This window comes from Mobula hypostoma, chromosome 15 (assembly GCF_963921235.1).
Source record: "Mobula hypostoma chromosome 15, sMobHyp1.1, whole genome shotgun sequence".
Taxonomy (NCBI): domain Eukaryota; kingdom Metazoa; phylum Chordata; class Chondrichthyes; order Myliobatiformes; family Myliobatidae; genus Mobula; species Mobula hypostoma.
In genome coordinates, this window is record NC_086111.1 from 76,413,401 (window position 1) to 76,539,451 (window position 126,051).

General features: G+C 44.5%; 1 protein-coding gene across 1 annotated transcript; it reads right to left on the bottom strand.

Moving 5' to 3' along the window:
- Window positions 1-9,539: 9,539 nt before the first annotated feature.
- stimate (STIM activating enhance) lies at window positions 9,540-112,080 on the bottom strand. The gene is made up of 8 exons (XM_063068308.1): window positions 111,861-112,080; window positions 67,180-67,228; window positions 65,900-65,995; window positions 62,151-62,272; window positions 24,131-24,243; window positions 18,883-18,960; window positions 18,358-18,507; window positions 9,540-11,811 (listed from the first exon to the last, which is right to left on the bottom strand). The coding sequence occupies exons 1-8, from the start codon at window positions 112,021-112,023 to the stop codon at window positions 11,695-11,697; spliced, it is 888 nt and encodes a 295-aa protein (XP_062924378.1). The 5' UTR covers window positions 112,024-112,080; the 3' UTR covers window positions 9,540-11,694.
- Between the last annotated feature and the right edge of the window lie 13,971 nt (window positions 112,081-126,051).

Consider the following 126,051-nt stretch of genomic DNA (forward strand, 5'->3'; position numbering starts at 1 on the left):
AATGTCAGACATTATTTTCTCCTTTTTAAAGGTATCAAATTAACAATATTTCTTTGTCTTTGCCATAGAGCCCTTGCCACATTTGCTTGTTGAAAGAATTTGCGATACATTTATCCAGATTTAAAGAAACTGGGACCTTTTCACTTGCTTTATTGCTTATTTTGTTTTCATTTTGATTTTTAGAACTTTGTACTTTCTGACTTAATGTCAATATTTATACAATTTTCCTTTGCCAAGAGAGAAGCAAAGTATTTATTCATAACGGACACATCTTCATGTGTCTAACATTTGTAATCCTAAGGACATTGTGTACCATGAGTCCAGATGCATGAAGTCTTATGACAGCATGTCAAAGGGAGAAAGAAACTTCCTCCCAGTCACAATTTGTTGTCTCCCCTTAACTGATAAATCACTGTTGCTCCATCATGAATGACACTTGTAAGAAACACCAAGTTAAGGACTTCAGTGAGTAATACACACAAAGTACTGGAGGAATTCAGCAGGCCAGGCAGCATCTATGGAAAAAATTACAGTCAATGTTTTCAGCCGAGACCCTTTGGCAGTACTGGAGAAAAAATAAAGATTAGATTTAAAAGGAACTTTTAAACAGTGCTTGAAACTGCCACTGACTAAGTTGACTGTGTTCTGCCAGATTAGCTTTGTCTGGTAGAAAGTTAACTGACTGACGCAATGAACATGCTCAACCTCTTCCATGTCATGTCTGTAAGCACATTGGTAAAAGTCATCCAGTGTAATTGCTGTGAATTCCAACAATAGCCATTGGGTTGCATGACACTGTCATTCAGAGTAAACGTGACAAGTTAATCAGAGTAAAAGTTACAACAGATCTGGCCACGCAAAACAGAGTGCCCATGAAGCCCTGAGAACTCTCAGCAGCAATAGAAAAGGGTCACAGGGCATTCAGTGCACCGTGTCTGTGAAGGCTTTTCTGCTGCATCCTGCCTTGCAAGTTTCCTCGCCCTGATATTTATCCAATTTCATTGAAGTCTAATGGGACCTGCCTCTCTCACATCTGCAGGTAGTGTGTTCCAGATTCCAGTCACTCACTGTGTAAAAACCTTTCCTCATCTCTTCTTTATCTTTCCCATTATTTCATATCTGTGACTAGCCCTTGTCCCCCTTCAGCAAAGGGAACAGTTTCCCACACCCATTTAGTCCAGACCTTGTATTTTCTTGTCAATTCCCCCAGCCTTCTCTACAGAAAGCAGTCCCACTTCTCTCACCTCTCCTAACTGCAGTAAACACAGAACACAGACCAGTCTCTCAGCTAACTATGTTTACACAGAACGTTAAGCACATTGACACTATATACCAGCACTTTGTCCTATCCTTCCAGTGCTGGCTTCCAGTACTTGCAGCCATTACTCACATAATGACTTTACAAGATTCACAAGTGCAGACACTGTTCAGGATGAGGTTTCAGGCTCCTTGGAGGCACACAATAAAGCAGGCTGAACTCAGCATGGTTCCTTAGGGATAAACCTTGCCTGACAATTCTGTTGGAATTCTTTAAGGAAATGACAGAACAACAAATTTCACAACATATGCCAGTGATAAGGAAACTATGCTGAATCAGGTTTAAGGGAAAATCTTGCCCGATGAACCTGTTGGAATTCTTTCAGGAGATTACAAGTAGATAAAGGGATGCAGTGGATGTTGTATTTTTGGACTTTCAGAAGGCCTTTGACAAGGTGCCACATATGAATCTACTAAAAAAGCTAAGAGCTATAGTATTACAGGAATCCTACTAGCATGGATACAAGCAACATACATCAAAGTTGCTGGTGAACGCAGCAGGCCAAGCAGCATCTATAGGAAGAGGCGCAGTCGACGTTTCAGGCCGAGACCCTTCGTCAGGACTAACTGAAGGAAGAGTGAGTAAGGGATTTGAAAGCTGGAGGGGGAGGGGGAGATGCAAAATGATAGGAGAAGACAGGAGGGGGAGGGATAGAGCCGAGAGCTGGACAGGTGATAGGCAAAAGGGAATACGAGAGGATCATGGGACAGGAGGTCCGGGAAGAAAGATGGGGGGGGGGGGTGACCCAGAGGATGGGCAAGAGGTATATTCAGAGGGACAGAGGGAGAAAAAGGAGAGTGAGAGAAAGAATGTGTGTATAAAAATGAGTAACAGATGGGGTACGAGGGGGAGGTGGGGCCTTAGCGGAAGTTAGAGAAGTCAATGTTCATGCCATCAGGTTGGAGGCTACCCAGACGGAATATAAGGTGTTGTTCCTCCAACCTGAGTGTGGCTTCATCTTTACAGTAGAGGAGGCCGTGGATAGACATGTCAGAATGGGAATGGGATGTGGAATTAAAATGTGTGGCCACTGGGAGATCCTGCTTTCTCTGGCGGACAGAGCGTAGATGTTCAGCAAAGCGGTCTCCCAGTCTGCGTTGGGTCTCACCAATATATAAAAGGCCACATCGGGAGCACCGGACGCAGTATATCACCCCAGTCGACTCACAGGTGAAGTGATGCCTCACCTGGAAGGACTGTTTGGGGCCCTGAATGGTGGTAAGGGAGGAAGTGTAAGGGCATGTGTAGCACTTGTTCCGCTTACACGGATAAGTGCCAGGAGGGAGATCAGTGGGGAGGGATGGGGGGGACGAATGGATAAGGGAGTTGTGTAGGGAGCGATCCCTGCGGAATGCAGGGGGGGGGGAGGGAAAGATGTGCTTAGTGGTGGGATCCCGTTGGAGGTGGCGGAAGTTACGGAGAATAATATGTTGGACCCGGAGGCTGGTGGGCTGGTAGGTGAGGACCAGGGGAACCCTATTCCTAGTGGGGTGGTGGGAGGATGGAGTGAGAGCAGATGTACGTGAAATGGGGGAGATGCGTTTAAGAGCAGAGTTGATAGTGGAGGAAGGGAAGCCCCTTTCTTTAAAAAATGAAGACATCTCCCTCGTCCTAGAATGAAAAGCCTCATCCTGAGAGCAGATGCAGTGGAGATGGAGGAATTGCGAGAAGGGGATGGCATTTTTGCAAGAGACAGGGTGAGAAGAGGAATAGTCCAGATAGCTGTGAGAGTCAGTAGGCTTATAGTAGACATCAGTGGATAAGCTGATATCTGGACTATTCCTCTTCTCACCCTGTCTCTTGCAAAAACATCATCCCCTTCTCGCAATTCCTCCGTCTCCGCTGCATCTGCTCTCAGGATGAGGCTTTTCATTCTAGGATGAGGGAGATGTCTTCATTTTTTAAAGAAAGGGGCTTCCCTTCCTCCACTATCAACTCTGCTCTTAAACGCATCTCCCCCATTTCACGTACATCTGCTCTCACTCCATCCTCCCACCACCCCACTAGGAATAGGGTTCCCCTGGTCCTCACCTGCCACCCCACCAGCCTCCGGGTCCAACATATTATTCTCCGTAACTTCCGCCACCTCCAACGGGATCCCACCACTAAGCACATCTTTCCCTCCCCCCCTCTCTCTGCATTCCACAGGGATCGCTCCCTACACAACTCCCTTGTCCATTCGTCCCCCCCATCCCTCCCCACTGATCTCCCTCCTGGCACTTATCCGTGTAAGCGGAACAAGTGCTACACATGCCCTTACACTTCCTCCCTTACCACCATTCAGGGCCCCAAACAGTCCTTCCAGGTGAGGCATCACTTCACCTGTGAGTCGACTGGGGTGATATACTGCGTCCGGTGCTCCCGATGTGGCCTTTTATATATTGGTGAGACCCAACGCAGACTGGGAGACCGCTTTGCTGAACATCTACGCTCTGTCCGCCAGAGAAAGCAGGATCTCCCAGTGGCCACACATTTTAATTCCACATCCCATTCCCATTCTGACATGTCTATCCACGGCCTCCTCTACTGTAAAGATGAAGCCACACTCAGGTTGGAGGAACAACACCTTATATTCCGTCTGGGTAGCCTCCAACCTGATGGCATGAACATTGACTTCTCTAACTTCCGCTAAGGCCCCACCTCCCCCTCGTACCCCATCTGTTACTCATTTTTATGCACACATTCTTTCTCTCACTCTCCTTTTTCTCCCTCTGTCCCTCTGAATATACCTCTTGCCCATCCTCTGGGTCACCCCCCCCTTGTCTTTCTTCCCGGACCTCCTGTCCCATGATCCTCTCGTATCCCCTTTTGCCTATCACCTGTCCAGCTCTCGGCTCTATCCCTCCCCCTCCTGTCTTCTCCTATCATTTTGCATCTCCCCCTCCCCCTCCAGCTTTCAAATCCCTTACTCACTCTTCCTTCAGTTAGTCCTGACGAAGGGTCTCGGCCTGAAACGTTGACTGCGCCTCTTCCTATAGATGCTGCTTGGCCTGCTGCGTTCACCAGCAACTTTGATGTATGTTGCTTGAATTTCCAGCATCTGCAGAATTCCTGTTGTTAGCATGGATACAAGATTGGTTCACTGGTTGAAGGCAAAGAGTGGGAATAAAGGGGGCCTTTTCTGGTTGGTTGCTGGTGACTAGTGATGTTTCACAGGCATCAGTTTTGGGTCTGCTACTTTTCATGTTATATGTAAATGACCTTGATGATGGAACTGATGGCTTTGTGGCCATGTTTGTGGATGATACGAAGAGTGGAGGGGCAGGGAGTCTATAGACTTGGACAGATTAGAAGAATGGACACATAAGTGGCAGGTGGAACACAGTATAGGGAAGTGAATGATGATGCACTTAGGTGTAAAGAATAAAGGGTTAGATTATTTTCTAAACAGATTCAGAAAACGGAGGTGCAAAGGGCCTTGGGAGTCTTTAGAGGTTAACTGCAGGTTGAGTCAGTGGTAAGGAATGCAAATGCAATATTAGCATTCATTTGTTGAGGACTAGAATATAAAAGCAAGGATGTAATGCTGAATCTTTACAAAGCATTGGTCAGACCACATATGGAGTATTGTGAGCAGTTTTGGACACAATATCTGGGAAAGGATGTGCTGGCATTGGACAGGGTTCATGAGAATGATTCTGGGAATGAAAGGGTTAACATATCAGGAGAGATTGATGGCTCTGGGCCTGTCCTCATTGGAATCCATAATAATGAGGGGGATCTCATTGCGACCTGTTGAAGATTCAAAGGCCAAGATAGAGTGGATGTGGAGAGGATGTTTCCTATCGGAGAGTCTAGGACCAGAGGGCACGGTCTCAAAATAGATGTCCCTTTCAAGGATGAGGAGGATTTTCTTTAGCCAGACAGCTATATTTAAAGTGGATGTTCATAGGTTCAGAATCAGGTTTAATATCACAGGCATACGTCGTGAAATTTGTTCTTGATTAGTCAGGGTGCCAAAGTTACAGGAAGGCGGCAGGAGAATGCGACTGAGGGAAAATACGCCAGCCGTGATCAAATGGTGGAGCACACTCAATGTGCTGAATGGCATAATTCTGCCCCTGTGTCCTATGATCTTCACTTCCTATGGTGTAAAATACTCTATAAAACAGATAATTTAAAAAAAAACATGCATAGAGAAGTAGTTTTGAAGTTCCCAATACTTTAATGTAAAGTAATATACAAAATATATAGAGAATATACTCAACTCCTGGACACTGCATCATAATCAACTGTTGCTGCTTGCCAGAAAGGCATTTTGTTGATTGTTCCGGAGTCTTTTATTGATTCAGGAGCTCTCAGGATGTCAACTACACTACAAGGAATGACAAAAGAGCCATTTGAGTGCAGCACTGCTAACCAAGACACCCAGACCTAGTCACGCAGGCTGTCCCCTTTCAGTTAACAGTTACGCTAACAGCTTTTTACACTTCTTAAATCTTTCCGTAAGGCTATACTTTAATGACAGAAATGCTGCTTAAGTTTGAGGCACACTCTAGCATCAAGTACATATGTAAAATATTTGTCTACCTGCTAACCTCACCATGCTACGGGGAGGTTAGTAACACAGAGGACCATTGCTAGACCAGCTGGGCAAGCAGGCAAAGGGATGGCTGATGGAATTTTAACCCTGGTTGTCCAGCTATTGGATGCCATTAGGCCGGAAAGGCTGCAGAAAGGATTAAAGAGATTTACTGGGAGTGGAGGGCTCGAGTTATAGGGAGAGGTGGGTGTTCACCTAATAAAGATTTATGTCACAAGGAGTGTGACAGTCTTTGTTTTCAGGATAGAGTGTCTGAAACCACTGAACATTACAGCACAGTACAGGTCCTTTGGCCCACAATGTTGTGCTGACCTTTCAAAGAGGGCGCAGATTTAAGGAGAGGGAAAAGATTTTTTATAGAGATTTCAGGGGCAACTATTTTCATGCAGAGGGTGGGTAGTATATTGAACAAGCTGCCAGAGAAAGCTGTAAGTGGTGGGTACAATCTCATTTTGAAGACATTTGGACGTGTACATGAATAGAAATGGTCTGGGATGATATGGGCCAAATGCAGACAATGAGACAAGTTCAGGAGGACATCTTTGTTGGCATTAAAGACGTTAACCTTAAAAGCTTGCTTGCATGTTGTACGCCTCTAGGAGCAAGGTGATGCACCTTGGGAAGTTAATCTAGGCCAGGGCATACACCATGAATGGCAGGGCCCTGGGGAGTGTTACAGAGGCAGAGAGAGGCACAAGATACATATTTCCTTGGAAGTGCTGGGAGAGAGAGAGACACGGACAGCCGTGAAAAATCATTGATTAAGTTAGAGAGAGTGCAAAAAAGATTCAGAAGGCAGAAGGATGTTGCCAGGACTGGAAGGCTTGGACAGGGAGGAACTGTTTTCTCTGAAGTGATAGAGGCTGTGGGGTGGTCTTACGGACATGTATAAAATCATTAGGGGCACAGGTAAGGTCAGAGATTTTATCCTATGATACGTGTGTATAAAACCAGAAAGCATTGGTTTGAGGTGAGAGTGGAAAGATTTAAATGGAATCTGAAGGCCAACTTCACACAGTGGGTGATGGTCATGTGAAACGTGCTACCAGAGGAGGTGGTACAGGCAGACACAATTAATTTTTTAAAAACATTTTGATGGTACAAGGATTGGAACGGTGGAGAGGGATTTGGGCCAAATGTAGGCAAGTGGGACTGGCTCAGAAGGGCACTTTGGTCAGCACGGACAAGTTGGGCCGAAGGGCCTGATTCTGTGCCGCTACCTTCAATGACTCTTAAGGTAAATAGCTGCATTGGAATCTTAAGTCTCAAGTCTCCAATCAGCTGAATTTGTTGCCTGATGAAGCCAGCCATCAATAACAAGTTACTTGAGACTTTTCTAATTTACATAAATACCAGTTCATGGAAATAATATAATGGAGGCACGACAAGTATGATCAAGAAAACAGAACACAGTACAGGTCAATCAACTCACAATTTCATATTGGCCTGTTGTAATGTCCCAGCTGCAACTACCTGCAGCAGCACCCCGGCAGTATGTTCCACACACACCACCACTCACATAAAACCCACCTCTGACATCCCCCTATACTCTTCTCCACTCACACTCAACGGACTTTCTCTCTTACAGCCATCGCCACCCTGGCTGTCCATTCTATCAATGCTTCTAATAATCTTGTACACCTCTAGTCCTAGCTTGGTCAACCTACCCTCGTGAGAGACCTCTCTAATCCAGGCTGCAGCCTGGTAAATTTCCTCTGCATCCTCTCTAAAGCTTCTACATCCTTACAATAATGAGGCAACCAGAACTGAACGCAATATTCCAAATGTGGTCTCAGCAGAATTTTACAGAGCTGTCTCATTACCCCATAGCTCTTCTACTCAATCCCCCGACTAACGAAGGCCAACACACCATCCATCTTCTTAACAACTCTCGTAGAGAAAACATGTCACCATACTGATGTGGTATACTGTCAACTAGCACTCTGCTAAATAACTTTGATTCAAACAGATTCAAAGCTCAAAAGGGGCCACACAGTTCAGGCAGTAGACAGTCTTAATCTCATTCAACTCCCAACTGAACAGTCTGGAAATGATCTGTCACAATGCATAGTTCTGGTAGCTTGAGATCATACAACTTCATAAAATCATAACACATTTGTGAAGAATATTGTAAGTGTAGCCAAATAATCACTTAAAGTTAAGGATGTAAGGGTTTTTTAAGAGACTCCTGGATGGATACATGGAGCTTAGAAAAATAGAGGGCTATGGGTAAGCCTAGGTAGTTCTAAGGTAGGGACATGTTCGGCACAGCTTTGTGGGCTGAAGGGCCTGTATTGTGTTGTAGATTTTCTATGTTTCTATCTCAAACTCACCAATTCATCCTAGCATGACTTTCTCAGATGAGACTGGGTTTATAAGAGGCACTTTATCTAAAGCTCTGACACTTATATTCAAAGAAGTATACTATAAACCAAAGACCTAGTTAAAGGACAGTGTTCAGAATTCTATGATTGATTCCAGGATTGATTGGTTTGTCATATGAAGAGCATTTGATGGCTCTGGGCCTGTATTCACTAGAGATCAGAAGAATGAGGGGTGACCTCATTGAAATCTATTGAATGGTGAAAGGCCTTGACAGAGTGCATGTGGAGAGGATGTGTCCTATGGTGAAAGAGTCTATGACCAGAGGACACAGCCTCAGAATGGAGGGGCGTCCTTTCAGAACAGAGAGGAGGATCAATTTCTCTAGCTAGAGAGTGGCAAATCTGTGGAATTTGTTGCCACAGGCAGCTGTGGAGGCCAAGTCTTTGGGTATAAGGCAGAGGTTGATTGGTCATGGCATGAAGAAATAAACGGGAGAATGCAGGAGAGCGGGGCTGAGAGGAAATGGGATCAGAAATGATGAAAGGTGGAGCAGACTCTATGGGCCAAACGGCTTAATTCTACTCCTATATCTGATGGTTTTCAATGTTATTAGAAATGTAGGGCAACATGCTTTACTAATTTACATGTGAACAATTATGAAAATTAATTTCAAATATTCTTTTATCCAATGGCTAGATGGAATGTTAGGATAAATATTAGCCACATATAAAATTGAATCCCACAAAAAATTTGATTAAATTGCTACTTATCTGATATATTTCTATCTTGAGAAGTGTATAGTCAATGCCAGAATGTTCTCAGATACTTTTATTTGTGAATGATCCCGAATACAGGCTCCATGATTAATTACACAAGGAAAAGTTTTAGGGCAGTAGAGGATGGTGCAGTTAGTGAAGTTGCTGCCTCACACATCAATGACTGAGGTTTAATCCTGACCTCCAGTGTGGTCTGCATGTCCTTCTAGTGACCACTAGGAACTCTTGTAAACTTCCACATCCTTAAGATTGATCATTACAAATTGCCCCATGTTTGTACAATGAGCAGTAGTTGAAGTGAATTGAGGTGAATAGATTGAAAGGTAAATTAGTGGAGGAATGGGATTGTCTTCATAAGTTGGCACAGACTAAACAGGCTGAATCACCTTGACAACAGGAATTCTGCAGATGCTGGAAATTCAAGCAACACACATCAAAGTTGCTGGTGAACGCAGCAGGCCAGGCAGCATCTGTAGGAAGAGGTGCAGTCGACGTTTCAGGCCGAGACCCTTCGTCAGGACTGACGTGTCAGGACGAAGGGTCTCAGCCTGAAACGTCGACTGCACCTCTTCCTACAGATGCTGCCTGGCCTGCTGCGTTCACCAGCAACTTTGATGAATCACCTTGATATGGATCAAAGAAAGCGTCAGCCTCCTATCAAATTCTTGTCAGTCATCCTAGGCATTGCCACTGCCAACATCCTCCCAAATCACCACTACTCCACAGAGCATCCGACACCCTCAGCTTTTTCCTTACCTGTTCAGCAGCACCAGTGTGCCTTTTCTTCCTCTCACATCCAGCTTTCTCCCTCCAACAATGCATCTCCTTCGCTGTCCTTGACCATCTCTCCTGCATTTCCGTCATTACTGCAGAACCAGGGTTCTCTACCCACCGTTACACTTTACTCTCAGAATCCCCCTCTCCACCATCTTGAACTTGTTGCCACGCCTTTGATACAAGCTTTAGTTTTAACCATAATACAAATAGCCAAATCATTCTCTAAATTCATTGTCATCCAATTTCTGAAATCCAAGTGAAAGGTTAATTTTAAATTTAAAAAATAGCTTTTAGATCATTAAGGTTAAAGATTTCAAGCTGGTTGCAGGAAAAGACAATGGGTGTATCCTGGTTAGCTGAGGAGAGGGGTGGATCAATCAGTGAAGGATAAGGACTTGGTAATAGTTTCACCGTGAAGGAATCACAATGTACGTCACTGGTGTGTCACTGGAACTGAATCCCATTTTCAATAAACTATGAAGGAATCTTTTAAACCACTCATAAATCCCATTATCCTTCAACAGAGCTAACAGTTTTTTGAAATTTATCTTGTGATTTCTATGTACAATTAAGTTAATATTCTTAATTTGAGTGACATCCCTGTTAGAACTGGAACATCAACTCAGGTGCCCAGCAACAACATTAAACATTCCAAAGTCAGGGTGGGGGGGGGGCGGTGCAGGGAACCAATCAGATACACAGCACTGTTTTCAGTACACTAACCTAGTCCCAATCAGACATAGAGCATAGTCTTCAGTACACTAACCCAGTATATATCAGATACAGAGCACTGACTTCAGTACAATAACCCAGTACAGATCAGATATAGAACACTGTCTTCAGTACACAAACCCAGAAAACCCATCCAGGACAGATATAGTAAAACACCCTGTTTCAAAAAGTGCCGCACTGCTTGTACCCTTCCATGCCTACTTACACAAAATATTGATAGGGATGTTTCTGTTAAGGTTTTTTTTTAAAATAACAATTATACATTCAGATCTTAATATTGAACAAGAAGATTTGATAAACTGTCACTAATCAATTAAGTTGTTCTGCCAAAACTGGCATGGATTAGACTGGGAATACCTTTACAAATATCTACGGGATATTGACTATGTCAGACATTAATGTGTAATTGCCCTTTAATGCTTTTGGTGATCTTTGCAGTCCATTGATAATTATGCGGCAAAATGCCACTTAATTCAACTGACAAAAACCAATGTCACTACTAGCCTCATACCCATCCAAAAATACAAAACACTTCATAAATGTAGCAAAAATTCTCATCCTGTAATAAAGTGGTCTAGTATAGAAGGGGAATAGTGATTGGGGTACGGAGTTGTGGAGGAGGGATGGAAAAGTGGGTGATTGGAGGAGGATGAAGAAGTTGGGGGGGGTAGGCTGAGAGAATGGATGGAGAATACAGGACGTTCAGAAGACAGCAACAGTGAATGTATAATTCATTTACCATATTCATGCTCTTCTACTACAAATATTTGTTCCAGCATTTTTGATTTGGTAATTGCCAAATTTTTCTCTTGACAGAATTCCATTTTATAAGCACATTGTGCCATATATATACAGATACTATCGTCTTTGAGAGATGAAAATTTAGAGTCTTGCTCAATATGTTAAAGATACAGATTTAATAACTTAAAACAAAGAACTAAAATATGATGTGCTGAAAGAAAATTGTTCTCCTACACCCAATGGTCCAGTACATTTTCAGTCTGACTTTGATCACCAATGCTTGGAATCAGGGCAAAGTGGAGAGCTGAGGTCACGAGCAGGAGCAGCTCGACCTCAGCCGAATCATCATTCAGGTCCCCGTGCTGCTCTACACACGATGTGCAGCCCATTTTCACAGTGTAGAAAACGACAGGAAAAGATCCCTTGTGATAGTGTGACTCTCCTCATAACTCTGAGATACAAAGCACCGGGCTCATTCTGGGTCATACAGGGAGGCCTCCGAATCGTAATTTCTTTTTAATAGGCTTTATGTTTGTCAGTCTCCTAAATTCTTCGTCAGCTTCAGATTCATCCAACTCATCGTCGGCTGAAATGAGAATCTGCAAAAAGAAGAGCACAAGCAGAAATGCCACGTTACTGGGAGTCAGCAATCTAGTTACTTCCAGATATCTACTTTCCCATCTTCCTTTATTAGTTGACATCATAGAAATTAGAAAATTATAGGAACATTCAACTTGTGTACTATGGCCATCATGTACAACATCACATACTGACTACTACTGAGAAGTAATAAGGAAAGGGAAGTTATAAACAGGAAGGGGACTAGCAAATGACACTTAAAGGATTGACGGTGGATATGCAATGGCAAGCATTTAAAGGTTGCATGGATGAACTACAACAATTGTTCATCCCAGTTTGGCAAAAGAATAAATCAAGGAAGGTAGTGCACCCGTGGCTGACAAGAGAAATTAGGGATAGTATCAATTCCAAAGAAGAAGCATACAAATTAGCCAGAGAAAGTGGCTCACCTGAGGACTGGGAGAAATTCAGATTTCAGCAGAGGAGGACAAACGGCTTAATTAGGAAGGGGAAAAAAGATTATGAGAGAAAACTGGCAGGGAACATAAAAACTGACTGTAAAAGCTTTTATAGATATGTAAAAAGGAAAAGACTGGTAAAGACAAATGTAGGTCCCCTACAGACAGAAACAGGTGAATTGATTATGGGGAGCAAGGACATGGCAGACCAATTGAATAATTACTTTGGTTCTGTCTTCACTAAGGAGGACATAAATAATCTTCCAGAAATAGTAGGGGACAGAGGGTCCAGTGAGATGGAGGAACTGGGCGAAATACATGTTAGTAGGGAAGTGGTGTTAGGTAAATTGAAGGGATTGAAGGCAGATAAATCCCCAGGGCCAGATGGTCTGCATCCCAGGGTGCTTAAGGAAGTAGCCCAAGAAATAGTGGATGCATTAGTGATAATTTTTCAAAACTCGTTAGATTCTGGACTAGTTCCTGAGGATTGGAGGGTGGCTAATGTAACCCCACTTTTTAAAAAAGGAGGGAGAGAGAAACCGGGGAATTATAGACCGGTTAGCCTAACGTCGGTGGTGGGGAAACTGCTGGAGTCAGTTATCAAAGATGTGATAACAGCACATTTGGAAAGTGGTGAAATCATCGGACAAAGTCAGCATGGATTTGTGAAAGGAAAATCATGTCTGACGAATCTCATAGAATTTTTTGAGGATGTAACTAGTAGAGTGGATAGGGGAGAACCAGTGGATGTGGTATATTTGGATTTTCAAAAGGCTTTTGACAAGGTCCCACACAGGAGATTTGTGTGCAAACTTAAAGCACACAGTATTGGGGGTAAGGTATTGATGTGGATGGAGAATTGGTTAGCAGACAGGAAGCAAAGAGTGAGAATAAACGGGACCTTTTCAGAATGGCAGGCGGTGACTAGTGGGGTACCGCAAGGCTCAGTGCTGGGACCCCAGTTGTTTACAATATGTATTAATGACTTGGATGAGGGAATTAAATGCAGCATCTCCAAGTTTGCGGATGACACGAAGCTGGGTGGCAGTGTTAGCTGTGAGGAGGATGCTAAGAGGATGCAGAGTGACTTGGATAGGTTGGGTGAGTGGGCAAATTCATGGCAGATGCAATTTAATGTGGATAAATGTGAAGTTATCCACTTTGGTGGCAAAAATAGGAAAACAGATTATTATCTGAATGGTGGCCGATTAGGAAAAGGGGAGGTGCAACGAGACCTGGGTGTCATTATACACCAGTCATTGAAAGTGGGCATGCAGGTACAGCAGGCAGTGAAAAAGGCGAATGGTATGCTGGCATTTATAGCGAGAGGATTCGAGTACGGGAGCAGGGAGGTACTACTGCAGTTGTACAAGGCCTTGGTGAGACCACACCTGGAGTATTGTGTGCAGTTTTGGTCCCCTAATCTGAGGAAAGACATCCTTGCCATAGAGGGAGTACAAAGAAGGTTCACCAGATTGATTCCTGGGATGGCAGGACTTTCATATGAAGAAAGACTGGATGAACTGGGCTTGTACTCGTTGGAATTTAGAAGATTGAGGGGGGATCTGATTGAAACGTATAAAATCCTAAAGGGATTGGACAGGCTAGATGCAGAAAGATTGTTCCCGATGTTGGGGAAGTCCAGAACAAGGGGTCACAGTTTGAGGATAAAGGGGAAGCCTTTTAGGACCGAGATTAGGAAAAACTTCTTCACACAGAGTGGTGAATCTGTGGAATTCTCTGCCACAGGAAACAGTTGAGGCCAGTTCATTAGCTATATTTAAGAGGGAGTTAGATATGGCCCTTGTGGCTACGGGGATCAGGGGGTATGGAGGGAAGACTGGGGCGGGGTTCTGAGTTGGATGATCAGCCATGATCATAATAAATGGCGGTGCAGGTTCGAAGGGCCGAATGGCCTACTCCTGCATCTATTTTCTATGTTTCTATATTAATAACCCTACTGGGTGTTTTTTGTAGTAACAGGGACATCGAGGAGCAGATAGGGTGACAGAGTCTGGAAAGGTATAATAATAAAAGGGTTGTCGTGGTGGGAAATTTTAATTTCCCCAATCTTGATTGGCATCTCCCTAGCGCAAGGGGTTTAGATGGGGTGGAGTTTGTTAGGTGTGTTCAGGAAGGTTTCCTGACACAATATGTAGATAAGCCTACCAGAGGAGAGGCTGTACTTGATCTGGTATTGGAAATGAACCTGGTCAGGTGTCAGATTTCTCAATGGGAGAGCATTTTGGAGATAGTGATCACAATTCTATCTCCTTTACCATAGAGAGGGGTAGGAACAGACAAGTTAGAATTGTCGTTGAAATTTAGAAGATTGAGGGGGGGATCTTATTGAAACGTATAAAGTCCTAAATGGATTGGACAGGCTAGATGCAGGAAGATTGTTCCCGATGTTGGGGAAGTCCAGAACGAGGGGTCACAGTTTGAGGAAAAAGGGGAAGCCTTTTAGGACCGAGATTAGGAAAATCTTCTTTACTCAGAGAGTGGTGAATCTGTGGAATTCTTGAGGCCAGTTCATTGTGTAACGATGTACTGGTTGGGCACAGGAGTACACTCAGCCAGAGACTCATCCCTCCGAGATGCAGCACAGAGCGTCATAGGAAGTCATTCCTGCCTGTGGCCATCAAACTTTACAACTCCTCCCTTGGAGGGTCAGACACCCTGAGCCGATAGGCTGGTCCTGGACTTATTTCATAATTTACTGGCATAATTTACATATTACTATTTAACTATTTATGGTTCTATTACCCTTTATTATTTATAGTGCAACCGTACTGAAAACCAATTTCCCCCGGGATCAATAAAGTATGACTATGACTATGACTATGACTATTGGCTATATTTAAGAGGGAATTAGATATGGCCCTTGTGGCTAAAGGGATCGGGGGTATGGAGGGAAGGCAGGTACAGGGTTCTGAGTTGGATGATCAGCCATGATCATACTGAATGGCGGTGCAGGCTCGAAGGGGCGAATGGCCTACTCCTGCACCTATTTTCTATGTTTCTAAGTTAGGAAAGCAACACACATCAAAGTTGCTGGTGAACACAGCACGTCAGGCAGCAACTTTGATGTGTATTGCTTGAATTTCCAGCAGCTGAAGAATTCCTCGTGTTTGCGAAGTTAGGAAAGCATTTAATTGGAGTAAGGGGAAATATGAAGCTATCAGGCAGGAACTTAGAAGCATAAATTAGTAACAGATATTCTCAGGGAAATGTACAGCAGAATTGTGGCAAATGTTTAGGGGATATTTGAATGGCATTCTGCATAGGTACATTCCAATGAGACAGGGAAAGGATGGTAGGGTACAGGAACCGAGGTGTATAAAGGCTGTTGAAAATCTGGTCAAGAAGAAAAGCTTACGAAAGGTTCAAAAATCTAGAGGATTATAAGGCTAGCAGGAAGGAGTTCAAGAATGAAATTAGGAGAGCCAGAAGGGGTCATGACAAGGATTAAAGAAAACTCCAAGGCATTCTACAAGTATGTGAAGAGCAAGAGGATAAGACGTGAGAGAATAGGACCAATCAAGTGTGACAGTGGAAAAGTGTGTATGGAACTGGAGGAGATGGCAGAGGTACTTAATGAATACTTTGCTTCAGTAGTCACTATGGAAAAGGATCTTGGCGATTGTAGGGATGACTTACAGCAGATTGAAAAGCTTGAGCATATAGACATTAAGAAAGAGGATGTGCTGGAGCTTTTGGAAAGTATCAAGTTGGTTAAGTCACCGGGACTGAACGAGATATACCCCAGGGTACGTTTTAGGAATAGTCAGCATGGCTTTGTCAAAGGCAAATACAGCAGGAAGCTAAGCACACAGCTTCTTGGTGCATCTGTGCTAACAGTGACTGTGAAGGAGATTTTATTGCCAATCCAAACTGACTGCAGTCTGCAAGTGAGGAAATCCAGGATCCATTTGCACAAGGAGGTATTGAGGCCAATATCTTGGCACTTATTGATTATTTTTGAGGGGATGATGATACTGAATGCTGAGCTGTATTCAATTAAGAGCATCCTGATGTATGCATCTTTGCTGTCCATTTATCCCAGGGTTGCGTGAAGAGCCTGTTGGGACAATAGGTAAATTGGAGTGGATCTTAATCGCTTCTCAGGCAGCATTTGCTTTGTTTCATCATTCTTCTTCTTCATGTGCCTTGCGCGTTACACGCTTGGGCGATCATGGCACTCCACATCAAACGATCCCTCGCAGCGTCAATGATATCTCGCACACTTAGATCTGTTAGTTCTTTCACAGTGTCCATATATTCTCTTCTTTGCCTTCCTCTTCCGCATCCCAGGCATACAACCTTGTAATGTAAGGCACTCTATTTCTCCCTTTCTGATGACATGGCCCAGGAATTTAAGTTTCCTCTCATTTAATGTTCTCATTAAACATCTATTTGTATAGGCACGTTGGAGTACTGCCTCATTAGTTACTGTTTCATCATTAACCTCTCAAAATTAGGGAACTGGAGCTGCAGCTCGATGACCTTCATCTGGTCAGGGAGAGTGAGGAGTTGATAGAGAGGAGTTACAGGCAGGTGGTCACACCGGGGCCACGGGAGGCAGACAAGTGGGTCACGGTTAGGAAGGGGAAGGGTCAGGTACTAGAGAGTACCCCAGTGGCTGTGCCCCTTGACAATAAGTACTCCTGTTTGAGTACTGTTGGGAGGGGACAGCTTACCTGAGAGAAGCAACAGTGGCCGTAAGGGGCATTGTAGACGGTCTTAATCTCCCAGGGCGGAAATGGCTGCCACAAGAGGGCACAGGTTTAAGGTGCTGGGGAGTAGGTAGAAAGGAGATGTCAGGGGTAAGTTTTTTACTCAGAGAGTGGGTAAGTGTGTGGAATGGGCTGCTGGCAATGGCGGTGGAGGCGGATACAATAGGGTCTTTTAAGAGACTCCTGGATAGGTACATGGAGCTTAGGAAAATAGAGGGCTGTGGGTAACCCTAGTAATTTCTAAGGTAGGGGCATGTTCGGCACAACTTTGTGGGTCGATGGGCCTGTATTGTGCTGTACATTTTCTATGTTTCTATGTGAAATTTGTTAACTTAGCAGCAGCAGTTCAATGCAATACATAATATAAAAGAAAAAAAATAAGTTAATCAATAACAGTATACATATATTGAATAGATTAAAAATGATGCAAAAACAGAATATATATTAAAAAAGTGAGGTAGTGTTCAAGGGTTCAATGTGCATTTAGGAATCAGATGGCAGAGGGGAAGAAGCTGTTCCTGAATCGCTGAGTGTGTGCCTTCAGGCTTCTGTATCTCCTACTTGATGGTAATAGTGAGAAAAGGGCTTGACCTGGGTGCTGGGGGTCCTTAATAATGGACGCTGCGTTTCTGAGACACCACTCCCTGAAGATGTCCTGGGTACTTTGTAAGCTAGTACCCAAGATGGAACTGACTAAATTTATGACCTTCTGCAGCTTCTTCTGGTCCTGTGCAGTAGCCCCTCCATACCAGTCAGTGATGCAGCCTGTCAGAATGCTCTCCATGGTGCATCTATAGAAGTTTTTGAGTGTATTTGTTGACATACCAAATCTCTTCAAACTCCTAATGAAGTATAGTCGCTGTCTTGCCTTCTTTATAAATTTGGGCTGAGAGGAAATTTGGATAAGCCATGATGAAATGGTGGAGCAGACTTGATGGGCCAAATGGCCTAATTCTCTCCTATATCTCATGGTCCTATTACTCCATACTATTACATTGACAGAGTTGGAACAAAATGTCTTGAAACAATTACTGTTGTCACAAAACACCTGATGAAATATAATACAGTGATAATAAGCCTGATTCTGACTGAGCTGATGAGAATAAATTTCTGAGTTATGGAGAAAGGAGCAAACTTATCTAACAGGCTGATCAGTTTATGAATAGGGTACTATTCAAAACAGTTGTGAATTGTAGTAATAGGAAAGAATAAGGAATCATGGTCAGACCTGGGGATCAACTTTTACCTCAGACTCGTAGTAATAGGAAAGAATAAGGAATCATGGTCAGACCTGGTGATCAACTTTTACCTCAGACTTGTAGTAATAGGAAAGAATAAGGAATCATGGTCAGACCTGGGGATCAACTTTTACCTCAGACTCGGACTCCTCATGTGACGCCGCTCTTCTGTATCGGACTTTGCTGCTGCTTCGAGATTCGTCCTCTCCACCTTCTCCTTCCAGTTTAGCTTTAGTTTTCCCTTTCCTCATTAAAAAATTATCCACCACCCAAAACATTAATGCCTACGAGGAATGGGAAGGAAAAAACACGGCAGTGATTGAATACTGTACTGAGGAACACAAACACAGACGTGTGCAAGTATTTAGTACTGCATGGATGAACACACAGATGAAGTGTGACACAATTCATATCACATCTACAGATTATTAGTATAGTTAATTAATAGAAATATCTTGTTTCCAATCACAAATATTTGATTTAAATACCTTATTTCTAAAAACCTAATGTTTAGCTTTCAAACCGCAAAAATGATGTTCCTAATTCTGCATCTCACTGTTTGTGATTAAATTTACAAATCTTCTATATGAGAACAGATGTAAAACTCAGAGCTACCCAAACCTTCACGTACAACAGCTATATCCAGGAGGGCTACTTACGTTGACAAAAAAAGGGACGATCAGCATCACAATTGCCAGTTCCAGCTGTGGGTTCTGGATTGGATTGAGTAGAGCCACCTATAGATCATAAACAAAGTCAAAGTGTGTGTACGATAGGAGAGCTTTTCAACAAGCAAACTTCCTCATAGTCATAAAGCACTACAGCACAGGCCCTTATTCCATTATTCTGCTAAGTCCCATCGATCAGCACCTGGACCTCTTCAATCATTCCATTCACCAATAAACAAACCATGGAACCTTTTGCTTTTTGGGTCAAGATCCTGAGTGGTCATTTCATGGACCATTTCTCTCTCAGTCACCCTTTCCACAGTCCAGATACAACTGAATGTGTATTACACTCTCAAATCTAACGCACTTTTCTCTTCATCATTATGAACAATCTCAAACACTTCCTCTCCCTCTCTACTAAATTCAATATGAGGACCTCATGAAATTCAGCTCTGTCACTTCCTTCATTCCCCTGCGCACCAGGGCAAACTTCCTCTAGTCCATACTGCAGCCAGGACATGATTAAGTTTCTGAGAGAATACTCCTCGTCAGTATTCACCAGTGTGGAGCCTGGAGGCTGAATTGTTAAGGAAGGGGGTGAGCTGATGTTCTGGATCATGTCTGTGTTAGGAAGAAGGAAGTGTGAGAAATACTGGCACACATGAAAATGGATAAATCTCCAAGGCGTAGAGGCGTCCATCTCCATGTTCCAGGGTGAGCTAGCCAATTAAATTAAAACGTTCTTGGTGGGCGGAATCAGAGGGTAGAGGTGGAGGCTTGTTGGAATTATATAGTCAAACAGCATGGAAATAGGTTCTTCGGTCTAACTGGTCCATGCTGACAATGCACATCTAATCTAGTCCCATTTCCCCATGTTTGGCCTATTTCCTTCTAATAGATAGGAGAATAGATCAGACAGATAAGTCTCTTTCTAAGGATGGGGGAAAGTTTAAAAATAGAGGGCATAAGTTTATGCTGAAAGCGGAAGAAATTAAATGATATCTGAGAGGTATGTTTATTTCCCCCCTAACCCTCAATCTGAGGGAGGTTGGTAAATGGATCAAGCTGTCAGATAAGTGAAAGAGGCAGATACAATTTTAGTGTTTAAAAGGTGTTTGGATAGAAAAGGGGTAGAGGGCTACAGACCTAATGTGGCCAAGTGCAATTAGCATAGACAGACTTCACAGTTGGCATTAATGAAATGGGCTGAAGGGCCTGTTTCTGTGCTACACAACTCTAAAACTCTAAGTATCAATGCCATAGAGTTATAGATCATTACAGCACAGAAATAGGTCCTTTGGCCCAGCTAATTTGCACCGAAATATTAACATGCCCTATCCCATCGACCTGCACCCAGATCAGAGACCTCCGTACCCCTACCATCCATGTACTTACCCAAATTTCTCTTAAATGTTGAAACCGAACTGGCCATGTGTAATTTGCTCTGGCAGCATACTCTCACTATCCTCTGAGTGAAGAAATACCCCCACGTTCCCTTAAATATTTCACCTTTCATACTTAACCCATGACACATTTCTAGTTGCACCCAACTTCAGTAGAAAAAGCCTATCTATACCCCTCAATTTTGTACCCCTCTATCAAATGCCCCCTCATTCTCTTTATCTCTAGGGAATAAAGTCTTAACCTGTTCAACCTTTCCCTATAACTCAGGTCCTCAAGTCCAGGCAACATCCTTGTGAATTTTCTCTTTCCTCTTTAAATCTTTCCTGTAGGTAGGTGACCAAAACTGCACAGAATACTCCAAATTAGGCCTCACCAATTTCTTATACAACTTCAACATAACATCCCATCTCCTGTACTCAGTACTTAGATTTATGATGGCCAATGTGGCAAAAGCTCTATTTACAACACTAACTACCTGTGACACCACTTTCAAAGAATTATGGATGCGTATTCCCAGATCCCTCTGCCTACCACACTTCTCTGTGCCCTACCACCCACCGTGTAAGACCTACCCTGGTTTGTCCTCCCAAAGTGCAAAACCTCACATTTGATTGCATTAAATTCAATCTGTATTTTTCAGCTCATTTTTCCAACTGGCCTAGATCCTGCTGCAAGCTTTGATAGCTTTAATGGCCGTCCACTACTCTCCGATCTTGGTGAAATCTGCAAGTTCGCTAATCCAGTTAACTCCATTATCATCCAGATCAATGGTATAGATGACAAACAACAATGAACCCAGCACTGGCCCCTGCGGCACTCCATGAGTCACAGGCCTCCAGTCAGAGAGGCAACCATCTACTACCACTCTCTGACTTCTCCCACGAAGGCAATGTCTAATCCAATTTACTACCTCATCTTGAATGCAAGCCACTGAAGTTTCTTGACCAACTCCTCATGCAGGCCTTGCTAACGTCCACATAGACAACATTCACTGTCTTGCCTTCAACAACTTATCAAAATTTCCTAGCAACTTCCTCAAAAGCTCTATAAGATTGATTAGACATTTCCTGCCACACACAAAGCCTTTTGACCAGTCCTCATCTACTCAAATATGTTACAGCACTAGGGTGTGAAGACTTTTGCACAGTGCTGTGTTTGTCTATGTGGAGTGAAGAACGAGTTTGTATATCTGACAGGGCAAAAAATGTGGGGAATGTAAGGGTGGGGTGCCGCGGGAGGAGTGTGGGACAGCTGGCAGAGGATCACACCCAGCCCCGAGGCACCAAGCAAGGTCAATTGATTCCAAACAATTGGTCATTGCAGAATGTGCCTCCCGATCCCTCCCCTCTTTCCCAACTGTGATTTCCCTCTCCCTGCCCCCTTCCCACTCTCAGTCCGCAACAGACTCATATATCAGAATCAGATTTATCATCACTCACATATGTCATGAAATTTGCTTTTTTATGGCAGCAGTATAGTGCAATTCGTAAAGTTATTATAGTATCGTGCAGAAGTCTCAGGCACCGTAGCTATATATATGTGCCTGATTTTTGCACAACGCTGTATATATAGCCAGTCCCTTAGAACACCCTCAGTATCAAGCTCCCCAGCCTTTAATTTCACCGCTTATTCTTAAAGCCTTTTTTAAACAGTAGAACAACATTAGCTATCCTCCATTCCTCTGGAACCTCACCTGTTGCTGAAGACATTTTAAATATCTGCTAGGGCCCCTGCAATTTCTGCACTTGCCTCCCACAGGGTCCGAGGGAACACCTTGCAGACTCTAGGGATTTATCCATCCCGATTTGCCTCAGCACAGCACACACCTCCTCTGTAATCTGTGCATTGTCCATGACATCACTACTGCTTTGCCTCACATAGAGAGACACTCTACGTCTCTCCCCAAGTAAATACAGATGCAAAATATCAGTTTAAGATTTCCCCTATCTTTTTCATCTCCATGCATAAATCTTTGATCTTTCAGAGGAGTAATTTAGTCTCTTGCTATGCTTTTGCTCTTAATATATCTGTAAAAGCCCTTGGGATTCTCCTTTACCTTGTATGCCAGAGCAACCTCATACGCTTTATTTTCCTTCTAATTGTCAGCTATTACATTGAGCAATCACTAGGGAATGAAGTAGGAGATGTTGTTGAAAACCAGTAGACAGGCAACCACTTTGCTGATTTATCTCTAATTATCTTTTGTGATCAAAATATCATCAATACCATATTTATTTAATTATTACTTTTAACAGCTATTTGCAGAAGATAATTCCTAACTTTTATACTCGTCTGCGCAGTGTTTCCTGACTTCAGAATCCGTCAATGTTTCAGGTCTGTACAGCATTTCACAGAACTGAACCATTGAGTCTTTCCACAGGTACTGCCTAATTTGCTGTTTATCTTTCAGATTTCCAGCATTTACAATGTTTGGATTTTCATTTCTGACTCAGTTTATCATAATGCAGGGGTCCCCAACCTTTTTGGCACTGCGGACTGGTTTCATATTGACAATATTCTTGTGGACCGGTGGACCGGGGGGGGGGGTTGCCAACGGACAAGAGTAGCAATCAAATATGTTGTTTACCCCGACACTACAATGACCATGAAGCCTTGCGTGAGCACCAGTGAGCATGCGTGCTTTTTTTCTACAAATCGTTTTTGGCGATTCTGTCGGGGGGGGGTGCTGTTAATCACGACCGGAATATCGGTGATAAGTGACTAATACACTCAATTTTGTTTCTAGAAGGGTTGATCTAACGAATTTAATATTAAACACACAGCGCACCTTTTCCTCGCAGGAATATAGCGATAAGTCAATTATCAGGGGAGCTTGAAGTGTTGAACAAACTTCCAGTAGAAGTGGTAGAGGCAGGTTCGATATTATCATTTAAAGAAAAATTGTATAGGTATATGGACAGGAAAGGAATGGAGGGTTATGGGCTGAATGCAGGTCGGTGGGACTAGGTGAGAGTTGCGTTTGGCACGGACTAGAAGGGCAGAGATGGCCTGTTTCCGTGCTGTAATTGTTATATAAGTAAGTCAATAGCATCATAACATTTTAAGTAACGTTTGGATATTAAACACACAGCACATATTTTCCCCGTATGAACATATAAAATCATTGCAACACACCAATATCGCTGAATCAGTGGGAGCCCTGGGCTTGTTTTCCTGCAACAAGACGGTCCTATCGAGGGGTGAAGGGAGACAGCGATACTCGAACGGGGTTCCTTATGTCCAGTCTATTCCGCAATTTAGTTTCCGTTGCATTCATCGCAGAGATATGTTGGAATGGAAGCAACGTTTTCAGTGCTTTCCTGGCTATCTCAGGATATTCAGCCTTGACTTTGATCCAGAATGCCGGCAGAGATGTTATGTCAAACATACTTTTCAGCCCACCGTCATTTGCAAGCTCGAGGAGTTGATCTTCTTCCCGCGCTGACATGGATGACGTGCGGGTACTGACTTCGCATGCATTCAAGCTCAACAGTGGGCATGACAAGGAATGAGGAAAGGTGCAGCTGACTCCTATCGCCAAATCATATCGTTTCCTCGCGGCCCGGTAGCGCATGCTTTGCGGCCCGGCACTGGTCCGCGGCCCGGTGGTTGGGGACCGCTGTTATAATGTACCCTGTCCCACTTCACAAAACATTACAGTTTTGTTTTAACTATGGAATAGTGTAGTTCGCAATAAAGGCATTTTAACATTATTGGTATCATAAATTTGCATTTATAAATTAGTTAGTAATCTGCTCATTTTAACCAACATTAGTAACTTAACAACTAAAGTGTAACATTTACAAAGCTGAAGGGGAGGCCAAAGCATACAAACCTTCTTCCACTGAGGTAAAAGCAGCACAATAATCACCACGGTCTTCTCCAACATCATAATCAATAGGTAAAGTGCACACTGTCCGACCCAAGCACTGCATTCCAGTGGATCTCCTGCAAAACACGTTCAGTACTTGCGATTACTGCTGCAGGCAGACACAGGACAGGCTTTAAACTAGGTTAGCAGGGGATGGGAACCAAAGTAATAGGTCAGACAATGAGGCAGTTGATTTACAAGTAGATGCTGAGTGTAGAGCGACTAAGGATAGGCAGTTGATATGGCAAAATTGCAGTCAGTAGAATGGATTGAAGTGTGTCTATTTTAATAAATCAGGACCAAGAGGATGAACTTAGAGCATGGATCAGTACATGGAACTACAACGTTGTGGACATTATGGAGACTTGGGTGTCACAAGGGTAGGAATGGCTGCTGGATGTTCTGGGATTCATATGTTTCACAAAGGATAGGAATGGGGGGGTAAAGGAGGTGGGGGAGTGGCACCGATAATCAGGGATAGTATCACAACTGCGCAAAGGGAGGACGTTGTGGAGAGATTGTTTACTGAGTCAGTATACAATGGTGCTACGAAGTTTGTGAACCCTGTAGAATTTTCTCTATCTTTGCATGAGTATGACCTAAGATGTGATCAGATCTTATTACAAGTCCTAAAACTACATAAAGACAACCCAATTAATAATTAACACAGAAAACATTATACTTGTCCATTTATTTATTGAGAAAAATGATCCAATATTACACGTATAATGTTTTTTTGTGTTATTTATTTAATTAGGTTCTCTTTACCTATATTATAGGAATAGTAACAGGTAACTGGAGGGTGGTAAATGTTATTTCTTTGTTAAAGAAAACGAGTAGGGATAATCTTGGGAATTATAAAGCAGTGAGTCTTATTTCAGTAGTGGGAAAATTATTGGAGAGGATTCTTAGAGACTAGATTATCAGCATGGTCTTGCAAAGGAGGTCATCCCTCAGGAGCCTTTTGAATTCAATATAAAAATCATACGACCATAAGAATTAGACCATTTGGCCCATCGAGTCTGCTCTGCCGTTGAATCATGGCTGATCCTTTTTCTCCCCCTCCTCAGCCCCACTTCCTGGCCTTCTCCTCATAACCTTTGACGCCATGTCCATTCAAGAACATATCAATCTCTGCCTTAAATACACCCAATGACCTGGCCTCCACAGCTACTTATGGTTACAAATACCACAAATTCATCACCCTCTGGCTAAAGAAATTTCACTACATCATTAATTTCAATGGATGCACCTCTATCCTGAGGTTGTGCCCTCTTGTCCTAGACTCCCCCACCATGGGAAACATCCTTTCCACATCCACTCTGTCTAGGCCTTTCAACACTTGAAGGGTTTCAATGAGATTCCCCCTCCCCTACCCAACATCCTTCTAAATTCCAGCGAGTACAGACCCAGAGCCATCAAACGTTTCTCGTATGATAACCCTTTCGTTCCCGGAATCATCCTTGTGAACCTCCTCTGAACCCCCTCCAATAGCAGCACATCTTTTCTTAGAAGAGAAGCCCAAAACTGTTCACAATACTCAAGGTGAGGCCTCAGCATCACAACCCTACTCTTGTATTCTAGATCTCTTGAAATGAATGCTAACACTGCATTTGCCTTCCTCACTTTGACTCTACCTGCAAGTTAAGGTGTTCAGCACAAGGACTCCCAAGGCCCTTTGCATCTCAGATTTTAAGATTTTCTCCGATTTAGAAAATAGTCTGCGCATTTATTTCTTCTACTAAAGTGCATGACCATACAGTTTCCAACACTGTATTTCATTTGCCACTGTCTTGCCATTTCTCCTAATCTGTCTGACCTTCTGCAGCCTACTTGTTTCCTCAACACTATCTGCCTCTCCACCTACCTTTGTATAATGGACATGGCTTTAAGGTAAGGGGTGGGAAGTTCAAGGGGGATATTAGAGGAAGGTTTTTTACTCAGAGAGTGGTTGGTGCGTGGAATACACTGCCTGAGTCAGTGGTGGAGGCAGATACACTTGTGAAGTTTAAGAGACTACTAGACAGGTATATGGAGGAATTTAAGGTGGGGGGTTATATGAGAGGCAGGGTTTGAGGGTTGGCACAACATTGTGGGCCGAAGGGCCTGTAATGTGCTGTACTGTTCTATGTTCTATAATCTGAAACTTGGCCTCAAAAAAGGCCTTCTCATGCTCCTATCCATCATCTAAATCATTGAGATACAGCAGAAAAAGAAGCGGTCCCAACATTGATCCCTGTGAAAAACCACCAGTGAACGGCAGCCAACCAGAAAAGAATCCTTTTATTCCCACTCGCTGCCTCCTACCAATCAGCCAATGCTCTAACCATGCCAGTAACTTTTCTGTAATACCATTGGCTCTTAACTTGGTAAGCAGCCTCATGTGTGGCACCTTGTCACAGGCCTTCTGAAAGTCCAAAAATACAACATCCACTGCATTCCCTTTGTTTATCCTACTTGTAATCTCCTCAAAGAACTCCAAAAGGTTCGTCAAGCAAGATTTTCCCTTAAACCTGATTCAGCATGGTTTCCTTATCACTGGCATATGTTGTGAAATTTGTTGTTTTGTAGCAGCAGTACATAATTACAACTAAAAATTACAATATATATAAAAGACAATAACTAGTGCAAAAAGAGGGGAAAAATACCACGGAAGTACTCATGGGTTCATAGTCCATTCAGAAATCTGACAGCAGAGGGGAAGATGCTATTTCTGAAACGTTGAGTTATGTCTTCAGGCTCCTGTACCTCCTCTTTGATGGTTGCAATGTCCTGGGTGATGGAGGTCCTCAATGACAGATGCTGGCTTTTGATGGCGTCCTGGCTGCTAGGAAGGCTGGTGCCCGTGATGGAGCTGGCACAGTTTACAACTTCTGCAGCCCTTTCCAATCCTGTGCAGCGACCCCACCATAACAGATAGCTTTGCAACTAGTTAGAATGCTCTCCACAGTACATTTGTAGATATTTACAAGTGTCCTTGGGTGACATTCTCCTCAAACACCTAATGAAATATAGCTACTGTCATGCCTTCTTTGTAATGTCATCAATATACTGATGAGAATACCTGGTAAGGCTCTAAAACCTGTGCCAACCAACTGGCGGGACTATTTAAGGGCATTTTCAACCTCTCACGTCTACGGGTGGAAGTTCCCACTTGCTTCAAAAAGGCAAAATTTATACCAGTGCCTAAGAAGAATAATGTGAGCAGCCTTAATGACTATCGCCCGGTTGCATTGACGTCTACAGTGATGAAATGCGTTGAGAGGTTGGTCATGACTAGACTGAACTCCTCCCTCAGCAAGAACCTGGACTGATTGCAAATTGCCTATCTCCACAATAGGTCAACAGTGGACACAATCTCAATGGCTCTTCACATGGCTTTAGACCACCTGGACAACACAAACATCTATGTCAGGTTGCCGTTCATCGACGACAGCTCTGCATTTAATACCAACATTCCCACGTCCTGATTGAGAAGTTGCAGAACCCGGGCCTCTGTACCTCCCTCTGCAATTGGATCCTTGACTTCCTAATTGGAAGACCACAATCTGTGCGGCTTGGTGATAACATCTCCTCTTTGCTGACTGATGATCAACACTGATGCACCTCAGGGGTATGTGCTTAGCCCACTGCTCTACTCTCTATATACCTACGACTCTGTGGCTAGGCATAGCTCAAGTACCATCTATAAATTTGCTGACAATACAACCATTGTTGGCAGAATCTCAGGTGGTGACGAGAGGGTGTACAGGAGTGAGATATGCCAACTAGTAGAGTGGAGTCACAGCAACAACTTGGCACTCGATGTCAGTAAGATGAAAGAGCTGATTGTGGACTTCAGGAGGGTAAGACAAAGGAACACATACCAATCCTCATAGGAGGATCAGAAGTGAGCAGTTTCAAGTTCCTGGGTGTCAAGATCTCTGAGGATCTAACCTGGTCCCAACATATCGATGAAGTCATAAAGAAGGCAAGACAGCAGCTATAGGATTTTAAGGAGATTTGGTACGTCAACAAATACACTCAAAAACTTCTATAGTTGTACCGTGGAGAGCATTCTGACAGGCTGCATCGCTGTCTGGTATGGAGGGGCTACTGCACAGGACTGAAAGAAGCTGAAGAGGGTTGTAAATTTAGTCGGCTCCATTTCAGGCAAAAAGGCATCCGTTAGTCTTGCGAGACCATGGATCTGCACCTGGAAAGTCTTCACTCTCCAGGGCGCAGGCCTGGGCAAGGTTGTATGGAAGACCGGCAGTTGCCCATGCTGCAAGTCTCCCCTCTCCATGACACCAATGTTGTCCAAGGGAAGGGCATTAGGACCCATACAGCTTAGCATCAGTGTCGTCACAGAGCAATGTGTGATTAAGTGCCTTGCTCAAGGACACAACACGTTCCCTCGGCTGGGGCTCAAACTCACGACCTTCAGATCGTTAGTCGAACGCCTTAACCACTTGGCCACGTGCCCATACCAACTTGGGTACTAGCCTACAAAGCACCCAGGATATCTTCAAGCAGCGGTTCACTGTTACCATCAGGTAGGAGGTACAGAAGCCTGAAGGCACACACTCAGCAATTCAGGAACAGCTTCTTCCCCTCTGCCATCCGGTTCCTAAATGGACATTGTACCCTTGGACACTACCTCACTTTTTTTTAATACATAGTATAAAGAAGGCTTTTTAATCTATTCAATATATGTAAACTGTAATTGATTTACTTACTTATTATTATTATTTTGTGTTTTTATCTTCTATATTATGTATTGCATTGAACTGCTGCTGCTAAGTTAACAAATTTCACATACTGGTGATAATAAACCTGATTCTGATTCTGATATTGGGCTCAGGACAGATCTTCAGAGATGTTGACACCCAGGAACTTGAAACTGCTCACTCTCTCCACTTCTGATCCCTCAACCTCACCTTCCTGAAGTGCACAATCAATTCCTTCGTTTTACTGTTGTTGAGTGTAAGGTTGTTGTCACAACACTTCAACCAGCTGGTCTATCTCATTCCTGTACACCTCCTCATCACCATCAGAAATTCTGCTAACAATTATTGTGTTGCTGGCACAGTAATATATGTCATTTGAGGGTGTAGAGGTGGGTGTAGAGAGAGCTGAGCAATGGGCTAAGTACAGATCCTTGAGAAGCACCAGTGTTGATTGTCAGAGAGTACGTGCCAAAGCACATTGATGAAGGTAGAGCAGTGGATGTGGCATATGGATTTTAGTAAGGTGTTTGACAAGGTAAGCTCATTCAGAAAGTCAGGAGGCAAGGGGTCCAGGGAGACTTGGCTGTATAGTTTCAGAATTGAGATTTCCCACTGAGGTTAGGTGAGACTGGAACTCGTGTTTGTGGGTTAAGAGTGAATAGTGAAATGTATAAGGGGAACTTTTTCACTCAGAGGGTGATGAGAGTGTGGGACAACTTGCTAGCAAAAGTGGTCAATGCAGGTTAGATTTCAACACTTAAGAGAAATTTGGTTAGGTACATGGACGGTTGAGGTATGGAGGGCTATGGTCCGGGTGAAGCTTGATGGGGCTTGGCAGATTAATAGTTCAGCTTGGACTAGATGGGCTGATGGGCCTGTTTCTGTGCTGTTGAGATCTCAGGGTCCACATCCATAGACCTCTCAAAGTTGCCAGGCACATTGACAGGGTTGTTAAGAAAGTGTATAGTGTCTTGGCCTTCACTGGTCAGGGGATTGAGTTCAAGAGCCCAGAGGTGATGTCCCTTCATCCCTCAACCATAAGGCTATTGAACCAGAGGAGATAACTTCACTCTCCCCAACAGTGAAGTGATTCCTTAATCTATGGACTCACTATTAAGTACTTAATAACTTATGTTCTTGATATTTATACCTTATTTACTTATTAATATTATTGTTTTCATTTGTTTGTCTTTGCAGATTGTCTTTTGCACATTGTATTTTTGGTCGTGTGTGTTTTAAAAATTGATTTGAATGTATTTCTTTGCACTACTGTGAATGCCTGAAAGGAAATAATTTCAGAGTAGCAACTGGCAACATACGTGTACTTTGATAATAAATTTACTTATTTTGAACTGTTGTAGCTCTATAAAACCCTGGTTAAACCACATTTGGACTATTGTGTTCAATTCTGGATCCTACCCTACTTATAGGAAGGATGTGGAACTTTTAGAGATTGTTTTATGGAAACTGTTGGAGTCTGTTCTGTGCAGTTCAAAATTTGATCGAATAATCCAGCACTCTGTTCTGTCTGCAGAGGTGCAAGAACACGAGCTGCCTTGTGGAGAAAACCAGAGATGGGATCCCAAATTTCCCTCGGGATCAATAAAGTATATCTATCTATCTATTTAAAGAGGACCGAAAACACCAGCTCCCTCATGGAAAAGACTAGAGACAGTCTCAGGGTCATGAACAACTCGATCTCGAAGCACCGAGGGATACTGGAGCCTTGAGGTGAATGCAGAGGGCAGCGATCACTTTCAAAGGAGATCACGGTGGCCATGACGTTCAGACCCGACCTACCAGTCACTCTTCACGGACGGATTATGCTCGTGTGGCTGCTCTCCTTTAATGCTGATGAGAGGATGTTTTTGACATTCTGAGATTCACTTGATTATTGAACTGTACTTTATATTGGTCTTCTTCAGTTCTCAGTGTTTCCTTTCTTGTTGCTGATTGGTGGGTGGCTGATATATTACTTTTGTGAGAGGGCGGAGTTGGGGATTTGGGGTCTGATGTTCTTGGTGTTTTTCTGTGTGAGCAATCTGTTAGTTTTTGTGTGTGAGAGGGAATTTCGATGCTATTATCGCCGTTCTTTTTTGCGAGGGAGAGGGTTGGAGATATCATCGTTTTTTTATGACGGGGATTCAGGGTTTGATGTTACGGTTGCTTTCCTTTTTGCGAGGGAGGGGCTTGGGGGTTTGGGGATATCATCGCTGTTTTATTTATGACGGGGGATTCGGGGTTTGACGTTATGGTTGCTTTCCTTTTTGCGAGGGAGGGGCTTGGGGGTTTGGGGATATCATCGCTGTTTTATTTATGACGGGGGATTCGGGGTTTGACGTTATGGTTGCTTTCCTTTTTGCGAGGGAGGGGCTTGGGGGTTTGGGGATATCATCGCTGTTTTATTTATGACGGGGGATTCGGGGTTTGATGTTACGGTTGCTTTCCTTTTTGATGTCCCAGCTGCTGCTTTCCATGGGGGTGATCTGTTAGTATTTTGTGCAAGGGAGGGGGTGGGGGGGTTTTGGGGTTCACGAGTTTTGTTTCTTCTTTTTTGTGCTGGGGGTGTTGTTGATGTCCTTTCTTTCAACAACTTCCATGTTTTTTCTGTATTTCATGGCTACCTGCACTAAACAAATATTAGAGTTGTATTGTACATGCATACTTTGACAATAAAATTAACCTTTGAGGAGGAGATTTACCAGGATGCTGCCTGGCTTAGAAAGCATGTCTTATGAGGAAGGGCTGAGTGAGCTGGTGCTTTTCTCTTTGGAGCGAAGGAGGATGAGAAGTGACTGGATAGAGATGTATGTGATAATAAGAGACATAGATTGAGTGGGCAGCCAGAGACTCTTCTCCAGGGCGGAAAAAACTAACACGAGTTGACATAATTTTAAGGTGATTGGAGGAAATTACTGTACAAGGCTGGTATGGGAAATAAGATTTTATTTTAAACAGAGTGGTGGGTGCATGGGATGTGCCAGTGGTGGTGGTAGAGGGAGATATATTAGGACATTTATGTATCTCTTAGACAGGTACATGAATGACAGAAAAACAGAGGGAGGCAAGGGTTAAATTGATTCCACAGGAGGGTTAATGTTGGCACAACAACATGGGCTGACTGCCTGTACTGTGCAGTAATGTTCTCTGTTTCTTAACAACTGCATTGTTACATGATTGAGTAACTTCTACAGAGCTTGCAATCGCACAATGTTTTTACACTCATTCCTTGATTTGATTAGAGGAAATATCTCAAAAAAGTTATTTTTTTAATGTTTTCAACAGATTACTCCTAAACTTACAGAAGAATGTCATTCTTTTTTTGATAAGTCACCCCTACGACTGCCATGCACCTTTGAAGCTCATTTTACTCATGGGGTCCTGATCCTTCTCCCAATCAATTGTTCACCACCCACTTCTCTTTGATTCCAATGTCTTCAGTGATACTACTAATCGGTTCTACCAAGAGGACTCTCTTTCACACTATAAAGAACTCCAAGTTACTCCAAAACTTGCTGATCTTGCCTCTCGATTCCATATGTAATCTATTCACATGTATTACAAACATCAAAAATAGGCATCCAATTTCAAAAACAACCTTCTACCCTCACCCTCTTACCTAATGCAAAGCCTATTTCAAATGGCAATTTTCCCGATCCTGTGCTTTGAACCAGTCTCCTATGTAATTACAAGCTTTTGAATCTATTGATAGACTGTTACCTCCCCAAGAAAATAAATCTAATTGCATTAGGGTTAGAGTGAGGATTTTTCTAAGTGACCATTAATCCTCCGCCCCAGGGTTTTCTCCAGCATCTTCCCTGCCCCTCATGGGAGGTTCACATGCTGCCAATTTTCCCTGCTCTTTCCTGGCAAGACGGACCGGATTTGCCATCCTCCAGTCAGCTGGTACCTCACTCACTTCCATCGTGGTCAGAACTCTTGCAATTTCTTCCCTGAATTCCCACTGCAGCCTGCGATATATCCTAAGCAGTTGTGAGGATTCATCTAGGCACAAGAACTAGAATTCAATCTCACCTCTCTGATAGTTCCAAACTGTCACACACCAGGCTGCTTAACAAGACAAAATCCTATGTTATAGGAAAGGTACTGGCATGGATAGCAGAATGGCTGACAGGCAGGAGGCAGCAAGTGGGAATAAAAGGGGCCTTTTCTGTTTGGCTGCCAGTGACTAGTGGTCAGTATGGTGACTACTACTTTTCACATTGTTTGTCGATGATTTGGATAATGGAATTGATGTCTTTGTGGCAAAGTTTGCAGATGATATGAAGATAGATGGAGATGTAGGTAGTGCTGCAGAAGCAATACAATTGTAGCAGGACTTAGACAAATTGGAAGAATGGGCAAAAAAGTGACAGATGGAATACAGTGTTGGGAAATACATGATAATGCATTTTGGTAAAAGGAACAATAGTGCAGACCTTTTTCTAAATGGGGAAAAGGTTCAAAAAAACATCAGAGGTGCAGGGGGACTTAGGAGTCCTCTTGCAAGACTCCCAGAAGGTGAAGTTTACATGTTGAGTCTGTGGTAAAGGCGGCAAAACCAATGTTGGCATTTATTTCAAGGGGAATAGAATATAAAAGCAAGGAGATAAACGTGAGCCTTTATAAGATGCTAGTCAGGCCACACTTGGGAGTATTGTCAACAGTTTTGGGCTCCATATCTCGGAAGGGATGTGTGGTCATAGGAGAGACTCCAGAAGTTGTTCATGAGAATGATTCTGGGAATGAAGGGGTTGACATATGAGGAGCATTTGGCAGCTTTGGGCCTGTACTCACTGGTACTTAGAAGGATGCAGGGGGATCTCATTAAAACCTACCAAATATTGAAAGGACTAGAGAGGGTGGATATGGAGAGGATGTTTCCAATGGTGGGGGTATCCATAATTAGAAGGCACAGCCTCAAAATTGAGGGGCGACCCTTTAGAACAGAGGCAAGGAGGAAATTTTTTAGCTGAGAGTAGTAAACCTGTGGAATGTTCTGCCACAGACTGCAGTGGAGGCCAAGTCCTTGTGTATCTTTAAGGCGGAAGTTGATCGTTTCTTTATCAGTTAGGGCAAAGGGTAGGCCAGGAAGATCGGCATACGGGATTCAGTGGGATCTGGGATCAGCCTTAATGGAATGACAGAGCAGACTTGATGAGCTGAAATGCCTAATTCCCCTCCTATGTCATATGGTCTTAATACCACACAGCCCTCATTGCTGGGGTGGGGGGGAGAGCTCCATTCAATGGTGGCCGATTAGGAAAAGGGGAGGTGCAACGAGACCTGGGTGTCATTATACACCAGTCATTGAAAGTGGGCATGCAGGTACAGCAGGTGGTGAAAGAGACGAATGGTATGCTGGCATTTATAGCACGAGGATTCAAGTACAGGAGCAGGGAGGTACTACTGCAGTTGTACAAGGCCTTGGTGAGACCACACCGGGAGTACTGTGTGCAGGTTTGGTCCCCTAATCTGAGGAAAGACATCCTTGCCATAGAGGGAGTACAAAGAAGGTTCACCAGATTGATTCCTGGGATGGCAGGACTTTCATATGATGAAAGACTGGATGAACTAGGCCTATACTAGTTGGAATTTAGAAGATTGAGGGGGGATCTGATTGAAACGTATAAAATCCTAAAGGGATTGGACAGGCTATGCGCAGGAAGATTGTTCCTGATGTTGGGGAAGTCCAGAACGAGGGGTCACAGTTTGAGGATAAAGGGGAAGCCTTTTAGGACCGAGATGAGGAAAAACTTCTTCACACAGAGTGGTGAATCTGTGGAATTCTCTGCCACAGGAAACAGTTGAGGCCAGTTCATTGGCTATATTTAAGAGGGAGTTATATATGGCCCTTGTGGCTAAAGGGATCAGGGGGTATGGAGGGAAGGCTGGTACAGGGTTCTGAGTTGGATGATCAGCCATGATCATACTGAATGGTGGTGCAGGCTCAAAGGGCCGAATGGCCTACTCCTGCACCTATTTTCTATGTTTCTATGTTTATATGCACTTCCATTCTATTCTGGATAATGGGCTACCTAACTGGCAGTCCAGTTTGTGCAGCTTCGGAGCTGTGTGTCAGACATGGCTATAAGCAGCAACTGAGGTCCTTGGGAGTGTGTAGGCCTCTCCTTCACATGTTCTGCCAGTCTGTTGTTGCCAGTACAATCTTCTACGTGGTGGTGTGCTGGGCAATGTCGTCAACACGGGTGATACCAACAGGCCCAATAAACTGATTAGAAAGGCTGGCTCCGTTATAGGAGATAAACTGGACACACTGGAGGCTGTGGTAGAACAAAGGATTCTACAGAAAATCCTGGCAATTCTGGACAATGTTTCTCACCCTCTGCATGTCATCTTGGCTGAACAGAGGAGCACTTTCAGTAACAGACTGAGACAGCTGCACTGCTCCCAGTAGCGCAACATGAGGTCATTCTTACCCTCGGCTATCAGACTCTATAACGAGTCAACCTATAGCTAAGGTAATGATGACATCCCTCCTGTCAGACTGTTTGAGGAAACTGATTTTTATTCTTTCTTACTTCTCTTCGAATATTTGTACATCTGTGCACTTGCAATGCTACTGTAACACGGTAATTTCCTTTGGAATTAATAAAGTATCTATATATCTATCTACTTACCTCAAACCTGGTCAGATTAGACTCCATTTCACATTTCTCTACCAATATCTGCAACTGGTTTACATCCTGCCGCATCCTTTGGCAATTTTCTGTACAACACATCCAATCTTTGTAGCAGCTGTAAAGGAAATAGCCTGCCCGTCCACATGCTTACTCCTATTTATACAGAGCACAGCCAGGTCACAGTGGATCCCCGTGGAACAGCACTAGTCACAGGCCTCCCGCCAGAATAGGTCCCTTTGACTAATACCCTCTCTGTATTCTATGAACCAGCTCATTCTGAACCCATACAGCCAGCTCACAGTCCTGGCATCTAAAGTCCTGGCAAGCTGCTTCAATCTCTTGCAGTAACATGCAAAATGCTGGAGGACTGAGCAAATTAGAGGGAAATGGACGTTTTAGGCTGAGACCCTTCATCTAGACTGAAAGAAAGAGGGGACACAGTATAAAACGGTGGAAGGAAGGGGTGGGAGCAAGAGCTAGCAGATGAAAGGTGGATTCAGGTGAGGGATCTGACAAGCAGATGGGAAGGGGGAAAGTGGGAATGATGTCACAATGAGGGAAGTGATAGGTGGAAGCAACAACAGACTAAATCTCCTCTTTTATTCCCAAATTCAGAACACTAAGCAAAAGACACAAACAAGAGGAAATCTGCAGATGCTGGAAATCCAGGCATCACACACAAAATGCTGCAAGCACTCAACAGAACAGGCAGCATCGAGAAGAGTACAGGCGATGTTTCCGACGAAGCAAAAGAAACACGTTTTTCTTACTCTGTCCTAGTTAATCTCCCTGGAAAAAAGGAAACCAATAAATGTCTTTTGGATTCTAAACATTAAAATACCAAAAATACAGAAGCAGGAATTGGAATTAAAAACACAGCATACTGTAAATACTCAACAGGACCCTTCCTCTGGGCACTTTTCCATGCAATTAACAGCTAAGGACCAAAGCTCTCCTTCAGATGAAGCAGTGATTCATTCATTCCTCTTCTAATTTAGTTTATATCATTTGTTACTCAGTTCTTTCTTCTCTGCATTGAAAATAATAAAATCAGATTCGGTGCAAAAATTTACCATCAGTTTGAAACTTCTGAATTTCTATTTCTCAGTCACTTTAATTTACTCTCCTACTCAAAGGGAAGACATTCTTCTTCAGCTATCGGATAGCTGGACCCTTTCCCAGAATGAAAATGACAAACATGAAAGAGCAAAGGTCGAGGGTGGGAGGGGCAGAGTTTAAAGGAGATGTACAAGGCAAGTTGTTCTTTCACAGAGACTGGTCAGTGCCTGGGAGGTGGTGGAGGGAGATGTGTAGGAAGTGTTTAGACAGGCACATGACAGGCATGGAAGGGAGGGCTATGGAGCAAGTGATGATACTGATGGGATTAGTGTGAACTGACATTGTGGTTGACATGGAATCCAAAGCCAAAGTTACCTTCCTTTGCTATACTCCTGTATGTGCTAATTCTGAACTTATCGTTGTTTCCTCTGACACTGATCAATAATAAGCTTGATTTTATCATGTGATTTTTTGACAAGGCACTCTACAATACAAGGACTGGGGTCACCAGACACTCTACAAGGACTGGGGTCACCAGACACTCTACAAGGACTGGGGTCATCAGACATTGTACAAGGACTGGGGTCACCAGACACTCTACAATACAAGGACTGGGGTCACCAGACATTGTACAAGGACTGGGGTCATCAGACATTGTACAAGGACTGGGGTCACCAGACACTCTACAATACAAGGACTGGGGTCACTAGGTCATCAGACATTGTACAAGGACTGGGGTCACCAGACACTCTACAATACAAGGACTGGGGTCACCAGACACTCTACAAGGACTGGGGTCACCAGACACTCTACAATACAAGGACTGGGGTCACCAGACACTCTACAATACAAGGACTGGGGTCATCAGACATTGTACAAGGACTGGGGTCACCAGACACTCTACAATACAAGGACTGGGGTCACCAGACATTGTACAAGGACTGGGGTCACCAGACACTCTACAATACAAGGACTGGGGTCATCAGACATTGTACAAGGACTGGGGTCACCAGACACTCTACAAGGACTGGGGTCACCAGACACTCTACAAGGACTGGGGTCATCAGACATTGTACAAGGACTGGGGTCACCAGACACTCTACAATACAAGGACTGGGGTCACCAGACATTGTACAAGGACTGGGGTCATCAGACATTGTACAAGGACTGGGGTCACCAGACACTCTACAATACAAGAACTGGGGTCACCAGACACTCTACAAGGACTGGGGTCATCAGACATTGTACAAGGACTGGGGTCACCAGACACTCTACAATACAAGGACTGGGGTCACCAGACATTGTACAAGGACTGGGGTCACCAGACACTCTACAATACAAGGACTGGGGTCACCAGACACTCTACAATACAAGGACTGGGGTCATCAGACATTGTACAAGGACTGGGGTCACCAGACACTCTACAATACAAGGACTGGGGTCATCAGACATTGTACAAGGACTGGGGTCACCAGACACTCTACAATACAAGGACTGGGGTCATCAGACATTGTACAAGGACTGGGGTCACCAGACACTCTACAAGGACTGGGGTCACCAGACACTCTACAAGGACTGGGGTCATCAGACATTTTACAAGGACTGGGGTCACCAGACACTCTACAATACAAGGACTGGGGTCACCAGACATTGTACAAGGACTGGGGTCACCAGACACTCTACAATACAAGGACTGGGGTCACCAGACACTCTACAAGGACTGGGGTCATCAGACATTGTACAAGGACTGGGGTCACCAGACACTCTACAATACAAGGACTGGGGTCACCAGACACTCTACAATACAAGGACTGGGGTCATCAGACATTGTACAAGGACTGGGGTCACCAGACACTCTACAATACAAGGACTGGGGTCATCAGACATTGTACAAGGACTGGGGTCACCAGACACTCTACAATACAAGGACTGGGGTCACCAGACACTCTACAATACGAAGACTGGGGTCACCAGACACTCTACAATACAAGGACTGGGGTCACCAGACACTCTACAATACAAGGACTGGGGTCACCAGACACTCTACAACACGAAGACTGGGGTCACCAGACACTCTACAATACAAGGACTGGGGTCACCAGACACTCTACAATACAAGGACTGGGGTCACCAAACACTCTACAATACAAGGACTGGGGTCACCAGACACTCTACAGTACAAGGACTGGGGTCACCAGACACTCTACAATACAAGGACTGGAGTCACCAGACACTCTACAATACAAGGACTGGGGTCACCAGGCACTCTACAATACAAGGACTGGGGTCACCAGGCACTCTACAATACAAGGACTGGAGTCACCTGACACTCTACAATACAAGGACTGGGGTCACCAGACACTCTACAATACCAAGACTGGGGTCATCAGACACTCTACAGTACAAGGACTGGGGTCACCAGACACTCTACAATACAAGGACTGGGGTCACCAGACACTCTACAATACAAGGACTGGGGTCACCAGACACTCTACAATACAAGGACTGGGGTCACCGGACACTGTACAATACAAGGACTGGGGTCATCAGGCATTGTAGAATACAAGGACTGGGGTCACCAGACACTCTACAATACAAGGACTGGGGTCATCAGATTTGCCAAATACATCCAGCAACTGTCTATTTTCACTTTGAAACATTGTTGTCATCAAAAATTCAAAAGATGGCCCTGTTAGAATGGACATTTAGCAATGGATACAAAGGGATATCAAAGTGATCATTAACAAAGTGTTTTGCGACATCTTAGAGACCCACCACCTCATTTACATACAGATTCAGTTCCAGAAAGTATGGTTTGTCTACAGCTTGACGTCACTTTGTTATTTATGTATGTCGAATATAAACAATCTGTGCCGTTAGTCAGGTATTTTCCATCAATTTCTCTGCTGGACTGAATACTACTGACACTTATCACCATATATGGTGACAAGACGACTTTCAGTACGTCCCTTTAATCCTGCACTTCTATACACATTGACAGGACAGCAGAGTTTAAATGAGAGACCATATTCCTCCAGATACTGGTTGCATGATGTAAATTTCCCCGCAAGTCTCATAAATACAGCTCAATATTGTTACTACTCTTTGATACATGCTGTAGTGTTCTTGCAATCCACATTGGCAAGTGCAGCATGCCATTCTTGGAGGGCAAATTGGATCCAAACTGGCTCACTGGCAGGAAAGCTATGGACATATGTTAAGTGATATTTTTGTGATTGTGGTGGAACAAAGGCATCTTTAAGTACATTTCCTTAATGACACCAAGTCAACAAGATAGTTAAAAAGACATCACAAATGGGAGAAAATCTGTAGATGCTGACAATCCAAAGCAACACACACACAATGCTGGAGGAAAACGGCAGGCTAGGCAGCATCTATGGAAAGGAGTACACAGTCAACTCTTTGGGCTGAGACCCAGTGTCCCTTGTGAAGGATCTCAGTCAAAAACGTCAACTGGTTACTCTTTTCCATAGATGTACCCTGGCCTGTTGTTCTTCCAGCATTTTCTGTGAGTTGCTTTGGTTAAAAAAAGACATGGATACTTTCATGTGTTAGTCATGACACAGAGACACACAGAGTCATAAAACAGAAATAGGCCCTTCAGCCCATCTAATCCACACCAGTTAGCCACAATGACCTGTACTCAGACCACGGCCCTCCATACTCTTTCATCCATGTACCTATCCAAACTTGTCCTCAGTGTTCATATCAAACCTGTGCTGGCAGCTTGTTCCACACTCTCACCACTCTCTGACTGAAGAAGTTCCCCAGTTCCCCCTCAGGTTCCCCTTTAACATTTCACCTTTCACCCTGAACACGTGACCTCTAGGGCAAATATTAAACTGCACAGCACTAGGCATGGAATAAGAGAACAGAGAGATGTACACATCAAAACTCTAAGCTGAAGTTAATGGTTTAAGATAAGCAGTCTTTCTGATCTGCACCATTCACTCAGTTTTCCTCTGCTTCCATGGACATTACCTGACCTACTGTAACAGTCAGAATAAAACCGACAACTCAGCAGGTCAGGCAGCAGGCAGGAAAGAAGAATTAACATTTTAGAGTAAACATCCTAAATAATCTCACTTGCCTGTGTTTGGACCACACACCTCTAAACCATTCCTAACCATGCACCTGTCCAATATTACTGTACCTGCCTCAATTATTGTACTGACGGGAGGTGAGAGAGCAGCGCGCCTGCGTGTGCGCAGCCCTCCGGTGAAAAATGATATCGTATCTGTTAAATAGGGGCTGTGGACAATTCTGATTTGATGATTTGATGCATGAAAGCAGAGGAACATCTGGAGAAATTTCTGAAACGCCAGTTCGCTGCTGTCGTTACTGCGTGGTCAGGAATCTTTCGGAGGGAAGGCCTTAAAATCCCCGGCTTTGCCTGCTGTTGGCGACTGAGGTTGAGGTCAAATCATTCAGACAGAGATGGCGCTCAGTACTCGGTGTCGGAGAGCTGATCAGAGCTCGAAGTTTTCGGATGACTCAGAGTCGGACTGTGGTCGGCATGGCAGGGAGAGTTTTTCTTCCTTCTCCCGTCTGCGTGAGATGTGGGACATTTGAGAGACTTTGAACTTTTACTGTGCTCATGGACTTCATCAAGTTATGGTATTGTTGCACTGTTGTAACTATATGTTATAATTATGTGGTTTTGTCAGTTTTTTCAGTCTTGGTCTGTCCTGCGTTTTGTGATATCACACTGGAGGAAATATTGTATCATTTCTTATGCATGCATTACTAAATGACAATAAAAGAGGACTGCGTGTCTTCATAATCTAAATAAAAATAACTTTCTCTGCCATTTTGTTCGAGAAGTCCATCACCTTTGTGTGAAATTGCCACCTCTCTGGTCCCTTTTAAGTCTTTCTCCTCGCCCTTTAAACCTGACATCCAGTTTTTGATTCCCATCCCCTGGGAAAAGACTGCATGTGGTTCCCCTATCTATGCCCCTCATTATTTCACACACCTCTGTACTATTACCCTGTAGCATCCCTACACTGCAAGCAATAAAGTCCGAGTCTGCCCAGACTCAGGACCCAAAATCCAGGCAACGTTCTTGCAAATTTATCATCTTCCTGCTAACCATTTACATTAGTCTCTCTTGGTCTACACTCTCACAAACTTTGTTTTATTTGCTATATCTTTCTTTGTAACAATGTTCACTAACTGCTTAATTTTCAAAGTCAGGCAGAAAAGATACAGGCTCTTTGGCCCATCACGTCTATATGAATGATCAAGAACCAATTTAGCTCATTTAACAGCACCAGTATGGTCTCACCTGGCAATTCAAGATACCTCCTAAATGTTTTGAATATTCCAGCCTCCCTCACTTCTCAAACAGTGCATTTGAGATTATAATTACCCTCTGAGGGGAGAAGAAATTCTTCCTTAGATATCAGACAGAGTCCTTTTTCCTCTGGGTGGGAATGTCAAATACATAGTTTAAGGTGAAAGGGGTAAAGTTTAAAGAGATTTAAAATGCAGATTTTTTTGAAAAAGAGTGGTAGGTGTCTGGAACGCAGTACTGGGAACGTGGTGGCCCCAGATATGATAGTGACATTTCACAGGTTGTGAAAAAGACATAAGGGCAGGCAGGGAATGGGGTTTGGATATGGACCATGGACAGTCAGGGAACGCAGGGGGATAGGCAAGGTTGTTTGACAGACTCATGGACAGACAGGGAATGGAGTGGGGGGGGGGATATGGACCACAGAGAGACAGGGAATGGGGGGGGGTGCGGATATGAACCTTGGACAGGTAGAGAGTGTTCAGACAGGCACATGGACCGATAGGAAACAAGATGATATGGACCGTGAGGGGTTAGGGAATGAAATAAGGCAGGTGACAAGTGTAGGGGAACACTTTGCACCTAGTGCCATGAGATTCAAAGTAAAAATGCAAAAGGAAAGTTCTGGCCTGTGGGTTGAGATTCTAAGTTGGAGAAAGGCCAATTTTGATGATATCAGAAATGATCTGGCAAGTGTGGATTGCGAAAGGCTGTTTTCTGCCAAAGACGTGCTTGGTAAGTGCGTGGCCTTCAAAAGTGAAATTTTGAGAGCACAAAAGCTTGTATATGTTTGTCAGAATAAAAGGTAAACATAACAAGTGTTGGGAACCTTAGTTTTCAAAAGACATTGAGGTCCTGGTGAAGGAAAAAAGGAAGTGCATAGAAGGCAGGAACAAATGAGATGCTTATGTGGTATAAAAAACACAACAGAAAATTTAAGGAAGAAAGCAGGCGGGCTGAAAGAAGGCATGAGGTTGTCCCAGCAGATAAAGTGAAGGAGAATCAATGGTTCAGCTTAATGTCAGAGAATGTACTGTACGCAGTATACAACCTGAAATGCTTACTATTCTCAGACATCCACAAAACTGAGAAGGAAAAAACAGATATGTTAAGATCCAAAGGATTCCAAGAAACAAAACTGGTACTCTGCAAGATCAGAAGGTAATCAATGTGTGGAGCCAAAAGTATCAGGGCAGATTTTAAATATTTTATCCATTTGTATTTACTCAGAAAATGGGCATCGATGAGGCAAAGTAGGATCAGCTTCAAGGACCATATACAGATTATGATTGGGTACGAATGCAGACAGAAAAAGAGTTAAATTGTACTACAGCGGCAAAGTTTAAAAGAGCGAAGAACGTACGACAAAAGGTGCTGTATTTAAATGCACATAGCATTTGGAATAAGGTGAATGAATTTGTGGCACAATTAGAGATTGGTCGCTATGCCATTGTGGGCATCACTGAGTCGTGGCTGAAAGGTGGCCATAGTTGGGAGCTGAACATCAAAGGATATATTTTGTATCACAAGGGCAGGCGGGAAGGCGTAGGTGGTGGTGTGGCTCTGTTGGTAAGAGATAGAATTACATCTTTAGAAAGAGGTGACATAGGGTCAGAGAGTGTTGAATCATTGGGTAGAGTTAAGAAACAGCAAGCGTAAAAAAACCATTATGGGAATCATATATAGGCCTCCAAATAGTAGCCAAGATGTAGGGTTGAGATTGGAAAGGGAGCTGGAAAGGGAAATAAGGGTAATGTCACAATTCAATGTGGAACTTCAATATGCAAGGGGTCGGGAAAGTCAGGTTGGTGTCGGATCACAAGAGAGGGAATTTGTTGAATGCTATGAGATGGCTTTTTAGAACAACTTGCGCTGAGCCTACTTGGGAAGACTATCTTATACACTGGGTGTTGTGCAATAACGCAGATTTTATTAAAATTACATAAAAGAACCCTTAGAAGGCAGTGATCAAATTCTAGACACTAGAACTAGAATACTACAGCACAGTACAGGCTCTTTCGCCCTTGATGTTGTGCTAACCCATATATTCCTTTAGAAAAAAGTACTAAACCCACACTACCCTGTAACCCCCTATTTTTCTTTCATCCATGTGCCTGTCCGAGAGGCTCTTAAATACTCCTAATGTTTTAGCCTCCACCACCATCCCTGGCAAGTCATTCCAGGCACTCTCAACCCTCTGTGTAAAAAACTTACCCCTGATGTCTCCCCTAAACTTCCCTCCCTTAACTTTGTACATATGCCCTCTGGTGCCCTGCGAAACAGGTACTGGCTATCCACCCTATCTATGCCTCTCATAATCTTGTAGACCTCTATCAAGTCCCCTCTCATCCTTCTACGCTCCAAAGAGAAAAGTCCCAGCTCTGCTAACCTTGTCTCATGAGACTTGTTTTCCAATCCAGGCAGCAACATCCCGGTAAATCTCCTCTGCACCCTCTCCATAGCTTCCACATCCTTCCTATAATGAGGTGACCAGAATTGAACACAATACTCTAAGTGTGGTCTCACCAGAGATTTGTAGAGTTGCAACATGACCTCTCTACTCTTGAACTCAATCCTCCTATTAATGAAGCCTAGCATCCCATAGGCCTTCTTAACTATCCTATCAACCTGTACAGCGACCTTGAGGGATGTATGGATTTGAACCCCAAGGTCCCTCTGTCCATCCACACTCTTAAGTAACCAACCATTAATCCTGTTCTCAGCCTTCTGGTTTGTCCTTCCAAAATGCATCACCTCACACTTACCCGGATTGAACTCCATCTGCCATTTTTCTGCCCAACTCTGCATCCTGTCTACATCCTCTTATAACCTTCGACAACCTACATCTCCATCCACAACTCCTCCAATCTTCATGTCATCCGCAAACTTACTCACCCATCCTTCCATCTCTTCATCCAGGTCATTTATAAAATTCACAAAGAGCAGGGGTCCCAGGGCAGATCCCTGCGGCACTCCACTAGTCACCAACTTCCAGGCAGAATACTTTCCTTCCACTACTACCCTCTGCTTTCTTCCTGTAAGCCAATTTTTTATCCAAATAGCCAAGGTTCCACTGATCCCATGCCTCATGACTTTCTGGATGAGTCTCTCGTGGGGGACCTTGTCAAATGCCTTGCTAAAATCCATGTAGACCACATCTACTGCCCTACCCTCATCAATTTCTTTTGTTACCTCTTCAAAAAACTCAATTAGGCTCATGAGGCACAAGCTTCCCTTCACAAAGCCATGTTGACTATCCTTGAGTAGACTGTACTTCTCCAAATGCTCATAGATCCTATCCTTAAGAATCCTTTCCAATAGTTTGCAGACAACCAACGTAAGACTCACCGGTCTACAGTTCCCAGGATTCTCCCTGTTACCTTTTTTAAACAAGGGAACTACATTTGCCATTCTCCAATCCTCCGGCGCCTCCGCTGCAGCCAAAGAGGTTTCAAAGATCATAGCTACTGCTCCAGCGATCTCTTCTCTCACTTCCCACAGCAACCTGGGTATATCATGTCTGGCCCTGGGGACTTATCAATCTTGATGTTTTTAAGAAGATCCAACACTTCTTCCTTAATCTCCAAATTGTCCAGCACACAGGCCTGTTCTATTTCAACCTCACCCTGATCAAGGTCCCTTTCACTTGTGAATACTGAAGCAAAGTATTCATTTAGGACCTCCCCACCCTCCTCCACCTCCAGGCACATGTTGCCTTCTTGATCCTTTAGCAGCCCCACCTTCATTCTTGTCATTCTTCTGTTCTTCACATATGCATAGAACGCCTTGGGGTTCTCCTTAATCCTACATGCCAAGGCCTTCTCATGCCCCCTTCGAGCTCTCCTAAGTCCTTTCTTAAGCTCCTTCCTGGCTACTCTTTATTTCTCATGAGCCCCTCCTGCTTCCTGCTTCTTATATCTAACATATGCTTCCTTCTTCCTCTTGACGAGTTGCCTCACGTGTTTCGTCAGCCACAGTTCCCTTTTCCTACCATTTTTTCCTTGTCTCAGTGGGACAAATCTATCCTGAACCCAGCACAAGTGATCCCTAAACTTCCTCCACATTACTTCTGTGCTTTCACCCGTGAACATGTTTCCAATTTACTCTCGCTAGTTCCTGCCTCATCCCTTCTTAGTTAGCCCTTCCCCAGTTAAGCACTTTCCCATTTTGTCTGTTTTTATCCTTTTCCATAGCTATGCTGAAGCTAAGGGAGTTGTGGTTACTCTCACCAAAATGCTCCCCCACCAAGAGGTCTGCCACCTGACCAGGTTTATTACCCAGAACTAGATCCAGTACGGCCTCTCCTCTCGTCGGCCGGTCCACATACCGTGTCAGGAATCCTTCTTGAACACACCTGACAAATTCAGCCCCATCTATCCCCCTTGCAGTCAGGAGGTGCCAGTCAATATGAGAGAAGTTGAAATCACCCATAACTACAACCCTGTATTTCCTGCACCATTCTAAAATCTGCCTGCTTATCTGCTCCTCGGTGTCCCGAGGGCTATTCGGGGGCCTATAAACTACTCCCATCACAGTGATTGATCCCTTCCTATTTCTGACTTCCACCCACACTGACTCAGTGGACACTCCCTCTGCAGTGTCCTCCCTTTCTATAGCTGTGTTACTATCCCTGACCAGTAATGCTACTCCCCCTTTTCTACCTCCCATCCTATTGCTTTTAAAACACCTAAACCCCGGTACCTGCATCAGCCAATCCTGCCCTTCCTCCAGCCAAGTTTCAGTAATGGCCACAACATCGTAGTTCCAAGTACCGATCCATGCTGTAAGTTCATCCCCTTTATTCCTAATACTCCTAGCGTTGAAATAGACACATTTCATCCCCTCTAACTGGCTACATTGATGTTTTGTCCCCCGCCTGTCCTTCCTCACCAACTCAGAACACATAGCATCATGCCCTTGTCCTTCTATCCCAATCTCTGCACTCACATTCTGATTCCCACCCCACTGCCAAACTGGTTTAAACCCTCTCCAACAGCTCTAACAAACCTGCCCAATTAAATTTATACTGCAATTTGAGAGGGAAAAGCATAACTCATATGTATCAGTATCGCAATGGAATAAAGGGGCATGAGAGAGGAGCTTACCCAGGTGGATTGCAGGAGGATACTGGTGGGGATGATGGCTGAACAGAGATGTCTGAGATTTCTGGGAACAGTTCACAAGGCGCAGGATAGATATATCCCTCAAGAGGGAGAAGTTCTCAAATGGCAGCGGTGGGCAACTGTGGCTAACAAAGGAATTTAAGGACTGCATAGAAGCCAAGGAAAGAGCATACAAGGTAAAAAAAAAGTGAGTGGGAAATTGGATGATTGGGAAGCTTTTAAAATCCAAAAATAAAAGGCAACTAAGAAAGCTATAAGAAGGGAAATTATGAAATATGAGGGCAGACTAGCCAATAACATAAAGCAGGATACCAAAGCTTTTCCCAGTTATATAAAGAATAAAAGGGAGGTGAAAGTTAATATTAGACCACTGGAAAGTGATGCTGGTGAGGTAGTAAAGTGGGACAAAGATATGGCAGATGAACTTAATGGGTACTTTGCATCTGTCTTCACCGTGGAAGACACTAGCAGTTTGCCAGAGGTTTGTGAGCATCAGGGAGCAGGAGTGAGTGCCATTGCTATTAAAGGGAAAAAGGTACTAAGCAAACTCAAAGGAGTTAAGGTGGAGACGTCATCCGGGCCAGATGGATTGCATCCCAGAGTCCTGAGAGAGGTTGCTGAAGAGATAATGGATGTATTGAATCACTTGATTCTGGCATGGTCCCAGAGAACTGGAACATTGCAAATGCCTCTCCACTCTTTAAGAAGGGAAGAAGGCAAAAGAAAGGAAATTATAGGCCAGTTGTTAACCTCAGTGGTTGGGAAAGTGTTGGAGTCCCTTTGTTAGGTTGAGGATTCTAGGTACTTGGAGACTAATGTTAAAATAAGTCAAAGTCAGTATGGTTTCTTTCAAGGGAAATCTTGCCTGACAAATCTGTTAGAGCTCTTTGAGGAAGTAACAAGCAGGGTGGACAAAGGAGAAGCAGGGGATGTCATTTACTTGGCTTTTCAGAAGGCATTTGATAAGGTGCCACACATGAGTCTGCTTAACAGGATAAACTTCTATGGCTTTACAGGAACGATACTGGCAAAGATAGTGGAATGGCTGACAGGCAGGAGGCAGCCAGTGGTAATAAAGGGGGTGTTTTCTGGTTGACTGCCAGTGACCTGTGATGTTCCTCAGGGGTCAGTATTGGGACTGCTACTTTTCACATTGTTTACTATGTTAATGATTTGGATAATTTATTAATGATGGCTTTGGGGCAAGGTTGCTGATGTGACACCACTCCACTAGCTGGCATATCTCGCTCCTGCACACCCTCTCGTCTCCATCGTCAGCAAATTTATAGATGGCATTTGAGCTATGCCGAGCCACACAGTCATGGGTATACAGAGAGTAGAGCAGTGGGCTAAGCACACACCCCTGAGGTGCGCCAGTGTTGATCGTCAGCGAGGAAGATATGTTATCACCAATCTGCACAGACTGTGGTCTTCCGGTTAGGAAATCAAGGATCCAGTTGCAGAGGGAGATTCAGAGATCCAGGTTCTGTAACTACTCAATCAGGATTGTGGGAATGATGGTTATGTCTAACCAATTTTATAGTTTTTTGAAGAAGTTACTGGGAAAGTGGATGAAGGTAAGGCAGTAGATGATGTCTACATGGACTTTAGCAAGGCATTTGATAAGATCCTACATGGGAGGTTGGTGAAAAAGGTTCAGTCATTTGGCATTCAAGATGAGGTAATAAATTGGATTAGACATTGGCTTTGTGGGAGAAGCCCGACGGTTGCCTCTCTGACTGGAGGCCTGTGACCAGTGGTGTGCCGCAGGGATCAGTGCTGGGTCCACTGTTGTTTGTCATCTGTATCAAAAGTCTGGATTCTGAAGGGAGAGGTTGGGCAGCCAGAAGTCTTGGTACACATTGGTACGAATGACATAGGTAGAAAAAGGGAGAGGTCCTGAAGAAAGAATTCAGGGAGTTAGGTAGGAAGCTGTAAAGCAGGCCCTCCAGGGTAGTAATCTCAGGATTGCTGCCTGTGCCACGTGCTAAAAGAGTGCAAGAACAGCATGATCAGGTATATTGAAGAGAAGATGGCGGAACGACGCAGCATGCAGCGGCCACTCTGGTGATGAATATCTGATATCTGTCAAGTAGGATGCCGTGCACAATCCTGATTTCACGGAGACAGACGTGAGAAGCACGGAGGAACATCTGGTGAAACTTCTGAAATGCCTGTTTTGCTGCCGCTGCTACTGTATGATCCAGAATCTTCGGAAGGGAAGGCCCCGAGTCCTCAGCTTTGCTTGTTGCTCGGCGGCCGGGTTGGGGTCAAAGCGCTCAGCAGAGATGGTGCTCAGTGCTCGGTGTTGGAGGGCTGAAGTTTTCGGACGGACTCAAGAGTCGGCTGTAGTCGGGTGCTTCCAGGGTGCTGCATTGGCAAGTTTGCGACGCTGGAGGTTCATGGCAGGGAGAGTTTCTCCCTTCTGCCGTCTGCGTGAGATGATGGGCTATCGGGACTTCGAGACTTTTTTTTAACCGTGCCCATGGTCTGCTCTTTATCAAATTATGGTATCGCTTTGCACTATATGTTATAATTATGTGGTTTTTGTCAGTTTTAGTCTTGGTCTGTCTTGTGTTTCTGTGATATCATACTGGAGGAACATTGTATCATTTCTTAATGCATGCATTTCTAAATGACAATAAACGAGGACTGAGTGTCCTCATAATCTAATCTAATATTAATGTTTGTCTGAGAGACTGGTGTAGGGGGCAGGGCTTCAGATTCCTGGATCACTGGGGCCTCTTCTGGGGGAGGTACGACCTGTATAAAAAAGACGGGCTACACCTGAACCCAAAGGGGTCCAATATCCTAATAGGCAGGTTTAATAGAGCTGTTAGGGAGGGTTTAAACCAACTTGGCAGGGGGGATGGGAACCGGAGTGATAGGGCTGAGGAAGGGGAAATCAGAAATAAACCAAAGATAGCGTGCAACAGAGATGATAGAAAGGACAGGCAGGAGATGAGGCATAATCACAACCAGTGGGATGAGTTACAGGCATCCTGCCTGTTTCCTCAACACTACCTGCCCCTCCACCAACCTTTGTATCATCTGCAAACTTGGCAACAAAGCCATATATTCCATCATCTAAATCATTTATATACAGCATAAAAAGAAGTGGTCCCAACACCGACCCCTGTAGAACACCACTAGTCACTAGCAGCAAACCAGAAAAGGATCCTGGTATTCCCACTCGCTGCCTTCTACGAGTCAGCTGATGCTCTAACCATGTTAGTAACTTTCTTGTAATATCATGGGCTCTTAACTTGCTAAGTAGCCTCATGTGTGGCACCTTGTCAAAGGCCTTCTGTAAGTCCAAATATACAACATCCAGTGGATCCCCTTTATCTATCCTACTTGTAATCTCCTCAAAGAATGTGATTACTGGTTCCTAAGGGTTCTTTTACCATAAGCTCCCTAATCGCCTCCAGTTCTTGACATAACACCCAACCCAGGACAGCTGATCCCCTAGTAAGCTCAATGACAAGCTGCTCTAAAAAACCAACTCATAGGCATTCAGCAAACTCACTCTCTTGAGATCCATTAGTAAGCAGATTTTCCCAATCGACCTGCATGTTAAAATCTCCATGACTACCATAACATTGTCCTTTTGACTCGCCTTTTCTATTTCCTGTTGTAACCTGTGGTCCACCTCCCAGCCACTGTTGGGAGGCCTGTATATAACTGCCATCAACGTCCTTTTACCCTGGCAGTTTCTTAACTCAACCCACAAGGATTCAACATCTTCTGATCTTATGTCACATCTTTCTACTGGTTTGATGCCATTCTCTACCAGCAGAGCCACACCACCCCCTCTGCCTACCTTCCTATCCCTCCAATATAAAGTGTAACCTTGGACATTCAGCTCCCAACTACAACCATCCCTCAGGCACAATTCAGTGATGCCACAACATTAAACCTGGCAATCTGTAATGGTGGAACAAGATCAACCACCTTCTTTCTTACAAATTAGTTTAAACTTTTCCCAATAGCTCTAACAAACCTGCAAGAACATTGGTCCCCCTCGGGTTCAGGTGAGACCTGCCAGTTTTGGACAGGTCATACCTCCCCCAGAAGAGATCCCAACGAGCCAAGAACCTGAAGCCCTGCCCCCTGCACCAGCTTCTCAACGACACATTTAGCTGCCAAATCACCCTGTCTCTACCTCCAGAAATTACGATGCGCTTCTCAGCTTTCTACCTAGCTCTCTAAATTCTCTTTTCAGGACCTCTTTGCTTTTCCTTCCCATGTCATTGGCACCAATACGTACCAAGACATCTGGCTACTCCCCCTCCCTCTCCAAAATGTATGGACAAGATCTAAGACATCACTGACCCTGGCACCTGGGAGGCAATATACCATCCGGGTGTCCTGTTCATGTCTACAAAATCTCCTGTCTGTTTCCCTCGCTATCGAGTTCCCTACCACTACCGCTCTCTTCTTCTCTCTTTCCCTTCTGCACCACGGACCCATGCTTAGTGCCTGTAACCCGGTCGCCACGGCACTCTCCCGGGAGGTCATCCCCCACAAGAGTATCCAAAGTGGCATACTTGTTTTTGAGGGGAATGCTCTAACTGCCTGTTTCCATTTCTCATGACAGTCACCCAGCTACTCGCCTCCTGCAACTTTGAGGTGACTACTTCCCTATAACTTTGATCCATTATCTCCTCACTCTCCTGTACAAGCCGAAAATCATCCAGTTGCTGCTCCAGAACCCTAACACGGTCTTCATGGAGCTGCAGCTGGATGCACTTCACGCAGATGCAGTCCCCCAGGAGTCCCTGCGTCTCCCAGTTTTCCAACATCCAGCATGAAGAGCACACCACAGCCATTTAAATGGTACAGTAAGAGAAAAAAAAACAAAAAGGAAACTTTAACAAACACTTTAAAAAGCTGACGCCTCTTTCGAGCCAAAGCCTGTCACCTCTAATCTTGCCACTGGCCTACTCCACTTATCCCTTCTGTACTTTTATTTAGTTCGTAATTTCTTCTCATAATTTAAATATTCTATCCAAAACAACATCCTAGTGAATCTCCTCTGTACCATCCCAAGAGCAATCACATATTTTCTATGGTGTGGTCAGCCTATCTCTAATGTGGTGAAGAGCACTGCTCTGATCTGGTCATTGAGAACAATGAATCAGTATTATGCTCGGATACAGTTTGGCCCACCTGAAATCTTACCTTGATACCTTTTTCCACAAGTTCTGCCTGACCTGTTGAGTATTTTCAGTTTCCTGAAAACTGTAGCTAAAAGTTTGAGCCTTTAGTTCCCATCGCGCTTTCAGATACGATGTTGTTGCTCGTGCACATGAACAACAGTCTGCATGCCACCTCAAGTGGACATAAAGACTCCACTTAGTGAACTACACCCCATGATCAACAGCCCCAAAATGGGACTGGGCCCCTGAGACCTCATCATAGCAGGTGTCTGCAACCAAGCCAATGTCAGGAGTATCCTATCGAACGAGCACATCTCCAGTCCCACAAGGTGTCCAAGCACCTTCAACTCCTACTACACAAACAAAGACGCCTGCTGATCCAATCCCCACCCACACTCCAATAAATCAGAGCAGCAGGCTGTGTTCCTCCTCCATGCACAAACAGAAACTGAAAAGTGAAGAAATCAGTTACCATGTTGTACAGTACTGCTCTGAGGAAATCGAGGCGCTTCTGCATGAATGCTTTGAGACTGTTGATTGATCCATATTAAGAGACGCACAGCCAGCCTAGAAGACATCAATCCGAATGTTCCCAAACCATAAACCATGGATGAACCAAGAGTTCCACTCCCTACTGAACACAAACAAGAGAAAAGCTGCAGGTGCTAGAAGTCCAAGCAACACACACACAAAACGCTGGAGGAACTCAACAGACCAGGCAGTATTTATGGAAAAAAGTAAGGTTGCCATCTCAGGGTAAGGCATTGACTGTACCTTTTTTCCATAGATGCTGCCTGGCCTACTGAGTTCTGCCAGCATTTTGTGTGTGTCACTCCCTACTGAAGTACAGGACAGTGGTGATCAAACTGGGGGACCCTGACCTATACAGGAAATTAATGTACAAACTGGTCTAGGACTTGATTTTGGACTGGTATTGTCTCTTGGCATCCCTTGCACTTTCATAAAGCTATGTTCTCACAACTATTAAACGTGACCCTAAAGCGTGGCCTCTCCGGTATCGTCATAAATCTCTCTTCTCGCTACTACAGTCAGGCAGGCCAACAAAGCATGCCAAATTCCTATTCACATAGTGTGTTGAAATAACTACCGAGTTTAGATTTGAAAGTCTCTTAAGATACTCTCAACTACACAACTAAGTAGTTTGTTTCATGTGTCCACACTTGCTGTGTAAAGATATGCTTCCTGATGTTAGTCTGAAATCTCCCCTTAACCAGTCTCCACTTACGGCCCCACGTCCTTGATGATGGGTTAATTTTGAAGTAGCAGCTGGCATCCACCATACTTTTACCCTTAATGACTTGAAAATTTCTACCATGTCTCCCTTCATTCTATGTCTACTTAGTCTAAAAAGATTTAATTCTTTCAATCTTTCTTTATAGATCATACCCTGCAAACCCGGAATGATTCTTGTTGCCCTTCTCTGGAATCTCTCCAGTGCCTTCACATATTTCACATAATATGGAGATGAAAATTGTACACAGTTTTCAAGGTGTGGCCTCAAGTGCATTATACAGCTTAAGGAGAATGTCTCGACTTGAACTCTGAGCGCATTGTCTAGATGCTGATAGTGATGTCTACTGACACCCAAATCTTTCTCCTACAGTGCACATTCTAGCTCAAGATCCCCCACTGTATAGTTATATCTCATATTTCTACTTCCCATATATATTTTTCATTTACTTACATTAAATTTCATCTGCCATTTATCTGCCCACATCTGGATTTTATTTAGATATAACTGTATTGATTCTGCTGCCTGAATGTTATCAGATCATCCTCCTAATTTTGAGTTATTGGCAAATTTTACCAGTTTATTTGTTCTGTGCTTATTCAAATCATTAATGTAAATTAAAAACAGCAGTGGCCCCAAAACTGAACTCTGCAGAATCCCACTTGCAAGGGGTTTCTTCTTTCATGTTATTTGCTCAGGCTAATAAAATGGCTTCTTTGTTATGTTACAATAAAATGGCTTCTCTGTAATGTTAACTGCTGAGTTAACGGTAGCAGCTTGTTTGGATTATAATTACTAATAACAACAATTGTAGTCATTTGCTAACCAATTGGGATAGATGTTATTCTTTCTTGTGTGTCTGTAAGATACTGTTTTCGCGGGCTTTGGGGAGAAGGCGCAATGGGGACAGAAAGAGGAGACGCGATGAGAGAGATGCTGTAAGCTGGGCGAGGATCGGACCCAAGAGGGAGTCCGAGGCCTAGGGCTTTTCGGGAGGAGAACCGAGGAGGAAGGACGTGCTGGACACGCTCTGGTTGACCACCATGGTTGGTCCCAGGCGGCGGGTCGAGGAGGTCGGAGGGGATCGAATGGTGGAAAGAAGACTCCGTTAATTGAGCTCCAATGGTTGTGCACAAAATGGTTGAACTCTGATAAGTTTGGCGCCTTTTACTTTCCTTTTATATTGTATCTCTATTAATTACATAGTTCCAGTGAGATCTATAAAGTGTTATCTGTAAATCATACATTGTGTGCTATCTGTGAATTGGCGGGTGGGGGACATCACACAGCATCCACACAAACTTGATTACCCAGTTTGGCGGGGCTGAAGGCCGCTCCCCCTAGATGAAAGCGAGCTGAGCGAGCCCAAGGCTTACCAGGGGGCTACACACTTTTAACATCCTCTAGGTGTGAAAATGATCCTCTCACCTTAACTCACCGTTTTCTATTTTTGAGCCAATTCTGCACCCATTTGCACACCTTACCCTGAATCCCTACCTCCTGTAACTTGATTATTAACCTCTCATGGGGCAACCGTGTAAAAAGCCTTCTGAAAGTCCAAGTAAATGATATCAACCGCTCTATTGTTATCGTAAATTTTAGTTGCCTCATCATAGAACTCCAGCATATTAACAAACCATGATTTCCCCTTTCTGAACCTATGGAGGCTTTCTGCTAATATGCCTGTTCTTATCCATCTCATTATTTATTAATGTTGCTTTTCCATCTCATTATTTATTATTGTTTCCATTATCTTGCCTGCAAGACACGTTAAGTTTACAGGTCTATGGTTACCAGGGTAGAACGGTCACCCTTCTTATATACCAGAACAAAGTTAGCCCATTTCTGGTCCTTTGGAATTTCACCAGTCTTCAATGACTTTTGAAAAATACATGTTAGGGGTTTGTATATGTAATCACAGACCTACTTACATGCCCTTGGATATATGCTGTCCAGCCCTGGAAATATATTAACTTTCAGTCTTTTCAGCTGAAACAGGACCTCACTTTCTAAGATCCCTAAGTCACTTAAAACTCCTTATTTTTTTTCTACACATACTGGTATATTGCTAATATCTTTGCAGATGAGCACTTTAACAAATTTGAGTTAAGAGTATCTGCTACGTCCTTCTCTGCATAATTTAACAACCCACTATTATTCCTAATATACTTAACTTCCTCCTTGACTTTCCTTTTACTACTAAAGTATTGAGGATCAATCTTAGCATTATCAGCAATATCCTTCTCAACCTGCCTTTTGGCATCTGAATTTCCCTCTAATGAGGCAATTGGTCTGGCAGCCATGGCAAGAATTACCTCAGTAAAAGCTAGGAGAGTGAAAACATGCAAGGCTGATTATGGAATACAAAAGAAAGTAGGAGGTTTATCATCAATCACGAGATCCAAAATAAAAATTGACAAATGGTCCAGGGAAGTTTCACATCCTGAAAAAAAACAGGGCTTAAAGACCAGCTGAACTTCAACGAATTAAGAACATATACAAATTGCATCCATATGATGGTGTTCAAATTGAAGCTACCATGCCAACAACTCAGCAAAAAAAAACAGCTGACATAGTGAGTTGAGGATGGCATAGGAGACAAGAAACAAAGATGATTGGGATGTAACTAAAAAATGGTTGGAACGACAATTCCCAACATAGACTGATTGGAAGAAAGTGATTGAAAACAAAAGGCTTCACAGCACGTTTCTGAATATGAAGACCGTAATTGAACATCTTGGATCAGCTGCTCAGGAGTTCAAGCAATAACGAGATAAAATGGAAGAATCCATTGATGGCTTTCTCAAGTTGACTTTCATGGATGATTTGAAACCAGATGTTGCCAAAATGGTAATGCTAATTAAAGCAAATTGGAGAGAAACTACCATTTCCTACATTGACCTGGTGGAAACTGCCAAACAAGTGGAGCGAGATATCAAAGTCCCAATAAGATTGATACAATGAACCCAACTGTCCACTCACGCCTGCTAACCAACAGAACAAGTGGAACTGGAATTTACAGCAATATGTTAATTTACCAGTTGGAAATGAATGCAGTGTACTTTATTTCCTTGATTATCCAAGGGACACAAAGTAAATTTGGACAAGGTACAATTGCAACAAGAAGAAATGATTTAGGACAGAAAATCTCCCAAGGCAAATGGGAAATCATTAAAAATCGTGCAAAGGCTGTTAAATCAGCAAAATCACCTACAGCAGTCCAGCAACTTCGATCATTCCTGGGTTTGTGCAACTACATCAAAGGGGGCTCATGCCTATGAGAGGTTCAAGCAACTTACCTAGCAGTCATGACTGCTACTAACACTGTGCTGGATCAGACTTTAAATATACTTTGAAGTGCACACTTTACTGACTATGAACAGAACCTCAGCTGCTCAGCTGAGGCATCTAATATCATCATTCAACGAGCAAGTCCAGTGAAACCAGCTGCACTGTTGCCAGTGGACATGGAAGACTATGTTGATCATTACTGTGCAAGAACAATAACATGCCAAGAGGATGCAAATTACCAGAGCTTGGACCAGCAGTCAATCCAAACAATGGAAGTTTGGAGATGAGGGGACTTCAATTAGGTCAACTGACAGAGGATAAAAGGCATTAGCAGGTCGCAGCAGCATAAAAGAGCTTTGACCAGCGACCAGTCGACATTTGGGATTGATTAGTAAGAGCAAATTAAAGGAAGGCAGGCTCAGTGGCCATTGTCACAGCGGCTGTCATCTGAGTGGATATAGTCAGAGTGGTCATCTTAAGGCTTTAGCTCTTTGAGGCTTCAGAGAAGAACAGTTTCAGTCAGAGAAAGCAAAGGAAAGAAAAGCTTGTTTTTACATTCTCTTCTTTATATCTGCTCAGCTAGAACAGTGGGGATGACAGGCAGGATAGTGAATTGGTCCTCTTGAGGGACGTGGGAAGATAAGGAGATCTCCAGTGTCCCTGTCGACTACTACTGTGAGAAGTCCATCCAGCTGCAGCTTCTAGCAAACCGCGTTAAGGAGTTGAAGTTGAAGCTGGATCTGGATGAACTCCAGATCATTTGGGAGGCTGAGGGGGTGACAGATAGGACATATAGAGAGGTGGTTCCACCTGAGGTGCAGGACATAAGAAACTGGGTGACAGTCAGGAAGGGGAAAGGGGTTAAGGAGTCAGTGCTGAGTCCCCCTGTGACCACCCCCTCAGCAACAGGTATATCAATTTACATACTGTTGGGGGTGGGGGGGGGAGGAGAATGACAACAGAGGAAAGTCACTGTGGTTGGATCTCTGGCACCGAATCTGTTTCTATGACTCAGAAGGGAATGAGGGAGAAGAGGCACGCAGTGGTGATAGGGGAAGGATAGGAGGTTTTGTGGGCGAGAGCATCCTCAGATGGTATGTTGCCTCTCAGGTGCCAGGGTCTGGGATATCTTGGATCAAGTCCTCAATATTCTTAAGTGTAAGGTGAACAGCCAAAAGTCATGGGCAGGACAAGTGACAAGGTTCTGCATAGGGAGCTCAGGGAGTTAGGTGCTAAGTTAAAGAGCAGAAACTCCAGGATTGTGATACCAGGGCTGCTACCTGTGCCACGCGCTACTGATGCTAGAACTAGGAAGAATATACACTTTAATATGTGACTAAGGAGCTGGTTTTGGAGGGTGGGCATAGATTTTTGGATCATTGGGCTCTCTTCCAGGGAAGGTGGAGCTGTACAGAAGGTACCGTTTGCACCTGAACCGGAGGGAGACAAATATCTTAATGGGAAGGTTTGTTAATGCTACACGATGCAGTTTAAACGAGAGTGCAGGGGGATGGGAACCAGAGTGCCAGCACAGATCGTGGAGAGCCCATGGAGGCAGATGTTGGTAATACATCAGACAAAATTAGGAATCAAAAAGGCTGAGCATGGTGCGACTAGTGTCCTGAGCAGCACCCTGTCAGAAGGCCTTTGGACAAGATGCCACACATAACACTGCTTAACAAGTTATGAGCCCATGGTATAACAGGAAAGATTCTAACATGAATAAAGCACTGGCTAATTGGCAGGAGGCAAAGGGTGGGAATAAGTGGAGCCTTTGCTGGTTGACTGCTGATGACTAGTGGTCTGTGTTAGGACCAATTCTTTTTACATTATATGTCAATAATTTGGATAATGGAATTGATGGTTTTGTTGCAAAGATTGTAGAAGATATGAAGATAGGTGGAAGGTCAGATAGTCTTGAGGATGTAGAGGCGCTACATTAGGATTAAGACAGATTAGGAGAATGGGAAAAGGAATGACAGATGGAATACAGTGTCAGGAAGTATATGGTCGTGCACTTTGGTAAAAGAAAGAAAGGATCGACTATTTTCTAAATGGAGAGAGAGAATATTCAAAAATCTGAGGTGCGAAGAGACTTGCGAGTCCATTGCAGGATTCCTGAAAGGTTTATTTGTGGGGGATGAGACTGTGGTGAGGAAAGCAAATATAACGTTAGCTTTCATTTCAAGAGGTCTAGAAAATAAAAGCAAGAATGTAAAGTTGAATCTTTATAAAGCACTGGTGAGGCCTCACTTGTGAGCAGGTTTGGGCCCCTCATCTTAGAAAGTTTGTGCTGAAACTGGAGACAATTCAAAGGAGGTTCACGAAAATGATTCCAAGTTTGAATGGCTTGTCATATGAAGAACGTATGATGGCTCTAGGCCTGTATTCACTCGAATTCAGAAGAATGAGAGGTGACCTCATCGAAACTATCATATGGTGAGTGGGTGTGGAGAGGATGTTTCCTATGGTGGGAGGGTCTAAGACCAGAGGACATAGCCTCAGAATAGACCATAAGACACGGGAACAGAATCAGGCCATTTGGCCCATTGAGTCCTCTCCGCCATTCAATCATAGCTGATCCTTTTTTCCCCTCCTAAGCCCCACTCCCCAGACTTCTCACCATGCGTGATGCCATGTTCAATCAAGAACCTATCAAGCTCTGCCTTAAGTATACCCAATGACCTGGCCTACACAACTGCCTATGGTAATAACTTCCACAAATTCACCACCCTTTGGCTAAAGATATTTCTGTGCATCTGTTTTAAATGGATGCCCATCTATCCTGAGGCTGTGCCCACTTGTCTAGACTCCCCAACCATGAGAAACATCCTTTCCACAGCTACTCAGTCTAGGCCTTTCAACATTTGAAAGGTTTCAATGAGATCCCCCCTCATCCTTCTGAATTCCAGACCCAAAGATATCAAACATTCCTTGTATGATAACCCTTTCATTCTTGGAATCATCCTTGTGAACCTCTTCTGAACCTTTTCCAGTGCCAGCACATCCTTTCTCAGATGAAGAGCCCAAAACTGTTCACAATACTCAAGGTGAGGCCTCACCAGTGCCTTATAAAGCCTCAGCATCATATCCCTGCTCTTGTATTCTAGACCGCTTGAATGCTAACATTGCATTTGCCTTCCTCACCAACAACTCTACCTGAAAGTTAACCTTTAGAGTGTTCTGCACAAGGGCTCCTAAGTCTATTTGCATCTCAGAACTTTCCATTTTCTCCCCATTTAGATAATAGCCTGCACAATTATCTCTACTACCAAACAGCTAACCATGCATTTTTCAACATAGTATTCAATATTCCACTCCTTTGCCCATTCTCCTAATCTGTCTGTCTTTCTGCAGCCTACCTGTTTCCTCAACACTACCTGCTCCTCCACCAATCTTCGTATCATCTGCAAACCTGGCAACAAAGCCATTTATTCCATCTAAATCATTAATATACTGTAGAGTATAAAAAGAAGTGGTCCCAACACTGACCCCTGCGGAGCACCACTGGTCACTGGCAGCCAACCAAAAAAGGATCCTTTTATTCCCACTCACTGCCTCCTACCAATCAGCCAATGCTCTAACCATGCCAGTAACTTTCCTGTAATGCCATGCTCTTAACTTGGTAAGCAGCCTCATGTGTGGCACCTTGTTAAAGCCACCCTGAAAGTCCAAATATTTAACATCCACTGCAGTCCCTTTATCCATCCTACTTGTAATCTCCTCAAAGAATTCTAACAGGTTCGTCAGGCAGGATTTTCCCTAAAGGAAACCATGCTGACTTTGTCCTATCTGGTCCTATGTCACCAAGTAGTCCATCACCTCATCCTTAACAATTGATTCCAACATCTTCCCAACCACTAAGGTCAGGCTAACTGGTCTATAATTTTCTTTCTGCTGCCTTCCTCCTTTCTTAAAGAGTGGAGTAACATTTGCAATTTTCCAGCCCTCTGGCACTATGCCAGAGTCCAAATATTTTTGAAAGATCATTACTAATGCCTCCACAATTTCTAACGCTTCCTCTTTCAGAACCCCAAGGGGCAGTTCATCTGGTCTCGATGACTTATGTACCATTAGGTTTTTCAGCATCTTCTCCCTTGTAATAGTAACTGACTCACTTCTCTTCCCTCACACCCTTCAACATCTGGCACACTGCTAGTGTCTTCCACAGTGAAGACTAATGCAAAATATTCATTTAGTTCATTTGCCATCTTCTTGGCCCCCGTTATTATTTCTCCAACCTAATTTTTTAGCGGTCCCATATCCACTCTTATCTTTTTTTTTACATACTTGAAAAAGCTTTTACTGTCCACTTTTATATTGTTTGCTAGCTTGCTTTCATATTTCATCTTTTCCCTCCTAATGATTCTTTTTGTTGTTTTCTGGAGGTTTTTAAAATCTTCCCAATCCTCTGTCTGCCTGCTAATTTTTGCTTTGTTGTGTGCCCTCTCTTTTGCTTTTACATTAGCTTTGACTTCCCTTGTCAGCCACAATTGTACTATAAGAGGAAAAAAAGATAGGGAACTTCAGCAGAAACTTATGCAGTGCCAATGCCTCTTTCAAGCTGAAGCCTCCTAGGAATGGATGGAACTGAATTTAGGAGCCGGGAGGTAATGTTGCAGCTATATAGGACCCTGGTCAGACCCCACTTGGAGTACTGTACTCAGTTCTGGTCGCCTCACTACAGGAAGGATGTGGAAACCATAGAAAGGGTGCAGAGGAGACTTACAAGGATGTTGCCTGGATTGGGGAGCATGCCTTATGAAAACAGGTTGAGTGAACTCGGCCTTTTCTCCTTGGAGCGATGAGGGATAAGAGGTGACCTGATATAGGTGTGTAAGATGATGAGAGGCATTGATTGTGTGGATAGTCTGAGACTTTTTCCCAGGGCTGAAATGGTTGCCACAAGAGGACACAGGTTTAAGGTGCTGGGGAGTAGGTACAGAGGAGATGTCAGGGGTAAGTTTTTTACTCAGAGAATGGTGAGTGCATGGAATGGGCTTTAAAGCAACGGTGGTGGAGGTGGATACGATAGGGTCTTTTAAGAGACTTTTGGATAGGTACATGGAGCTTAGAAAAATAGAGGGCTATGGGGAAACCTCGTAATTTCTAAGGTAGGGACATGTTCGGCACAACTTTGTGGGCCGAAGGACCTGTATGGTGCTGTAGGTTTTCTATGTTTCTAGTACTTTTTAACAAAGTCATGTATTTTCACAGTATGTGGTGTGTTGTCCCCACTTACTGGCAGAAAGCGGTATAGCAGTTAAGCTAACGATAATCACCATTCTAATTTTTTATTGGCTATGTATTTGCACACTACCCACGTGATTTAATTGTGTATCTATTGCCCTCTACTCTGCTCGTTTGTCACAACAATAAAAAGGTGAACACAGGAAAGAACATCTAAGAACAGCTTGACTTTATTACCATACTCTCCAAAACGAAGAGAATCCCAACGTTGCCATTCAACTAGGGCACCTACTGTTCGCACTCCAGCATAGATCAGGAGCATACCAAGTGTGGCATCCAGAAGGAAATTTATCAGATACCTAAAGAGAGTAAACAGAAAATTGAGTTACTAGTTGCAAAGCAAATACATTTAACCAATTTCCCCCGAGATCAATAAAGTATGACTATGACTATGACTAAGAGCTTTTTTTATAATGCAACTCCACATGGGATATATACAATCTGTTGACTATCTCTGGTCTATTCCCTTTCCCCACACCATCATTTTTACCGTGCCCATGGTCTGCTCTTTATCAAATTACGACATTGCTTTGCACTGTTGTAACTATATGTTATAATTATGTGGTTTTTGTCAGTTTTAGTCTTGGTCTGTCCTGTGTTTCTGTGATATCATACCGGAGGAACATTGTATCATTTTTTAATGCATGACAATAAACGAGGACTGAGTGTCCTCATAATCTAATCATTCAGGAAAGTGACTGGATTTACTGAATTTGTCTTCATAGCTTGCTGTGCCTTTTCTTTTAAATGAGAATACTGTACTGTGGAAACGTCTTAGGTAGGGCAAAAGTATGGCTAGGGTGTCTCAGACTTGTGTAGCGTATTGTAGTAATTTTTTGTATTGCACTGTACTGCTGTTACACAAAAGAAATTTAATGACATATGTCAATGATGATAAACGTGACCCTGATATGGGTTTCTAGTGTGTACTGAGAGTGGGAAGGGAGCGGGAAGTAACAGAAAGACATTCTGTAATGATCACTAAACCAATTGTTTTAAAACAAGTGACCTTGCCCGGTGTCTGAGGGCTGGGTGTGTCTGTACCCACGCCACCCCTCTACCCCAGCACTTCTTCTCTGCCTCCTGTTCCACACGCCTTCCGTGGTGCTTTACCCTTGCCATTCCCAACATCCTTTGTTCTCACCATATTCACAAACTCGTTCTGCACTCCACATTGCCAAATACAGTACTGTACACACACACAAATGCGCGCGGTTTGTGCCTCAAATTTTTGCACAGTACTGTACATTATCTTTGATGGAGAGGTTGAAAAATAGAAGGTTAAAGGTCACAAATATAAAAAAAAGGGGGAGTTAAAAGTGGCATAAGAAAAAACATTTTCTTTAAAAGCATTGGGAGTGGAATATGGATGCACTCATTGAGGCTGTGGTGAATTACAAGTACCAGACAGGATACGGTGGGGAAAAATTTGGAACAAAATACCAGAATAGTGTTTTACACAGCCAACGTGAAGATCTTGGGAGGAACGGACCCCTCCAATACTGTGCTTCGATGTGGGCACTGCTGCCATGGCCAACGCGTTGTGCTTTGATGTGGGCATTGCTGCCATGGCCAACGCGTTGTGCTTTGATGTGGGCATTGCTGCCATGGCCAACGCGTTGTGCTTCGATGTGGGCATTGCTGCCATGGCCAACGCGTTGTGCTTCGATGTGGGCATTGCTGCTCACCACAGCCACCTTGAAGATGGTGATGGCCAGTTTCTCCTTGAGCTGCTGTCACCATGCTGAAGATTCTGACAAAGGAGTTTTGGTAAAGCTGACCAAAATAATTCAAGAAGTTCCAGCATTTAGACCAGGGGTTCCCAATCTGGGTCCATGGACCCCTGGTTAACAGTAGGGGTCAATGGCATGAAAAAAAATGGTTGAGAGCCTCTGATTTAGACCCACAATAGTGAAGGGGTCAAATTTAGGATGATATGACTATCCTGCGATGTTGCTGGAGTCAAACTGTATCGGTTTCTGCCGTTCCTTTGGGTTCATCAGATGTGTGGGAAGTGGAAGCTTGTTACAAGGGCAGCAGCTTGCTCTCCATATGCAAGCCCAGCCTTGAATATCCGGACAGATAGGACACAATGTCCATGGTCAGCCCAGACCAATGGAGGCCTCAACAAGTACAGGAGTTTCACTTCACTTGTGAGTCTGTTGGGCTCATCTATTGCATCCGGTGCTCCCGGTGCGGCCTCCTCTACATCGGTGAGACCCGATGCAGATTGGGGGACTGCTTCGTCGAGCACCTCTGCTCCGTCCGCCACAACAGACAGGATCTCCCGGTAGCCACCCACTTCAACTCTGCTTCCCACTCCCATTCGGATATATCCATACACGGCCTCCTCTACTGCCACGATGAGGCTAAACTCAGGTTGGAGGAGCAACACCTCATATACCGTCTAGGTAGTCTCCAGCCCCTTGGTATGAACACAGAATTCTCCAACTTCCGGTAATTCCTTCCCCCTCCCTTCCACTATCCCTATTTCACTCTGCCCCTCCTCCACCTGCCTATCACCTCCCTCATGGTCCCACCTCCTTCTACTACCCATTGTGTTTTCCCCTATTCCTTCTTCACCTTTCCTGCCTATCACCTCCCCCACCCCTTTATCTTTCCCCTTACTGGTTTTTCACCTGGAACCTACCAGCCTTCTCCTTCCCACCCTCCCCCCACTTTCTTTATAGGGCCTTTGCCCCTTCCCACTACAGTCCTGACGGAGGGTTCCGGCCCGACCTGCTGAGTTCCTCCAGTGTGTTGTGAGTATAGGAGCTTGAGTCCCAATTTTTTATAACTTACTAAATTCACTACATGTGTCGTTGCTAAATTCATCCTGCAGTCATTAATACCAAGAGATTTGGCTATAACTCAAAAAATGCTAATGCATTATTCACAGAAGGCCAATTGTCAATAGGAATTGAAAACTAAAGTTAGAGATGTTACACCACTGGTCCGAGGATAGGCTGAACAAGCAAGGCACAAATCCTCTGGAATTTAGCACAGTGAGAGCTGACTTGATGTTATGCAAGATCTGAGGGGCCTTGACAAGATGTTAGCTTTTGGGGAAGAACTTAGGTGCCAATATCACTGATTTAAGATAGACGAGCTGCTATTTTCCCCCTCAGTGTCTCTTCCTCAAAGGGTGCTAACAGCAGTCTTTGAATATTTTAAGGCATACTGTAAATAGGTAGTTAATTGATAAAGCAATGTGGTGAAGAGACCGTAGAAGAAATATGTCCTCATGCAAAATCTCAATCCAGAATGACTGTCCCTTGGCCTCCACAGACGCTGCCTGACCTGCTCCAGCAGCAGGTTACTTTTCTACTGTGAGTTAACTGTAGGTTGATGGGAAGAGGAAAGTACCAAACGGCAAGCCAAACCACATGGAATTAGAGAAACTCCTGCCTCTAACTCGCATGTCAGCTTGGATAGTATTACACTGGTTCTGAAGTGTCAGTTTCAGCACAACAAAACCAGGTCTCAGTCTTTGCATCCAATGTTCTTGATACTACATGGACAACACAGACTGGATTCTTGATTGTTCTGATCTCAGAAGGAAAGATAGATGATACATTCACTTGGTCCCTCTGGTTCAGATTCACAGTAAGTACTTCAACCTTGTTTAATTACTTGAATGGGAACAGTAGATTTTCTGGGTCTGTCCTATTCTCATTAGGCGTTTAATTGCAAGACTGCAGAACTTTGTACCCAACCACTGGTTGCAAGGTCACTTAAAAATGCCTGTAGCATTATGTCAATTATGGACTTGTTCTGCAAGGGCAAATTCTTACATTTTGCATTTGAAGATAATTACTCAGTAGTCTCTAATCTGTAGCTCCTAAGAACACATTTGTAAAATTATGGAACATGAGAATTAAATGCAACATTGAGAAAGCGTGTGTTGTACCACATGGCACACTCACAGTGAACATGGGTCCTCTTCAGTCAGGTCTGACAAGTAAACATTGGCAAAGTGGATGAACAGCATGCCAATTGCTTGCTTTGAGGTATCCAAAAACCTGCAAACGCAATGTTCAACTATTAGAGACGCTCTGAATGGAGTCAAGAAAAGAGAGAGTTGAGTCGAACAGCCATTGAAAACATTGGTGCAAGCTGATTAAAATCTGGGGGTTTGAATACAGTCTGAACAGAAGCTTCTGATAATCACTGGGGTTAAGGGTGATTCCACCGCACTGTGACGAGGCAGGGAATGAGCAAGACAACAATGGATACACAGAAACAAAGGGTGACTCCTGAAGAGTGGAGTCATTGGGGAGCTGAGTAGGAGAGAGGGCACGAGCATAGCTTTGGTTTGTCAAGTGGACAATGGGCCAGCCATGGCATTCTGATGACAGAATAGGGGGAATGAACTTCACTTGTAGGCATTATTAGAGGAACAGGGATGGTTGTGTGAGAGGGTGGTGACCTGTTCAGCAAGCAGGGAGGTGGGAGTGGAAGGGGATTTTTGTGAAGTGCAATGGGATTTCATAAATGATGAAGGCAAAAAAAAACCTAGCTGCCATTTCTAACTACAACGAATCTAGACGTGAGCCATGTCCTTTAAACTTACAATCTCATTAGCTGGCACATCAGAGCAGATTCTTTGTTGCCCCAAGATTGTCAGTCATTTGCACTGGGTCCCTCTCCAGCACATCAGCAAGGTGTGGAAAACGGGGCTGCTCCTGATACCTGGCTGGCTGCAGTGACAAAAACTGCCCTGATACCATCAAGTTCATCCTGTCCCACATTTCCCCAGCTTGCTGGTCGTCAAATGTGCCATTTCAAACTAACATCTGCAAATGCATTTGACAGCCTTGGAAATTCACCTGCACTCAGGGCCAAGGCAACTTAAATTCTTTAACAAAATATTCAATTGGAATACAAGTACTGCAGTGGTAGCAGGCTAAGTTGGCACACTCGTTAAGGAAATATGCAACCTTGGCACAAATGCATTTCATTGTTCTGCACTATTTGGTTTTCTTCTTTCAACTTAGTGCTCAATTACTTGTGCTTGGAAAGACATGCTGATTGATAGCATCTTTTAGTGTTATGACAATTAGGCAAGCTGACCAGTGAAAGGAAATTTACAAGAACAAACATTGAACGCCATTCCCCATTCATAGCATCCCCTGACAAGGCAATATTGAGCTACCCATAGTATCTGGGGTATAGCTCCTACAGCCTTATAACACTCGATACTTGCCATATCTTCCACGGACGCCTCTCGTACTTTGGCTCTCGAAAACGTTTCACTGCCAATGAAAGACAATGGATTACAAAACAAACCTCAACTGTTTACAAATGTTTTCCCTGAAACTATTTGAGAAATGTAAGCTCATTTTAGAAGCTATTTTCAATGAGGGCAAAGACAACAATTTAATCCACATGGGTTTTAGTTCGGTACATGGCATTCCAATCAGAAACATACAAATTCTGCAAAACTACAGCAAATTGACGAGGGACAGGCAGCAGAAAGTCTGATAAAGTTTCAGTGTCCGAGACACTGCATTGGCATCTTGGGTTCCACAAGCAGCATGAGATTCCACATTAAAAAAATCAAAGTGAAGATGCATACACTGGAAATCCAAAATAAAAACAGAAAATAGCAAATTACTCAGGTCAAGTCAGATCTGTGGGAAGAGAAATAAAGTTAATAGCTCTGTTTAGCTCCAACTCTCCAATATCAAAGAAATGGTGGTCATAAAGAATGGCAAATGGTATCAGTCTTGAAAAGCACATGCAAAGCAAAGTATTCAAGACAGATGTGGAGTTTTAAAAATAAAAGAGAGCAGCTGGGGGAACTCAGCAGATCAAGCAACATTTATGACAGTCAGTGTTTTGGGTCGAGATTCTTCATCTCGACCAGGGCTTCCCGACCTTTTTATACCACGGATCCCTACCATTAACCAAGAGGTCCATGAACCCCAGGTTAGGACACCCTCATCTGGACTGTGTTACGTACCCCGTAACTGGGTTGCCAAACCAGCAGAAATGGATCACTCAGTTGGAGTCTGGAGTACTAGAACTAAGAAAGTTTTATTAAAGAAACAAGCAACACAGTAATCGAAAGGATAATAAATGCAACAGTTCAGCGATGATAAACACACATGTGCACAGAATTAAGATAACAGCATCAATCAAGCTCTATCGTTGTCTAGGGGTAAATGACCAAATTTCAAAATGACTCAAAGTTCAGTCCAGTTCAGTTCGCAGTAATCGTTGCCATGGCGATGGACAACGTGGGGGAAGAGAGAGATAGAACAGGAACAACTGATCATTCAGAACACTGCTTCACTCACAGACCGGCGAGATTGCTCACAAGCAACTTTTTTTGGGCGGGTCCTTGGTGATGTCACCTGAGGTCACCGACTGTGACCCCTCCTCCAGATGTGGTCGATCCTCTGCAGTGAACCCGGCACCCAGGCAAGGGCGGACACACACCGGGTTCCCGCTGATCGTACCTTTCCACCCTGGTCGTTGTCTGGTACTTCTCACCCACTCGTGAGAGGCGCACCGCTTCCAGGGTCTCGTTACCTCGGGTGGCGTGTGTGTGTCCTGCCTTAGCGAACCGGTCCCTTTTTATCCCCCTGCTGGGGTATCGCCTGTCCATCACTTCAAACAGTTCAAGGTTCAAAGGGGGAGCCGCTCCAGACAGCTCTCTCTCCCACGTCCCTTCATTACACATCTCCAGACGCTGCTCCATTGTTCCTTATCTCTCCTTCCCCTGAGGGCAGGTGGCAGACCAACTGCTGATGCCACTGATGCTAGCCCAGGCCAGCAAACATCTTAATTTTATGTGTATTCTCGTAACAACTGAAAGATAGAACAGAGATAGCCAGTCTAAAGGTAAAAGGAGAAGGGGGTGAGCAAGAGCTGGCAAGTGACAGGTGGATCCAGTGGAGATAGACAGGTAGACAAGGAATGGGTGGAAATAGCGATGGAGGCAGGTGGCAGTAAAAGAGCAGTTGATGGTGGAAATAGACAGGAAAGGAAGGTGGATCAGGAGCAAATAAGGGAGGTAAAAGGCAGATGGGAAAGGGGGGTGGTAATGGGCTGATGAAGTGGGTGGAGGTGGGGAGAGAGGGTGCGTGTAGGAGGACCCAGGTAGATTATGAGAGAATAGAGACAACAGAGAGGTACATTACTGAAATTGGAACCCAGGCAGAATACAAAGTGCCCTAGTTTGTGTTTAGCCTCACCCTTGCAGTGGAGGAAGTCAAGAACAGACAAGTCGATGTGGGAATGAGGGAAATGAAAATTGCTGACCACCGGAAGCTCTAGCTGGCCATAGCGGATGGAGCACAGGTTCTCTGCCAAACTGTCCCATTGTCTGCGCTAGGTCTCGCTGATGTAGAGGAGATCGCATTGGAAGCACTGAATAAAACAGTCTCATTGCCTGTACTTGGTCTCACTGATGTAGACGAGATCATATTGGGAGCACTGAATAAAATAAACAAGACTGTTGGAGTTCTCTGCCTCACTTGGATGACTGGAAGGGTCTTTGGTGGGGTGAAATGCCGGGACAAGTGTTGCACCTCCTGCAGTTTCAAGGGAAAGAGCCTAAGAAGGGAGAGATGGGCAGGGAAGAATGAGCAAGCCAGGAAGTCATGGACAAAGTGGTCCCTATGTAAAGCACCACACATCAAAGTTGCTGGTGAACGCAGCAGGCCAAGCAGCATCTGTAGGAAGAGGTGCAGTCGACGTTTCAGGCCGAGACCCTTCGTCAACGAAGGGTCTCGGCCTGAAACGTCGACTGCACCTCTTCCTACAGATGCTGCTTGGCCTGCTGCGTTCACCAGCAACTTTGATGTGTGTTGCTTGAATTTCCAGCATCTGCAGAATTCCTGTTGTTTGCCTATGTAAAGCACAACAGGTTGAGGAAGTGAAGATGTGACGGTGGAGCTGTCTAAGAATTATGTACTGGGTGCATTTGCTGGTGGAATAAAAGGTCAGGACTGCAGAAATGCTATCTCTGTTCTGCTTCACGGAATAATAATGATTATCACATGCTCAGAGGAATAGTGAAAAACATGAATTTAGGTTCAGAGGAGATGTCAGGGGTAAGTTTTTTTACACAGAGAGTGGTGAGTGTGTGGAATGGGCTGCCGGCGACGGTGGTGGAGGCGGATATAATAGGGTCTTTTAAGAGATCTTTGGATAGGTACATGGAGCTTAGAAAAATAGAGGGCTATGGTTAAGCCTAGTAATTTCTAAGGTAGAGACATGTTCGGCACAACTTTGTGGGCTGAAGGGTCTGGATTGTGCTGTAGGTTTTCTATGTTTCTAATTATTAACGATGTGAATAAAAAGAGGTAACACATATTCTGAAATACATGTTAAGATGTGCTGCAACACATCATCAGGGTTCTAAGTAGTCCAAAAGGAAAACTGGTTCCAAACACAACATTTGAGCGTAGTCCTCCAAATTTCCAAATAAAGTCATTAACACAATCTTTGATAGCCTTTGCCTTGAGTAATATTATTACCTCTATCATAATGTCTTGTCCAAAAGACAGAAGCTCTTACATTTATATGACATTCATTTACCCACAGATGCACTTTCCTGCAGTAAATGCAGAAAGAAAATGCAGCAGCTCGTTCTCACAAGCAAGAAGGTAAAGATGGCAGAGGTCAGCACGGTAGCATAACAGAACAAATCTTTACTGTGCCGGTGATCACCGATCTGGGTGCAACTCCCTGCTGTCTGGAGGGAGTTTGTATGTTTCCCCCATGACTACGTGGGTTTCCTCCAACATTCAACATTTCAAAGACTGTGCAAGTTGGGGTTAAGGTTAGTAATTTGTGGGCAGACTATATTGGCAACGGAAACAATGGCAACACTTGTGGGGTGCCCCCAGCAAATCCTTGGACCGTAGTTTGTTAACACAAACAATGCACTTCACTGTATGCTTTGACTACATGTGACAAATAAAGGTAATCTTTAATCGTGACATTGGCTCCAGCTCTATAAAATGTTGTTTCTATGCAGTATGAAAGAGTTAAGTGAGTGGGGAAATTTGGTGTAGTGACAGAAAGTGATGCTGTTCTGATACTTTATCTCTGCTTGGTTGGTTAGAAATGTAATCTGATAAAAGCAGGGAAAGGTACATCAGACCGTGGAATACATATCAACTTCCATTCAGTGTGCCGTCAATGTTGGATACAGGAAATTTTGTCAACTCAAACTCTGCATTTTGGAGCAAAAACAGCAGCATCACTCTGGGTTAGGCACAAATCTGTTTCATGGATAGTACTTTTTATAATTGTGGCTTAAGAGAGAGTAGTCAGAGGTGAAGTATACAGACCAAAAGGGAACTGGCACAGTTACTGTCACGACTGATGGCATTATGCTTTTCAATTGTGTATTTTCTATTTGCATAGCTTGTCTTCTTTTACACATTGGAGGCTTGTCAGTTTTTCTGTGTGTAGTTTTTTATTGATAATATTATATTTCTTTGCTCTACTGTGAATGCCCACAAGTTCGGACTATTATCTAAATGGGGAGGAGGTTCAAACATCAGAGGAGCAGAGGGACACACCAGTCCTCATGCAAGACTCCCAGAAGGTTAATTTACAGGTTGAGTCAGTGGTAAAGAAGGCAAATGCAATGTTGGCATTTATTTCAAGGGCAATAGAATATAAAACAAGGAGATAATGCTGAGCCTTTATAAGATACTAGTCAGGCTGCCCTTGAGTATTGTCAACAGTCGAGGGCTCTGCCAGGGCCGCCTACGTGCCTGTCTTCTTAGGATACATTCATACCCAGCTGTCCTTCAAGAGGAAGCATACGGTCTCAAAGAGCACAGTGTGGAATTTCCAGGAATGGTGGGCCCTCCAGGGAATTAACATAAGAACGTAAGAAAAAGGAGCAGGAGTAGGCCACCTGGCCCTTCGAGCCCGCTCCGCCATTTGATCTGACCACGGACTCATCTCCACCTACCTGCCTTTTCCCCATAACCTTCAATACGCCTACTATGCAAAAATCTATCCAACCTTGTCTTAAATAGCAGTAGCAGTATACATTCCATCTCAGGCCAATGTCAATCGGGTTTTAGATGATCTGAGCAATGGGATCAACATGCACGAAACAGCTCACCCTAATGCCTTCATCATCGTTTTGGGAGATTTTAACCCGGCCAGTCTGAAAAAAATCACTAAGCAATTACCATCAACAGATCACTTGCACTACTGGAGGAAACAACACACTGGACCATTGTTACAACACCATCAAGAATGCCTACCGTGCTATTCCATGCCCTCACTTCGGGAAGTCTGATCACCTGGCTGTACTTCTACTCCCTGAGTATAGGCAGAGACTGAAGACTGCAGCACCAGTAGTGAGGACCAAGAAGGTATGGACAAGGAAGCACAGGAGTGCCTACAAGACCGTTTTGAATTGGTGGACTGGACTGTACTCAGGGATTAATCTTCGAACCCGGATGAGTATGCTGCAGTTGTTACTGACTTCATTAAGACCTGTGTGGATGAGTGCGTGCCTACAAAGACTTACTGTACATTCCCAAACAAAAAGCTATGGATGAACCAGGAGGTACGTTGTCTGCTGAAGGCTGGATCTGTGGCATTCAAGTCTGACAACCCAGGGCGGTACCAGAAAACCAGGAATGTTTTATGGAGGGCTATTTCATGGGTGAAGAGACAATTTCGAATGAGGTTGGAGGCAACATCGGCTGCATGACAACTCTGGTAGGGTCTGCAGGACATTACTTCCTACAAAGCGAAACCCATTAGCATGAATGGCTGCGATGCTTCACTAACAGGTGAACTCAACGCCTTCTATGCACGCTTTGAAAGGGAGAATATAACTACAGCTGTGAAGATCCCTGCTGCACCTGATGACCCTGTGATCTCTGTCTCAGAGGCTAACGTTAGGCTGTTTTTAAAGAGAGTGAGCCCTCACAAGGGGGAAGGTCCTGATGGAGTACCTGGTAAGGCTCTGAAAACTTGTGCCAACCAACTGGTGGGAGAATTCAAGGACATTTTCAACCTCTCACTAATATGGGCGGAAGTTCCCACTTGCTTCTAAAAGACAATTATACTGGTGCCTAAGAATAATGTGAGCTGCCTTAATTGATAAAGTTTAAGGGAATGGGGGATTCTCAGATTCCTGTAAACAATGTGTTAGGTACTGACTATGTCTGTGACTGCAGTGTGTTTGAATAATGTCTCACAGCTGCTTTCTTTGGAGCAAGATAAGGGTTAAAGTTCACCCAGATCCACATAAGCTATCTCTTGGCTTTTCACACCTTTTGATTTTGACAAAAGGCAGTACCTGATGGATATTAGACAGGACATTCCTGTTTTAATTAAAGCATAAATTTGACGGATGCTCTTATCTTTGTAATTAAGTTGTGGCTCCAACAAACCAGGTAGGACATTCCTTTTGCGTTGCCCTTAAGGCATTTATTTGACTTTGTTCGGTCTACGCTTTAAATGATTTGTTTGTAACTATTTTCTAGTTAAAGTTAAAGGTTGATAATTATGTTACAGTCTAACAAAGGTAAATTCATTGTCTATGGTTTATCGCGGCATGTGATGACATCACCTCTGGTTTCGCCACGTCTTATGTGTAACCTCTGTTTCGGGAAGCTGTGAAGGCGGGTGCCACGCGTGCAGCATGATCGTAAGGAGCTCCGTGTCTACCCACAAAGAAACATTATAGAAGCAACGCTGTAAGTTCCTATGAAAGTATTTGAAGTAAAAATATTAATGTGGTTTCTGTTAAGGGAAGCGGCGCGCGTGTCAGCTTTTCAATTTCAAACGTGGGGTAAGCTCGGGCCTGGCGACGGTTTGACGCGACCCCTCGCTCCCTACCCAGGGCAGCTGGAGACACTCGCTAAAAGAAGAGCGCGCGGGTGGTCTCCAGAATGAAACAGATGCTGTATATGTTTGTATTTTTTTATCAACAGTTTTCACCATACGATGTTAATGTGGAAGAGTGTACAGTAAATGGTTAACCTTACTACGGCTCTGTCTTCGTTGGCTCCGGTTTAACTTGGTGTTTAGTCAGTTTCAACACACTGCACGAAGACACTACAGTGAAAAGGCGTTGTCATTAGATGTTTCGACAAGTAGTACGATGGCTTCGCAATCAAGCATCAAGACGCTTGCACTCAGCGCCAAGAGCAGTCGGACGTGGACAAGTGTGGCTGTCCTCGCAAGGGCTAAAGCGGAAGCCACCAAGGTGCGAGCGTCATACACTAACCAAGAAGCAAAACTGAAAATGGAAAAGACTGCCAGAGAAGCGGAAAACCAGTTGGAAAAGGCAAGGATAGATACAGAGTTAGAAGTGCTGACGCTACAACGAGAAGCTGACGTGGCCACGGTGGAAGCACAAGTGTTGGAAAACACTGAAGAAATGCACGTTCTGGACGAAGCAGGAAAATCTATGTCAGAAAGGGCCAAACTGGAACGCACCAGCGAATATGCCCAATCTCAAACTGACCTGCAGATTCATTCTCCCTCTCCATACTTGCCTGTTGGCGTCCCATCTCATGTGAAATCACAGGGAAACTTCATTGCATCGCGTCCACCTGGGGAAGACAACTCACAATTGCAACCTTGCCACAAACTCAAGTATGAAAGGGCTGACTACGAATACTTCTCGACACCAAACTTACCAGATCTGGCGAGATCAGAGACAAAGGCTGAAGTCAGAACATCAAATCCCATCATGAACGTACATGCTCAGCCATATGTCCCCCAACATATTCCCCCCAGCTAGTACCCCACCTGCAGCAGAACCCTTGGCACAGTATTTAGCGCGACGAGACCTGTACCAGTTTGACGATGGAAGCCTGATTTGACAAAAGACCAAGTTATCAGAAGATTGATGCCGATAAGAGAGACAATGGGGAAACATTCAAAATGCTAATATGAGAGACGAGAGAGATTAACGAAAAGAGACACAGTTCCGAGTATTGTCAGACCGGTTGCTTTGAACCTGAACTGTTTGAAGTTTGATGAACAGGCGATACCCCAGCAGGGGGATAAAAGGAACAGGTTCGCTAAGGCAAGACACACACCATGACACCACGAGATAACGAGACCCTGGAAGTGCAGTGTGTCCCCCCACAAGTTGGTGGGAGTTTTGGAGGTCTGGCCACAGGACCGACCATAGACGCACAGGGTGAAAAGGTACGATCGGCGGGAACCTGGTGTGTGTGTCCGCCCTTGCCTGGGTGCCGGGTTCACCGCAGAAGAACGATCGTATCCGGAACGGAGGGGTCACAGTCAGTGACCTCCGAAGGCATTACAAAGGGCTCACCCGAAAGCTAACTGCGAGGAATATCAAAAGTCTGTTTGAATCCGATTTGAATATCATCATTCGCACTCTCTCTCTCTCTCTCCCCAACGGCACAACAGCGATTACTGCGAACTGAACTGAACTCTGCGTCACTTGAGACTGATCATTTTACCCCTAGGCTGCAATAGAGCTTGATTGATCCTATTATCCTAGTTCTGTGTATATGTGTGTTTTATCATTGCTAACCTGTTGCATTTATATCCTTACTATTAGAGTACTGTGTTACTTATTTCTTTAATAAAACTTTTTTAGTTCCAGTAATCCAGACTCCAACTAAGTGGTCCGTTTCTGCTGGTTTGGCAACCCAGTTACGGGGTATGTAACATAAGTGGGGTTCTCGTCCGGGATTTTGAACGCTAAATTTGAGACTGGGTAAATTGATTGGGTTAACATTCCCGAAAGAAAGAAAAGGCAAACAGTAGAAATGGAGATTGAAGAATTTCTAAAGGCGCCAACCTTGGAGGCATTAGAGGATGCCAGGAAAGCAGAATTGGCAGCTGTGGCCAAACGGTTGAATCTTTTTAAGGGGAAGTTGACAATGAGGAGAGAGGAGATGCACAGAGCTATCATAGAGCATTATGTGTCTAAAGGTGTGTTTCCCCAAGGGGAGCTGGAGGTGATATCTATTGGAAAACCTGGTGGAGACGCAGTACAGGTGCAGATTGAAAAATTGAGACTCGAGCACGAGTTCCGGGTAAGGCAGCTAGAACACGAAGAGAAACAGTTAGAACGGCGAGAGAGAGAGGCAGTTAGAACGCGAGGAGAGAATAAAACAGTTGGAGCGAGAAGAGAGGCAGTTGGAGAAACAGAGGGACAGGGAATTTGAGCTGGAGAGGTTAAAGATGATGGCAGCGCAGGGGCCCATGCCGAACCAAGGTGGAGGGTTCAGGGCGACCCAGGAGGTTAGGCTGGTTCCCCCATTTGACGAGACCGATGTTGATCGGTACTTTCTCCATTTTGAAAAAGTTGCTGCAAGTCAGGACTGACTGAGGGATAAGTGGGCTGCTTTGCTTCAGAGGGTACTTAAAGGAAAAGCCCAACAAGCTTACTTGGCTTCGTCCGCAGAAGATGCCCAGAGGTATGAGGTGGTGAAAGAGGCTATACTCAGGATTTATGAGTTGGTCCCGGAGGCATACCGGCAGAGGTTCCGGAATGCGAGGAAGCAGTGTGGCCGCACGTATCTAGAGTTTGCCTGTGAGCTGCAGACATATCGTGAGCATTGGTGCGCCTCGAAGGGGGTAAATGGGGATTATGACAGACTGCTACAGCTGATCCTGATTGAGCAGTTTAAAGGTTGTGTCCCTGAAGGTATGAGACCCCACCTAGATGAGAAAGAGGCAGCCACGTTAGCCGCAACTGCTAAGTTAGCGGATGAGTACGCGTTGACACATAAAATGAAGTTTTTCCCCAGTAAAGGCTACCAGAAGGGTAGTCAGGACAGCGGGGAGAGTCCGCCAGAAAAGTCAGAAAGTAAGCCGGGGACTAGTGAGAAGGATAAGGTAGACCGGGAGCAGTTTGGTAGGAAGTCTCCTGGGGTTGTATGCTATAATTGTGGGAAAGTCAGACACTTTGCGTCCAGGTGCTTTGCCCCAAAGAAGGAGACGGGGAAAGGAAAAACGACGGTTCCGACTGGCTGTATTGAGCTGGTAAACAAACCGCTAGGGGAGAAGAGGTTTGATAAAGTTCAGGAAGGGCGCGAGAGGTTTACCTCGGCCGGATTGGTGTCGGTAAAGGAGGGGTTAAACCCAGTTCCAGTATGGATCTGGAGAAACACTGGAGCTTGTCAGTCATTGATATTAAAGAGTGTGTTAGACTTTAGCTCAGAGACCCAGACTGGGGAGGTCAGGGTCATAAAAGGCATTGGGAAAGGGACTGAAGCAGTACCTTTGCACCAGATACACCTAAAAAGCGACTTGGTCTCTGGACCGGTCACGATCGGGGTGAGGCCCGAACTACTGATGAGAGACGTAGAGGTCTTACTCGGTAATGACCTTGCCGGCGGAGAGGTGTACCCAGCAGTACGATTGACAAGTCAGCCTGCCAGCATTGAGGCCCCGCCCATGGACTCACAGGTTTATCCCGTTTGCGCAGTGATTCGGCGCATGTCCAGAAAGGCTGCCGAAGTAAATATAGCTTTGGCTGAGACGTTTTTACCAGCCTTGTATCAGAAGGGGTTAGAAAGTGAGGAGCAGCGTAGTGAAACAGAAATTAAGGTAGATTTATCATTAGCAAGGAAGGAATTTGTACAGGCACAGGAGCGAGACGAGGAGCTGATGGTTTTGACAGAGACAGCTCTCTCTGAAGCAGAATTAAAACGGGAGCCAGTGGGCTATTGTGTGGAGGAGGGAGTACTAAGGAAGAAATGGAGACCAAGTACCGTGCCCCCAGATGAGGAATGGGGGGTGGTGCCAAAAATTTATGGGGATGAGATTCTTAACCTGGCCCACAAGATACCCCTCGGTGGACATTTTGGGGGGAGGAAAACAGTCGGCGGAATCATCCTGATAAGGGGAGGACCCATTTTGAAAAGATAAGTATGGCGCCGACCAGATGGGAGAAGTCTATTGTTTTGGCCAGCTTTGCTGATAAGGTCTCTCCCTTAATCCCCGAACAAAGTGACCCGCTAAGAGAGCTAATTAAACAGCACGCACACGTATGTCTGGATGTCCCATGGCGATGCAAAGAGCCGGGACATGGTGTTGTCGTCACATCAGGTCAGCCTAGTGAGCAACACCCCTATAGGATGATTAATTCAGTGACAAAAAGGCTAAAGAAAGCAGAAGCGTATATTGGCGATGTAGTGGTCTGGAGTGACACGTGGGAGGAGCACAGTGTGGCACTGTTTAAATGGCTGTTTGAAGCCAGCTGACGGTGAACCTCGCAAAAAGTGAATTCGGCCAGGCAAAGGTCACTTATCTGGGATTTGTGGTAAGACAGGGGCAGCTGGCTCTGATGCAAGCTAAGGTGCGGGTTATCTCTGAAGTCCCCACCCCGACAGACAAGAGAGCCCTGAGAAGGTTCTTGGGAGATGGTGGGGTACTATCCGAAGTTTTGCAGAAAAAAAGACAACTTTGTGGATAGTACCCACCCTCTTACTAAGCCCTTGCCAAAGAATGCTAAGTTGGTGTGGGACGACCCTTGTTACCTGTGTCCGGGACGAAAACCACTGAGAAATTACACTGATCACAACTCATTAGTGTTTTTGGCCACTATGAAGTTTGCTAAATTGGAGCCTGGTCTTAGAGGATTATTAAAATAACACATATAAAAGGAACGGAAAATGTGATTACTGACTGTCTGTCAAGGTGTTGACAACTTAAAGTTCTCTGTATTAGCCAAATAGCTGATGAACATGTATATTTGTGTGTATCTAATAGTGTATTCATGCCTATAATTTTTACCCCGGTAAAAATCCTTTGAAGGGTAGGGGTGTGACAAAAGACCAAGTTATCAGAAGATTGATGCTGATAAGAGAGACAATGGGGAAACATTCAAAATGCTAATATGAGAGACAAGAGAGATTAACAAAAAGAGACACAGTTCCGAGTATTGTCAGACCAGTTGCTTTGAACCTGAACTGTTTGAAGTTTGATGGACAGGCGATACCCCAGCAGGGGGATAAAAGGAACAGGTTCGCTAAGGCAAGGACACACCAGGACACCATGAGATAACGAGACCCTGGAAGTGCGGTGTGCCCCCCCCCGACAAGTTGGTGGGAGTTTTGGAGGTCTGGTCGTGGGACCGACCATAGACGCACAGGGTGAAAAGGTACGATCGGCGGGAACCTGCTGTGTGTGTGTCCACCCTTGCCTGGGTGCCGGGTTCACTGCAGAAGAACGATCGTATCCGGAACAGAGGGGTCACAGTCGATGACCTCAGAAGACATTACAAAGGGCTCGCCCGAAAGCTAACTGTGAGGAATATCAAAAGTCTGTTTGAATCCGATTTGAATATCATCATTCGCACTCTCTCTCTCTCTCCCCAACGGCACAACAGCGATTACTGCGAACTGAACTAAACTGAACTGAACTCTGCGTCACTTGAGACTGATCATTTTACCCCGAGACTGCGATAGAGCTTGATTGATCCTATTATCCTAGTTCTGTGTACATGTGTGTTTTATCATTGCTAACCCGTTGCATTTATATCCTTACTATTAGAGTACTGTGTTACTTATTTCTTTAATAAAACTTTCTTAGTTCCAGTAATCCAGACTCCAACTAAGTGGTCCATTTCTGCTGGTTTGGCAACCCAGTTACGGGGTATGTAACACTGAAAATTACAGTGCGTGGTACTCCTCATTCACCAGTGCCCCTGGCGGAGTCCAGCTCACAGCAACCCAAGAGTTGGACCTTATGACTAAATGGCTGGGAAAGGAATCAAGTGAACACATGAAAAGCATACACTCAGTGTACGTCAACAACCCCAAGCTAGCCTTACACAAAGTGTGGGAGAGACTTTGGGACTGCTATGCAGCCCCCAAAATTATTGAGAGGGCGCTATTTCAACGGCTGGACAATTTTCCAAGGGTGCCAGCCAAGGACCACACTAAATTACGAGAACTTGGAGATTTACTCATGGAGATCCAAGGTGCTACAGAAGATGGCTATTTAACTGGCCTGTCGTATCTGGATACCTCACGTGGAGTTGGACCAATTGTGGACAAGCTTCCATTTGGGCTGCAGGAAGGATGGGTGTCTATTGGCTCAGAGTACAAGAAAGAGAACGGTGGTTGATTTCCTCCCTTTGAGTATTTTAGTAGGTTTGTGTGCAAGGGGGCGAAGAGGCAAAACGACCCTAGCTTCATGAATCAAGGCAGCACCACAACTCACACCAACCCAGTCAAATCTATTTCGAACAATCTTGTCATCAATAAACCCGTCTCAGTGCATAAAACCGAAGTCTCCGCAATCAACGCTGACCCTAGCAAGAACTGTCCATTACACAACAAACCCCATCCCCTCAAAAAATGCAGAATGTTTCAAAACAAACCCTTTGACGAAACAAAGGCCCTTCTCAAGGAAAAAATATGTTTTAAGTGCTGTTCCTCTACCTCCCACCTCGTGAAAGAGTGCACGTTCCCTGTAAAGCACTCGGAATGTAACAGCACTAATCACGATGGGGCCATGCATCCCGGCTCGTCACCGCAAACTGCCAAGGCTCCTCTGCTCCCACAAGAGGTTGGCGGGGAGGGAGAGCATCACTCTGATACAACTATTGTCAGCTTGAGTTGCACAGAAGTTTGCAGTCCAGGTCAGTCCGGCTGTTTGTGCTCAAATATCTGCCTCACTAAGGTATACCCTAAGGGAGCCAAAGACAAGGCCATCAAAGCCTATGTAATTCTGTATGACCAGAGCAACCGCTCACTAGTGAGACCAGAGTTCTTCGAGTTGTTCAGCGTAAAGGGTAATCCATTCCCATACTACCTCAGAACTTGCTCTGGCATCGCAGAAACATATGGCAGGAAGGCAGAAGGCTTCCAGCTTGAGTTGCTGGATGGCAAAGTCGTCATCAGGCTCCCTCCACTCTTAGAGTGCAATGAGATCTTAAATAACCGATCCGAGATTCCAACGCCAAGCGCGGTGCTACACCAGCTCCATCTCCACTACATTGCCAAGCACATCCCAGAACTGGATCCGGAAGCAGAAATACTGCTGCTACTCGGAAGAGACGTTCTTAGGGTGCACCAAATCAGGCAGCAGGTCAATGGACCACACAGCACCCCCTTTGCCCAACATCTGGATCTGGGCTGGGTGGTGATAGGAGAGGTGTGCCTTGGCAACGTACACAAACCGACAGTTAACACGCTCAAGACTAACGTGCTAGAGAGAGGCCACCATTCAATTTCTCAGCCTTCCACAAGTGTTGCGTGTATTAAGGAAGCACAACTAAGGCATGAGCATAGTAAAGTAACTGAGAAGACACTGGGACAGTCAGTCTTCGCTCAAACTAAGCACGATAATAAACTTGCTCCATCGGTGGAAGACGCCATCTCCTTAAAAATAATGGACACAAAGGTCTTTAGAGACAAAGCAAACAACTGGGTCGCCCCACGACCGTTCAGAGAACCATGCCAGCGCTTGCCAAACAACAAAGAGCAGGCAATCAACCGGTTCACGTCTTTACAACGAACCCTGAAAAGGAAACCTGAGGCCAGTTACAGAGGTCATTCTACTTCTACCTAAAGACTGATCGAGAGACTAAAGTTCTATACCATGTTTATAGTGACCTTACAAAGGTCAGGCGGGGAGTGCGTTGCCCTTAAGGCATTTATTTGACTTTGTTCGGTCTACGCTTTAAATGATTTGTTTGTAACTATTTTCTAGTTAAAGTTAAAGGTTGATAATTATGTTACAGTCTAACAAAGGTAAATTCATTGTCTATGGTTTATCGCGGTATGTGATGACATCACCTACGGTTTCGCCACGTCTTATGTGTAACCTCGGTTTCGGGAAGCTGTGAAGGCGGGTGCCACGCATGCAGCATGATCGTAAGGAGCTCAGTGTCTACCCACAAAGAAACATTATAGAAGCAACACTGTAAGTTCCTATGAAAGTATTTGAAGTAAAAATATTAACGTGGTTTCTGTTAAGGGAAGCGGCGCGCGTGTCGGCTTTTCAATTTCAAACGCGGGGTGGGCTCGGGCCTGGCGGCGGTTTGACGCGACCCCTCGCTCCCTACCCAGGGCGGCTGGAGACACTCGCTAAAAGAAGAGCGCGCGGGTGGTCTCCAAAATGAAACAGACGCTGTATATGTTTGTATTTTTTTATCAACAGTTTTCACGATACGATGTTAATATGGAAGAGTGCACAGTAAATGGTTAACCTTACTATGACTGTTTAACTTGGTGTTTAGTCAGAGTTTCAACTGCACGAGAACACTATACCTTTCTTTAATTAAGGTGGCTGGAATGCTTATCAAACTGATTGTTCTTTTGTATCAATAGTTCATTGACTTGACCAGAATGGTTATCAAACTGATTGTTCTTTGGTATCAATAGTTCATTGACTTGGCTGGAATGCTTATCAAACTGATTGTTCTTTTGTATCAATAGTTCATTGACTTGACCGGAATGGTTATCAAACTGATTGTTCTTTTGTATCAATAGTTCATTGACTTGACCGGAATGGTTATCAAACTGATTGTTCTTTTGTATCAATAGTTCATTGACTTGGCTGGAATGCTTATCAAACTGATTGTTCTTTTCTATCAATAGTTCATTGACTTGACCAGAATGGTTATCAAACTGATTGTTCTTTGGTATCAATAGTTCATTGACTTGGCTGGAATGCGTATCAAACTGATTGTTCTTTTGTATCAATAGTTCATTGACTTGACCAGAATGGTTATCAAACTGATTGTTCTTTTGTATCAATAGTTCATTGACTTGGCTGGAATGCTTATCAAACTGATTGTTCTTTTGTATCAATAGTTCATTGACTTGACTGGAATGCTTATCAAACTGATTGTTCTTTTGTACCAGTGGCCTTGTAACTTCTAACAATTCTGATATCAGGCAGTGAACTTGTAGAACCGTTGGAGAGACGAGAACGCTTCTCTCTCTGATGTCGGTTCCAAGTTCACTCGCTGGCTGAGCTCAAAGAAATAAATGGGTAAAAAGATAAATAACGATCTTTTTGTGCTGTCGTTATTTGATCCAGCAAATTTACATTTACATAATGACTATTGCCGGTAGCACATCTACAGTAATGAAATGCTTTGAGATGTTGGTCATGACTCAGCAAGGACCTGGACACATTGCAATTTGTCTATCGCCACAATAAGTCAATGACAGATGCAATCTCAATGCCTCTTCACACAGCTTTAGACCATCCGGACAACACAAACACCTACGTCCAGATGCTGTTCATCGACTATAGCTCAGCATTTAAAACGATCATTCCTACAATCCTGATTGAGTAGTTGCAGAACCTGGGCCTCTGTACCTCCCTCTGCAATTGGATCCTCAACTTCCCAACCGGAAGACCACAATCTGTGGATTGGTGATAACATCTCCTCCTCGCTGACGATCAACACTGGTATACCTCAGGGGTGTATGCTTAGCCCACTGCTCTACTCTCTAAGTATATAAAGGGTAAAAGAGAGTTGAGGGTAGATATAGAACCAATAGAAAATGTTGCTGGAGATATTGTAATGAGAGACACAGAGATGGCAGAGGAACTGAATATGTATTTTGCATCATTCTTCACAGTGAAAGACATCTCTATACTGGACGTTCAAGAGTGTCAGGGAAGTGAAGCATATGTAGTGAAAATTACGACTGAGAAGGTGCTCAGGAAGCTTAATGGTCTAAGGGTGGATAAATCTCCTGGACCTGATGGAATGCACCCTCGGGTTCTGAAGGAAGTAGCTGGAGAGATTGTGGAAACATTAACAAAGATCTTTTAAGAATCAATAGATTCTGGCATTGCACCGGATGACTGGAAAATTGCAAATATTACTCCGCTATTTAAGAAGGGTGGGAGGCAGCAGAAAGGAAACTATAGACCTGTTAGCCTGACATCAGGTTACAAGCAGGGTGGACAAAGGAGATGCAGTAGATGTGGTGTACTTGGATTTTCAGAAGGTATTTGACAAGGTGCCATTCATGAGGCTGCTTAGCAAGATAAGAGCCCGTGGAACTAAAGGGGAATTACTAACATAGGTGGAACATTGGCTGGTTGGCAGAAAACAGAGAGTGGGAATAAAGGGATCCTATTCTGGCTGGCTGCCGGTTACCAGTGGAGTTCCACAGGGGTCAGTGTTAGGACAGCTGCTTTTTGCGATGTATATCAATGATTTGGACATACGGTATTAATGGATTTGTGGCTAAGTTTACTGATAATACAAAGAAAGATGGAGGAGCGGGTAGTGTTGAGGAAACAGAGAGCCTGCAGAGACTTGGATAGTTTAGGGGAATGGGCAAAGAAGTGGCAAATGAAATACAATATTGGAAAGTGTATGGTCATGCACTTTGGTGGAAGAAATAAATGGGCAGACTATTATTTAGATGGGGGCGAATTCAAAATGCAAAGATGCAAAGGGACTTGGGAGGCCTTGTGCAGGATACTCTAAAGGTTAACCTCCAGGTTGAGTTGGTGGTGAAGAAGGCAAATGTAATGTTGGCATTCATTTCTAGAGGTATAGAATATAAGAGCTGGGATGTGATTTTGAGGATCTATAAGGCACTCATGAGACCACACTTGGAGTATTGTGTGCAGTTTTGGACTCCTTATTTTAGAAAGGAAGTACTGTCATTGGAGAGACTTCAGAGAAGATTCACAAGAATGATTTCAGGAATGAAAGGGTTACTGTCTGAGGAACGTCTGGCAGCTCTTGAGCTGTATTCCCTGGAGTTCAGGAGGATTAGGGGTGATCTCATAGAAATGAGGGATCCAGGGACGGCTGCACCAGCGTGTGGATGTCAGCGAGTTAGACCATTGTGAAGAGGTTAAAAGGAGACAGTTTTATAGAGTGGGCATCGGAGAAGTGGGCGATGGAGTAAAAAGGTTCAGAGTAGGAGGGCTTTGGCTCAACGGGGCTTCAATGATATAAGGTCAAGGCCAGGTAGGTTACCTGTGAAGAATAGAAACAGGAGGTATGTCTGTGAGGCCAGTGTTCTGTACTGGGTGTCAGATGTGGGAAGTCCAGAAGACTCCCAGCCTCCCGGAAGGCCACATCTGCGCCAGGTGTGTCGAGCTGCAGCTCTTTAGGGACTGCATTAGGAAACTGGAGATGCAGTTTGAAGACCTTCGTCTGGTCTGGGAAAGTGAGGAGGTTATAGAGAGGAGCTATAGGCAAGTAGTCACACCGGGGCTTCGGGAGACAGATAACTGGGTAACAGCCAGGAGAGGAAAGGGCAAGAGTCAGATACCAGAGAGTACCCCTGTGGCTGTACCCCTTAACAATAAGTACCAGCACAGAGTCTGGCCCTGCGGTTCAGGACAGGGAAAGGAAGAAGGCAGTAATACGGGACTCTATAGTTAAGGAGTCAGACAGACGATCCTGTGGACACAGGAAAGAAACACGAATGGTAGTTTGCCTCCCAGGTGCCAGGGTCCGGTATGTTTCTGATCACGTCCACAATATCCTGAAGTGGGAAGGTGAACAGCCACAGGTCGTGGTATATATTGGTACCAACGACATGGGTAGGAAAGTTAGGAAGAAAGTTGAGAAGCAAGACCTCAAAGGTGGTAATCTTGGAAGTACTGCCCATGCCACGCGACAGTGAGCATCAAAATAGAGTGAGGTGGAGGATAAATGCGTGGCTGAGGGATTGGAGCAGGGGGCAGGGATTCAGATTTCTGGATGATTGGGACCTCTTTTGGGACAGGAGTGACCTGTACAAAAAGGATGGATTGCACTTGAATCCGAAGGGGACCAATATCCTGGCAGGGAGGTTTGCTAAGGCTATTGGGGAGAGTTTAAACAAGAATTGCTGGGGGGGGGGGGTTGGTGGGAACCGAACTGAAGAGACGGAGGAAAGGGAGGTTGGCTCACAAATAGAGAAAGCTTGGAGACAGAGCAAAAGGGAGGATAGGCAGGTGATAGAGAAGGGACATGCTCAGACTGATGGGTTGAGATGTGTCTATTTTAATGCAAGGAGTATTATGAACAAAGCGGATGAGCTTAGAGCGTGGATCAGTACTTGGAGCTATGAGTTGTGGCCATTACAAAGTCTTGGATGGCTCAGGGGCAGGAATGGTTACTTAGAGTGCCAGGCTTTTAGATGTTTCAGAAAGGACAGGGAGGGAGGCAAAAGAGGTGGGGGGTGGCACTGCTGATCAGAGATAGTGTCACGGCTGCAGAAAAGAAGGAAGCCATGGAGGGATTGTCTACAGAGTCTCTGTGGGTGGAAGTTAGAAACAGGAAGGGGTCAATAACTCTACTGGGTGTTTTTTTGTAGACCACCCAACAGTAACAGGGACATCGAGGAGCAGATAAGGAGACAGATTCAGGAAAGGTGTAATAATAACAAGGTTGTCGTGGTGGGAGATTTTAATTTCTCTGATATTGATTGGCATCTCCCTACAGCAAGGGGTTCAAATGGGGTGGAGTTTGTTCGGTGTGTTCAGGAAGGTTTCTTGACACAATGTAAATAAGCCTACAAGAGGAGAGGCTGTACTTAATCTGGTATTGGGAAATGAACCTGGTCAGGTGTCAGGTCTCTCAGTGGGAGAGCATTTTGGAGATAGTGATCACAATTCTATACCATAGCACTGGAGAGGGATAGGAACAGACAAGTTAGGAAAGTATTTAATTGGAGTAAGGGGAAATATGAAGCTATCAGGCAGGAATTTGGAAACTATAATTGGGAACAGATGTTCTCAGGGAAATGTACAGCAGAATTGTGGCAAATGTTCAGGGGATATTTGTGTGGTATTCTGCATAGGTACATTCCAATGAGACAGGGAAAGGATGGTAGGGTACAGGAACCGTGGTGTATACAGGCTGTTGAAAGTCTAGTCAAGAAGAAAAGAAAAGCTTACGAAAGGTTCAAAAACCTAGGTAATGATAGAGATCTAGAAGATTATAAGGCCAGCAGGAAGGAGCTTAAGAATGAAATTAGGAGAGCCAGAAGGGGCCATGAGAAGGCCTTGGTGAGCAGGATTAAAGAAAACCCCAAGGCACTCTGTAAGAATGTGAAGAGCAAGAGGATAAGACGTGAGAGAATAGGACCAATCCAGTGTGACAGTGGAAAAGTGTGTATGGAACCGGAGGAGATAGCAGAGGTACTTAATGAATACTTTGCTTCAGTATTCACTATGGAAAAAGATCTTGGTGATTGTAGGGATGACATACAGCAGACTGAAAAGCTTGAGCATGTAGACATTAAGAAAGAGGATGTGCTGGGGGTTTGGGAAAGCATCAAGTTGGATAAATCTCCGGGACCAGATGAGATGTACCCCAGGCCACTGTGGGAGGTGAAGGAGGATATTGCTGAGCCTTTGGCAATGTCCTTTGCAACATCAATGGGTCAGGAGAGTTTCCAGAGGATTGGAGGGTTGCAGATGTTGTTCCCTTATTCAAGAAAAGGAGTAGAGATAGCCCAGGAAATAATAGACCAGTGAGCCTTAATTCAGTGGTTGGTAAGTTGATGGATTTGGAGAGGCATAATATGATTAGGAATAGTCAACATGGCTTTGTCAAAGGCAGGTCATGCCTTACGAGCCTGATTGAATTTTCTGAGGATGTGACTAAACACATTGATGAAGGCAGAGCAGTAGATGTATTGTATATGGATTTCAGCAAAGCATTTGATAAGGTTCCCCATGCAAGACTTATTGAGAAAGTATGGAGGCATGGGATCCAAGGATACCTTGCTTTGTGGATCCAGAGTTGGCTTGCTCACAGAAGGCAAAGAGTGGTTGTAGATGGGTCATATTCTGCATGGAGGTCGGTGGCGTGCCTCAGGGATCTGTTCTGGGACCCCTACTCTTTGTGATTTTTATAAATAACTTGGATGAGGAAATGGAGGGATGGGTTAGTAAATTTTCTGATGACACAAAGGTTGGAGGTGTTGTGGATAGGGTGGAGGGCTATCAGAGGTTACAGTGGGACACTGATAGGACGCAAAACTGGGTTGAGAAATGGCAGATGGAGTTCAACCGAGATAAGTGTGAGGTGGTTCATTTTGGTAAGTCAAATATGATGGTAGAATATAGTATTAATGGTAAGACTCTTGGCAGTGTGGAGGATCAGAGGGATCTTGGGGTCTAAGTCCATAGGACACTCAAAGCTGCTACTCAGGTTGACTCTGTGGTTAAGAAGGCATACGGTGCATTGGCCTTCCTCAACCATGGGATTGAGTTTAAGAGCCGAGAGGTAATGTTACAGCTATATAGGAGCCTGGTCAGACCCCACTTGGAGTACTGTGCTCAGTTCTGGTCACCCCACTACCGGAAGGATGTGGAAACTATAGAAAGGGTGCAGAGGAGATTTACAAGCATGCCTTATGAGAATAGGTTGAGTGAACTCGACCTTTTGTCCTTGGAGCGATGCAGGATGAGAGGTGATCTGATAGAGGTGTACAAGATAATGAAAGGCATTGATCGTGTGGATAGTCAGAGGCATTTCCCCAGGGCTGAAATGGCTAACACGAGAGGGCACAGTTGTAAGATGCTTGGAAGTACTACAGAGGAGATGTCAAAGGTAAGTTTTTTTACGCAGAGAGTGGTGAGTGCATGGAATGGGCTGCCAGCGATAGTGGTGGAGGCGGATACGATAGGGTCTTTTGAGAGACTCCTGGATAGGTACATGGAGCTGAGAAAAATAGAGGACTATGGGTAACCCTAGGTAATTTCTAAGGTAAAGTACATGTTCGGTTAGCATTGTGGGCCGAAGGGCCTGTATTGTGCTGTAAGTTTTTCTATATTTCTATGAAACATTCCGAATGTTAAAAAACCTGAACAGATTAGATATGGCGAAGTTATTTCACATGGTATGGGAGTCTAGCACAAGAGGGCATGTCTTCAGGATTGAAGGATGTCCAGTTAGAACAGAGATGTGGAGAAAGTAATTTAGTCAGAGGGTGGTAAAGCTGTGGAATTTGTTGCCACAAGCGGCTGTGGAGGCCAAGTTATTGGGTGCATTTAAGGCAGGGGTCCCCAACCTTTTTAGCACTGCAGACCGGTTTAATATTGACAATATTCTTGCGGACTGACCGACAGGGGTGGGTGTTCAAGTAGGGTTGCCAACTTTCTCACTCCCAAATACGGGACACTTGTGTTTACCCCGAGAAAGACTACCATGACCATGAAGCCTTGCATGGGCACCTGTGTGCGCATGCGTGACATGTGAATACATGATGTGCACGTGTGTACCTGCCGATTTTTTTTTCTACAAATCGGTTTTGGCTTAATCTTCCCGATTCCGTTAAGTGAAACTACACTGTACATACATCATTTCTACTTTATATAGGCTGTGTATTTATCATGTCATTCCTGCTTCTACTATATATATGTGTTATTTGGTATGACTTGGTAGGTTATTTCAAGTTCAACAGTGCGTGACAGAAAATGAGGAAATGTGCAGCTGACTCATATTGTTTCATATTGCCAGAACATATCGTTTCCTCGCGGTCCGGTAGCACATGCTTTGCCTTTTTCCCTTTTACTATTCCTAATCTCTACCTAGATGGATTCACCATTCTGCTCCTTAAATCTTATATCGTCTATCACTATCACCCTGATCTCATCTTTAATTAAGAGCGTTACCCCACCTCCCTTTCATGCTTGCGTATCCTTCGGTATTACCTGATATCCTTGGACATTCAATTCCCAATCCTCTCCACCGTGCAACCATGTCTCTGCAATGGTCTCTAAATCATATCCCTTTGTACTGATTTGTGCCACAAGCTCACTGATCTTGCTTCAAATACTGCAGGCACTGAAATAAATTGCCCTTACACTCATTGTGCTTTTCAAATCTTGTAATTTTTTACTCTTTGGCACTTGACTTTTCTTCACTTTGCTCCTACTGTTCTCTTTTTTTATCTTTTGCTTTTACTTTATCTTTATCCATACTTCTCCAATCTGTTGAATCAACCCTCCCCCCACTGTTTCGTTTAAAGCCTTATCCACAACCTTAGTTAAGCGATTCGTTAGGATCCAGGTCCCGTCACGGTTTAGGTGGAGCCGGTCCATTGGTACAGCCCTCTCCTTCCCCAATACTGGTGCCAATTTCCCATCAATTCAAACCCACTTCTCCCTCACCAATCCTTCAGCCATGCACTTAGTTTTCTTATCTTCTTGACCCTATGCCAATTTGCACGTAGCTCAGGTAGTAATACAGATTACCACCTTTTTGGTTCTGCATTTTTAATTTAGTCCCCAGCTGCTCAAATTCTCTCAGTAGAATCTCTTTCCTCATTCTACCCATGTCTCTGGTACCCACATGGACCATGCCACGACAACTAGATCTTTCCCCTCCCACTGCAAATTCCTCTGCAGGTGTCTGAACCTGGGCACCAGGCAGGCAACACAGCCTTCACGATGCGCTATCCTCACAACAAAGAACTCTGTCTATTTCCCTGACTATACTATCCTGAATTACCACTCTATTTCTCTTCTCTCTCCCCTCTTGAATGGCTCACTGAACTACAGTGCCACAGTTAGGCTGCTCATCCTTCCTACAGCCCCCACTCTCATCCACACAGGGAGCAAGAATCTCAGACCTGCTGGACAAGCTCAAGGGCTGAGGCTCCTCCAGCACTGTCCCTTGGATCCCACTACCCACTCACTCACAGTCACACCCTCTTGTCCCCGACCACAGACCGAATTTGAGGCAGCTAACCTACAGGGTGTGACTACTTCCTGAAACAGAGAATCCAGGTAACTCTCCCCCTCCCTGATGTGCCACAGTGTTTGAAGCTCAGATTCCAGGTCATCAACTTTAAGCCCGAGTTCAGGAGCTGAGACAGGAACTACAGGGAGGTAGTCACCCCTAGCTTGAGGACACAGGTAGCTAGGTAACTGTCAGGAGAAAGAGGGGAAGTGCTCAACCAGTGCAGAGTACACTGTGGCCCTTCCCCTCAATAATAAGTATACAACTTTAGACACTATTGAGGGGCAACAACCTACCAGGAGGGAGCCACAGCGACTGGGTCTCTGGCAATGAGTCTCGTGCTGTGGCACTTAACAGCAGAAAGGTGAAGAGGACTGTAGTGCTGATAGGATATTCCTTAGTCAGAGGAACAGAGACAGGGTTCTGTTGGTGCGATAGAGACACCCGGATTGTATGCTGCCTCGCTAGTGCCAGGATCAGGGATGTCTTAGACAATGTCCATTGCATTCTCAAGGGCGAGGGTGAGCAGCCAGAAGTCTTGGTACATCTTGGCACCAATGACATGGGTGAAGAAAAAATTCAGGGAGCTAGTAGAAAGCTGAGAAACAGGACCTCCAAGATAGTTATCGCTGGATTGCTGCCTCTGCCACGAGCCAGTGAGGGTAAGAATAGGATAATTTGGCAGGTGAATGTGTGGCTGAGGAGCTGGTGCAGGGGGCAGGGGTTCAGATTTATGGATCATTGGGATCTCTTCTGGGGAAGGTATGACCTGTAGAAAAGGAAGCCCTAGGGTGTTCAGTATCCTTGTGCCAGGTTGGCTGGAGTCATTCAGATGGGTTTTAACTAATCTGGCAGGGGGATGGGAACCTGATTGATAGTATTGAAGATGAGGTAGTTAGTTTACAAACAGAGGCAATGTGTAGTGCGACTCCTAGCAAGGAGAGGCTGATGATAGGGCAAAATTGTGGTCAGCAGGAAGAATTGCAACGTAAAAGGCAGAGAAAATTGAAAAAGGTGAATACCAGACTAAAGGTGTTATATTTGAATGCACACAGTATACAGAATAAGATAGATGAACTTGTAGCATAGTTACAGATTGGCAAGAATGACGTTGTAAACATCGCTGAATCATGGCTGAAAGAAGATTATAGCTGGGAGTTTAATGTCCAAAGATACATAACGTATGGAAAGGACAGGCAGGCAGGCAGAGGGGGTGGCTTTCCCTCTGTCGGTGAAAAATGAAAGTAAATCATTAGAAAGAGGTGGCATAGGGTCAGAAGGTGTTGAATCATTGTAAATAGAGCTCAGCAATTGCAAGGGTAAAAAGACCCTGATGGGAGTTATATACAGACCCCCAAACAGTTACAACAGGAGATAGAAAATGCATGCCAAAAGGGCAATGTTACAGTAGTCATTTCAATATGCAGCTAGATTGGGAAAATCAGATTGGTGCAGGATTCCAAGAGGTGGAATTTCTAGAATGCCTATGAGATGGCTTTTCACAGCAGCTCATGGTTGAGCCCACTAGGGGATACACTCTAAAGGCAAGATGACACAATCATGACGAACAAGGAAAGTCAAAGCCAACATAAAAGCCACAGAGAGGGCATATAATAGACCAAAAATTAGTGGGAAGTTAGGGGATTGGGAAGCTTTTAAATACCAACAGCAGCCAACGTCATTAAGGTAAAGATGGAATATGAAAGTAAGCTAGCCAGTAATATTAAAGAGGATACCAAAACATTTTTCAGATAAATGGAAGTGAGGGTGGATATTGAACCACTGGAAAACAATGCTGAAGAAGTAGTCACGGAGGACGAAGAAATGGCTGATCAACTGAATAAATATTTTGCATCAGTCTAAATATAGTGGAAAATGGTGGAAGATACTAGCAGTACGGTGAAAGTTCAGGTGTCAGGGATTATGAAGCGTGTGAAGTTACCACTACTAGAGAGAGGATTTTTGGGAAATAAAGGTCTGAAGTAGAAGTCAACTGGACCAGATGGTGTACAACCTGAGATATATACCTCAGAAAGAGGTGGCTGAAGAGTTTGTGGAGGCATTAGTAAAGATCTTTCAAGAATCACTAGTTTCTGGAATGGTTCTGCAAGTCTACAAAATTGTGGATGTCACTCCACTCTTCAAGAAAGGACAGAGGCAGAAGAAAAGAAATTATAAGCCAGTTAGTCTGACCTCAGTGGTTGGGAAGATGTTGGAGTTGATTGTTAATGATATGGTTTTGGGGTACTTGGAGGCAGCATGGTATCCTCAAGGAAAAATCTTGCCAGACAAATCTGTTGGAATTCTTTGAATAATTAACAAGCAGAATAGAGAAAGGAGAATCAGTTGATGTGTATTTGGATTTTCAGGAGGCCTTTAACAAGGTGCCACACATGAGGCTGCTTAACAAGCTACGAGCTCATGGTATTACAGGAAACGTTATAACATGGATAAAGCAGTGGCTGATTGACAGAGGGCAAAAAGTAGGAACAAAGGGAGCCTTTTTTCTGGTTGGCTTTTATGCTGTTCCACAGGGGCCTGTGTTGAGACAGATACTTTTTACGTTATATGTCAACGATTTGGATGATGAAATTGATGGCTTTGTTGCAAAGTTTGCAGATGATATGAAGATAGATGGAGGGACAGATAATTTTGAGGAAGTGGAGAGGCTACAGAAGGTCTTAGACAGATTAGGGGAACGGGCAAAAAAGTGGCAGATGGAATACAGTTTCAGGAAGTGTATCGTCATGAACTTTGGTAGAAGAAATGAAAGAGTTGACTATTTCCCAAATGGCAACAAAATACAAAAAACTGAGATGCAAAGGGACTTGGGAATCCTTGTGCAGAATTCTCTAAAGGTTAATTTGCAGGTTGAGTCTGTGGTGAAGAAGGCAAATGCAATGTTAACATACATTTCAAGACGTTGAATATAAAAGCAAGGATGCGATGTTGAGCCTTTATAAAGCACTGTTGAGTTATGGGTCCCTCATCTTAGAAAGGATGTGCTGAGAGGGTTTAAAGAATGTTCTTGTAAATGATTCCAGGATTAAACTGCCTGAAATATGAAGAGCGTTTGATGGCTCTGAGCTTCTATTTACTGGAATTTAGAAGAATGAGGGGTGACCTAAGGAAACCTATTGAATGATGAGAGACCTCAGTAGAGCGGAGGTGGAACGCATGTTTCCTATGGTGGGAGTGTCTCAGACCAGAGGACGCAGCCTCGAAATAGAGGGTGTCCTTTTAGAACAGAGATGGGGGGGGGGGATTTCATTAGCCAAAGAGTCGTGAATCTGCTGAATTTGTTACCACAGGCAGCTATGGAGGCCAGGTCTTTACATATATTTAAGGCAGAGGTTGATAGATTCTTGATCAGTCAGGGCATGAAAGGATAAGGGGGGGGGAGGGGAGGCAGGAGATTGGGGCTAAGAGGAAAAATGGATCAGCCAGATGAAATGACGGAGAAGACCCAATGGACCAGAAGCCCTAATTCTGCTCCCATACCTTATGGTTTATTGGTTAAATAGTATATTTACTTTGATAATAAATGTACTTTGAACTGTAATTGCAACATCCGTTCCATTGGATGTGTGGAGAGGATGTTTCCTGTAGTGGGAGAAGTTAGGACTAGAGGGCACGGCCTCAGATTACAGCAGCGTCCCTTTAGAACAGAGGTGTGGAGGAATTTCTTTAGCCAGAGGGTGGTGAATCTGTGGAATTCATTGCCACACATGGCTGTGGAGGCCAAGTCATTGTGTATATTTAAAGTGGAGGTTGATAAGTTCTTGATAATTCAAGGTGTCAAAGGTTACAGGGTGAAGACAGGAGAATGGGTCGAGAGGGATAATAAATCAGCCATGATGGAATGGGAGAATCAAGCTCAATGGGCCGAATGGCCTAACTCTACTCTGATGTTATATGGCATTATGATCATATCCCCACCAGTCGGTGTGGAAAATTTGCCTTCAGATTTTCTTTGAATCTACCCTACCCCAGCGCCTTAAATCTATGTCTTTTTGTCTTAGACTCCCCAACCCTGAGAAAGAGATTGACTATCCACACTCTTCATGATTTTATATAGTGATTTAAGTTCTCCTCTCAACTTTCTTATACTTCTACAAAAGTAGAACACAATCCTCATAACTGAATCCTCCAGTCACAGTCACAGCGGGACTATTTTCTACAGCTTCATGGGATTATTCTTACAGCTGGACAGTAAGAACTGCACAAAATGTCCCAGCTCCTACACTCGATGCCCTGATTGATGAAGGCAATCATGCCAAATACATTCTTAACCATCTTGTTGCTAATTTTTAGAGAACTGCTCTACGTATATACCTCTACCTGCTGATCTTTCTGTTCTACAATGTTCCCCAGGGCTTCGCCATTCACTGTACAAGTCCTGCCCTCGTTTAACTGACCAAAACGCAATACATCACATTTCGAGTTAAATTCAATCTGCATTCCTCGGCCCAGTTCACCTAGATCCTGTTATAATCGTAGATAACCTTCTTCACTGGTCACTGTACCACCAATGTTGGTGTCTTCCGCAAACTTGTTAAGTACTTTAACACCAGTCATCCAGATCATTAATATTGATGACAAAGGCAATGGAACCAACACCAATCCCTCCGACACACCACTGACCACAGGCCTCCAATCTGAGGGGCAACTCTCTCCATCACCACCCTTAATGAATATGTTGCTTCAGTATTCACCAGTGAGGGGGAACTTAATGATCATGGGGGCCTGCGTAAAATAGGCGGATATGCTTGTATATGTTAATGTTAAGAAAGAGGATGCGCTACTATTTTTCAAAAACACTATGACAGGCGAGTCTCCGGGGCCGGACAGAATGCACCCAGCTTTCATCCATGTCCCCCTAAACCAGGGTTTCCAAATGTGGGATCCACAGACCCCTCAGTTAAATGAGGGGTCCATAACATAAAAAGGGTTGGGAATCCCTGTTCTGAACTTTTCCTATCCATTTATCAGTCTCAATGCCATTTAAATGTTAAGGTATCTGCCTCAAATACTTCCTCTGGCAGCTCGTTCAAGTTCCAACCTGTTCAATCCCTCTCTGTAACTCAACACAGCAGGACCTGGACAATATCCAGGCTTCGACTGACAAGTAACATTTGAGCCAGGCAAGTGCCAACCAATGACCAGCTCCAACAAGAGAGGCTCTAATCATCATTCATGACATTCAGTGGGCTCACCATCACTGAATCCCCTACAATCAACACCCTGGACGCTACCACTGACAGGAAACTGAACTGGTCTAGCCATATAAACATTGTGGCTACCAGAGCAGATCAAAGGCTAGGAATCCTGTGACGTGTACTTCACCTCCTGACTCCCCAAAGCCTGCCCGCCATCTACAAGGCTCAGGTCAGGGGTGTAATGGAATACTCGCCACTCGCCTGGATGGGAGCAGCTCCATCAACACTCAAGAAGATGAACACCATCCAGTACAAGACAGCCCACTTGATTGCTACCCCTTCCACAAGCATCCAATCCCTCCACCATCGACAAACAGTTGCAGCAGTGTGTACTATCTACAAGATGCACTGCAACGACACACCAAAGTTCCTAAGGCAGCACCTTCCAGACCCACGAACACTACCATCTAGAAGGATGAGAACAGCAGATACCGGGGAACACCACCACTTAGAAATCCCCCACCAAATCACTCAGCATCCTGACTTGAAAAGATATCGCAGTTCCTTCATTGTCAAGGACTGCAGCGGTTCAAGAAGGCAGCTCATCACCATCTTCTCAGGCAAATAGGGATGGGCAATAAATGGTGGTTTAGCTGACGACGCTGTCATCCCGTAAAGGAATAAATAAAAAAGAAACTCCTCATGTCCGAGCAACATCCTCAGAAATTCCACTGCACTTTCAGCTTATTGGCATCTTTCCTACAGCAGAGTGACCGAACTTGTACACAATATTCCAAACGTAGCCTCACCGATGTCTTGATAGATACCTGATTGGTTGGAGCATCAAGGGATAGAAACATAGAAACATAGAAAATAGGTGCAGGAGTAGGCCATTCGGCCCTTCGAGCCTGCACCGCCATTTATTATGATCATGGCTGATCATCCAACTCAGAACCCAGCCTTCCCTCCATACCCCCTGACCCCTGTAGCCACAAGGCCCATATCTAACTCCCTCTTAAACATAGCCAATGAACTGGCCTCAACAGTTTGCTGTGGCAGAGAATTCCACAGATTCACCACTCTCTGTGTGAAGAAGTTTTTCCTAATCTTGGTCCTAAAAGGCTTCCCCTCTATCCTCAAACTGTGACCCCTCGTTCTGGAACTCCCCAACATCGGGAACAATCTTCCCACATCTAGCCTGTCCAATCCCTTTAGGATCTTATACGTTTCAATCAGATCCCCCCTCAATCTTCTAAATTCCAACGAGTACAAGCCCAGTTCATCCAGTCTTTCTTCATATGAAAGACCTGCCATCCCAGGAATCAATCTGGTGAACCTTCTTTGTACTCCCTCTATGGCAAAGATGTCTTTCCTCAGATTAGGGGACCAAAACTGCACACAATACTCCAGGTGTGGTCTCACCAAGGCCTTGTACAACTGCAGTAGTACCTCCCTGCTCCTGTACTCGAATCCTCTCGCTATAAATGCCAGCATACCATTCGCCTTTTTCACCGCCTGCTGTACCTGCATGCCCACTTTCAATGACTGGTGTATAATGACACCCAGGTCTCGTTGCACCTCCCCTTTTCCTAATCGGCCACCATTCAGATAATAATCTGTTTTCCTATTTTTGCCACCAAAGTGGATAACTTCACATTTATCCACATTAAATTGCATCTGCCATGAGTTTGCCCACTCACCCAACCTATCCAAGTCACCCTGCATCCTCTTAGCATCCTCCTCACTGCTAACACTGCCACCCAGCTTCGTGTCATCCGCAAACTTGGAGATGCTGCATTTAATTCCCTCATCCAAGTCATTAATATATATTGTAAACAACTGGGGTCCCAGCACTGAACCTTGCGGTACCCCACTAGTTACTGCCTGCCATTCTGAAAAGGTCCCGTTTATTCCCACTCTTTGCTTCCTGTCTGCTAACCAATTCTCCACCCACACCAATACCTTACCCCCAATACCGTGTGCTTTAAGTTTGCACACTAATCTCCTGTGTGGGACCTTGTCAAAAAGCCTTTTGAAAATCCAAATATACCACATCCACTGGTTCTCCCCTATCCACTCTATTAGTTACATCCTCAAAAAATTCTATGAGATTCGTCAGACATGATTTTCCTTTCACAAATCCATGCTGACTTTGTCCGATCATTTCACCGCTTTCCAAATGTGCTGTTATCACATCCTTGATAACTGACTCCAGCAGTTTCCCCACCACCGATGTTAGGCTAACTGGCCTATAATTCCCCGGTTTCTCTCTCCCTCCTTTTTTAAACAGTGGGGTTACATTAGCCACCCTCCAATCCTCAGGAACTAGTCCAGAATCTAACGAGTTTTGAAAAATTATCACTAATGCATCCACTATTTCTTGGGCTACTTCCTTAAGCACTCTAGGATGCAGACCATCTGGCCCTGGGGATTTATCTGCCTTCAATCCCTTCAATTTACCTAACACCACTTCCCTACTAACATGTATTTCACTCAGTTCCTCCATCTCACTGGACCCTCTGTCCCTTACTATTTCTGGAAGATTATTTATGTCCTCCTTAGTGAAGACAGAACCAAAGTAATTATTCAATTGGTCTGCCATGTCCTTGCTCCCCATAATCAATTCACCTGTTTCGGTCTGCAGGGGACCTACATTTGTCTTTACCAGTCTTTTCCTTTTTACATATCTATAAAAGCTTTTACAGTCCGTTTTTATGTTCTCTGCCAGTTTTCTCTCAAAATCTTTTTTCCCCTTCCTAATTAAGCCCTTTGTCCTCCTCTGCTGAACTCTGAATTTCTCCCAGTCCTCAGGTGAGCCACTTTCTCTGGCTAATTTGTATGCTACTTCTTTGGAATTGATACTATCCCTAATTTCTCTTGTCAGCCACGGGTGCACTACCTTCCTTGATTTATTCTTTTGTCAAACTGGGATGAACAATTGTTGTAGTTCATCCATGCAACCTTTAAATGCTTGCCATTGCATATCCACCGTCAATCCTTTAAGTGTCATTTGCCAGTCTATCTTAGCTAATTCACGTCTCATACCTTCAAAGTTACCCCTCTTTAAGTTCAGAACCTTTGTTTCTGAATTAACTATGTCACTCTCCATGTTAATGAAGAATTCCACCATATTATGGTCACTCTTACCCAAGGGGCCTCTCACGACAAGATCGCTAATTAACCCTTCCTCATTGCTCAAAACCCAGTCCAGAATAGCCTGCTCTCTAGTTGGTTCCTCGACATGTTGGTTCAAAAAACCATCCCGCATACATTCCAAGAAATCCTCTTCCTCAGCACCTTTACCAATTTGGTTCACCCAGTCTACATGTAGATTGAAGTCACCCATTATAACTGCTGTTCCTTTATTGCACACATTTCTAATTTCCTGTTTAATACCATCTCCAACCTCACTACTACTGTTAGGTGGCCTGTACACAACTCCCACCAGCGTCTTCTGCCCCTTAGTGTTACGCAGCTCTACCCATATCGATTCCACATCTTCCCGGCTTATGTCCTTCCTTTCTATTGCGTTAATCTCTTTTTTAACCAGCAACGCCACCCCACCTCCCCTTCCTTCATGTCTATCCCTCCTGAATATTGAATATCCCTGAACGTTGAGCTCCCATCCCTGGTCACCCTGGAGCCATGTCTCTGTGATCCCAACTATATCATAATCATTAATAACAATCTGCACTTTCAATTCATCCACCTTATTACGAATGCTCCTTGCATTGACACATAAAGCCTTCAGGCGCTCTTTTACAACTCTCTTAGCCCTTGTACAATTATGTTGAAAAGTGGCCCTTTTTAATGCTTGCCCTGGATTTGTCGGCCTGCCACTTTTACTTTTCTCCTTTGTACTTTTTGCTTCTACGCTCACTTTACACCCCTCTGTCTCTCTGCACTGGTTCCCATCCCTCTGTTGTGAACTAACCTGCTCACGCCTAGCCTCTTTAATTTGATTCCCACCCCCCAACCATTCTAGTTTAAAGTCACCTCAGTAGCCCCCGCTAATCTCCCTGCCAGGATATTGGTCCCCCTAGGATTCAAGTGTAACCCGTCCTTTTTGTACAGGTCACGCCTGCGCCAAAAGAGGTCCCAATGATCCAAAAACTTGAATCCCTGCCCCCTGCTCCAATCCCTCAGCCACGCATTTATCCTCCACCTCATCGCATTCCTACTCTCACTGTCGCGTGGCACAGGTAGTAATCCAGAGATTACTACCTTTGCGGTCCTTTTTCTCAACTCCCTTCCTAGCTCCCTATATTCTCCTTTCAGGACCTCATCCCTTTTCCTACCTATGTCATTGGTACCTATATGTACCACGACCTCTGGCTCCTCACCCTCCCACTTCAGGATATCTTGGACACGATCAGAAATATCCCGGACCCTGGCACCAGGGAGGCAAACTACCATCCGGGTCTCTGGACTGCGTCCACAGAATCGCCTATCTGACCCCCTTACTATCGAGTCCCCTATCACAACTGCCCTCCTCTTCCTTGCCCTACCCTTCTGAGCTACAGGGCCAGACTCTGTGCCGGAGGCACGGCCACTGTCGCTTCCCCCGGGTAAGCTGTCCCCCCCAACAGTACTCAAACAGGAGTACCTGTTGTTAAGGGGCACAGCCACCGGGGTACTCCCCATCACCTGACTTTTCCCCTTCCCCCTCCTAACCGTGACCCACTTGTCTGCCTCCCGTGGCCCCGGCGTGACCACCTGCCTTCCACTTTTCTCTATCACCTCCTCGCTCTCCCTGACCAGACGAAGGTCATCGAGCTGCAGCTCCAGTTCCGTAACGCGGTCCCTTAGGAGCTGCATCTCGATGCACTTGGCGCAGATGTAGACGTCCGGGAGGCTTGGAGACTCCAGGGCCTCCCACATCTGACACCGAGAACAGCAAACTGCCCTCACAGTCATAATGCCCCTCTCCTCAAATAGCAACAGAAAACGAATGTCAAACCTTCCTCGCCTCGCCCGCTTCTGCCTAAGCCTGTTGAGCCGAAGCCCTTAAGCCTTCACTCTACTCCCGGCTCACTCCGCAGCCCGCAAACTACGCTGCCCGCTCTATGAGGCTTTGTTCCTTTTAAATCTGCCGCGCTGCACTGCCCGACGTCACACGCCTGCGCAGTCCCGCCTCTCAGAAAGCCGTTGGAGAAAAAAAATAACGAAAATTTCAAAAATCTCTTTCTCGGCACTCCCACTCAGACTCTCAGACTCGTTCTTCGAATCAAACCCGAAGCAGGATGTCTGCCCTTTTAAATCTGCCGCGCTGCACTGCCCGACGTCACACGCCTGCGCAGTCCCGCCTCTCAGAAAGCCGTTGGAGAAAAAAAAAAATAACGAAAATTTCAAAAATCTCTTTCTCGGCACTCCCACTCAGACTCTCAGACTCCTTCTTCGATACAGTGAGATGGCAGGAATATGGGTTGAATGGGTTCTGGAATGAGCCATGATAAAATGTGAGAGCAGACTCAATGGGCTGAATGGTTTTATGGTCTTATATAACTGAAACATAGAAATCTACAGCACATTACAGGCCCTTCGGCACAGTGTTGTGCCGACCATGTAACCTACGCTAGAAGCTGCCCAGAATTTCCCCACCCCATAGCCCTCTATTTTTCAAAGCTTCATGTACCTGTCTAAGAGTCTCTTAAAAGACCCTATCGTATCCGCCACTACCACCTTCACTGGCAGTGCATTCTGCACACCCACCACTCTCCGTGTGAAAACTTACCTCTGACATCCCCCTTACTTCCAAGCACCTTAAAACTATGTCCCCTCATGTTAGTCATTTCAGCCCTGGGGAGAAGCCTCTGGTTATCCACACGATCAATACCTCTCATCATCTTAAACACCTCTATTAGGTCACCTCTCATCCTCCAACACTCCAAGGAGAAAAGGCCAAGTTAATTCAACCTACTCTCATAAGGTATGTTCTGTAATCCAGGCAACATCCTTGTAAATCTCCTCTGCACTCTCTCTATAGTATCCACATCCTTCCCGTAATGGAGTGACCAGAACTGAACACAGTACTCCAAGTGGGATCTAACTAAGGTCGTATATAGCTTTAACATTACCTCACAGCTCTTGAAGGCCAACACACCGTACACCTTCTTAACAACACTGTCAATCTGCGCAGTAGCTTTGAACGTCCCATGGACATAGACCCCAAGATCTTGCTGATCCTCCACACTGTCAAGAGTCTTACCATTAATATGAAATTCTGTCTTCAAATTTGACCTTCCAAAATGACCCACTTCACACTTATCTGGGTTGAACTCCATCAGCCACTTCTCAGCCCAGTTCTGCATCCTATCGATGTTGCGCCGTAACCTCTGACAACCTTCCAGACCACGCACAACACCAACTTTTGTGTCATTAGCAATCTTTCTAACCCACCCTTCTGGCACAGCATCCCAACTTCCACACTCAGTGCCCTAACTGATGAAAGCCAGTGTGCCAATAGCTGTGACCAATCCCATATAAAAAAGTACAGAGGGTGTTGAAAGATCTCTGACACACTGCCTCCTTCTTTCTCTGCAATCTTTTTCCTGATGGAAAGAGCACAGAGAAGATTTACAAGAGCCTGATTTATATGGAGAGGTTGAGTAGGCTACGATTTCATTCCTTGGATGATAGAGACCGAGGGGCGAGCTTATAAAGTTGTATAAAATAATTTGGAGTACAAAGAGAATGCACACATGGCCTTTTTCCCAGGGAAGGGGAACTGCTAATTTGAGAGCACAGGTTTAAGGTGAAAAGTGAAAAATTTGAGAGACCTTGAGGGGCAGCTTCTTTATGCAGAGGATGGTGGACAAGAGAAACTAACTGAGGCAGTTACAATAACGAGATTTAGAAGACATTTGGGTAAGTACAGAGACAGAAAAGTCTAGATCGGGGTAGCCAACCTTTCACATTCCATGCGTTAATTTTTTCACTCACGAGTTCAGATGCGCCATACAACTCTTGTACCCCCATTCAATTCTTGTAAAAATGTTAATCTAGAACTCATGCATGAAAAAAATCGCATCTGAACTCATGCGTGAAAAAATTGGTCTAGATGGATATGACTGAAATGTGAATAAATGGGACTCATTCAAATAGACAAGCTGGGTTTGGATAAGTCAATCTGGAGAGTCCCATGTGCATATCAGCGCTCCCCATCCCCTCAATGTTCCTGATCTGCCTGGCACATCTATATATTCTTGAGTTTCAATGTCAACACCTCTCTAGATTTATTCTCCAGCAAGTTTTCAGTCTCAATGACCCCAGCTGCCTGCCACTCCATCTCCAAAACCCAACATTGAAGTCAACTGCAGACATTTCTTCAAATTTGGTACAGCCACTCCTGATCTCTCTACTCTATTTGAACTATCTGATATTTGTCCACTGTGTATTTGTAAATGAGTAGAAATGTGTTGCCTTTGATTTGTTAAAACAACTTTCCTTTGTGCATCTCTCTGCCAAATTGCTGAAAATGAACCAAACTGTTTTCTGTTACACTTGAATGATTTGAATAATTGGGGACCCTACATTCCCAACCCCTATGTATCAGTCCTAAGACCACACATTTCTACTTTGCTTTTTCCATAAAGTATTCCGAGCCATCAGAGGAAGTGGTTGAGGCAGGTACAATATCAACATTTAATAGATAGTTGGACAGATACGTGGTTTAGCAAAGGTTTAGTGAGATATGGACAAGTATGATTAACTCAGATGGGTATGATGGTTGGCATGAACAAGGTCAGCCAAAGTGCCTGTTTTTTCTGCTGGAAGACTATCACACAATCAAAGACCCTCCTACCCCAGTAATCTCTCATCTCCCACAGCCCCACTCAAATTAGGAAGATACAGTACACACAGTACTTCAAGAACAGCTTCTATCCCGTTATCAGACCGGTCATACCATAAGACCATAAGATATATGAGCAGAATTAGGCCATTTGGCCCATCGAATCTGCTCCACCATTTCATCATGGCTGATCCATTTTCCCGCTTCGCCCAAATCTCCTGCCTTCTCCCCATATCCTTTCATGCTCTGACTAAAGCGGCCAGAGCGTGAGTGGGCCAGTGAAGGAGTGGAGCTTTGAGGCTTTGACTCGAGAGGCTTCGACAAGAAGAGGCGGAGGACAAGCTAGCTCGCAGTTAGTTTTTACAATGTCTCCTGAGATGGTGATGTGCCTCTCATGTGAGATGTGGCAGTCTTGGGAGAACTCCCCTCTCCCACAGAGTCACATCTGTCAGAAATGCATAAGGCTGGGCGATCTGGAAGACCATGTAAGGAATCTGGAGCAGCAGCTGGATGACCTTCGACTCATAAGGGAGAATGAGGCAGTCATAGATGAGAGCTACAGGGAGGTGGTCACACCTAGGCTGTCGGAAGCAGGTCGTTGGGTGACAGTCAGAGGGGGGAAAGCGAAGGTGAGCAGACAGGTAGTGCAGAGCACCCCTGTAGCCATTCTCCTGAATAATAAGTTTACTGTCCTGGATACTGTTGGCGGGGACGACCGACCAGGTGTGAGCCTGACCCTGTGGTGCAGAAGGGTGGGACGGAGAAGAGGAGAGCTGTCGTCATTGGAGACTCTATAGTCAGGGGAGCAGACAGGAGATTTTGTGGACGTGAGAAGGACACCCGCATGGTTTGTTGCCTCCCGGGTGCCAGGGTCCGGGATGTCTCTGACCGGGTGCATGACATCCTGGTATGAGAGGGAAAGCAACCAGAAGTCATGATACATGTTGGGAACAACGGCACAGGCAGGAAGAGGGATGAGGTCCTGAAGTGTGAGTTTCAGGAACTAGGCAGAAGGCTGAAGAACAGGACCTCAAGGGTGACGTTCTCAGGATTGCTGCCAGTGCTACGTGACAGAGATGGTAAGAATTGGAGGAGATGGCAGTTGAATGCGTGGCTGAGGAGTTGGTGCAAGGAGCAGGGTTTTAGATTTTTAGATCATTGGGATCTCTTCTGGGGAAGGTGGGACCTGTACAGATTGGATGGGTTGCACCTGAACTCGAGGGGGAGCAATATCCTTGCAGGTAGGTTTGCTAGCATGGTTCGGGAGGGTTTAAACTAATTTGTGAGGGGGATGGGACCCAGAGCGATAGAGCAGTGAAAGAAGTGCATGGAGTAAAGCCAGATCTGACATACAGAGAGGGTTTGAGGAAAGAGAAGCAGAATAAATGGTGTAAAGACAGTAAGGTAGAAGGGCTGAAATGTGTGTACCCCAATGCAAGAAGCATCAGGAACAAAGGTGATGCACTGAGAGCTTGGATACATACATGGAATTATGATGTAGTGGCCATTACAGAGACTTGGCTGGCACCAGGGCAGGAATGGATTCTCAATATTCCTGGATTTCAGTGCTTTAAAAGGGATAGACAGGGTGGAAAAAGGGGAGGAGGGGTGGCATTACTGGTCAGGGATACTATTACAGCTACAGAAAGGGTGGGTAATGTAGCAGGATCCTCTTTTGAGTCAATATAGGTGGAAGTCAGGAACAGGAAGGGAGCAGTTACTCTACTGGGGGTATTCTATAGGCCCCCTGGTAGCAGCAGAGATACAGAGGAGCAGATTGAGAGGCAGACTTTGGAAAGGTGCAAAAATAACAGGGTTGTTATCATGGATGACTTTAACTTCCCTAATATTGATTGGCACCTGATTAGTTCCAAGGGTTTAGATGGGGCAGAATTTGTTAAGTGTGTCCAGGATGGATTCCTGTCACAGTATGTGGACAGGCCGACCAGGGGGAATGCCATACTAGATCTAGTACTAGGTAATGAACCGGGTCAGGTCACAGATCTCTCAGTGGGTGAGCATCTGGGCGACAGTGACCACTGCTCCCTGGCCTTTATGATTATCGTGGAATAGGATAGAATCAAAGAGGACAGGAAAATTTTTAATTGGGGAAAGGCAAATTATGAGGCTATAAGGCTAGAACTTGCGGGTATAAATTGGGATGATGTTTTTGCAGGGAAATGTACTGTGGACATGTGGTCGATGTTTGGAGATCTCTTGCGGGATGTAAGGGATAAATTTGTCCCGGTGAGGAAGATAAAGAATGGTAGGGTGAAGGAATCATGGGTGACAAGTGAGGTGGAAAATCTAGTCAGGAGGAAGAAGGCAGCATACATGAGGTTTAGGAAGCAAGGTTCAGATGGATCTATTGAGGAATATAGGGAAGCAAGAAAGGAGCTTAAGAAGGGGCTGAGAAGAGCAAGAAGGGGGCATGAGAAGGCCTTGGCGAGTAGGGTAAAGGAAAACCCCAAGGCATTCTTCAATTATGTGAAGAAAAAAAGGATGACAAGAGTGAAGGTAGGACCGATTAGAGATAAAGGTGGGAAGATGTGCCTGGAGGCTGTGGAAGTGAGCAAGGTCCTCAATGAATACTTCTCTTTGGTATTCACCAATGAGAGGGAACTTGATGATGGTGAGGACAATATGAGTGAGGTTGATGTTCTGGAGCATGCTGATATTAAGGGAGAGGAGGTGTTGGAGTTGTTAAAATACATTAGGACAGATAAGTCCCCGGGGCCTGACGGAATATTCCCCAGGCTGCTCCACAAGGCGAGAGAAGAGATTGCTGAACCTCTGGCTAGGATCTTTATGTCCTCGTTGTCCACGGGAATGGTACCGGAGGATTGGAGGGAGGCGAATGTTGTCCACTTGTTCAAAAAAGGTAGTAGGGATAGTCCGGGCAATTATAGACCAGTGAGCCTTACGTCTGTGATGGGAAAGCTGTTGGAAAAGATTCTTAGAGATAGGATCTGTAGGCATTTAGAGAATCATGGTCTGATCAGGGATAGTCAGCATGGCTTTGTGAAGGGCAGATCGTGTCTAACAAGCCTGATAAGAGTTCTTTGAGGAGGTGACCAGGCATATAGATGAGGGTAGTGCAGTGGATGTGATCTATATGGATTTTAGTAAGGCATTTGACAAGGTTCCACACGGTAGGCTTATTCAGAAAGTTAGAAGGCATGGGATCCAGGGAAGTTTGGCCAGGTGGATTCAGAATTGGCTTGCCTGCAGAAGGCAGAGGGTGGTGGTGGAGGGAGTACATTCAGGTTGGAGGATTGTGACTAGTGGTGTCCCACAAGGATCTGTTCTGGGACCTCTACTTTTCGTGATTTTTATTAACGACCTGGATGTGGGGGCAGAAGGGTGGGTTGGCAAGTTTGCAGACGACACAAAGGTTGGTGGTGTTGTAGATAGTGTAGAGGATTGTCAAAGATTGCAGAGAGACATTGATAGGATGCAGAAGTGGTCTGAGAAGTGGCAGATGGAGTTCAACCTGGAGAAGTGTGAGGTGGTACACTTTGGAAGGACAAACTCCAAGGCAGAGTACAAAGTAAATGGCAGGATACTTGGTAGTGTGGAGGAGCAGAGGGATCTGGGGGTACATGTCCACAGGTCCCTGAAAGTTGCCTCACAGGTGGATAGGGTAGTTAAGAAAGCTTATGGAGTGTTAGCTTTCATAAGTCGAGGGATAGAGTTTAAGAGTTGCGATGTAATGATGCAGCTCTATAAAACTCTGGTTAGGCCACACTTGGAGTATTGTGTCCAGTTCTGGTCACCTCACTATAGGAAGGATGTGGAAGCATTGGAAAGGGTACAGAGGAGATTTACCAGGAGGCTGCCTGGTTTAGAAAGTATGCATTATGATCAGAGATTAAGGGAGCTAGGGCTTTACTCTTTGGAGAGAAGGAGGATGAGAGGAGACATGATAGAGGTGTACAAGATAATAAGAGGATTAGATAGAGTGGATAGCCAGCGCCTCTTCCCCAGGGCACCACTGCTCAATACAAGAGGACATGGCTTTAAGGTAAGGGGTGGGAAGTTCAAGGGGGATATTAGAAGAAGGTTTTTTACTCAGAGAGTGGTTGGTGTGTGGAATGCACTGCCTGAGTCAGTGGTGGAGGCAGATACACTAGTGAAGTTTAAGAGACTACTAGACAGGTACATGGAGGAATCTAAGGTGGGGGCTTATATGGGAGGCAGGGTTTGAGGGTCAGCACAACATTGTGGGCCGAAGGGCCTGTACTGTGCTGTACTATTCTATGTTCTATGTTTTAATCAAGAATATATCAACCTCTGCCTCAAATATACATAAAGACCTGACCTCCACAGCTCACTGTGGCAAAGAATTCCTCAGACTCATCACTCTCTGGCTAAAGAATTTCCTCCTCATCTTCGTTCTGAAAGGATGCTCCTCAATTCTAAAGGCTGTGTCCTCTGGTCTTCGTCTCTCCCAGCACTGGAAACATCCTCTCCACATTCACTCTATCAATGCCTTTAACCATTTGATCGGTTTCAATGAAGTCACCCCTCATTCTTCTGAATTCCAGCAAATACAGGCCCAAGCCATCAAATGCTCTTTACATGAAAAACCATTCAATTCTGGAATCATTTTCGTGAACTTCCTTTGAACCCGCTTCAGTTTTAGCACACCCTTTCTCAGATAAGGGGCCCAAAACTGCTCACAATACTCTAATTGAGGCCTCACCAGTGTTTTATAAGACTCAACATTATATCCTTGCTTTTATATTCTAGTTCTCTTGAAATGAATGCTAACATTGCATTTGCCTTCCTCACCACAGACTCAGCCCACAAATTAACCTTCAGGGAATCCTGTACAGACTCCCAAGTCCCTTTGCATCTCAGTTTTTTTGTATTCTCTCTCCATTTAGAAAATAGTCAACCCGTTCATTTCTTCTAACAAAGTGTATGACCACACACTTCCCAACACTGTATTCCATCTGCCATTTCTTTGCCCATTCTCTAAAATTTGTCCCTCCTTCCATAGCCTACTTCCTCAAAACTACCAGCCCCTCCACCAATCTTCATATCATCTGCAAACTTTGCAACAAAGCCATCAATTCCATCATCCAAGTCATTAACCCTAACTCTAATGTAGAAAGAATCGGGTCCCAACACAGAGGTCTATGGGACACCAGCAGCCAACCAGAAATGGCTTTCTTTGCCTCCTGCCAGTCAGTCACTGCTTTATCCATGCAAGAATATTTCCTGTAATACCACGGGCTTGTAGCTTGTTAAGCAGTGTCATGAGTGGCACCTTATCAAAGGCCTTCCCAAAACCCAAGTACACAACATTAACCAATTCTCCTTTGTCTATCCTGCTTGTTATTTTTTCAAAGAATTCCACTGGATTTGTCAGGCAAGATTTTCCTTTGAGGAGACCATGCTGACTACCGCCTATTTTATCATGTGCCTCCAACGACTCCAAAACCACACTCTTAACTATTGATTCCTACATTTTCCCAACCACTGAGGTCAGACTAACTGGCCTATTATTTCTTCTCTTCGGTCTCTCTCTATTCTTGAAGAGTGGAGTGACATTTGCAATTTTCCATTCTTGCGGAACCATTCTAGATTTTTGAAAGATCATTACTAATGCCTCCACAATCTCTTCAGCCATCTTCCAGAACTCTGGGCTGTTCACCATCTGGTCCAGGTGACTTTTCATTTTCCCAAGAACCTTCTCTCTAATAATAGTAACTTCACATACTTCTTGACCCCTGACACCTGGAACTTCCACCATACTGATGCAAAATACTTATCCTGCTTTTAGCTATAATCTTCTTTCAGCCATGATTCAGTGATGCCTACAACATCATATCTGCCAACCTGTAGCTGTGCAGCAAGTTCATCTACCTTATTCCACATGCTGCACGCGTCCAAATACAACAACTTCAGTCCTGTATTCACCCTTTTGATTTTGTCCGCCTTTTACGTTGTAACTCATCACATTGACTGCAATTTTGCCTTATCAACATCTCTCCTCACTGCACTGCATCTTTTTGCAAACCAGCTACCTCACCTTCAGCACTATTGTCTGCCTTCCCTATGATACTTGCATTGAAATATATGCAGCTCAGGACATTAGCCAACCCGTGCTCAACCTTTTGATTCCTAACTTTATCCGCGGTCTTACCAACATCTACCTCCACAACCTCTCCACTAACCGTTCTGGCACTCTGGTTCCCAGTGCCCTGTAACTCTGGTTCAAACTCAAGTGTGCAGCATTAACAAACCTTCCCGCTTGTCCAGTCCAGTTCAGGTGCATACCGTCTATTCTGTACAAGTCCCACCTTCCCTGGAAGAGAGTCCAATGATTGAAAAATCTTATGCCCTCCCTCCTACACCAACTCCTTAGCCACATATTAACCTATAATTTTCCTAGTTCTGGCCTCACTAGCATGTGGCACAGGTAGTAATCCTGAGATCACAACTCTGGAGGTCCTGCCTTTCAGCCTAGCAACCTCCCTGAACTCACAATGCAAATCCTCGTCACTTATCCAAACCACGTCATTGGTACCTACATGGACCACAAATTCTAGTTGTTCAGCTTCCCACTTAAGAATGCTGAGTACCGGATCGGACTTATCCCGGACCCTGGCAGCCGGGAAGCAACATACTAACCAGGTTTCTCATTCTTGCCCACAGAACCTCCTGTCCGTTCCCCTAACTAACGAATCCCCTATCACCACAGTGTGCCTCTTCTCCTCCCCATCACCCTTCCCTTCTGAGTAACAGAGGCAGACTCAATGCCAGTGACTCACCCACCGTGACTTTCCTGTTCGGTCATCCTCCCCAAACAGTATCCAAAGTGCTATACCGTTGTTGAGGGGGAAGTCACAGGCGCACTCTGCACTGGCTCCTTAGCCTTTTCCCCTTCTTGACTGTCACCCAGTTTCCTGTGTCCCGCACCTTGGGTGTAACTACCTCTCTATATGTCATATGCTAAAAAGTGAACTTCTGATCTCCCAATCTACCCCTATGTCATTACACTTTATGTTACTACCCGTACTGCTCTTTCTCTGTAACTGCACGACTATGCTTTGCATTCTCTTATTTTTTTTAATCCTGATGTATTAAATACTGAATGATCTGTCTGGATCACATGCGAGCAAAAGCTTTTCACTGTATCCTGGTGAAGGGCCTTGGCCTGAAATGTCAATTCTCTCCAAAACACAAAATAATCTGCAGTTGCTGGGGTCAAAGCAACACTCACAACACGCTGGAGGAACTCAGCAGGTCGGGCAGCATCAGTGGAAAAGATCGGTCGACGTTCCGGCCCGAAACGTCGACCGATCTTTTCCACTGATGATGTCAATTCTTTCTTCTTTTCCGCAGATGTTGCCTAATTTACTGAGTTACTCCAGCATTTTGTGGATGTCACTGTCTCCTAGTATACATGACAATAATAACACCAAATATTCCACCCAGACAACATCCTGGAGAATATCCTCTGAACCCTCTCAAATCTTTCCTACAAAACTAAAACCAAACACAGTTCTACAGCTACTGTCTAACCAATATTTATAGAGCTTCATCATCACATCTTCTGGTGCTAACATCTCCAGGGATATTTGTACACTGTGGACCCTCTATTCATCATCATTCATTATGTCCAACCTGATTAGTCCTCCCAAAGTTTATCATACCACAGGATTAAATTCCTACCATTCTTACTATTCTCACCCTATCAACTGATCATTAGCACCCTGTAGTCCATAAACAAACTCAAAGGACTCTACCAATTTTGAAAATTTACTAGCCTACAATTTGTCTTTCCATTCCAAAACAGAGAAAGATGATCCTCCTCCACAAGCCACCAAACTATTCAGCCACCCCTCCCTTGTCAACCTACATATCATAAGGATAAAGGTTCCCTCCCTCCCTCCCTCCCACTCAACTTTCCCATAACCCCTTCCGCATCAGGCTGAAGGAAACCCCCAACCACCCCACTTCCCCTACTCACACATCAACAGGCCCTCTGCTCCAAGCCCACCTCCTCCCTCCCTCCCTGCACCTCCAGCCCACCCCCTCCCTCTCCTGTACTCCACCCGCCCTTCCCTCGCCCCACACCCCTTCCTTCCCCGGCACCCCCTCACACAGCCTACACTGAGCCGTTCCCACCCGTCCCCTCCCCACTAGATCCCTGGCCCCCGTCCCCTCCCCACTGGATCCCTGGCCCCCGTCCCCTCCCCACTGGATCCCTGGCCCCCGTCCCCTCCCCACTGGATCCCTGGCCCCCGTCCCCTCCCCTCTCCGTACACCCCTCTCCACCATACCGTTCCCACTGTTCCCCCCACACTCACACATCAAGAGGCTGAAGGCCACCACTCCGAGTAAGCCCTGGATGAACATGCCGAAGTTACCCATCAGGGCGCCATTCTCGCAGCCGCGCGGACGGCCGGCAGTTCCGACCGGAACGCTCAGATTGGTGGCGATGGAGCCAGGCGACAGCTCACCGATCGCCATAGTCTCCCGTCGGGAGGCTGCCCAACTCCCGGCCTTGGCTTCGGCCACCCACCCTAGGCCGTCTCCCTAACCATTCTGGGAAATGTAGTGCGTGTTTGAAGCATCATGGGAATTGTAGTCCACCTGGCAACTATGGGAACTGTAGTTTTATTGTGTGTGTGTGTGTGTGTGTGTGTGTGTGTGTGTGTGTGTGTGTGTGTGTGTGTGTGTGTGTATGTATGTGGGTGGTGGGGGCGGGGCGGTGTTAGTGCTGTGGTACACTGTAGGGAATGTAATGATTGTGGGAGATTTTAATTTTCCACACATAGACTGGGAAACCCGTTCTGTAAGAGGGCTGCAAACACGCGGAAATCTGCAGATGCTAGAAATTCAAACAACACACATCAAAGTTGCTGGTGAACGCAGCAGGCCAGGCAGCATCTCTAGGAAGAGGTACAGTCGACGTTTCAGGCCAAGACCCTTCGTCAGGACTAACTGAAAGAAGAGATAGTAAGAGATTTGAAAGTCCACATCCAGCCCATCCCTCCCTCTCCTGTACCCCACCCACCCTTCCCTCGCCCCTCACCCCTTCCTTCTCTCGCCCCTCACCCCTTCCTTCCACAGCACCCCCTCACACAGCCTACACTCAGCCATTCCCACCTGTCCACTCCCCACTGGATCCCTGGCCCCTGTGAAGAGATTTGAGTTGACTGTACCTCTTCCTAGAGATGCTGCCTGGCCTGCTGCGTTCACCAGCAACTTTTATGTGTGTCGCTGTAAAAGGGCTGGATGGTTTGGAGTTTGTAAAAGGTATGCAACATAGTTTTTCGCAGCAATACACAGAGGTACCAACTAGAGAAGGGGCAGTGTTGGATCCTGTTAGGGAATGAGATAGGGCAGGTGACGGAGGTTTGTGTTGGGGAGCACTTCGGGTCCAGTGATCACAATACCATTAGTTTCAATATAATTATGGAGAAGGATAGGACTGGACCCAGGATTGAGATTTTTGATTGGAGAAAGGCTAACTTTGAAGAGATGCAAAAGGATTAGAAGGAGTGGATTGGGACAATTTGTTTTATGGGAGGGATGTAATAGAGAAATGGTGGTCATTTAAAGGTGAAAATTTGAGGGTACAGAATCTTTATGTTCCTGTTAGGTTGAAAGGAAAGGTTAAAAGTTTGAGAGAGCCATGATTTTCAAGGGATATTGGAAACTTGGTTCGGAAAAAGAGATATCTACAATAAATATAGGCAGCTTGGAGTAAATGAGGTGTTCGAGGAATATAAAGAATGAAAAAAGAATCTTAAGAAAGAAATTAGAAAAGCTGAGAGAAGATATCAGGCTGCTTTGGCAAGTAAGGTGAAAATAAATCCAAAGGGTTTCTATAGTTATATTAATAGCAAAAGGATAGTGAGGGATAAAATTGGTCCCTTGGAGAATCAGAGTGGACGGCTATGTGCGGAGCTAAAAGAGATGGGGGAGATTTTGAACAATTTCTTTTCTTCGGTATTCACTAAGGAGAGGGATATTGAATTGTGTAAGGTAAGGGAAACAAGTAGGGTAGTTATGGAAACTATGATGATTAAAGACGAGGAAGTACCGGCACTTTTAAGGAATATAAAACTGGATAAGTATCTGGGTCCTAACAGGATATTCATTAGGACCTTGAGGAAAGTTAGTGTGGAAATAGCAGGGGCTCTGACAGAAATATTTCAAATGTCATTAGAAACGGGGATGGTGCTGGAGGATTGGCGTATTGCTCATGTTGTTCCATTGTTTAAAAAAGGTTCTAAGAGTAAACCTAGCAATTATCGGCCTGTGAGTTTGACGTCAGTGGTGGGTAAATTGATGGAAAGTATTCTTAGAGATGGTATATATAATGATCTGGATAGACAGGGTCTGATTAGGGACAGTCAACATGGATTTGTGCATGGAAGGTCATGTTTGACAAATCTTACTGAATTTTTTGAAGAGGTTACTAGGCAAGTTGACAAGCGTAAGGCGGTGGATGTTGTCTATATGGACTTCAGTAAGGCCTTTGTCAAGGTTCCACACAGAAGGTGAGTTAGGAAGGTTCAATCGTTAGGTATTAATATTGAAGTAGTAGTATTGAAGTAGGTTCAATCGTTAGGTATTAATATTGAAGTAGGGTATTGAAGTAGTAGCAGTGGCTGGATGGGAGACGCCAGAGAGTAGTGGTGGATAACTGTTTGTCAGATTGGAGGTTGGTGACTAGTGGTATGCCTCAGGGAACTGTACTGGGTCCAGTGTTGTTTGTCATATATATTAATGATCTGGATGATAGGGTGGTAAATTGGATTAGTAAGTATGCAGATGATACTAAGTTAGGTGGCGTTGTGGATAATGAATTAGGTTTTCAAAGCTTGCAGAGAGATTTAGGCCAGTTAGAAGAGTGGGCTGAAAGATGGCAGATGGAGTTTAATGCCGATAAATGTGAGGTGCTACAATTTGGTAGGACTAATTAAAATAGGACATACATGGTAAATGGTAGGGCATTGAAGAATGCTGTAGAACAGAGGGATCTAGGAATAATGGTGCATAGTTCCCTGAAAGTGGAATCTCATGTGGATAGGGTGGTGAAGAAAGCTTTTAGTATGCTGGCCTTTATAAATCAGTGCATTGAGTATAGGAGTTGGGATGTAATGTTGAAATTGTACAAGGCATTGGTGAGGCCAAATTTGGAGTATTGTGTACAGTTCTGGTCACCGAATTATAGGAAAGATGGCAACAAAATTGAGAGAGTACAGAGAAGATTTACTAGAATGTCACCTGGGTTTCATCTCCTAAGTTACAGAGAAAAGTTGAACAAATTGTGTCTTTATTCTTTGGAGTGTAGAAGGTTGAGGGGGGACTTGATAGAGGTGTTTAAAATTATGAGGGGGATTGATAGAGTTCACGTGGATAGGCTTTTTCCATTGAGAGTGGGGGAGATTCACACAAGAGGACATGAGTTGAGAGTTAAAGGGCAAAAGTTTAGGGGTAACATGAGGGTGAACTTCTTTACTCAGAGAGTGGTAGCTGTGTGGAACGAGTTTCCAGCAGCAGTGATAGAGGCAGGTTCGATGTTGTTGTTTAAAGTTAAATTGGATAGATATATGGACAGGAAAGGAATGGAGGGTTATGGGCTGAGTGCAGGTCGGTGGGACTAGGTGAGAGTAAGAGTTTGGCATGGACTAGAAGGGCCGAGATGGCCTGTTTCCGTGCTGTAATTGTTATATGGTTATATAGTGCTCTTTCGGTGTATCCTGGGGCCTGTCGTCCACTCAGCCTGTGAGGACAAAATGATAGTTTTAAAGATGACGGAGGCATGTCTAGTAGAATAATTGTGCAAACACGAGGAAATCTGCAGATGCTGGAAATTCAAGCAACACACACAAGATGCAGGTGGAACGCAGCAGGCCAGGCAGCATCTATAGGAAGAGGTACAGTCGACGTTTCGGGCTGAAACATCGACTGTACCTCTTCCTATACATGCTGCCTGGCCTGCTGCGTTCCACCAGCATTTTGTGTGTGTAGCAGAATAACTGTGATAGGTACAGACAATGAGGTTGGGGCGGTGTCTGTGGAGGGAAACGGACATTCAGCGTTTCCGGTTGAAACGCTTCATCTGGAACTGCTGCAATATCTGTATCCCGACTCCGCGAGATAGATTGTTGGTGGGGACAGTAAGAGGGCGAGGGAACCTGTCCTGCAAATGTCCAGAGGAAGTGATTAATCAGAAGTTAGAAAATTCGAGATGGAAAATGAAATGCTCTTCTTCTGTGGTATATTGGGGCTCGTTATAAAACACAAACCAATAGGTAAGAGAATTAAAATAAGCTACCAGAAACTCAGGGTCACCCATCAGACTCTGCAAAGGGTTCACCATATTTCTGTTCTCCAAGACAGACCACATTGCGAGTATCAAATGAAGTTCGTGGATTGGTAGAATTGTAAATGAGTCACTGCTTAACTTCAGAAAGATTCCTTGGGTGCCTGGATGGTGTAGAAGACAGTTGAAAGTGTTCTGCCGACCCTTTAACGTACTCCAGAATCAATCTAACCAATGATCTGGATGATCACAGAACATAGAACGTTACAACAGAGGAACAGGCCCTTTGTCCCACATTATTGTGCTGAACCAAAGGAATCAAATGCCTACCACCCAGGACATGCCCTCCTCTCTCTGTTACCATCAGGTAGGAGATACAGAAGCCTGAAGACACACACTCAGCGATTCAGGAACAGCTTCTTCCCCTCTGCCATCCGATTCCTAAATGGACATTAAAAACTACCTTACAACTTTAAAAAAAACTCTGTTTTTGCACTACTTATATAATTTAACTATTTAATATACTGTACATATACTTACTGTAGTTCAGTTATTTATTTATTTTGCCGTAAAGTTAACAAATGTCATGACGTGTGCCAATGTTGTTAACCTGATTCTGATTCTGCCTACAGCCTATACAAAGCTCAAAGTACAGTACATTTATTATCAAAATATATGTGTGTGTGTGTGTGTCACCATATACAACCCTGAGATTCATTTTCTTGTGGGCATTAAGTGTAGATACTAGAAACACAGCAGAATCAATGGAAGATTGTTCATAATACGATGCACAATAACTGATGTGCAAAAGACAATATTCGGTGCAAATACAAAATAAGAAAAACACAATAATAATAATAAATAAATAAGCAATAAATATAGAGAAAACGAGTTGTAGATTCCCTGAAAGTGAGTCCATAGGTTGTGGGAACTGCACAGTGATGGGGCAAGTGAAGATGAGTGAAGTCATCACCTTTGGTTAAAGAGCCTGATGGTTGTGGGTTAATAACTGTTCCTGAACCTGGTGGTGTGAGTCCTGATTCTCCTGTACCTTTTTCCTGATGGTTGTGGGTTAATAACAGTTCCTGAACCTGGTGGTGTCAGTCCCGATGCTCCTGTACCTCCTTCCTGATGGCAGCAGCAAAAAGAAAGTGTGACCTGAATAATGACGGATGTTGCTTTCTTGTGAAAGTGCTCTCTGTAGATGTTCTCAATGGTGGGGAGAGCTTCCCAAAGATGGAGTAGGCCATATCCACTACTTTTTTTGGACTTTCCCATTCAAGGGCATTGGTGTTGGTGTTTCTATACCAGAATATCCATATCCTTCCATTTATAACCCAATATAAATGCCTCTTAAAAGTTGCTGATGTTTCTGCCTCTACTAACACCCCAGTCAGTGCATTCCAGGCACCCACCACTCTCTGTGTAAAAAAAACTTGCCCTTCACATCTACTTGGAAATTACCCCCTCTCACCTTAAATGCATGCCCTCTGGTATTACATTTCAACCCCGGGAATAACATAGTCTATCTATATTGGTTATATTGGACCGAGTGCAGCTCAGTGGGACTAGGTGACAGTAGGAGTTCGGCGTGGACTAGAAGGGCCGAAATGGCCTGTTTCTGTGCTGTGATTGTTATATGGTTATATGTGGTTATATCTACTCTATCGGAGCCTCTCAAAACTTTATTACCGTCTATCAGATCTCCTCTCAGCCTCCTCCACTCCAGAGAAAGTAACCCAAGTTTGTCCAGCCTTTCATTATACATGTGCCCTCTAACTAGGCAACATCTCTTCTGCAGCCTTTCCAAAGCCTCGACATCCTTCCAGAACATAACTTCCTGACTTTTGAACTCAGTACCCCAACTAATAGAGACAAGCATGCCATATGCCTCCTTAACCACCCTATCAACTTATGTAGCCACTTTCAGGAAGCTATGAACTTGGACCACAAGATCCCTCATCAACATTGTTAAGGGTTTCGCCTTTAACAGTATACTGCATCTTTACCTTTGACCTACCAGGTTGCAACACTTCACATTTGGCTGGGTTAAACTCCATCTGTCATTTCTCCACCCATCTCGGCAACTGATCTGTATCTCATTTTATTCTTCGCTAGTCATCTACACTATCCACACCACTACAAATCTTCGTATCATTTGCAAACCTACTAACCCAACAAATCTGCAGTGACACCGAGATTGGTGGTGTTGTGGACAGTGAGGAAAGCTGTCATAGTTTACAGCAGGGAAAGGACCAGCTGGAAGAATGGGCTGAAAATTGGCTGATGGAAATTTAATGCAGTCAAGTGTGAGGTGTTGCAGTGTGGGAGGACAAACCTGTACAGGACTTCCACAGTGAGCCATAGGGCAATGAGGAGTGTGGTAAGACAGAGGGTGCTGTGACCTTAGATTGCTAATTCCTTGAAACTGGTGTCACAGATAGAGAGCTTATGGCACATTGGCCTTCACAAATCAAAATATTGAGTACAGAGATGGATGTTACGTTGTAGTTATATAAGACATTGCTTATGCATAATTTGGAGTATTGTGTGCAGTTCTTGTCACCCAGCTACAGGATATCAATAAGACTTGAAGAGTGCAGAGAAAAGTTTGAAGAATCTTTGCAGAGCTTGGGGACCCGAGTTACAGGGAAAGACTCAGTATGTTAGCACTTTATTACCTAGAGTGTAGGGGAATGATGGCAGATTTGATAGAGGTATTCAAAATTAGGATGGATATAGATAGGGAAAACATAAGCAGGCCTTTTCCACTGTGGTTAGGTGAGACTAGAACTAAATGTCATGGGCTAAGGGTGAAAGGTGAAGTGTTTACTGGGAACATGAGGGGGAACTTCTTCACTTAGACTGAAACTGTGGAATGACCTGCCTGTGGAAGTGGTGGATATGGGCTGATTTCAAAATTTAAGAAAGATTTTGATAGGTACATGGATGGTAGAGATATGGAGGGCTTTGGTCAATGAGACTTGTCAGATTAATAGTTCAACTATATGGCCAAAGGAGTGGTTCTGTGCACCAGTGTTCTATGACTCTATAACTCTAGTAGGGTACCAAGGAGAGTGACAGACAGAAGGATCTGGAAGTGCAGATCCATAATTCTTTGAAAGTGGCATCACTGACAGGGTCATAAAGAGAACTTTTGGCACATTGGCGTTCATAAATCAAAGTACTGAGTACAGAAGTTGGGATGTCATGTTGAGGTTGTATAAGATGTCGGTAAAGCCTAATTTGGAGTATTATGTACAGTTCTGGTCACCATCCGACAGGAAAATTATCAATATATTGAAAGAGTGCAGAGAAAATGTACAAGGTATTTTCCAAAACGTGAGGATCTGAGTTATAGGGGAAGGTTGAATAGGTTCAAACTTTATTCCCTGGAGTGTAGAAGAACAAAGGGAGATTTGATAGAGGTGTACAAAATTATGATGGGTATAGATAGTAAAAACAAAAGCAGGCTTTTTCCACTGAGGTTAGATGTGACTAGAGTTAGAGGTCATGAGTAAAGGGTGAAAGGTGAAATGTTTAAGTGGAACATGAGGAAGAACTTTTTTGCTCAGAGGATGTTGAGTGTGTAAAATAAGCTGCAGTGGAAGTTGTGGATGTGGTTTCAATTTCAACACTTAAGGGAAGTTTGGATAAGTATATTGATGGGATGGGTATTGAGGGCTATGGCACAGATGCAGGTCAATGACACGAGGCAGAGTAACGGACTAGATGGGCCGGATGGCCTGTTTCTTTGCTGTCGTGCTCTCTGACCCTATGACTCTATGAATTTAGTTGCTCTTACATAGAAACACAGAAAACCTACAGCACAATAGAGGCCCTTCGGCCCACAATACTGTGCTGAACATGTCCCTACTTCAAAAATTACTAGGCTTACCCATAGCCCTCTATTCTTCTAAGCTCCATGTACCTATCCAAAAGTCTCTTAAAAGATCATATCGTATCCGCTTCCACCACCGTTGCCGGCAGCCCATTCCACGCACTTACCACTCTGCGTAAAAAACTTACCCCTGACATCTCTGTACCTACTTCCAGGCACCTTAAACCTGTGTCCTCTTATGGTAACCATTTCAGCTCTGGGAAAAAGCCTCTGATTATCCACACGATCAATGCCTCTCATCATCTTATACACCTCTATTGGGTCACCTCTCATCCTCCGTTGCTCCAAGGAGAAAAGGCCGAGTTAACTCACACTATTCTCATAAGGCATGCTCCCCAATCCAGGCAACATCCTTGTAAATCTCCTCTGTACCCTCCCTATGGTTTCCACATCCTTCCTGCACTGAGGCGACCAGAACTGAGCACAGTACTCCAAGTGGGGTCTGACCAGGGTCCTGTATAGCTGCAACATTACCTCTCGGCTCTTAAACTCAATCCCATGGTTGATGAAGGCCAATACACCGTATGCCTTCTTAACGACTTCTTGAGTTGAAATGTAACCCATCCCTGTTGAACAGCTCATACCTTCCCCAGAAGAGATCCCAATGGTCTACATATCTGACACCCTGGTCCCTACACTACCTCTTCAGCTACACACCCATATACCAAATTATCCTATTTTTACCCTCAGTGGTGTGTGGAAAAGACAGTAATCCAGAGATTACCACTCTTGAGCTCCTGCATTTCAGCTTCTGACCAAGGTCCCTTAATTCTCTCTTCAGCAATTCATCTCTTTTACATAGAACATAGAATAGTACAGCACAGTACAGGCCCTTCTGCCCACAATGTTGTGCAGCCCCTCAAACCCTGCCTCCCATATACCCCCCACCTTAAATTCCTCCATATACCTGTCTAGTAACCTCTTAAACTTCACTAGTGTATCTGCCTCCACCACTGACTCAGGCAGTGCATTCCATGCACCAACCACTCTCTGAGTAAAAAACCTTCCTCTAATATCCCCCTTGAACTTCCCACCCCTTACCTTAAAGCCATGTCCTCTTGTATTGAGCAGTGGTGCCCTGGGGAAGAGGCGCTGGCTAGGCACTCTATCTATTCCTTTTAATATCTTGTAGACCTCTATCATGTCTCCTCTCATCCTCCTACTGTCCAAAGATAAAGCCTTAGCTCTCTCACTCTCTGATCATAATGCATACTCTCTAAACCAGGCAGCTTCCTAGTAAATCTCCTCTGTACCCTTTCCAATGCTTCCACATCCTTCCTATAGTGAGGTGACCAGAACTGGACACAGTACTCCAAGTGTGGCCTAACCAGAGTTTTATAGAGCTGCATCATTACCTCGCGACTCTTAAACTCTATCCCTCGACTTATGAAAGCTAACACCCCATAAGCTTTCTTAACTACCGTATCTACCTGTGAGGCAACTTTCAGGGATCTGTGGACATGTACCCCCAGATCCCTCTGCTCCTCCACACTACCAAGTATCCTGCCATTTACTTTGTACTCTGCCTTGGAGTTTGTCCTTCCAAAGTGTACCACCTCACACTTCTCTGGGTTGAACTCCATCTGCCACTTCTCAGCCAACTTCTGCATCCTATCAATGTCTCTCTGCAATCTTTGACAATCCTCTACACTATCTACAACACCACCAACCTTTGTGTCATCTGCAAACTTGCCAACCCACCCTTCTACCCCCACATCCAGGTCGTTAATAAAAATCACGAAGAGTAGAGGTCCCAGAACAGATCCTTGTGGGACACCAGTAGTCACAACCCTCCAATCTGAATGTACTCCCTCCACCACCACCCCCTGCCTTCTGCAGGCAAGCCAATTCTGAATCCACCTGGCCAAACTTCCCTGGATCCCATGCCTTCAGACTTACTGTCTTTCCTCCCTATGTTATTGGTACCAATATGTACCACAACTTCTGGCTGTTCATCCTGCCCTGAAGATTGCCATGGACTTGATCTGAGATGTCTCTGATCCTGGCAGCTGAGAGACAACACACCATCTCAGAGTATCGTTCATGTCCACAACATCTCCTACCTGTTCCCCTACTATTGAATCTCCTATCACTACTGCTCTTCTTCCTTCTGGGCCACAGAGCCAGACTCAGTGCCGGAGAACTTGTCACTAGAGGTTGTTCCCTACCCAACAAGTATCCAAAGCGATATGCTTCTTATTCAGAGGAAGGGCCACTGTCATTGCAGCAGGACACCACCGGTAGGGAATGTTGTCCACAGGGGGCAGGACATCACAAATGACATGTCATTGCGCCGAAACACCAGCAGGTGGGAGTGTTGTCCATTGGGGAATCTGTCATTGCTGCAGGATCCACTAGGCGGGAGCAAACGCGAGAAATTCTGCAGACAGACTCAAAATGCTGGAGGAACTCAACAGGCCAGGCTGCTGATGAAGGATCTCTTCTATATTCTTTTCCATAGATGCTTAAATTTCCGGCATCTGCAGATTTTCTCGTTTGAAATTCTGCAGATGCTGGAAATCCAAAGCTACACACTCAAAATGTTGGAGAAATTCAGCATCCATGGAATTGAACAAACTAACGACGTTTCGGGCGCAGAAGGCAGGGCGCCATGCCGGGGTGTGTGTTGTCCAGAGGGGACCCGTTATTGCAGCTAAATACCACCAGTTGGGGAGTGTTTGTCCTTGTCTCACCCGGGGCTGATCAGCCTGCTGCTTCCTGGGGTATGTTGTGGAGTATGTGTATCATATCGATGACATCGCCAAGCAGCAGCACGGCGTCAGAAGAGATATATCACGGAGAGAGAAAGGTTTTGGATGATAGCCTGCCCTGCCTATGAAACGGCTAGATTTGCCCGGGACATGGTATCCGTGGCGCCCGCACTGGAGACGTTAGCCAAGAGCTGAGGAAGGACGTGCTGACTGAATTGTCAGCAGAAATGCGAGCAGCTAGGATAGTCGACAGCACTTGGATTACCCGCTTGCAGAGAAAAGGGGCGCCTGAATTAAATACCGGAAGGGAGCTGGTAGCCCTTTGGAGCGCCAGGAGGCTGATAGCGCTTTGGACTGTTGCTATCGCCAGTTTGATTTTATTCTAAATAGATTTTTGATTAGTTTGTAATATGGTGGGGCATCTGCTGGGGTTTTATTGAAGCCTGTGGGCCAGAGGTAATGGGGTTGCGACATTCGAGGGTGCAATGTATTCATTTTTGTGCTTGTCGTGTGGCCTTGAGCATACGTGATCGGGACCATGAAAATGCAATACGACTACGGGAATAAAACCGTGAGATTGCAATATGATTGTGGGAATAAAGCCGTGAGATTGCAATGTGATTGTGAAATAAAGCGTGAAATTGCAATGTGATTGTGGGAATAAAACCGTGAGATTGCACATCAGTCGTTTGAACTGGTGTTACGCATTAGTCCACTTACTGTAGCATGTCATATCTTTGGAATGGTATAAAGTAGAGCGGTCGGAGAGCTTGAAGGTTATTTTTCAGGACTGGTCGCTAACGGCGCTGCGGATTGGCAGAATGGGAAGTGTGCTGCAGTGAGAGGGGACCTCGTATATCTAAATAACAATTTTAATGCTTGCTGTGTTCCGTCCGAATAAACGTGGTGAGAAAGGTCCACGCCCACGTAGATAAGCATTTTAATGCTAACTCTGTTTCGTGCTAATAAACGCAGTTTATGTAGGTAATTGGAGTCTGTGTCTTTCTGCCTTATCGATTCACGGCTGCGAACCTTTTGGGTAATGTAACAGGTGACCCAACAGACGTTTATAAAATCACGAGGCGCGTAGATAAGGTGGGTGGTCACAGCTATTTCCCCAGATTAGGGGAGTCTAAAACTAGAAGGCATAGACTTGAGGTGAAGGATAGCTTACCCACATAGAAGGTGGTGGGTATGTGGAACCAGCTGCCGAAAGAAATGGTTGCATTATGTACAACTACAACTGCAGCATTTAAAATACATCCGCCAGGTGCATAGGTAGGAAAGGTGCAGGGAGATATAGGGCCAAAGGCAGACGGATGAGAATAGCTCCCGGAGGCAAGTGGGGCTGAAAAGTCTGTTTTCGTTCTGTATAACTCTGAGTTTATATTCAGTATTCCCGTGCGGGACGCCTGGGATCAATTCCGTATGACCCTGCTCCAAATCCCTGTACGGGAGATCGGGAAGTGAACCAGCATGACTAAGGTCTATGTTCCCTATTCCTGGGATTCATTCTCTGTGATACTCAATGTCTGGTCCTTACCTTTGAACGGGACACATGGGATTTACTCTGTAAGACTCAGAGTCTCTGGTGTGTATGACGGCGCGGGAGATCCGGGATTCATTCTGTATGACACGCAGTCTACGGTCTGTACCCCTATGTGGGAGATCCGGGATTCATTCTGAATTACTCAAATCTACGGTCTGTACCCCTGTGCAGGAGATCTGGCATTCATTCTGTATGTCACTCAGTCTACGGTCCGTATACCTGTGCGGGAGATCTGGAACTTTTCGTAGTCATGGTCATACTTTATTGATCCCGGGGGAAATTGGTTTTCGTTACAGTTGCACCATAAATAATAAATAGTAATAGAACCATAAATAATTAAATAGTAATATGTAAATTATGCCAGGAAATAAGTCCAGGACCAGCCTATTGGCTCAGGGTGTCTGACCCTCCAAGGGAGGAGTTGTACAGTTTGATGGCCACAGGCAGGAATGACTTCCTGTGACGCTCTGTGTTGCATCTCGGTGGAATGAGTCTCTGGCTGAATGTACTCCTGTGCCCACCCAGTACATTATGTAGTGGATGGGAGACATTGTCCAAGATGGCATGCAACTTAGACAGCATCCTCTTTTCCACACCCTATGGTTCTACGGTGCATATAAAAATATTCACCCCATTGCAAGTTTTCATGTTTTGTTGTTTTACAACATTGAATCACAAAGGACTTAATTTGGCTTTTTTGACGCTAATCAACAGAAAAGGACTCTTTCGTGTCAAAGTGAAAACAAATCTCTTCAAAATGTTCAAACTTAATTAGAAATATTTAACACAAAATAATTGATTGCATAAGTATTCACCCCCCTCTTTAATATGACATATTAGATAATCGCTGGTGCAGCCAATTGGGTTTAGAAATCACATAATTAGTTAAATGGAGATCAATTTTTGGAGACCCTTGTGCAGTCAATGTGTTTCAATGGATTGTAGTAAAAATACACCTGTATCTGGAAGGGCCAACTGCTGGTGAGTCAGTATCCTGGCAAAAACTACACCATGAAGATAAAAGAATGCTCCAAGCAACTCTGAAAAGGTTATTGAAAAGCACAAGTCAGGAGATGGATGCAAGAAAATTTCCGAGTCACTGAATATCCCTTGGAATACCGTTAAGTCAATCATCAAGAAATGGAAAGAATATGACACAGCTGTAAATCTGCCTACAGCAGACCATCCTCAAAAACTGAGTGACGGTGCAAGAAGGGGACTAGTGAGGGAGGCCACCGAGAGACCTGTGACAACTCTGGAGGAGTTACAAGCTTCAGTGGCTGAGATGGGAGAGACTGCGCATACAACAACTGTTGCCTAGGTGCTTCACCAGTCGGAATCTTATGGAAAAGTGGCAAAGAGAAAGCCACTGTGAAAAAAAACTCACATGAAATCTCGGCTAGAGTTTGCCAGAAGATATGCGGGAGACTCTTAAGTCAGCTGGAAGATGGTTCTAGGGTCTGATGAAATCAAAATTGATTTTTTTTTTGCCATCAGACTGAATGCTATGTTTGGTGTAAGCTAAACGCCGCACATCATCAAGAATACACCATCCCTACCCTGAACATGGTGTGTGGCTGCATCATGCTGTGGGGATGCTTCACTACAGCAAGCTCTGGGAGGCTTGTGAAGGTAGAGGGTAAAATGAATGGAGCAAAATCCTGGAAGAAATCGCAATGCAGGCTGCAAGAGAACTGCAACTTGTGAGAAGATTTGTTTTCCAGCAAGACAATAACCTCAAGCATAATACCAAAGCGACACCGGAATTGCTTAAGAATAACGAAGTTAATATCCTGGAGTCTCGACCTCAATCCAATTCAGAATTTATGACTGTATTTGAAAAGGGCTGTTCACGATCCCCATGCAACCTAACAAAGCTTGAGCAGTTTTGTAAAGAAGAAAGTGGAAACATTGCAGTGTCCAGCTGCGCAAAGCGGATAGATTTCTAACTACACAGACTCAAGGCTGTAATCGCTGCCAAAGATGCATCTACTAAATACCGACTTGAAGGGGGTGAATACTTACTCAATTATTTTGTGTTTTATATTTGTAATTA

Coding starts and splice junctions, on each gene's coding strand:
- stimate (XM_063068308.1), bottom strand. CDS start 112,023: ATGGCGATCGGTGAGCTGTCGCCTGGCTCCATCGCCACCAATCTGAGC. Junction 24,244..62,150: donor TCTTCGTTTTGGAGAGTATG/GTAATAAAGTCA, acceptor CGTGTTTTGCAG/GAGATCCACTGGAATGCAGT. Junction 11,812..18,357: donor ATGAGGAGTCCGAGTCTGAG/GTAAAAGTTGAT, acceptor TTCTTTTTGCAG/ATTCTCATTTCAGCCGACGA.